The sequence below is a fragment of the Dasypus novemcinctus genome, chromosome 3, assembly GCF_030445035.2.
Source record: "Dasypus novemcinctus isolate mDasNov1 chromosome 3, mDasNov1.1.hap2, whole genome shotgun sequence".
NCBI classification, from domain to species: Eukaryota; Metazoa; Chordata; class Mammalia; order Cingulata; family Dasypodidae; genus Dasypus; species Dasypus novemcinctus.
In genome coordinates, this window is record NC_080675.1 from 162,649,510 (window position 1) to 162,793,688 (window position 144,179).

The window sequence follows — 144,179 nt, forward strand, 5'->3', positions numbered from 1 at the left end:
TGCAAAATAGAAGGGGGTAGGAAAAACTCTAAGATCTGGATGGTATAAATGTCCATGTAAAAGAAAACATATAAGCAGGATTGGAGTATAAGATGGACATGAGGTCAAGAGAGTTGTGAAATAGCAACGGCAACTTGAATTGTTCACCTACTCCTTAGGGTGTGAGCTCATCACAAGTTCTCTGGTAAAGTCTGAAGTGTCTGAAGGTGGACTCTCAAAACTAATCAGTCAAGTCTTCCAACTAGAATAGGGTGCTATCGTGAGGAGAAATCACTGAGAAAGGAATAAAAGATGATCAGAAGAGTGTTAATAGAAATAAGGGAATAAAGGTCCAGGTGAAGGTGAGGAGATGGACAGAAACAGAAATCTCAGTAAGCAAGCTGTCATATTTTTAAAATCTGGCAATATTTCAGATTGTGAAATCTGAAATGTTTTTGAAAAATAGCAGGAGAGAAAGATCTGTAGAGCTGGAAAAAAAAAACTACCTTGATCCATGCCCCTTTTATTTTTTATAATTTTTAAATTTTTATTTATTTGACTTTTTCTTTTCAAAGATTCATAGATCACAAAAAAAATGTTACATTAAAAAATATAAGAGGTTCCCTCATACCCCACCCCCACCCTCCCACTCTTCCCGTATCAACAACCTCTTTTATCATTGCATCTAGTGAATACATTTTGGAGCACTGCTACAGCACATGGATTATAGTTTACAATGTAGTTTACACTATCCCCCAGGCCATTCAGTGGGTTATGGCACAATATATAATGTCCTGCATCTGTCCTTGAAATATCATTCAGGACAATTCCAAGTCCCAAAAATGCCCCCACATCACACCTTTTCTTCCCTCTCCCTGCCCTCAGCAACTCCCATGGCCACTGTCTCCACATCAATGATACAATTTCTTCCATTGTTAGAGTCACAATAGTTCTATAGTAGAATACCAATAGGTCCACTTTAATCCATATTTTATTCCTCCATTCTTTGGACCCTGGGATGGTGATGTCCACTCTACCTCTAAATCGAGAGGGGGCTTAGATCCCACTTGGCTGATGGATGTGAGTCTCCTGTTTGCAGTTGAAGAAACTCTTGGTTCTCTGGTGTGGTGGTTAATCATCTTCACCACCCTGTTAGCTGACCTGGGTAAATCCAATGAACCGAGAGTAGGTGTTGCAACTCTGCTGAGGATCAGGGCCCAGCTGGCACATGGACAGTTCAGAGATTCAAGTCTCCTGAGTATACACCAACCACAATGCCAACCACAGGTTCAGTAAAAGTGACAGAAGAGGCATATGTACAAAGGTCACATCTGAGTCCAACTCCATCACACTCAGGAGCACAAATTCCAAAGTAGGGCCCACTAGCAAGACACTAAACTCCAGAGCTATCTGCCAAGATCATAGAACTTGTGTGTCTCTGTGAAGGCGGCCGGTCGGCTGCACTTCGTGGACCGGTTCCGCCAGGGGAGAGGGCCTTCCTCATGCTGCTGGCGTGAGATACGGGTTGTCGGGGCGACTTCTCTTGCCTCACTCCGGGAACCACTGCTGGGGCTGCAAACCAGCTGCAGCAAAGAGGACCGTGTTACAAACTCACACAAACACTGGCCATAAGAAACAGGAGACTTTATTGGGGGAGCCAGCGCATGTGGGCTCATGCGCAATCTGCAGATGAGTTCAGGGAAGAAGAGGGAAAGGGGGAATATATAGGGATATGGTAATTTAGGGGAGATGCATGCGCCTTGGCCTTGCCCCATGACTCAGCTCTCCTGACTCATCATGACTCAGCACCTCTGACTCATCATGACTCAGCACCTATGACTTAGCACTGTGATGGCACCCAGGCCCACAACACGGCCTATGCTCCCTACATCTCTGTAGCCCTCAGGAGCACCAGCACCTGGGGTTGTATCTACTTTGGCTGTCTCTGGGATCCTGCTGAGATATGCATAAGAGTGACCCCTGTGATGACATCCCAACTCATTTTGAAGTGTCTTAGCTATTTAAAATCATTTGTCTTTACCGTTTCCCCCTTTTATTCAAGGTCTTTTTCTAGTTGCATCACCAGCTGCTGATTGGTAGTAATCCCTTGGCTCCAGGGAGGTTCATCCCTAGGAGTCATGTCCCATGCTGGGAAGAAGATAATCCATTTATATGCTGAGCTTGAGCCATGTCTCATTTTGACTGCTCCAAAATCTTAATTTCACAAAAAAGTGAGTAATAGAAAAGCACAAAGTTCAAATCCCATGAACGGTTATTGGAAAAAAATAACAAGGGGCAGAAAACCTTTGCTACAGACAGTGAAAGCATGCTTAAAAGGCATGTTTACATACAGATTCAAATTGTTACCTATTATTTCAAAGATTACATATTTTCAATGATGAGATATAGAATAAAGATAGAAATAAAAAAATTAAAAATCAAAAACTGTCATGACAAAACTCAGAAGGGAATTAGAAACAAGTACAAAAATCATTTCTGATCTGAAGACAAAACTAGAATAAACACAAGGGGAAATAAACTCAACATAATATCTTCATAAAAATGTTACATGAATTGGAATTTTTAAAAAAATAAATGAAAAAAGAGATGAGAGGATCTAAGAAAAAGTGATAAATGTTGAATATAGGCAAAGAAGATCAAGCATATGTATAATAGAAGTCCCTGTAAAAAGAATATTGGAGTAAAATAACAAATAAAATGACTCCAGAATATAAGGGAAAATTTATGAAACCATATATTGAAAGGAGATGCCACGTGTCTGAGAATACTGATTCAGAATGACCAATAAGAAGGTTTTGTTGTTTGTTTTTTTTACTGAAGTTATTGGACTTAAGAAAATATTGAGAATTTTTAAAAGTGGGGCTTCTAGTTAAAAAAACAAAGCGACCTGTATGGTGTGGCAGTTTGAAATTATTTTATGAATCCCAAAGAGAAACTAACCCATTCCTGTGTGTGAGAGACCCTTTTGACCTGACTAAGTCAGTGAATCATGACTCATGTTGAGACTCTGTTCTCTTGCTAGATCTGATAAAAATAGAGACACAAGACAAAGGAGCCACCATATTTGATCTTGACATGTGAAAGAAAGTTTTGCCCACAGCTGAGCTGCAAGGAGAGAAGTCCCCAAGAGGCTCAAAAGGCTTGAGGCCCAGAGAGAAATAGCCATTTGCCTGGCAACTTGCAGCTGATCTCAGGAAGAATGTGGAGCCACTGAAATTGATAGAGGAGGCCCAGTAAGAGACAAATTCTATGTCTAATTGCCTACAGGTGAGTTCTGGGAGATGAAGGTAGATTCTGGAGAGGAAGGCAGACACCTTGGCAGAGATCAGTGGCCATCTTACTTCATCACATGGCATCTGACTTCTATGAGAAAGCACCTGTTACAGTGCCTTGAGTTGGACTTTTCATAGCCTTGGAACTGTGAGCTTTTACCCCAAATAAATCTCCTTTATAAAAGTCAGCCCATTTCTGATACTTTGCATCAGTAACATTTTGGCAAACTAAAACACAAGAGAAAGGAAATTAGACTATTTTCTGCATTTTCTAAAGCAATGCTTTATTCCAGAAGAAATTGGAGTAAAATATTCAGAAGAAAGAAATTGTGAGTCATGAAATTTTTATCTAGCAATATTAACTTTTACATATAAAGGGTATAGACAACCTGAAATGAACATGAAAGAACTCAAAGAATATTGTTGTCATGAAACCTTCCTAAGGAATTTACTAGCTTCAAACGATCAAGTGACTAGAGAAACACAGTCAAAATGTCTGCTAGTAAGGATTACGTATGCAGTTATTGGGAGAACCAACACTAAATGAGAGTGAAAATGTAAAAAGCATAGTATTTAATGATGTTATGCTCTAATAATGTGGATAGGAAATAAATATTTTTAAAAGCAGAAGAAAAAAACATGCAAAAAAATATATGCTTTCAGTAATCATATTGGTTTTGGTATGTATAATGTGGGATAGAACAAATTAATAATCATTAGGAAGAAAAAAAAATTCTATCATCCCCTGTGTCCTTATTCTTGGTGTAGAAGAAAATACAGATATGATAGGAAAGATAGCCTAAGTAAAAACTCTATAACCCTGTATTTTAATTGGAACTATTGATACGAATTAATGAGATAGTTTATCTATATCTATCTATCTATCTATCTATCTATCTATCTATCATGTACATCATCAATTTGCTTAGCCATGTCCACTGTAAAGGCCTAGAAAAATGACTATACCAGTAGTGATAATCATTCCTAATACATAGATCATACATTGAAATATGTTTTCCAATTAAAGGAGAAATGGTTAATTCCAAATCTGGAGTAGAAAATATACAAGATGAGCCTTAAACATTTTGTCATACTAAATAGCAAGGAGCCTATCAAATCTTACTAAATAAATATTACTAGGATTGAATCAAAGGGACTCAGGAGCCAACCACAAAAATTTCCCACTGCCAGAGATGGGACAATTTGTGCATCAGTAAGGATAATAATTGCAATGGCTAGAAACCCATTAAATATACTTAAATCCATAAGTTCATATTGACATAAATATTTAATTATTGCTAACATGTAGAGAGTAATAGGAACTTATTCATTATGATAAAAACTGATGATTAAGGAAGAATCAAGCATTTATGTTGACTTTCTATATGAACTGTTGCACTGCATGACCAAAAAGTAGATGAGGGGAAGCATCTCATTTTTGAAATATTCCAGCTAATACATGAAAAAGAAATTAAAGTATTATAATTGATCGATATTGCAAAGTCCAATGAATAAATGGGTCTAAGCATTGAGTATCAATACTTAGACAACCAGAAAAAGACAACCAGACATTATATGCCCAATGTGAAATAAAAGAACCCCACTTTTAATCTTGTCAAAAGGACTAAACCTGAGTCTGAACAAGCCTCTGGATCCAGCTGCCAATTTGCTGCAAACTCAGAGGATGTGGTATAGTGAATATCTAAACAATGTGTATGCAATCAGGACAGGTAGAAACTCTGCAAGCCTTCAACAGTTAAATTTAAGAATAATAAAGAATAGAGAAGCAAACTACAGAAAAAAAAAGATTTAAAAGATATATAAAATTTAAAAAGGGATTTTACAACAGTATCTAGGAATGCCCATTTGAATGATAAAATTATAAAGAAATGCAAAACAGTGGATTATAATACATTAGAAGGGATGATTCTGTGGTGTGTGGAAAGGGACTGTGATTGGAGTTGGATGCATAGAAGGGGTTTTGGGTGTGGCTGGCAAAGTTCTACTTCTTGATCACAGTGATGACTACAAGGTTATTGATCTTGTAATAATTCATTGTTATAAGTTTGTTTTGCATGGTTTTCTGTATCAGTTATTATCATACCATTATTATTAAATAATACAAAAGAAGATTACATCATAATCCCAAAGGTTCTTTAGTAGAGTGGAATACTCCAAGTGTGTACATGGTCACATGGCCATGGGTACAAATCCAGGCTCTATTTTGGAACCCTGAGCATGTCTGTTAACTCCTCTGCAAAATGAAAATAGCTTGCAATCATTTCATCAATGATGATGAAAGTAGATAAACAATGTTAAATACCTGTCAGGGTGTTTGGCACTGTGGAAGCACTTGTTGAACTGTAATTATTGCAACCAAGGGCAGGGTAGAGCCTTTGGAGTTAGAAGAAAATAGTATAACATAAGAGAAAAATGAGAATTGAAGGTAGTAGGAAAATTAAGCCAGGGAGTGAGGGATCAATCCTAAGAGAATAGAAGAGAAAGAGAGAATGGAAATGCCTGGAGTATTGGAATCCAGTGTCATCCATGATGATGCATTATAGTATTTCTCAATACTCATGAGAATGTTATAGAACAATGATTGAGTGTGCCCAAGAGATACTTTGTCTACATAATCAGCTATCTGCTGCTGACCCTCACCCATGTTCTTCAGGGTCCCAAGGCTGCAAATGTGGCAGTGATAAGGTAAAGTCATGATATCTGAGATTTCCCAAATGGCGAAATGTTGTAGTCCATACACTCTTGGCCAAATTAATCTCTGTCCTTCCCTAGACTTATTCAGTGGCTCTTTCCAGTATTATTCTTTCTTGTTCAGAATAACTTCCCTTCAATTAGTTGAATTAAATATGCACTTAAATATTAAAAAATTATGATTTCAGGGAAAGTGGAGAGATTCCTCACCACCTTCCTTCTTGTGAATATCTTGTCATAGTCTAGCAATGCATTATCAAGGGCCTTTATTTAGTCCTGTTATTATGAAGAAATGATGTTTAATAACTTCTGTGATTAGCATAGAATCAAAAATAAACTCTTTCTGGGGGTTAAGACTAGTAAAGTTTAGCCTTTCTTTAAATTCTTTTTAACCTTTGGATTCCTCCAGAAAAATAGCAGAATTGTTTGCTTCAAATACCATCTTCTCAGAAGCAGGGTGTTCAAGGTCAAAGAAGCCATTTGCTCTAGTTTAACATGGGTGACTGTGGAGATGAACAGATCTGACATATTTAAATAAAACATTCTAATAGTGTGTTCTGGCCTTGGAGGCCTCAGGCGGCATACGTTGTATTTGTTAGACACCATGGCTTAATTACTCTCATAAATGAATTATACCAATTTCAATTTAAAACCATAAGTGTTGCAGTTGAACTAGGGTCAAATTAAACTTTCTGTCAATTATGCAGATTACTTAAGCAATTATGTAAATTGTTAATAAATTCTTAAGTGATGTGGAATTTTTCTTGAAAAAATATCTGCTTTACGCTATGGAGAGCAAATACTTGAAGAGCATGGGTGCCCAGGCAAAAATGAAGCCTAGTTCTAAATATCAGTCTTGGTTGTTCTCTTCATCACTTGCTGTACAAAGTTAGACCTTCTGATAGCTTGAGACTGGAAAGTACATTCTATTCAAGAGCATCTTGGTTTTTGTATTGTGAAAATACCTATCCTTTACTGTGGAGTACTGTATTAGTCAGCCAAAGAGGTGCTGATGCAAAGTACCAGAAATCTGATGTCTTTTATAAAATGTATTTATTTGGGTTGGAAGCCCTAAAGAGTACAACTCAAGGTACTATGAGGTACTTTCTCACCCAAAGTCATTGGCCATGTCATGGAAGCAAGATGGCAGGCAATGTCTGCAAGGGTTCAGCCTTTCTTCTTCCTCTTTTTTTTTTTTTTTCTTTAAGATTTATTTATTTTATTTATTTCTCTCTTCTTCCTCCCTCCCCCTGGTTGTTTGTTCACTGTGTTTATTTGCTGCGTCTTCTTTGTCCTCTTCTGTGGTCCCAGTTTCTTCTGATCTCAGCTGCAGGTTTGCGTAAGACTTGTCTCACTCCCCAGGGCTCATTTCTTTCAGGCTCAGCTTCTGTGGTCTCTTCACAAGGTCAGCTGAAGCCCATCAGGGTCATGGCCTCTGCCATATCTAATGAGCTGTTTCTTTTCCTATGTGTTCTTCTCTGTGTGTCTGTTTCTCTGTGTATCTACTTCCATGTAAGAGTCTGTTTTATCAGCCCAAGGGGGTTGGGACTCAACACTGAGTTGCACTCTAATGCTGTGGTTGAATCAAAGCTCTAATCATAACATAATTTAATCAGACATCTCAGCTGAATCTAATACAATCAAAGGGTTATCACATCCAGAGGAACAGATCAGATTACAAACATAATCAAATATATATTTTTTGAATTCAAAAATAATGTTAAACTGCCACAAGAATCAAGGGCTGTAGGTGAGGAGGGCATGATGGTGATTATAGAAACAGATCTACTGTTAGTTTTATTATACTTTAAAAGCTCTTTCCATACAATACATCCTTCTCCCTCTTCCTCCTTTTTTAGGGGGTACCAGGGTTTGAACACAGGACCTCATACATGGGAAGCAGGCACTCAACCACTGAGATACAATCACTCCCTATGCACACCGTTTTTGCCTGCTGCTTGGGTAGAGGTTATTCTCTGCCTGCCCACTCTTGGTAAGTCATGAAATGATGGGAATATGACATGCCAGCAAGATTAGGGCCTAAAAGCATTGCTGGTTTTCTGTTTCCATTCAGTGTTCATTACAGTTTTCTTTCAGATCCTGTGCCTGTGACACACCTTAACTTACATGACTACCCTAAAACAAACTTACTAATCCAAACAAGGAAAAGGGGTTCAATAATAATTTTTAGTAAGATAAAGTCTCTCTTTAGTTACTGGATGCTGTTGTGTTAGTTTGGCTTATGTAGGCTGCAGAGGGAAAAAGAGAACAGCTCAGGACTTTTCAGGTGTTGGGGCTTTATAATTAATTCTCAGGAAAATCAGGGGTTGCTGTCAGTTAGTCAGGTTTTGGGGAGTTCTAGAATGTTCTCTGATGCCATAACTTCTCTGGTGCACAGCAATTGTCCCAGTAGTCTCTGCCCTCCTTCTGACTTGGTATCTCCCTTGTCTCCTCTTCTCTTGTCCTGCCTCTGTTGGCTACCAACTCTTCCTATGTATCTGTCATTTAAATTCCTTCAGTAGCTGAGTGCTTCAGTTGATCTACAAAATATAGCCTCCACCCATGGAATTTCATGGGTTTTCAGTTGATGTACCAGGGTAGGATAATCACAACCTTCTTCAAAATGTGATGGGGAGTGAGGCTTGTTTGTACAGACATCTTCATAAGGAAAAGGACAGAAATGCCATACTTGTATGTTATGCGTGAAGCAACCAGTTCGCTCCCTTCATCTTCAGAACTATCTATGGGCCTGGCATTTGATGAAACTGCAATGTTAATCTCATAGCTTTTCACATAAAATTTTCCTATTCCAGGTGTATTGATGGGGTGCCAGAAAAAAACAGACAAAGCCTACCCAGATTTGGAAGGGGAAACTCCACTGTTTTACAACTCAACCATGGCAAAGCCAGTGATTGAATCCAGGTGAGACAGTCCCAAGTTCACCTGTGATTAATTGAAGCCCTAATAAAGGCAAAAACCTCTGACCTTGGTCCTCCAGGTTCTGTACCTTATGGAAATTAACCTTTGAACATGAGTTATGAAATGTGTGACATACCCAAAAAGAAAGCACCTGATACTGTAGAATATGCATATTGATGAAAGAAATGAGAGAATTAAATGAATGCTAAATTATGGGTCTACAGAGAGCTGCCTTTGTTAAAATCTACATGTCAGTATGTGTAAACTCTGGAGTATTCAACAAAAGCATAGGTGCAAGGTGTACCTGGCAAGCCTTCTTTAAAAAACAATTTTTATGATACAGTAGAAAGACTATAAAATATTAGATTAAAAGCCCCATTTCAAAATATGTTTGCTTTGTAGTGACTTCCTTTCTGGCTCTTCTGTATAATTAAAAAGTCATCACCACCTTTAGTAGATGGCTTGCTTTTAAAGACATTGTACCTTTTCCCGTTCTGACACAGAGCCACTGGACCCACATTCTGAAATGTCTTATTGTCATCACAATAAGCATTTCTGTGAAGGGAAGCAAAGCCAAACAAAGCCAAAAACATTTTTTTCCCTAATCCACTGAGCAACAATGCTTTGTGGGCACCTTCCACTGCCCCAGTTTCAGGCTACATACGATTGTAGACAGAAAGCTATTTCAAGCATTGAAAACAGCCTTATTACCCTGCCATTTTTGCACAGTTTTTTTTTCCCCTTCCCTGTGACATTAGAGAGTCCGAAGTGACATACATTTTTTATAGCTTCATAAAGTCGTCTCCTGACCGGGTCACCCTTCTCATAACTAGGGAGCAGAACGCTTGAAAAAACCCATTCATCAACGTGAAAGGAGCCTCTGTCTGTGAGTTCCAATATGCACAGTCTGGCAAGATCCAGCTCAGTGCAAATGCTAACTTACTCCTTTGCTAATGCCAAAGGACCCACTCACTTCTGTCAGCACACAGAGAAGGACATGGAGGGTACGCTGGCTGTCCCCATCTGCAGAAAATGCCTCTCAAGATAGAGCCGAAGACCAACCCTTCCTGCTAAATGTACTGAGCACGTTAAAAATTAGCTTTATATTTATACTAATTAAATATTCAATTAAACAAGGATAAAATTATGGGGGGGGGGATTTGTTCTTGCCTAATGGACTATAGCCCATTTATTACTTTCTTACAGATATAGCATTAAGGTTCTGGTGGAAAACTGCATGAATTGTTGCCCTTATTTTTATTTCTTCATCTAGTCTTTCTCTGTGTTTTCAGTCAGACTTAGAATGGCTTATTATGCCAGGATGACTGGTGGATGAAAGAAGGTAAGGAAGCTGGGAAGCAAGGACAAAATGGTTACCCCTTAAACTTCTTACGATAGGCAGAAATTTTCTCCATTAAAACAGAATTCCATCCTTGGGGAGCTTTTCCATGGAATTTAATGGTGGGATTCAGGATCATGCAGTCTTTGAGGCTTGAAAGTCGCATACTTGTGATGGATTCCAGCTCTGCTAAATTGAGGATGTCTGATAAATGGAAACAGCCTCCAGGTCAAAATGATGAGAACATCCCCCACCCTGCACCTGACTCACTGAGCCTTTAGATTTAGGAATCTGGATTCAAATTTGAATTTAGTTCACAAATGAATGAAAACTGGTCAGTCACACATTGGGAATGTGTTTTTATTTGGGATAATTGCTCTCATAATATTGACTAGACTGTATGTATGCATGCATGTGCAAATGTTCATATACACATATGCACATGTAGGCATATCAGGAATACAATATAACATACATACATAACTTTTATGTAGAGAAAACCACATGAATACTTATAATACACATGTATGTGTAATTTGACATGCAGTTTGGAGGCAATTAAGATGCTCTTCAAGGACAATAAAATGATGACCCTAAAATCATTTGCTTTATGTTAAAGAAAATCACACCGAAGCTAAAAGCATCCTTGCTCTAATTTGTGTTTTACAGAAATGTCAGATGGGCAGATCTGGAAAATGAGACTGTATCATTTTGCTGGAAATCCTGCCAACAACACAGTGCGCACCTAATTTGAACTTCTCAGCATGTGCCTGCCAGGCGCGTTACTGCTAAAACCTAGAGGGTCATATCTGTGAAGAGAACACCCATCCTCTCTGTGTCATGATGCTTCCTTCCAGGCTGGGTGTGACTCTGCAAGACTGTATCCCTCCCCAGCTTCTACAAAGGAAATCCACAAAGCGTCAAGATGGGGGTGGGGAGGGACTTGAGGAAGAGCGTTAGGAAATAGGAAGTATTACTTATTTATTCTGAGCAACAGATGCATGGGTACTGGGAACTTTTCTAGCTAAATTTCTAATTTCTCTTTCTTTTAAGGTGGAAAGTAATTTGAAGGTGCGTCCAAAACAGGTTTTGAACTCTAAAAGGACTGTGCTTTTTAAAGTGGCCATCTACAAAATCCAAGTGCACCTCCTGTTTTTGAAACAACGGTTGGTGATACAATGATATCTCCTTTGATTTTAGGATCCAGTTATAAATTTAGGTATAAAATAAAATATTGAGATTAATAAAGATCATATCTGCAGGGTTCCTCAGAATGTTCAGCAATAAATATGAACCATGCAATCCCTAAGGCCCAGCTCCCTCTTCCTTTCCCCACACTGAACTGATTATTTCTCCTTTGTAATTTGCTCATACAGACAAACCCTGCTTCACAAATCCAATTGCCAAATTGTTTACTATTAACAAACATAACCATTTTAATTTGTTTTCAAGGAAGTTTAGTGTCTTCTTCACCTCCCCCTCCTCTGTCTTCTTCTTGTTCTTCTTCCTCCTCTTCCATTTTCCCTCTCTTTCCCCTCTCTCCCCCTCTCTCCCCTTCTCTCCCCCCCCCCCCATCAGATTAAGACATTGGATGATGGAGTCCTTAGGGGATTTAGAATCATTCTCATTCAGCTGAACAAAATAGCATGCAATTCAATAATCATTTGATGATATAATTTTTAAGAATTAAAAAAAGCCTTTCATCATCTCTATTATGAAAAGTCACAGTATTTGGCAGGAGTAATAGGGAAAAAACAAAATCTTTCAGAATGTACTTCAGTGCAGTCATGTTCAGAAGAGTAAGTAAATAGTATACAGAATGAATATGCTTTTGGCATTTTATTAATATATATCTGATTTCAGATTTTCCTCAGAGCTGATCTTGAATATCGTTAATTGTTACAACTGATGAAAGCACTTTTTTTATAATTGCACTTTTTTTTAACAAAAAGCAGTTATCTTTGTTTCAATTGATGAAAGATTATTAAAATAATACTGTTAGCTATGGCCCATAGTTTACAGTAGGTATATTTTACCCCATATAGCATCCTGTTAACACCTTGTATTAGTGTTCTACATTTGTTATAATTCTTGAAAGAATGTTCTTAAACTTGTACTATTAACTATAGTCCATACCCTACAATAAGGTTTTATTGTTAATTTTTTTTTCTAGTAACATCTAGGACCTGAAGTTTCCCCTTTTAACCACATTCAACTATATAATTCAGTGTTGTGAAATGCATTTACAGTAATGTGCTACCATCATGAACATCTACTTCCAAACCTTTATAATAAACCTAAATAGAAACTCTATACAAATTAATCAACTCCTCATTCTCTAACCTCAATCTATCCTCTGGTAACCTATATTCTAGATTCTAACTCTATGAGTTTGCTTATTATAATCGGTACATATAAGTGAAAGATCATACAATATTTGTCCTTTTGTGTCAGGCTTATTTCACTCAGCACAATGTCCTCAAAATTCATCCATGTTGTCATATGCAGCAGGACTTCATTCTTTTAATGGCTGAATAATATTCCAATATTCCATGCATATCCATTATCAGGAAATATGTCTTTTTCTTGTTCAGTTGTATACTGACTCTTATAAGAATTAAGGCACATAATTGTATATTGAGGATACAGTACTACTGGGTTTTGCATTTGCCCTTTAAGTTACCATTACGATAATCTCCATTTCTTCATACTACTCCAAGCCACTGTCTCCTATCTCTTCTTTCAATTGCAGAACTCCCTTTAGTAATTCTTGTAGGACAGGTCTTTTGTTGACAAGCTCTCTCTGTTTTTGTTTATCTTTGAATATTTTATCTCCTTCATTTTAAAGGAGAATTTTGTTGGATAAAGGATTTTTAGCTTGCAGTTTTTCTTTTCAGTACCTTAAATATATCATACCCATGCCTTTTCAGCTTCATGCCTTCTGATGAGAAATTGACACTTAGTCTTATTGAGGATCACTCAGATGTGACAAACTGCTTTTCTCTTTGCTGCTTTCAGAATTCTCTCTAAAATGGAAACAATTCTACACCTAAAGTAACATATGATAAACTCTTATTTAACATAAAGACTTAATTTTGCTTTTCATTCTTTTATTGGTACTTTAATAAAAATCACAGTAGTGAAAAAATACCTCAAAGTATGTTATAAGCTTAAATTAACACTGTCTGCTCAATCATGTCCCAAATATCATCTGCGATTATGTTTTGATTTTACTAAAATTCTACTGTGACTTTCCAGACAGATGGCACCTTCAATTTCCCTCTCTTCTGTGACTTTTGATCATTTAGCCATGTCTATTATAAAATGAAATGTACATTTGGGCTTTTTAGGAAGGACAGACTGTAAATTTCATTGAAGAAGGAACAGGGAGACTATGTCATTTTTCAATCTTCATTAAATCTTCTGTAATCATACAGTGTCTTGCAACTTAGGGGGTGCTCAATAAGTATCTATTGAATAAATTAATTAATGAGAATGCATAAGCAAATATAATAAATTATAATTATTACTGCACATTTATAATTATTACTATAAAATAATAAATAGGTGGTTTCCTGCTAGCATAAGCATGATAAAACTCTGGAAGAGTTAAAAGATTTCAGATGGGATCCAGATGACACTTTTCCCTATTACTTTGCAAGTTGATGGGATCAAAAAAGGGAAAAATCAGAAAGAGGAAATATTGGGGAAAAGAGGATATTGAGAGATTTTAAACTGGAGACTATGCTTAACACCTGCTGTAAATGCTTTAATAGGTGAATTGGTAACTCTTTCCTAACCTCTAAAATGAAGAGAACACTGGAAATGTACATGCTCCAAAATACAATTGAGGAGTGAACTTGGTTTAGATTTAGTGTTTTGAACCATTGATCTTCAAGTTTTATAGAATGATACACTGTGAAGATATCTTTGTGACACTCAAGTAAAATTAAGGCAAGTTCAGATTGAGTACACTAATTCCATCGCCCTGAAGTCTCCAGAAAATTGGATTTGATAGTGAGATTTATCAAGTCGTTTGGACTTTATAAGTAATAATGTTGCTTTTCCCTTTAACTTTAAATTCATAATTCTAAAGCTGCAAACATTCTGCTAACGCTAAATCCAAGCTCAATTGGGAGATTGGCCACTTAACCAAATTCTTAATTTAGGTTTTGTTCTGAGTATGAAAGATGAGTTTTAAAAAGGACATTGAAGGTCTTAATCCATTTCCCCAGTGAGAAATCTGAATCTGTTTCATTCTCAAGGTCATTGAACTGAAAAGCAAAGGTTTATTTGCATTCAATTTTGCTACTTCGAAGTCTTTTCTTGTACCATTACAATAGACTCTTAAAACATTAAGAACTGCCAAAAGAATAATTAACTATAACACTCTACTTTTATAACACTAAGGAAGCAATTATGCATAGTCAAATATGAGAAACCAAAATTATCAAAATTGCCAACATATATCCATCATCTATTACCTTTGTACCTAGGAAAGACCACCCTTTTCTACCCCCAGAATCTCATATTCAACTCTTTTGTGGACACTGCTGCTTTGATAGTTCAGAAATTATCCCAAACAATCTAGGCGCAAGTCAGTTAATTTTTTCTTCCGCCAATTAAAATTTACTGTCGAACCCCTCTAGTAAATTTTTATTGATTAGATTATAATTTCTATCTCTTTATTGATAGTCTCTATTTGATGTGACATTGTCATCACATCTTCCCTTTGTTTATCATACTTTCCTTTAGCTCTGTGAACATATCATAATGGCTACTTTAAAATATTTTCTTGTCAAATTCAACATCTGGTTGCTCACAGGTAGTTTGTGTTGCCTGCTGTATTTCTTGTTTCTTTGGATGTCTTACATAATGCTTTTGCTGGTAACTGGACACTTGAGCTAATATATTCTATCAAAGATGGTATTGCCTTCCCTCCCATCATGGGACTGGTTATAGTAATTTATTTATTTTTTGTTTTAGTGACTAGATGGATTATTTTCATGAAATCCTTTCCCCCCTCACAGTGTTAAGTCTGATATTTTACTTCAGGAAGGCCTAACTTCACATAATGTTAGTTTTCCTGAGATCACAATGGTACTGGTGAGCTGGCTTCCACTCTTTGCATGCACATACCCAGCTGATAAACTCCAGTAATTGCTGACTGATTGCTTTCATGCTGCCCACAATGCCCTGGGCATAAATTCCCCTACAAACTAATCCAATCGAATTGTGGCACATTTGGAGCACAGTTTCCAAAGTCCAGGTTTGCTATTATTTTGACCTCAGCAGGGCTGCTCCCAGCTGGCTTATGCCGTCTATGCTCTAATTTCATTAAATCCATGAGAAAACCAGCCATTAAAATGCAGGGTTAGATATGGAGCTCTTCATGCTGTCAAGTTGATCTCCATATCTAACCCTGCATTTTAATGGCTAGTTTTCTCATTGTCTTCCCACCTACACTGAAAATTCCTTCAATATAAGGACTTTCACAACACAGGCCAGTTGTCCCAGCAGAGAATATACAAACCCATCATAATGCTTAATATGTAGTTGGTACTCAGTAAATGTTCATTAGATTACTAAACAAATTGTCTTAGGAGTGTGTGGCAAATGATAGTCACTCAATTGATGTTAAGCAATAACTTTTATTGGTATTTTAATATTACAAATATTTTTTAAAATACTGAAAATTGGTGGTTTCCAAACTGAACATCTTTTAGGAATAATTTAATTAAAACATTAAAAAGGTTGTTTGCCTTTTTATCCTGTGTGTGAGCAAAATAAATACTCCAAAACTAGAACCCATTTAAAATACCCTTTTTATGGGAAATCTGTATTGGTTGAAAATCTCCAAAATATCTAGGTAAGCGTAATGTCTAAGAACATTGTCATTCCATTTGTAAGTCATTCTTCTCCTAATGTAAAACTCAAGATTCTGTTTGTCAGGTTGATTCATTTGAATTTCCTAATGATAATAAACTGTTTTTTTTGTTCAAGTGTAGCAGCTGAGTCAAGCTTTGGTTATGTGTACAAGTTTTTTAAGAGGATTGACCGGTACAGAAAGAGGTCAAGTGATTCACTCAAGGTCACACAGGGTGTCAACAACTCCACCAAGATTAGCCTTTCTGCCTGAGGACAGGATGTTCTGCAACAATCAATCCCCACAGCCACCACACAGCTCTTCATTTACAAGCTGTCCCTGGTGGAAGTAGCAGGCAATTAAGCTGAAGCTATTTGATGAAAGGAACTTGATTTGATCATTTTTTTTTAAAGTATCTGAGACTCTGATAATCATTGAACAGAGAAAAGAAAAAAGAAAAAATTCCTAACTAAGTCCCATGACCAAGGATTATTCCTACTGCTGCTTTTACCAAAATGGTTTTGTAGTAGCTTTTAAGGTAAAAGAATACCCTGAGTCAGCTATACATATTTACTCTAAAGATATATAAGAGTAAACGTATCAAGAATGATCAATATAGGCAATTATAGAACTGCTGTATAAAATTACTGTGATGGGATTAGTTGACATATTTGCTCATGATTTAGTTTCTTAGGATAAAAGCATATTCACTATTTTAAAAAATCATGAAATAATGACAAGAATAAAAAGTAAGAAAACACAGTTTCACCTATTCAGTGACAGCTACTCTAAACAGTTCCAAAGTCACACACACACACATGAACACATGCACACACACATGCAGACACAGGATTATATTGTACGTCTTTTCCTCAAATCTGCTTTCCAACAGAATAATGTACCATAATTATCTTTCCATATCAATTAATATGTTTATCAGCTAAAATAAGCTAGATTAAGCTGGAGCAACAACCAAAATCAAAATATTAGGAACATATAATGATGAAACTTTACTTCTGGTTTATGCTTCATGACTATAATGGGTAGGTAGGGAAGTAAAGCTCACTATAGTTATTCAAAGAATCAAACTTGTCCCAGATGGAAAAGAGAACTCTAGAGAGTCTTTGCATTTGCAATTGAAGGCTCCATTCCAGAAGTGAAGTACATCACAGCTCTTCACAATTCACTGGACAGAACTATACAAACACATCCATCCAATGATGAGGGAGTCAGAAAACACAATTCTTCCTGAATCTATAGTATCACTTTTCAAGATTGCATAGTATTCCACTTTACAATAAATTTTATCCCCCTTATTTTTTATAAATGTCCATTGATAAAATTAGCATGCCTTTAGGTATGTATATTTTTAAGAATTTAGATATGCAGTATCTAAATATATTCCAGAATGCTTGTATGAGAATTTTTTTATCCTCTAATTTCAATCACAGTGAATTTTTTAACTTATATAAATTTGATAGGCAAAACATGTCAAGTGATGGGTACATTTTTAAAATCACAATTTGTATTAATATCTGTGGATTTCCAAGTATGTTCACTTTTGTTAATTGAGTCCTCCTAAATGGCCTGTAGGATGCAGCAACACTACTAGATCAACTCCATTTCTGCTGAATCCTAGAACTTGGAGCTTCTAACCCAGATATTCGACTGCCACTCTCAACCTCCTCTTGGATGCCTAATAAGCATCTCATATTTAACAGGCAAAAAACAAATTTCTTCCTCTCTCCCACCCCTAAAACTTCCTCTGTGTTCAGGAAATGACACGTTCATAAACAAAGTTGGTCAGGCCAAAACCTGAGTTCATTTTTGGAATCAGCTCTTTCCATCACACCTATATTCAATTAATAAAACCTCTAGTTTCAAGATATATCCTAATTTGTAGCACTACTCACCACCTTCACCACTCTATGATGGTCCATACTATCACTATCTCTTGCTTCAATTATTGCAAAAGTGGACTAACCTCTTCCCTATAAATCTCAATTAAGAGCTGGAATTATTTATATGAGACAAAATTTATATATCATTCATTTGTGCAAAGCTCCAAACATAATCAAAACAAAAGCCAAGCTGTTTAACATGGTAAACAAGACCTTCATCTGCTATCATTTTCATTCTTGCTGTCTTGCTCCAGCCACACTTGTTTTTTATCTGCCTCTAGAACATGCCAACTTGTCCCCTCCACAGGATCTCTAAAGCCTTTGACTTGCAGTTTCATATTTTTGTAAAAATAAAAAAAAGAAAAAAGTCTTTTCCATAGATTTTCATGTGGCTCTCTTAGTCACTTTACTGAAGTTTCTGATTAAATGTCATCTTATCAGAGAGGCTTTTTTTTTTTAAAGCAATTTTATTGAGATATAGTCACATACCATACAATCCATCCAATTGTGAAGGCAATGGTTTTTAATATAATTTGTGCATTCATCACGACCAGCAATTTTAGACCATTTTCACTACTCCAAAAAGAAAATAGCCTACCCCTTAGCAGTCACTTCTCAATCCCTGTATCTTTCCCAAGCCATAGTCCACAGTTTGCTTTAGGTGTATTTTTGTCCATATACTACCCCATTATTAATACCTTGTAATAGCAATATACATTTGTTCTAATTCATGGCTTACATTTATGCTATTGACTGCACTCAGAGAGGTTTTTCTTGATCATAATTCTTAAAATATTACCATTCCTACCAAGCATGCACGCACACACACACATGCATGCAGTCTTTGTTTATCTTGGTCCCACTAGAATTTGCACTTCATTAAAGCAGGGCATAGAATTCCTTTTCATCACTCCGTTTTCAGTCCTAAAACAGGGACAGGCATAATGCAGTTGTGAGTTCACAGCAAATATTCTTGAATGAATAATATGATTTATGTTACCTACACATGGTAAAATTGGCATTATGATTGGTTCTCCACTGTCTGAAAAACATCAAGTTGCTAAATGAATTGTGACAAACATAATTTTAAATGCATTTCTGAATTGCAAAGAAAATTTGAAGAACTAAAGAGTAATCCAAAAACATGATCTGGCAGAAGTAAGAGAAGAAGGAGGAGGAGAAAGTGAAGTTCTGTTAAAAAAAAAAAACAAAACCAAAATTTAGTAATTAATGGCTACTCAAACAATGGAATCTTATATCTTGTACCCTCCCAAAGGGAAGGAATTGAACGAGAGATTTACACATAAGGAAAAGATACTTAATGATGTGAAACCATTAGTGAAAATTAGGTGAGGAAAAAAATTCTGCCTGAACTTTTACTCCAGGTGGAAAATAAAATTTCCACTTCTGAGAATATGTGACCACAGCATAGTTTTACATAAAAGTACTAGCAATAAGTTTCACTGTCCCGGAGCCTCATGGAATCCCATGGTTAAGAAATTAAAGTAGTTCTCTTTTAATGTCAACATGGCACTTAAAAGAGGAAAAAAATGCCAATTCTCTCTGGATAGAGAGAGAATTATTTTCAAACTAAGACCTTCAAAATACTTTAGATTTAACTTAGTAAAATGTGAGGAAATAATAATAACATTGCCAACACATAAGGAGACAAGTCACCATATGTAACAATTAGCAGAAATAAAAATGTTACAGATTTAGTCACGGAACAGACTTCGGGTCTTCAAAAGACTTTAGATTTTGTACTTAGAAGAAGACTGAGAAAATATGAAATGATTTTAAAATAACACAATAGTATTGAAAAACTGAATAAATAGCTAAAAATTATCACAATGACCAGGCAGATTTTTTTAAAAAGTAAATAGAACTTCTGAATATAAAAACATAGCAATTGAAAAAGGAAAACAAACAGAAGATTATGCACAGGTGAAGAGAAAATTGATGAATTGGAGAGGGAATTGAAGAATTCACTCAAAATGTAGCACAGAGAATAAGGATATAGAAATTATAAAAACATAGAGAATAGTCTAAAAGATGTCCAACTGGAGTTTCTAAAGGATAGGACAAGGTTGAGTAAATTTGGAGAATATAATGGCTGAGAAATTTCTAAAATAGATGAAAAGCATAGATTTTTAAAATAATAGATTAAATATATATGGTGTAAATAATGAAATTAAAAGGAAGAGATAGACTGGATTAATGTAAGACTCAACTCTATGCTACCTACAAAATACATTAAATATAAAGATGGAAAGAGGTTAAAGTTACAAGGATGGAAAAATATTAATAAATCCAAAATTACAATCAAGGATTTTATCACCTCTCTTGAAATAATTGATAAAGCAAGTATAAAATCATTGACCATAGAGAAAACATGAAAAACAATATAAACCAACTTGATCTAATTGACATATATAGAACACTTTACCAAAGGAATGAGAATATATGTGCTTTTCAAGTACACATGAAATATTTACCAATATATAATGATATTCTGCATGACAAAATAAGTTCCAATAAATTTGAAGGATTCTAATGATGCAAGGTATGTTTTCTGAGCATACTGTAACTAAATTACAAAGTGATAACAGAAAGATATGTGGAAACATTCCAAATATTTGGAAACTAATTAACACATTTCTGAACAACCCATAGGTTATAGAAGAAATAAAAAAGGAAATAAGAAAATATTTTGAACTGAAAAACAAATAAAACACAAACTATCAAAGGTGTGGAATATAGCTAATGCAGTATTTGAAAGTACTTTTAGGAATAAATTCATAAATTATGAAACAAGAAAGATGTCAAAACAATGACCTCTAGAAAATCAAGAGCAAAATAAAGTGAATACAAGCAGAAGAAAGGAAAGAGTCTTTAGAGTGGAAATCACAGGAAAATGAAACAGAAAGTAAATCAGTACAATGAATAGATCTCTTACTAGTCCAATCAGGATAAAAAGAGAGAAAAACACAAGTCACTGACATTAGGATTGAAAGAGGTGAATCACTGAATGGACTGGGAGATAGTGTAAACTACACCCATAAACTAAATGATGGATATAGGACATGTTAAATTACACCAAAAATGTATAAAAGTCTATAAGCTAAAATGTAAACCATAATGTAAAACCTAAAGTAACTAAAAACTTCAAAAATTATACAGTCTAAAATATAAACCATAATGTAAACCAAAATGTTTCAATATCTGCCCATCAGCTGCAGCAAATGTAACATGAACATGTAAAAAGTTCATTGCTGGGGAAGGGTTTGATGTTGGATATATGGGAGCCCCCTATATTGTATATGTGACTTTACTGTGATATAAAGCATTTTTTAAGATAAAATTAAAAATTAGTAAAAAAAAAAAAAAAGAAAGGATGCAGACTCTGAGAAAGAAATGAAAGAAATTGCCTTGCCACTGTGTATATAGGGCAAAACCTATTACAGTGATGAAAGGCAAAATGTCAAAAACAAAGTTGTATGATATTTTTCATTTTTTAATACCCCAATTTATTTTTACTTTATTTTAGTTTTTCTAAATTAGTATGTATCCTATTTCTAATCTTTAAACCAATCATTACTACTTCACTTTCCTATTAATTGAATTTGGCGATGTATTAGGCTTCATTTTTTAAGAAGTTTTGGACCACAGAGGGGTTCAGCTATGGCAGGGGAGGAACACTGGTGTGGGGTGTTATTGATGGGGGACATGTGGTTAGGAGGGAGTTCTCCAGGGCATGTACATAGGGTACATAAAAACGTTTGGATATATGTTGGGTGTTTTTATAGTAGTTACAAACAACAACTGAGGAAGTGCTGAGTTCCTAGCCAGGGGAGCTCTGTCACATTCCCCAATGGAACAGCAACAATCCACCAAGTGCAAGGGCAAAGACCAGTGAAGAAGGATGCTTCAATGATGAGACCTGGATACTGATGACTATGCTTATGAGCCTGTGTGCTGGAAATCTGAATTAGGCCTAGAGCTGCAGGGTGCCTAAGAGCTACCTCCTGAGAGCCTCTATGTTGCTCAAATATGGCCACTCTCTAAGACAAACTCAGCATGTAAACACATTACTTTCCCCTACCATGGGACATGACTCCCAGGGATAAGCCTCTCTGGAGCCAAGGGATTACTACCAGTCACTAACCAGTGATGCAACTAGAAAAAGGCCTTGAATAAAAGGGGAAATGGTAAAGACAAATGAGTTTAAATGGCTAAGAGTCTTCAAAAAAGAGTTAGGAGGTCAGAAGAGGAGTGGCACTTATGCAAGCCTCAGCAGGATCCCAGAGGCAGCCAAAATAGATACAACCCCAGGTACTGGTGCTCTTGAGGGCTACAGAGACACACAGGTTCTATGGTCATGGCGCTTGGCTCTGGAGTTCAGTGCCTTGTCAGTGGGCCCTACTTTGGAATTTGTGTTCCTGAGTGTGATGGAGTCGGTCTCAGATGTGACCTTTCTACACATGCCTCTTCTGTCACTTTTACTGAACCTATGGCTGGTGCTTGGGTGGGTGTATACCCAGAAGACTTCAATCTCTGGACTGGCCATGTGACAGCTAAGCCCCAAGCCTCAGCAGAGTTGTAATTCCTACTCTCCAGTTTGTTGGACTTATCCAGGTCAGCTAACAAGGAGGTGAAGATAGTCAACCACCACACCAGGGAACCAAGAATGCCTAAACTCCAAGCAGGAGAATCTCAACCATGTGAGATCTAAGCCCCCTCTTGATATAGAGGTGGAGTGGACCTCACCAACCCAGGATCCACAAGATGGAGGCATAAAATATGAATTAGAGTGAACTTACTGGTATTCTACTATAGAACTACTGTGACTAGTAATGGAAGAATCTGTAGCATTGATCTGCAGAAAATGGCCACAATAGTTGCTGAGGGCAAGGAGAGAGACGAGGGGATGAGATGTGGGGGCATTTTCAGAACTTGGAGTTGTCCTAAATTATATTGTAGGGACAGATGCTGGACATTATACGTCCTACCATAACCCACTGAATGGATGGAGAGTTTAAACTACAATGTAAACTATAATCCATGCAGTGCAGCAGTGCTCCAATATGTATTCACTAAATGCAAAGAGTGTGCCACAGTGATGAAAGAGGTTGTTGATGTAGAAGGAGTGGCGGGGTGGGGGGGGTGGAGTTTGGGGTATGAGAGAACCTCTTATATTTTTTGATGTAACAGTTTTTGTGATCCATGGATCTTTAAAAAAAAAAAAAAAAGACAATTGAATTTTTTAAAAAGTCAACTCAAAAAAAAGAAAAGAAAACCCATGCTGTGTAGCAGTGTTCCAAAATGTATTCATCAAATACAATGAATGTAACACAGTAATGAAAGAAGTTGTTGATGTGGGAGGAGTAGGGGGTGTGGTAAGTGGGGTATATGGGAATATCTTATATTCTTTAATGTAACATTTTGTGTGATCTATGCATCTTTTTAAAAAAGAATAAAAGGGGGGAAAAAGAGGTCAATCACTACAGATCCTACAGATAATAAAAGAACAAAAAGTGAATATTTTAATCATTTTATGCCAATAAATTGGACAATTTAAAAAATGGGAAAATTCCTTGAACTGCCAAAGTTCACTCAAGAGTACATAGGGTATTTATTTATAGTTCAAAAGCTACCCAAAAAGAAAATCCCAATGCCCAGATGGTTTCACTGGACAAATCAACCAAACATTTAAGGAAGACATAACATTAATTGTACATAAACTCTCAAAAAAATGAAGGGGGGGGGAATATATCCTGACTCATTCTATAAGTCCAACATTATTCTGATACCCACAATAGACAAGGATATATTAAGAAATAAGAAAATTGTAGACTAATTTTCCTCATAAACATAGATGCAAATTTTTAAATGAAATTTTCGTAAATGAAATCAATCAATAAAAAAGATGGCAAATCATGACTCAGTGATATTTATCTCAAAAATACAAGTTTAGTTTAACATTTAGAAAACAATCAATGTAATTCACAATAATAACATCCTGAAGAAAACAAAAATGATCATGACAAGAGATCTAAGGGGAATAACAAAAACATTTAACAAATTCCAACATCCACACCTGATTAAAAGAAAAAGACTGTCATCCAACTAGGAATGGAATAATAATTTTTTAAAATCTAAGAATGGAAGGGATCTTCTTCAAGCTGATAAAAGTCATTTATCTATGAAAAATATATCACATTTAATGTTAATCAATGGAATGATTTCTCCATAATATTAAGGATGTTTGCACTCATCCTTTCTACTCTAGCAGAGAATTTAGCCAAAGAAGTCAGGAAGACAAAGATACAAAAAGTGTCTAGATTGTAAATGAAGGAGGAAAAGTTTCTTTATTTCTAGATGACATGGTTGTCTATTTAGAAAACCCTACATTTTTAGTTTGGAATCTACAAATATGGAAGTAGAACTATATGTAATTTTAGCAAGTTTTCAGAATACAAAAAGAATATACAAAAATATATTGCATTTCTATATGGTAGTACCAAAAAGCTAAAATTAGAAATATTTGGAAAATTAAGAAATTATGAAAGAAAGAGAGGATTACAGAAGGGCAAAATAGGTATAAAGGCCATCATAGGCATTGACAATGGTCTATTTCTTGAACTGGTTGAGAAATAAACGGGTGTTTGTTGTATTATTTCTTATACATTTATATTCATATATATATACACATATGTACTTTTCTATCAATGAAATATTTTACAAGAAACATAAATGACTGAATAAAAAGCATGAATGATTAAATAGCCAAACCTGCTTCCTTGTCTTTAAAGATTTGAAGTTGTGGGTGAAACTATAAAATAGATTTCTAAACCCTATAATGAAATATTATGAAATTTCCATTTTCTTTTCCCTTTCAACTTTCCTTGGCACTGTGAACCCTGAATGCAGGATAACATCTCTCCCTATTTGTTACAGAGCATTATTTAAAGGTCATGGATCTCAGAATTGCAGTTCTTCAGTAGACTGAAGAACTGAAATATACCTTATTGATTTCTGGCCAGAATCATAGAAACACTAATAGTATCCAATCCAGAGATTTGGAGCAAAGTTAAATTCCACACTAAGATTTTTTTTCAGGAAAGGTCATGTCAGATACTCCTTGATGCAGAAAATCTCCTTTGATATGTCACCTGGGAATCTGCTATCTCTGATTGGTAGGTTTATTTGAATTCCCAGGAATACAAAAGGTTTTTAATGAAAAACTTTTTAGTCAAAGTATTTGGTAAAAATAATGTCAACAGATCCAATTTAACAAGTATCTACTCCTGCTGTAGTGTGGTAGATGTTTCACATTACTTTCTTTAAACAGTAACAAAAACCCCCCAATACAGTTATTAGCATCCCTCTTTTAGAGATGATGGAACAGAAAATTAAAATACTGAACAAACAATACCTGGAAAATATCTATAACTCAAAGTCAAAAGAAATGAATCCCAATTGGGATAGATACTCTGGAGCAATCCCAATATTTTACCTACTAGATTCTTAAAAAGGCACATATTGGATTTTCTCTTTTTTTGAGAAAGGCTAGTTTTTAAAATATTTATTCAGATTCACAGTAGTTCATATGAACTAATGAAAAAAAATGGCAGAGATAGTCTCCCCTTGTCAGGATAAAGAAACATACTCTTCTTTTTGCCAAACATAGACATGACTAACTCCAAAAAGAGACATTAAGCTCCTCCCTTACTGAACATAGTTGAAGTTGAAAGTATTCTTGCCTATGTCCTAATCACTAATGGATTCCATCCATGTATAGTTTTGCCATTAACTATATTACACATTTCTACTGGTAATGTGGATTGTGGTATGACTTAGTGAAAACTGGGAATCCACAGAGCTTACCTACTGAACAGCTAAGTAACACTTGAAAAGCCACAATGTGCTGGTTTGAGTCTTTTGCAGACCCCAGAAAACCCTCTTCTTAAGTAAACCCACTCTTACGCCTGTAAACCCATTGTAGATGGGACCTTTTGATTAGATTATTTCATTTAAGGGTCTTTGATTAGCTTGTGGGACCCACAGTGAGTCTTAATCCTCTTACTGGAATCCTTTGTAAATGGAGTACTAAAAAGCTACAGACCCACAGCTTTTGAAAGAAAGGAATGACCCAGGGTTAGAAGAGAAACCCAAGAGAGAGGAAATCACTGATGGAGTAACCAGAAGCTGAAGCAAGGAAACCTGGAAGAGAAACAGATGCCTCCAGGTGTCTTGAGCTGTGAGAGAGGACTCCAGAATCACCAGCAGCCAGTCTCATGATGATGCCTTGATTAGACACGCTCATGGCCTCAGAACTGTAAGCTTCTAAACTAATACAAGCCCATTGTAAAAGCCATTTCTGGAATATTGCTCTGGCAGCACTTAGCAAACTAAGACAAGCAGTAACAATAATAAACAAAATAATTTCTACTGATTTAAGTATAATCATTCAGATTATTCCTATGAGCTTCAAAGCTGTGTTGTTTCTTAATCCTCAGTTTCCTTATCCAAATAATAAAATAGTTTGATTATATTATACTATTACTATTTAATTTGATTATATTATAAAATTACTGTTCAATGCTAAAATTTATGAATCTAGGGAGGGTTTCATGATTTTTATGAAATTATTATTCTCATCTGACCTGACTTCTTGGCAAATTCCTGCTCAGAAAAAGCCACAAAACTCAAGAACTTTACATCTCAGTGCCTTTCAATTTTCAATTTTGTTTGAACTTTTTATCAGTAGCAAACTCTCCTCCTTTTACCCAAAGATGTTTGCAAAAAAATGAAAAAGTTGTGTCCCATTGAACTTAATATATCTTACATATTCTTTTAAAAGACATCAAGTGTAAACTTCATTATGATAATGTACATCTGTTTTTATGCTATCATTTAGTCTACCTCAAAGACATCACAATTGTTTCAGTATCTTTCAGGGAGAAAGGGAAAATATAAAAGGATTTCTCTTTTTGGCAAGCATTATTTTTCATGAATTTCTCTTTGTCTTTTTCGTTAGTTTATATATGATATACCTCGGTTTAATTTTTTTTTTTTCTGTTTTTATCTTGATTGGCGTCCTCTGATTTGAAAGAATCTGTTGGTTTGGTATTTGTCATAAATTTTGGGAAGTTCTCAGCCATTATTTCTCCAAACATTTCTTCTGTTCCATTATTTTTCTTCTCCTCCTAGTATTCCAATTAAACATATGTTGCAGCTTGTAATATTGACCTACAGTTTCTGATGTTCTGTTCTGTTTTTTTCATCCTTTTTGCATTTCAGTTTGGGAGAGCTAGTGACCTATATTCAATAGGTCAATAACACCTATTTTTCTGTGGCCTTGTCAGGTCTACTGTTGTGTTATGAAAGGCATTCTTCATTTCTGTCACAGTGTGATTTTTAACCTCTCTTTTAGACTTTTTCCAAGGATTTCCACCTCCCTGTTCACATTACCCATCTGGTCTTAACGTGTTGTCTACTTTTCCCATTAGAGCCCTGAACCTCTTAATGACAAATATTTTCAATTCCCTATTCGATCATTCCAATATTTTTCTCATATCTGAGTCTAGTTCTGATGATTGCTTTGCCTCTTCAGACTGTGTTTTTTCCTGTCTATAATAAGCCTTGTGATTTTTTGTTGAAACTGGACATGCCTTATCAGGAAATAGGAACTGAGGTTAACAGGTCTTTAGTGGAGGATTTATGTTCATCTGGCTAGGAGGTAGACTGTGTTTAATGTTTGTTGTGGCTATAGGTGCTATAGACTTCAAATTCTTCCAGTATCCTTGTTTTGGTTTTCCCTCTTGACTTAAGGCTTCCTAATGTACTCCAACTCATAAGAACTCTGTATCTAAGCAACTTTTTCTGTAGTTCACTGTTACTATACTGAACCCCTATTGGTTTGGTGACAGGGGTAGGAGAAAGGAACATTCTATAACCTCCCGATTACAACCCAGTCTTTTAGTGAACCTCTGTGAACTTCACAATGTTTTTATCAAGTAGCACAGCTTTTTGCCCTACAGCCCCATACTCCTTTCCCTGACTACAGCCTTCCCCACTTTATTTCCTTGAATCCCTGACCTCTAAGGATTTTCTTCTTTTAGGTGAAACAGGAAGGCTGGAAGGGACTAGAGGGAGAAGAAGCTGGAATAAGGCTCTGGCAAAATATTTTTCCCTGAAAATTCTTTCTGTATTTTATAGTAATTACTCTTGATTTCTCCCTTCTGCGGGTGTAAGAGGATCTTTTTTTTATCTTCCTGGAGGTAAAGTACATGAAAATGCTCCCCCACCCCACCAAGACTGCATGCCTAGGAGTTTTACACCCTCGGTCTAATCCACATTAGTTCACACTCAGGCTTCAGCAATTCACCAATATTAGCATTTGAGTGTTCCTAACTATTTATAGTTCCAGCGATTTCTGCTGCAGCGAAGCAGATCTTGGCTCTGCCTCTCTGGTTACATTTATCTCCCCAGATTTCTATGTGTCAGTTTGCCCTATGAACTAATTCTTTAAAGGTTCAAAAAAAGTGATTTATCTTGAGAATTTTCCAGCTTTTTTTTGTTGGAATAGTGATAACTTCCAAGCTCTTTATATGTTAGAGATGAAACTTGTAAATGTAAGAAAATGTTAATACTTGCAACCTAGAGGACTACTGGGTGAGATATTAAGTACTGAAAGAATAATACACATCACTCTAAAATTCTATACTAACAATATCTTCCAATATAGAAGTGAAATAAATAGTTTTCAGGAAAATAAAGAACTTACAGGATGTATTGCCAATGTACTTCATTGCAAGAAATGTTAAAGGGAGTTCCTAAGGAGGAAAAAATAAGATATCAGAGAAGAACTTGGATTTACCATAGGGAAAAAAAAAAAATGAAGACCTCTGAAAAGGTAGAAAGGAAGGTAAATAGAAAAGGCATTTTTCTTGTTTTAAATCACTCTAAAAGATAATTCACTCTTTAAAGAAACATAGTAACATGTATTGATAGTTTTAGTGAAAGCCACAGGACAAATACTAAAAGAATTATTAAAAGAGTGTCATTAATGAGTCAATTATGGAGACAAAATGGAATAATAAAAAAATACTCAATCCCAATGCAAATTGAGAAAGGAAGAAAAAAGAAACAAATAACAGATTGGGCAACTAGAAAGCAACTAGCAAGATGGCAAGATCAAAACAAACCATTATAATTCTATTAAATATCAATGTTCTAAACACTTCAAATAAAGCAAAGATTGTTAGATTATATGTAAATACAGGACCAAACTGTACACAGCTTACAAGGAACCCACTTTAATTATAAAGACATAGATAGGTGTAAAGTAAAAATATGGAAAAAATACCTTGCTGACACTAATAAAAAGACAGCTGAAGGACTATACTAATATGAAACAATATAGACTTGAGATAAAGGGGTTAATTCATAAAGAAACATTGCAATTTTAAATGCTTATGCAGCTAACAAAAAGCTTCAAAATACCTAAACACAAACTGATAGAAATGAAAAGAGAAATAGAAAAATCCCCAAATTAGAGATATCAACACTTTTCTCTGAATAATCATTAGAACACAGAAACAGAAAATCATTAAATGTATAGAAAACCTTTAAAGCACTATCCTCAATTTAATTGATATTTATAGAACACATCACCCAACAATAGCAGAATAAAAATTATTTTCAAGTGCACATGTGACATTCAGCAAGATAGACCATATTCTGGTCAATAAAATAAACCTAAGAAAGTAAAAGGAATTGAAATAAAGCAAAACATGTCATGATCACAATTGAATTAAACTAGAAATTAATAGCAGAAAGACATACTTAGAAACAACAAGTGTTTGGAAATTAAAACACAAATATATCATGGATCAAAGAGGAAGTCCAAAACATTTTAAGAATACAATTCATCAAATAAAAATAAAAAGATAACATATTAAAACCTGTGAGATACAACTAAAGCAGAGCTTAGAGGAATATTTATAATATTAAATGTTTAAGCTAGAACATGTAAATGATTTCCAACAATAATGTCTGTTCTATCATAACAAACTAGAAAAAAATAAAAGCAAATTAAAACTTAAGAAATGAGGTCAAAATAATAAATATTTTCTTGAATTTTACTTTTTTTTTTTTTTTTTTGGCCAGTAAGTGAGCATTTATTAGGGGACTTACCCAGGGCCGTTGTGCCTGGCAATGTGAGAAGAGATGACACTTCTGAGCTCAGTCATCCTTGCTCTCTGCAAATGAGAGGGGATTTTTTTTAGTACATGTCTACATACAGATGAGGAAAACACCTTAAGGGAAATGTGACTTCTAAAAAATCTAGAGTTTTGAACATATAATGAAGGAAATAAATATTAAAAACTAGTATCTTTTAAAGATACAGATGCAAAAATCCTCAAAAAATATATAAGCAAACCAAATACAACAACACATTAAAAGAATTATGCACCATGACCAAGCAGGATTTATCCTTGATATGTAAGGGTGGCTCAACATAAGAAAATAATACGCCATGTAAAGGGGAAAATCATGTAATTTTATGTGAATTTATGCAGAAATCATATTTGCAAAAATCCAGTACCACTTCTTGATGAAAACACTCAGAAAACCAGAATAGAAGGAAAATTCCTCAACATGCCAAAGAGCACATATGAAAAACTCACACTAACATCATTCTCAGTGTTGAAAGATTTGAAGACTTTCTCTTTCAACTTAGGGATAAGACAAATCTGTCACTACTACTATTGAACATAGTATTGGAAGTTCTAGTCATAGCAACTAGCCAAGAAAATAAAAATGAGAGCATCCAAATTGGAAAGGAAGACATAAAATTTCTCTATTTGCAAATGGCATGATCCTATATATAGAAAATCCTGAAAAGTCCACAAAAAGGTACTAGAGCTAATAAATGAATTCAGCAAAGTAGTATCATATAAGATCAATATGCAAAATCAGTAGTGTTTCTATACACTAGTAATGAACAATCTTGAAGAGAAAATCAAGGAAAAAATTGTTTATAAAAGCTACTAAAAGAATCAAATACCTAGGAATAAATTTATCCATGTAAATGCCTTACAAGCAGAAAACTACAAAGTAAAATTGCTAAAAGAAATCAAAGAAGATCCAAACAAATGAAAGAACATTACTGCATGTTCATGGATTAGAAGACTAAACATTGTTAAGATGTCAATTCTACCCAAAGTAATTTACAGATACAATGCAATCCCAATCAAAATTCCAACATCTTTCTTGACAGAAATGAAAAAGACAATTATCACCTTTTTATGGAAAAGAGCTCTGAATAGCTACAACCTTCTTGAAAAAGAAGAATGACGTTTGAGGATTCACACTTCCTGATCTTAAAAGTTATTACAAAGCTACAATAATCAAAACAGCATTGTACTGGCACAAAGACAGGCATATAAAAAAATGGAATCAATTTAAGAGTTCAGAAATAAACCCTCACCTCTATGACCAGTTGATTTTTGACAAGGGGGCCAAGTCCATTCAATTAGGAAATAACAGTCTCTTCAACAAATGGTGCTGGGAAAACTGGATGTTCCTATTGAAACAGTGAAGGAAGACCCTGGCCTCATACCATATACAAAAATTAAGTCAATATCTATTAAAGGCCTAAATATAAGAACCAAACTATAAAACTCCTAGAAGAAAACCTAGAAAAACATCTTCAGGACCTTGTGTTAAACAATACTTTCTTAGACTTTACACTAAAAGCACAACTGCCAGAAGAAAACATAGACACATAGGACTTCATCTAAATTAAAAACGTTTGTGCATCAAAGGACTTCGTGAAATTAAAAAGACAACCTACAGAATTTGTGAATATACTTTGAAACCATGTATCTAATACTAAGAGTTTAATATCCAGTGTATATTCAGAAATCCTACCACTCAACAATAAATGACAAAACCCAATTAAAAATTGAGCAAAAGACTTGAATAGAAATTTCTCCAAAGATATACAAATGGCCAAAAAGCACATGAAAAGATGCTCAGTATCATTAGCCACTAGGGTAATGTAAATCAAAACGACAGTGAGATACCATTTCATACAGAGTAGAATAACTACTGTTGAAAAATAAAAAACAAGTATTGGATAGAATGTGGAGAAACAGCAACACTTGTTCATTTGTGGGTGAGACTGTAAAATGGTACAGCTATTGTGGAAACAGTTAATTATGAAATTATCATACAACTTGGCAATCCCACTTCTAGGTAGAGATCCAAAAGAATTGAATGCAAGGACTCCAACAGATATTTGTATGCCAGTGCTCACAGTAGCATTACTCACAATAGCCCAAAGATGGAAGCACCTCAAATGTCCATCAACAGTTGAATGCATAAACAAAATGAGGTATATTTTTACAGTGGGATATTGTTCAGTATAAAGGAATAAAATTCTGATACATGTGGCAACATGGATCAACCCTGAACACATCATGCTAAGTAAAATAAGCCAGATACAAAAGGACCAAATATTGGGTGATTTCAAACATGAAATAAGTAGAATAAGCATTTATAGAGTCAGAAACTAGAGCATAGTTTAACAGGAGCCAATGTGAGAGTTAGGAATGGGGAGTAAATGCTTAATTGGTACATAATTTCTATTTTGGGTTATGGAAAATTTTTGGTAATGGATCTTGTTGATGGTAGCACAACATTAGGAATATAATTAACATCACTGAATTACACAATTGGATATAGTTAAAAGGCAAATATTAGGTTGTATATATATTCTTAGAACAAAGTTTTTTTAGAAAGCATAGGAATGTATAATACAGTGAACCCTAAACTATGGATTATAGTTAATAGTACAATTACAATAGTACCTTTTCATCAACTTTAACAAAGGTACCACACTAATGCAAATTGTTGATAATAGGGGATTTATATGGGAACTCTGTATTTTCTGCATGATTTCTCTGTAAACCAACAAATTCTCTAATATATATATTTATATGTATATTTATATAAATATATCATAGATCCCTACAATTCCACTTTTAGGTCAGATTCTCAAGAGCAATGAAAATATATGCTCACACAAAGATTTATACATGTTTATTCATAGTGGTTTTATTCATAACAGCCCCATACTAGAAAAATCCCAAATACCTATAAACTAGGGATTGAACAATAAAAAGGAATATACCAACATAGATTTCTTTCAAATGCATTATGCTAAGTCAAATAAACCACACTCAAAAGTCTACTTGACTGTGATCGGCCATCGATATGACATTCTATTAAATGTTGTTCCAGTATTTCTTCTCAGAATAATGCAATCAGAAAACCTTACAAAATTCCCAATAACAGATGCCTAAATAAAGCAGTTCAGGTAAAACTTGAATTTGGAGGTATTATCTAACCTAAACCTGTAAATTACTGAAGTTCATCTACTACTAAACTGTTTCTATTTCTTGCTATTCAGAAAGATTTTTCTCTTCAGTAATTCCATTTATTCAACCATTGCTGATTCAGGGTTATACTTCTTTCTACAGAGAAGTATATCAGATGCATTTTCCCTATGCATTTTGCTATTCAGTCAAACCAATGCATCTTACTCAGTGTGCTTACTTTTGCCCCAAGAAATCTGATGAGACAATTAGCACAGCAAAATTTCCACATCACAGAATATATGACTTCTCACAATCTAAAGGCTTTGTTTCATTTATTCTTGCTTCTCATAGACTTTTTTTTTAGGAGATGAAGAGTAAGTTGTCATATAATTGGAAGAAAAATAACCTCCTAAATCCAACAAGAAAAATTACCCACCTGGAGAAGAAATTTAACTTGTCCTATATTCATCTGAGGTGCTCCTTCAGAAAATACTGTTCTGTCAACAGCTTCCCTTAATTTTGTTTGTCTGTTTGTTTTGGTAAAGTTGAAATGTCAGAACACTAAAAGGAATGAATTCTCAGATTATTTTATTCTTTTTTAAAAAGATTTATTTATTTATTTATCTCTCTCCCCTCCCCCTCCCTACCCTGATTGTCTGTTCTCTGTGTCTGTTTGCTGCGTCTTCTTTGTCCACTTCTGTTGTTGTCAGCGGCACGGGAATCCCTTTGTGTTGGGTCATCTTGTTGTGTCAGCTCTCCGTGTGTGTGGCACCATTCCTGGGCAGGCGGCAATTTCTTTCATGCTGGGCGGCTCTCCCTATGGGGCACACTACCTGCATGTGGGTCTCCCCTACGTGGGGGACACCCCTGTGTGGCATGGCAATCCCTGCACGCATCAGCATTGCACATGGGCCAGCTCCACACGGGTCAAGGAGGCCCGGGGTTTGAACCGCAGACCTCCCATGTGGTAGACAGACACCCTAACCACTGGGCCAAGTCCGCTGCCTATTTGATTCATTGGAACACACAAGCATAGATAATTTAAACCTTACAACTCCCTATATCCAATAGTAATAATAATAATAACAAAACTATTAAAGTCAAAGGTTATCCATTTTACACTAACTTGAATCAAGGATTAGTGAACATTGTTCTTAGATCCTACAAAAAAACTGCATCAGAGAATTCATTCCATTTCTTGATTCAAAGAAACAGTGATTGGGTTGCAATCAGTTTCATTATTTTGATGTAGTTACCGAGTTCTCAGTTTTGTAGTCATGAATATAATTCAGTTTTCTTACCATGCTCAGAGATGCCTGGACTCCAGTGTACTAAGTTACGCTAACCAAATGCATACAAGACTGATGGATAAAATCAAAATGCCAATTCGTTAATTCCCATGCAGACTCATAACTATAAAGTGAAATTAAAATATTATCTCTCAGTGGATAGATGCACGCAAAAAGCTTTTAATCAGAGGGTTATTGCTTGGAGATCATGGGATTAGAACAAGAGGAAGTAGCTGTTTGATCATAATGTTTGGTGCCTTGCAATTTGAAATTCTAGTGCCTCTTTATTGACACTTGTTTTCAAAAGCCAGGGCACCCTTTCTTCTGCATTACCTAGAGACCATAGTCAAAGATTGCTTCTCTAACTTGCTCTTCTCTTTGATTTCAGGGCTCCTCAATGACAGACTTTCTTTAGCTATGTCAATACCAACACTCAGTTTCCTATCAAGTCTTGAGCACAGAAGCAGCCTGAGTCAAGCTGTCTAAGTTAGAGCTTACCATTCCTCATGACCAACTCTTACAAGGCACCTCATTGAAACCCCCTGAATTTCTAATAGCTGAATAATGAGACAGTGTCCAGTTATTTCCATATAGGTTGTCACTAAGTGCCAGAGGGCTGTGGAAATCCATAGCCACTGCTTCAATTCTCTCTTCTTTCTCTTCCATTTTAAATCAACTAGAGAAATGAAAATATTTTCATGAAGCCATGAATAAAGGAAGACCTGGATTGATTATCATGAAATTGAAGTAAATATGTTAAGAACTTCAGGCTTTCTGATAGGTCAGTAATACTTAGGTGTTGTCAGTCCCCTAATATGTTCTAAACTGATACATATGGGTAACAAATCACAGTAGAGAAAAAGCTAAAGTCAGTGAGGAATGCATATTAGAGGTCTTTTTAAAGGAAGAGCCACAAATTACTGTCAGGCACATGCCATTAAGCACAAAGTAGACATGCTGTCAAGCCTCACACAGTGAGATGTACAAACATAGTAGATGTTCAGTAAGTACTCACTACATTGATTTCTAATTAGTACAATTTTTGGCCTCATATAATTAGATACTTGTTTTTCTATTTTCTTTGAAAATATGATGTAAATAAGCTTTGTTAGCTGCCATTTTAAAGCAGCAAATACATGGGTTCTGTACCATGAGGATAATATTAATATTCTTAGAATTTCTCAAAGATTCTTAAAACCATATCATTTTTGGTAAATTACTGCCAAACTGAATTTTGAGGGAGTTTTCTCAAAAGTAGGTGAAAAGTTACTGTTGCCTATTAATTGGAAGATTGGCAATTTTCAAGCCTTAGTTGTCTGAGCAATCACCTCAACCTAAATTCCTCCGATCTAAAGACAGAGTGAGAGGTGCTGATCAGGGTATCCTTTATCTCTGACTTGAATACAAAACACCGTGTTTGGCAACAGACCATAACAAAAATATTGACCACAATACCTTGTAAATTCTGCTACTTTCCAGCAGTGCATCTGATATCATCGTGAATGAACATCTTGTGTCTGTAGACTTCCTCAGTGACCTCTTCCCTCTCTCCTTGAAATCATTGTATTGGGATTGCAAACATTTACTTGAGGTCTTTACCCAAACTTTAAATAGCATTGTCCGGAGATGTGGAGTATTACTTGTGACATTTTGTCTTCAGAAAATTTTGTCTTCAGAAAATTACTCTGACTAGTAACTTAACATTTATCGAGGGCTAGCTACATATTCAAAACTATACTATCATTTTATAGATACCTCATTTAATTCTCGCAATAAATCAATGAGGCAAATGCTATCACTACCCATTTTACAGGACCTGAGGCTTAGAGAGTTACAGATTTTCTCAGGTCACACAGCTAGAAAGAAACAAGCTGGAAATTGAATTCAGACTATCTAAGCGTAGAAATTACATTCTTAAACATAAAAGTGCATCATCTTTTGATGAAAAAATATGCATTGGTAAAACTCTATTTTCCAGCAGAATTAGAAAACCAACTCAAGATTCCAGCCCTGGGGATGCTGATAGTTCTGATTCTGGACACTTACAATTCTGCTCTTACTCCAATACAGAATAGAAAGTTGATTCCCAAAGGTAGTCCTGCTGTTTAACACAACAGGTTCACTGAAGTAATTTATTCATCCTTATGGGTTAGACGGAGAGAGCTATAGGTGTCAAGCTGAGTTAATAGAAGACCAGATGTTAGTTGGCACAAATCCTGCCAGCCAGCATGAGAAATGCAGAAATTATGGCTTTAGCCTAACCCAAAGATAAGAGAAAAGAACCTGTTATACTTGGGGAAACCTTGCCATAAATGGAGTTTAGGTAAATCCACATTTCTCCATTTTCAGGAAATGTCCAATATAAGAAGTTATCTCAGAATATAAATATATAATAGAATATAAACAACAAAGGAAAATATATATTTTATTTAGCAATATGCTCATCAAAAAAACATTGCTAATTAAATCCAGTGGAGGAGAATTATCACTCTCATAGGGCAATCATTTCTTCTAAATATGCTTTGTACAGAAAAAAGAGAGCATTTAATTTTGTTTTGTTTCTCGCACAAATCCCTAAAGACAAAAGTTACCTAAAACTCAAATATTATGAAAACTAGAAAATATGTTTAGATAAACACATCTTCAGGAAAGCAATAGTAGCTTCTTCTACACCGTAATGTTCTCCATATCACTGAATGAATGATCTTTGATGATCTCCCTGCTCCAGTCACCCTGCTATGCTATTGGAATTTTGAGTACATCTCAATAGGGCAATTTCAGCCCTAAGATGGTAACTGAGGATTCTTACTCTCTCATCCAGCCGAGCACTGGGACAGCTTTTGTGGAATCAAGGAAACAGGAGGAAAAAGGAAAGATACTCATCCTACAACCATTTACTGAATTTCTGGTGATGCCACCTCTGTCTCCCTCTACTGCTTCTTCCACCACCTCTCAGTATAGTGGAACTTTAAAAGGCCCAGGAGAAAGAAGAAATAAGACTTTAAATAATTTATTTGGAGAAACAGCCAGTGAAGAGGAACAAATCATGTTTCGCTAAAAGAACCGGGACCTCTGACACTTCCCTTTTCGCTCCAGTACCTGGAGCTCTAGCCGGATTACATTAGTGAAATTTTCATTTGATGGCATTTTAATATTCTGCCTTGATGACTTTTTAGCAACATTTACTTTCAGAGGTCTCGAGTGTTCCCTCGGAGGAAATGAAACATGTCAGAGCCCATTACAAAAATCAAAATTTAAATACCTCGACCACGTTAGGGCTTACACACAATCCCATCAGCGCTTAAGCTGAAACTCACGACTATTCGTTCTCTTGCTCAATCAGTAATGAGTACATTTTATGAAGCATTCCAGGGTCAGGGAACGCACGTTAGTGATCTAACTTAACCCATAGATAACCTGGCCCCAAAGGACCAGGGCAGGACTTGATTATATTGTAACGTGCAAATGATTTCCAACAGCACCAGTGAAAAATTTTTCCTTATTTATTTCATTTTCCTTGCCTTTTTTTTTTTTTTTTAAGAATTACAATGCCCATAAGTAATGGAAAGGGGATGGTAATAAGACAGTTGCAGATAAGTTCCATATTCTTTGGGAATTACTATATGTCTATACGTCCTCTTTAAAAACACTTGTTGAATGTTCATTCAACTACGGACCTAGGTGCTCTGCTATTAAGAGCTGTTGTAGTCTAGAATTGGAGGATGTTATTACTGTTTGAGCAATACCTTCCCCTTCAACATATTCCTGAAAAAGAAGCATGCCCAGGTGTGATCTGACTGTCTGCAGCACATTACATTCTACTCAGCTTGATAAGGCTTCCCAGAGTCACTTAAACACTAACCTTGCATGCAAAAGCAATGCAAGTCACACGTGTTGTTGTTCGACATAAGAGAAGTTTCAAAAGTCCAACCAGTCCACAGATGATTGCTTTTTTTTAATTTGAGAAAGATCCTCTCCCACTCTCCTCCCTAATCTTTTTCCCTCTCCTTCTTCCTGCTCTTTTTTCCTCCCACCCAAAGTAAGGGATTTATATAGTCAAGTTGGGAAATGCACATTATTCCCATGATGCTATGATCCTTGGGAAAGCATTCTGCTACTTCTAGTTCAGCCGCTAGTTAATAGGTTTATGATGTTGTTTCAGCACTTCTTCAGGATTTTTGGCAGTGTCCTTTATCAGTGACACCAACCAACAACTGGATGATCCCTATCCTAGCTTTCTGCCTTGAAGGGACTTAAGCATCCCCCTCTCAAAATATATTTATTAATAAAAGTAGGGGACCTGCTTGAACAGATTCTGTTCTGAGCCTCAGATCAGGTTTTCTTTAAGCTTGCCATGAAGCACCTAGGTTTAATACTGTGATGGGTCTGGCACAAGTACGTCAAAATTAGAGATATTGAGTTGCAGCAGGTTCAAGAAAATATAGCAAGCAAAGGGTTCACAGAAAGGAGATTTGCAGTGACTTTGCTTCTGGGCAATGGATGAGAAATAAATCTTTGCTACTTCCTTCCTGGTCGTTCTTGAATTTCACTTTCTAGTAATTTGAATGTATCTCTTATTTTAAATGAGACCCCTCAAAGTCTATAAAAATACTATGTGAGCATTAGAAATCATTGAGAACACAACACGGATATTCAAATTATTAGCTAAAATCAACAGTCTTTGTTTTTCTTGGCCTGCTCCTTACAAATTGTCAGAGGTATACAATATGACAGCTGCTTAGAGAGAAGAAAATCACCGGGGGGGGGGGGGGGGGCAGAAAAAGGCATGAAAAGATCCAAGATTCCCAGCTGAATGTTAGAAAAGTGAAAGAAAAAGTGAATTTCAAGAACCAGGAAGAAAAGGTGGGACCTCATGTAGCTCCATGAAGTCAATGATTCTTAGCCATGCAGTTTCCAGTCCTGGTATCTTTGAGCTACAAAAAGATACACTTGACAACTTGACATTAAAAATGCTTAATGAGGTCCCAACAGTACATACTTGTCCACATTTGAAGCAATTTTTAATTCTCTCAGACTTAGACATGGAAGGAATAGCCATTCTCTCTTTTAAACACGTTCACCCTTCTCAGACTCCAAAAAAACTATTGCAGCTGAAAACATCCAAGTTTCTGGGCAAATGTTGAGACTCTAAGTCAAATCCATTTGCCTTTCAGTAAAAGTAGGCATCAGCAGTCATGTTAGTCATTCGAGCTCACCTTCTTGCCTTTAATGAACACACCTATGATGCATGCACACCTGCACACACACACAAAGTTTCTAACTGATAAATCATATTATACTCAGATTATGTCTCTGCAGCTTATTTTTCATCTAGGTTCAAATCAGAGAATGACAAATTTCCTGCTCTTTAGATCTTTAGGAAAGACTGCTGTGATGATCACTTATTTTGCCAAAATTCAATGAAAAACTCATGTTGAGGATTTAAACTTCTTAAAAGGCTGGCAACTCTCCACAGATGGATAACTGCACCCTTTACCTTGAAGCCAATTCTATGTTCTCTCTCTACAGCTGCTCCTGGATTAGAAGCTACTCTTCATCAACATCTTAACTTCCTTCTTGTTCAGATATACTTCAAGGCTTGCATCCAAAGAGGCGAAGATTTAAATATTGTCTAACAATTGTCCTTACCAATAAATAGAAATAAGTGGGAATGAGAAAAGGGAGTAAAGTGAGGAATGTTTCTTAAATTCATTTTCTTGTTTTCATCATCAGTAAATTTGGGATAATGAATACTGTCATGGTGACTAAGTTATATCACACCTGTGCAGCCCAGAGAAAAGTGCCTGGATTATAACTAATCTCTTGTTAAGCACTAGCAATTGTCTTCATCAGTATTAGCAACATCACGACTGTTTTTTCCCATTGAAATATTTTTCTTAAGTAATCATGGTGTTCAATGGTGGTGGCACTTTCCTCTCCTTATCCCATGGAATTCCACTGACTTTCTTCTTTCTCTCATATTCTTGACCTTGGCCTCACAGTCTCTCCATTCCTATCAGCACTTCCTCTCAAACATGTATTTTAACATAAGTAATTAAATATTGATAATAGCTTTCAGTGATGGTCTTTCCAGGGCAATAAGTATTTAATAAAGATATTGACCATAAGTCAAAGATATAAAGTTCAGCTAGTGGAATATGAGGGAGCAGCTGGTCAAGAGAAAGGAAAGAGTTGGGATGGAGTGCAGACTTTAGAGCATCTCTTTAAAGTAAGGACAGTGGTCCTCCCCAGTACACTGTGATATTGTCTCTAAAAGCTAAGAATTTTGGTTTCCCTTAAAGAAATATACACTGATAACTGGCACTTTTAACAATTGTGCTTTCTTCTGAATAAAGGGACAAGTTAATGGCTTTAAAAAACTTTACAAGTATTTTATCTTTACTATCAGAATCTAAGAAAGTTTCAGCTAAAAAAGAATCTCAGAAGATTCCTACTTCGAAGAAATTAGGGGAAACAGAAAAGTAATGCTATCAATTAAAATACAGTGTAACTCATTCCAATTAAATTTTTCTACCATGATAATTGGTAATATCTACTTTCCTCTGTTCCTAAAGGTATTTTGTTTTTTCTAGATTTATAAAAACCTCCCCAAAGGACAAAATTATTCCTTATGCCATGCAAACCAGAAAAAAACACATGCAAAATAGAACTTCTAGAAAGTTCAGAAAATCTTATAAGGAGGTTTTGAGTGGTACTGAGAGAGAAGAATTTGATTGCTTCTTTTACTGAAAAGGCAAAATCTCAAAAGAATTCGAACACAATTGATCCTCATTATCCACAGATTTCATATTTGCAAATTTGCCACTCACTAAAATTTATTTGTAACCCAAAATCAATGCTTGGATGAGTCCTTGATACTAATGACTATGCTTGTGAGCCTGTGCACCTGAAATAAGAACAAGGCCTAGAGCTGCAGGGTGCCTAAGAGTTACCTCCTGAGAGCCTCCGTGTTGCTCAAATGTGGCCAGTCTCGAAGCCAAACTCAGCATGTAAATGCATTGCCTTCCCCCCAGTGTGGGACATGACTCCCAGGGATAAGCCTCCCTGGCACCAGGTTATTACTAGCAAGTACCAGCTGATGATGTAACTAGAAAATGACCTTGAATAAAAGAGTCAACTCAGACCAGCAGAATATCTTAGTCTACATATAATATAAGGAGTTAAAAATGCTTTTTGATCTGAATAAAAGGGGTGAAATGGAAAGGACAAATGAGTTTATATGGCTATGAGTCTCCAAAATGAGCTGGGAGGTTATCAGAGGGGTTGCCCTTATGCATACTTGAGCAGAGTCCCAGAGACTGATAGAGTAGATACAACCCCAGGTATTGGTTCTACTGAGGGCTACAGAGACCCACAGGTTCTATGGTCATGGCAGATGGAGTTCAGTGCCACGTCAGTTGGCCTTACTTTGAAGTTTGTGTTCCTGAGTGTGATGGAGTTGGACTCAGATGTGATTTTTGTCCACAAGCCTTTCCTGTTACTTTTACCAGAACTGTAGTTGCTGCTGGCGTTTAATGTATACTTGGACTGACCATGTGATAGACAGGCCCTGAGCCTCAACAGACTTGCAACTCCTACACTCTGGTTTATTAGACTTACCCCATTCAGCTAACATGGAGGTGAAGAAGGTCAACCACTGCACCAGGGAGCCAAGAGTGCCTACAACCGAAAGCAGGAGAATTGCATCCAGCATCCATGTGGAATCTAAGCCCCCTCTTGATATAGATGTGGAGTGGACACAACCATTCTAAGGTCCACAGGATGGAGGAATAGAGTATGGATTAGAGTGGACTTACTGATATTCTATTCATGAACTATTGTGATTAGTAGCAATTGAAGAAAATGTGGGATTGGTGTGGAGAAAGTGGCCATGGTGGCTGTTGGCGGTAGGGAGTGGGAGGAAGAGATGTGATGTGGGGGCATTTTCGGGGGTTGGAGTTCCACTGGGTGGTGCTGCAGGGACAGTTACCAGACATTGTATGTCCTCCCATGGCCCCCTGGGTGGACTGTGGGAGAGTGTGGGCTATGGTGTGGACCACTGACCATGAGGTACAGCGGTGCTCAGAGATGTATTCACCAAATGCAGTGAATGTCTCATGATGATGGAGGAAGTTGTTGTTATGGGGGGAGGAGTGGGGGGAGGGAGGTAGGGGGTATATGGGACCTCATATTTTTTTAATGTAACATTAAAAAAACAAATAAAGACAAAAAAAAAAGAGAACTAAAAAGAATCAATGCTTGGGATGCTTTCACAATCATTCATGGACATATGAGGTATGGTAAAATAAAAACTGAGCCATCTGACCCACGTTCCCAGCTGAGGTTAGAAGTTTCAGCTCTCATTCTGTAAACAATTATCCAATTCATGGTATATTTAATGCCATGGTTTTATGCATTTTTATGATTTTGGGAAATTGTGATGTGTAAAATAGCCTCCAAGCATAGTTCTGAGGTTCTGTCTAGTGTTCCTAGGTACAACGAGGCTGTGAATTGCCTTATAAAAAATATAGTGTATTAGATAATCCTTACTTAGGCATGACTGATAGTGCTGTCGGCAGTGAGTTCAACATTAATGAATCAACAATATACGGTGTATTAAATAAGATATCTTTAAACAAAACCACACATAAACAAGGGTTATATATATTTATAGGTTAATGAAAATGTTGTGACTGGAAGCCCTCAGGAATCTAATCCTTTTTTTTCTTAGGAACAATGGTTCAGTATTCACGAATTCCATGTTTTGGGTGACTTTACAAAACAAAAGTACTACAAATAAAAAGAATCAACTGTGCTATGTATTTGGAATAATTTGCTGGATGGTCACAGGCAATGTTTATATCATGATCACTCAATAAAAAAGAAACCATGTTGGGATCTACTTGTCTCTAGAATTAATGTCATGTGCAAAATTTTCTCCTGGAAGGTTAGCTAAATATTACATTTTTCTGTCTATGAAATTGATTCATCACTAGCATTAAACTTGTCAGCGTTAAAGGAAACTAGTTCTAGCTATCAGAGTTGGGCATCCTCTAGTCGAGGGATATTTCTGACTGAATCCACTGAAAACTATAGGAAATTTCTCTTCTCTAAGTCCCTTCACTTGATATGTCAATGTAATAAAATTTCACACAATAACACCATTCAAAAATAATGTGGTTATAATTGGCAGAGGTTTTATCAACCTCATCTAGGACCTGTATATGGATTCTCTGACCCAATTCTTTCTCCTATCGATCTCCATCCTGCCCTTCTCATACATTATAAATCTACCAAGCGGCATGCTGGGCTGCTCTTCTGTAACATGAATTTATGCTAATGGCTGTCTGCATATGCTTATATCACATATCTATATTAAGCTTAATAGTCTGTTACATTGCTTCTTAACCCTGTGTCCACACATGATTAAATCTCCTGATTTCTTTCAAAATCGTTATTAACACAGTGTAGCCTTTCACTCAACATGTCACAAAGTTTCTCTGCCTTGTGCTAGAGTTCAGGTGATAAAAACTTCATAGCTTATGTAAGTAAAGAAGGCATTGAAAGAATTAAGAACACCGGAAGGTGATTTCCCTTTGTATATGTGTTTGTACAATTTGAAGCTGGCAAGAGCTTAAAGCTTAGCTCATAGGAGTGTGCAAACTTTGACAGGTTTTCTAGAAATTAATAGAAAGGGAATAAGCAGAATGTAGTTGAAAGTTTTATTGAGAAATAGAGCACTGGGATTGTGCAGACAGACGCTTGCAATGAGTCAGATGATAATTTCCTTGAGGAACTTCATGGTTGCTCTGTATTTGGCAATAATATATTCAAAATGTTTCACTAAACCTAATAGTTGATGATGAACAAACAGTTTTAAACTTTCTGAACCTTCATCATTATTACTGAGGACTAATGAGGAGAGTGATACTGTAGAGTTTAGGACAAATGACTAAGGATATCCAAGAAATCAAAACTTCACTGAGAAAAATAATCTAAGTGTATGCCAAAGGGGTGCTGATGTAAAATACCAGAAATCTGTTGGCTTTTATAAAGGGTATTTACTTATTTGGGGTAAAAGCTTACAGATAGAAGGCCATAAGAGTCCAACTCAGGGTTGCTTTCTCACCAAAGTCAGTTGCCACGTGTTGAAGCGAGATGGCCACTGATCTCTGCCTGGTCTCTCCTATTCCACCTGGGCTTGCGGTGCTTTTTCTCTCTCAGGGCTTCCTATTTCTCAGCTGCAGGCTGGCATAGGGCTTGTCTCTTAGGGTTTCCCTCTCTCTTGGCCTAGGGCTTATTTCTTTCCAGGCCTTCTATATCAGTCTTGGCTCTCTTCCCAACAGCCTCTGTAAGCTGTCAGGCAAATGGTTCATCTCTCCTGGGGCCGTAGGACCAAAAATTACATGTGTCTTCTTGAGTAAGTGTCCATTTACGTAGGCCTACCAAGGCAGGTGGGGACTCAACCTGAGTCATGCCTTACTGATGTGGTTGAATCAAAACCCTAATCTTAAAAGGTAATTTAATCAAAGGCAACTCAGCTGGATCTAATGTAACCAGAGGGTATCACACCCAGAGGAATAGATTAGTTTACAAACATAATATTTCTCTTTGGGGATTAATAAATAATCTCAAACTGCCACAGTATATATCAAGGAATACACTAGATGTGTGCCCTTCATTCAATAAGTTTATAGAATATCTTGCAGAGAACATGAAAATCATGAAGGGCTCAAATCAAAATCTGAGGCCAATCATATAGTCCTTAAGTCCCTGCTAACATTCGGGAACTGGATTCATTTTTTAAATAAAGAAGTAGTGGGTTTACAAACCAAAAACCTAAAATACAGGATTTCCTTATACCACCTTATTATTAATGCCTTGCATTGGTGTAGTACATAGTTCAATGATTGAGGCACACTTTTGTAAATCTACTATTAACTATAGTTCATGATTTAAGTTAAGGGTCACCGTGTAGTGCAGTTTCATGGATTTAAAAAAAATTTACCTATTACCTTATATAAAACCAAACATTTCCCCTTTTAACCACATTTAGATATATGTATCAATGCAGGTAATTACATTCACAATGTAATTCACCACCATTTATTACCAAAACATTTCCATCATTCCAAATAGGAACTCTGTATATTTTAAGCTTTAACTTCCTATTCACTATCAACATCCCATTCTCTGGTAAACTAAATTCTAAACTCTGAATCCATGAGTTTTCTTATTCTAATTATTTCATATCAGTGTGATCATGCAATACTGGTCCTTTTGAGTCTGGCTTATTTACCTCAACATGAAGTCTTCAAGGTTCAGACATATTGCCATATGTATCAGAACTTTATTCCTTGTTATGGCTGAATAGAATTCTAAACCTCGTTTTATGTATCCATTCATCTGTCGATGTATACTTGGGGTTCTTCCATCTTTTGGCTATGGTGAATAATGCTGCTATGAGTGTATACATATATCTGTTGGAGTCTCTGCTTTCAATTCTTTTGAGTATATAGCTAAAATTCAGACTGTCAGATCATATGGTAATTCTATAATTACTTTATAGAATTACATAATTTACTTTCTGAGGAACTGCCAAATTGTTTTCCATAGCAGTTGCATGAATTTACATTCCCACCAGCAATGAACAAATCCTGTTTCTTCACCTTCTTTCCAATGTTTGTTTTCCATTTTTAATAGTACCCATTTTAGTGGGTGTGAAATGGTATCTCATTTTATTTGAGGTACATTACCCTAGTGGCTAATATAGTGAGCATCTTTTCTTGTGCTTTTTGGTCATTTGTTTATCTTCTTCAGAGAAATGTCTATTCAAAACTTTTGCCCATTTTTAATTGGATTGTTTAAATTTTTGTTGTTAAGTTGAAGCATTTCTTCTTATATTCTAGATATTAAACCTTTATTGGATAAGTGATTTCCAAATATTTTCCCCTATTATATAGGTTGTTGTTTTACTTTCATGATAAAGTCATTGATGCTCAAAAGTTTTAATTTTGATGAGATCCCATTTTTTTTCTTCTGTCGCTTGGGTTTTGGGTATAAAGTCTAAGAAACCATTGTCCACCACAAGGTGTTGAAGATACTTCTCTAAGTTTTCTTCTAAGAGTTTGATATTCCTGCCTCCTATATTTAGGTCTTTGATCCATTCAGAGTTGATTTTTTAATAATGTGTGAGGCAGGAGTACTCCTCTATTCTTTTGCAAATGGAGATCCAGTTTTCTCAGCACCATTTGTTGGAATACATTATTCTTTCCCAATTGAGTGGTCTTGACTACTGGCCCCATTGAAATAAAAAAACACTATAAATTTAAAAATCTAGATGAAATGGACTAATTCCAAGAAACATATAGACTACCTATACTGACTCAAGATGAAATAGAAGAGCTCAACAAATCAATTACTAGTAAAAAAAAAAATTGAATCAGTAACCAAAAACCTCCCAACAAAGAAAAAGTCCAGGACCAGATGGCTTCACAGGGAAATTCAACCAAACATTTTAATACTTAACTCCAATTCTGCTCAAATACATCCAAAAAATTGAAGAGGAGGGAACACTACCTAATTCATTCTATAAGGCCAATATTACTGCCATACCAAAGCCAGATAAAGATACTATAAGATAACTACAGAGCTAGATCTCTTATGAATATAGATGCAAAACTCCTCAATAAAATACTACCAAACTAAATCCAAAACCATATTAAAAGAATTATATACCATGACCAAGTGGGATTTATCCCTGATATGCAAGGGTGGTTCAATACAAGAAAATTACTTAATGTAATACACCACATTAACAGAATAAGAGGAGAAAACATATGATAATCTCAATTGACACAGAAAAATATCTGACAAAATACTGCACCCCTTCTTGATAAAAACAATTAGAAAACTAGAAATAGAAGGAAACTTCCTCAACGCAATAAATAGCATATATTAAAAGCTCACCACGATATCCTGCTTTATGTTGAAAGCTGAAAGCTTTCCCTGTAAGATCAGGAACAAGAAAAGGATGTCTGCTGTCTCCACTGTTAATCAATATTGTACTGGAAGTTTTTGCCAGAGCAATTAGGAAAGAAAAAGAGATAAAAGGCATCTAAGTTGGGAAAGAAGAAGTAAATCTTTCCTCGTATTCAGATTACATAGGATCTTACATCCAGAAAATCCTGAAAAATCCACAACAGAGATCCTAGAGCTAATATTGTAAATTAATTCAGCAAAGTGACAAGGAACAAGATTGACACATAAAAATCAATAGTGTTTCTATACACAAACACTGAATAATTAGAAGAATAAATCAGAAAAAAACTATTTATAATATAAACTAAAAGAATGAAATACATAGGAATAAATCTAACCACTGATAAAAAGGATTTGCACATGGAAAGCACAAAACATTGCTAAAAGAAATCAAAGAAGACCTAAATAAATGGAAAGAAATACCATGTTCATGGATTGGAAGACTAAATATTGTTAAAATGTCAATTCTACCCAAAGTGATTTACGTACTCAATGCAACCCCAATCAAAATTCTAACAACCTTCTTTGCAAAAATATAAAAGCCAACCATCAAATTTTATTGAAGTGTTTGGGCCCCAAGTAGAGCAAGCCTTTTTGAAAAAGAAGAATGAAGTTGGAGGACTCATATTTCCCAATCTTACAGCTTATTACAAAGCTACAATAATCAAAACAGTGTGTTTGGCAAAAGGATAGACATATAAGTCAATGGAATTGAATTGTAAGCTCAGAAACTGGAATTTTTAAAGATACAAGCATAGCAGGAATTTGCCCGTGCATACACACATAATTCATGGCTTATCATTCTCAAGTTGAGATTTTATTTAGAATGAAATATTTGACAACAGCAGTTAAACTTTTGGCTGAAAAAATTATGTAATACCTGTATGAATAATATAAGGGAAAAATCACTATTTTCCTTAAATTATGTATTTGTATGTGTGCCATATAAACTAAAAAAAAATCCAACTTAGAGCATAATTTGGTTTTGGGGTTTTTTGTTTGTTTTTTTTTTTATATTTTCTGCCCTCACATACACATATAGTTTCCTATTACTTGACAAATAAGATAAATGGTTACAATAATTTCTCAACATCACCCTAATGTTAATTTCGAACATTGCCCTAATGTTAATTTTGAAATGTTCAACCAAATGACAAAATTGAGCAGCAAGTCTCCATATGCGAGTCTCTCTCTGATGTGCAGTTCAAAGTCCTTTATGCTGCACATCAATGACATAATAATCATAAAGCATGCCTTATAAGTAAAACTTGGAGGGCATCAAATTCATGATGAATTAGAGCTAGGTAATCCTACTTCAACTATTTGCTAGCTGGGTGACCATAGGCAAATCAATTAACATTTTGATTCTCATTTCCTTTATCTATAAAATGGGGATATCCAGTCTCCCAGTCTTGAATTTACAGTATCCCCACCATTTTGAAATCATGTACTCAAACAATACATAGAAGGTCCATGTTCATATTTCCCTCTTGGAACTCCCATTTGCAGCACTATAGAGGTCTAGCCGAACTGAGGGCCACACCACAACTGCTTCAGGGCTCCCATTCTTGGCTCAGATTCCCTCCCGACCCCACTTCTCTTTAAAAGGGTAAGTTTCTTTCTGTTCACTCCCACAGAACATCACTATCACAAAGTTCTTACAGATAAGAAGTTTTACCAAAGCATAAAGGATGACAGAGGAATATTCCAGCATAATACAGAGCCAGCAGCAACTCCAATTTGCATATTAGTTCTCTCCAAGTTTTCCTGTCTCACAGAATTCATCACTGAATTATTGCCTCCATAAATTTCTGTCTTCCAACCTGGAACACCTTGCCCTGCAAAAACCTTTCTTACTCTACTTTCAAGCGGATACTTTAAAACTTCAAATTACTCTTACTTTAATAGAGCAGCAACTTAATGCTCAACCCTAACCCATGCTAGACATATTTTCAAAAGCCCTAGTTCCATAATTTCTTTTACTAATATTGAGATTTGTCCCTTTCCATAAAAGGAGCTATCATTAATGACAGTTCTCAAATGGAAACATGGAGATATGTTATGGGATAAATCAGGCATCTATCCTTAATAAAGGAATATTGATTACGATCCATATTCAATTCCCCAGGAAGAGAAAACAGATTGTTTTTGTTCCATAAATACACATTCAACAGATATTTAAATATTTTTATTTTTTCTAGCTTTTCTTCCCCCTAAAGTGTACCTGCATGAAATTAGTCCAGGCACACACATATTTGTAGAATCAGTCAGATAACAGACCTGAGTATGGCGAAATGAAGAGGAATGTCCTCCCAAAACTGCTCATGCTAGTTATGTCCAGTACATTTTTTGCCATTCTCATTGCTGCCAAAATGTCTGATTCCTTGAAGAAAAGTCTAAAATCATTTTTTAGGTAAAATATTCTGATATTTTTAAATGATTTCATACAGGCAAAACGAAACAAAACCATTTAGAGACTGGCTTTATCCCAAGAGCTGCCAGTTTGTGAGCCTTGGCCCTCCACACGTTATTGTCTTAGCAAATCCCAAGATCCTTACGAGTTGCCATTTGCAGTAGACCTCATGGGTCTGTTTGGTCTGCAGTGGACTTAATTTGAGGTTAAATCCTATGGCAAGTTTGAAATTTAACAAGAAAGAAGTTCTGATCTTTTGGTTCTTCAAATATTTGAGAGACTAGATGAGCTGCCAAAGGTCACAGAGTGTCTCAATATGCCTGAGAACAAATGAGGAACTTTCACATCTTGTCCAGTTGGTGAAGCACACCTCTGTTAGCTTTTCTTCATATGATTTCTTGTTCATTAGTATAGTTAAACTTCTCTGTGCATATTGTTTTAAACTAAGAAATATTTTGTAATGTAGGATTTTTTATCTTGTTGGTCATATTCATATTTTTAACTATGAAATTGCTAAATATCAAGGTTTATCCATTAAACATCTACAGCCTGTTTTGAGGGGTAATAACACAATCTACTATCTATTAAACATCTATTGCCTGTTCTGAGGGGATAATAACACAACCTACTGTCCAAAGTAAAAGGGTAAAAGTCCAAAGCTTCTGGGATCCTCAGTTTAAAGAAAAAAAAAAGATGTAAAGATGTTTACACACTTGCTTTTACTGATACTAATTTGTGAATACCTAAAACATAAGACAGAACTTAAAAGGTATTTCAAACTAAATATACTCTAATAAGCTCATGTGTTTAAAATGTAACCGTCTCTCATACAACACAGTTCATATTAAATAAGCTTGGTTAGATAATATTTATTTTGTTATGCATTGATATTTATGTCAATAGCATATGTGATACATATGCTAAATAAATAAGAGAAACTTGTTTGCTATAGGATCAAAAAATAGCCCTGAAAAGGAAACATGCCTTCATTTTAATAAAGACTCTTCTTTAGATTTCAAAAGTGAATAAATGATTCATCATCTTTGAACCCTGGGGCATCTTTCTGTGATCAAGCTGCCTTGATTTCACTTTTCCTTTTGTCACTGCAAAATCCACGCATGCATTGTACAATTTCAAATGAGACAATGCTTGAGAGAGTCTTTTCATACCATGTTTCATCCAATGGGATCATCAGATTTTTTTTAAAATAAGGCTTCAAATGACTTCTTATTAATTTCAAATTGCCTTTTCTTAACAAATCAATTTTATTGATACATGTTAATAAAGCATACGATTCATCCAAAGTGTACAATCAATGGTATTTAGTAAATCACATAGCTATGCTTCAATCATTACTAGAGCATTATTTCAATAATAATAATAATAAACAAAAAACAGACAAGAAAACAGACAAGAAAATTCCTCACATCTCAGTCTCTCTGTTTTTCCCCTGCTATACATAGCTGCTGTTTCTGGCTATTCTTTCACATTTATTTATTTGTTTATTAAGCAGTTTTATTGAGACATATTCACATGCCCTATGATTTACCCAAAGTATAAGCACAATATTGTACATTCATGACCTCAAAAATTGCCATTTACATTTGCCCATTTTTCTCATTTGTTTACTGCAAATTTCATAGAATAAGAATAATAGTAACAACTATATTGTTACTATTTGAATTGCAATGGCCCGAAGTAGGCTCATTTTACTCTAACAAGCTTTTGGGCAATTCCAAATATAATCAGTGAGAAAATATGTAGGGCTTTTTTTTTCAGAAATTAGTAGATTATATTTTATTTATGAGTCATTTAACACAAACTCTTGATCTTTCAAGGATATTTTGCCGTATTTTCAATAAGAAATACTTTTTATTAACAACTAATATTCTTTTTCATGACCTAAATGATATAATGAAATACTATGAAGATAGAGATTTGTGAAATATTTGAAAACAAGCTACCAATTAAAACTTGTAAAATGTAAGATCCTAAGAGGTAAGCATGAGTTTTCATATCCAATATGTAACTATGGATCCATTATCAGTAGTTCATGTAACTTCAGGTTGTGTTTCCATTTGCCCTTTTAACTAATATTTTCTCATATTGGGCAAGGCAAGGACACTTCCCTTGAGTTGAGAAAAGCAATTTAGAGCAGAATTTTCTAAAATAGGATCTCTAGGGAGCAAAAAGATTTGAAATCTAATAAGTAACGATAAATATATATACTTACATACTTGAATATCACAATGGAGATTAGCAAGTTAAAAGTAATGGAAAAGCTCTTTATTATTATTTAATTCAGTGTGACCCTAACATTTTTCCAAGGAGCCCTAATCTGGATTAACACCTATTAGACAGGAAAGGATAAACGCAGCAGTCCTGGGTTGCTCAATCCCTGTGCAATCCCAAAAAAGGCCTAACTTCTCGACTGACCCTTGTCCAGATCTTGGGAGATGACCTATAAAGCCCTGGGAATATTCTTCTGATAAGAGTGTTTTTGTATGCTGAAGGCCATGGGCCATGCAGTGCCAGTTTGACCAGATAAGTTTACCCTAACATGATTTATGGTGAGCACCTGTTTTTGCTTTGGTGCGGCTGGAGTCTAAGAAGCTGAGGTCAGTAACTTAAGCATGCAATGCCCACGTGAATGATCCTCAACAAAAATCCAGGACACCAAGGATTGTCAAGGTTTAACATGTGATGTCACCCATTGTTGCCAGAAGGATTAAGTGTTTCCCTGTGTGACTCCACTGGGTAGGGATAATTGGAAGCTTCTGTCTGTTTATTCCTGCTCCTTGCCTCATGTACCTTTTCCCTTAGCTGATTTTAATCTGAATCTTTTCTCTGTAATAAACTGTAACCTTGATTTTGACAGTTTTTCTGAGTTCTTCAAGTTCTTTTAGTGAGTTCTCAAGACTGAGGGTGATCTTAGGGATACCCAACACACCTATTCATTAACACTCCACAGGAAATAATATTTTGGGATATGTTGAACCAACTTCACTTACACAACACTTTTAAGAGTGATAATGTCAATATTGAATTTTTTCTGATATGAACTTTGAAGAAGAAATACAAAAAAAAAAATTACCAGGCAGTATTCATGAACAAGCAGTCTCTGGTAGCAAATTAAAAGGCAGAAATACGTAACTCTGAATAGGCCTGTTTTAAATTCTAAGCCATCACATCAAGATTCATTGGTGCCTTTTGAAGCAGGACATTGTATCTACAGAAGGAATGTAAGTAAAAAAAAATATTCAAGTTTATATAAAGCATGACTATATTTTCATCATCATAATCATCCTTTGAGACTCCATACGAAGCTAGTTCTATGATGTTAAGATTAGAATTAAATGTAACCACTAGGTAGTTTCAACTTATTAACTACATCCCAATACTTTAAAAAAACACAAGTTTGGATCTTTTGAAAAAGTCCCATATAGAACACCAAGATCTGCAGTCTCCAATCACATGTATACATATGCATACACATATACACACATATACACATACAAGCATACTCTTATGCGTTGTCTTTCAACATGGGTTATTGTGGTTATTGACCAATTGGTAAAACAAACTACTTATCTCAAAATGAGACCTTTAATGAGTGATATCTGAACTACAGTCTACCACTTTGGTTTGTGCTGACTAGTAAAATGGTAAATAATTTTTGCTAAATCATATTAATTCCCATCTCAGAAACTGACCTAAAGACAAATCAAGTAGTAAAACACAATGCAGGGAAACATGTTCCTTATATTTGATGTATACTGTTAAGATGGTAACTGAGATATGTCAGATTTATTATAAATCAAATTTTTTTACTGCTCAAATAATGGTTGAAAAATCAGGAGAAAACTTTTAGCACTTAAACATGAAACAGGTAGTTATGCCAAAAGGATTAATGTTTTTATTGGCCATTCTCCGGGACAAAAAGAGTGTTGGTGAAGAATTCAGATAGGAGCCAAGAAAGCCAAATACAGTGCAGTGTTAGACCTTTACGAGGAATGAGTGAATTGCATAGAAGAATAAAAAATGAAAAAAGAAATTAGACTTTTCACTAGTGGAAAAAAATGACTAGGCAACTCAGGGATATGTTACAACAAGCTCTTGAATAAAATAAATAGGAAGTATTTTTCAGGCTGTGGGGACTGAATGAATGCAATCAATCTTCCTTGTGTGGGAATTGCATCATTCTGACCCACAAGCTCCCTCTAGTGAATTAAAATCTCACAGCAACTCAACCCATAAACAGTAGTCATTGTTTGAGCAACGGCCACTTAAATATGACAATATCCTCCATATAACCAGTCAGACTCACACTACCACTGTATTTGTCAAGAGCCTCTCCTGCAGCAAACCAGTGTTTTTTCAGCCACGTCTTCTCATCTCTACATTAATTATGTTGAACATATTTATACTCATAATCACCCTCACTTTGACAACAAGAATGTTGCATTATTTTCAGTGTCAAAAAGCTGATATCTCTTTCTTTAATGAGTTTTCAAGATCTTAAATCTGTATAGTACAGTTTTCTCTGTCTCTGGGAAATAGGTATCTGAGTTTAATATGGTATAAATATGATGGGGGTTAATTAGTAGATCCCAGCAGAATGAGACTGGCTCTCGGGGCATCTCTGAATCCTTTAGTACTTTAGTAGGCTACAAAGAGGAGATACTAATTGCTTTTGTTGCCCCCCGCATGTGTAATCCTGTTATGAAGGAGTAATGCAAATAAATACATCATTATAATAAAAGGCAGAATATATAAGAAAACAATTTATTGACAAAATTTAGTTTTTGAAATAAACGACAAGCATTTACAATTATCCCCATTCCTGCTTCTGAAAAGGAAGACTTTCTTTAATGAATTCATGGGCTATAGGCATTGGATCTGAGATTTCAATGGGAAGATTTACCAAACTGGAGAAGCCCAGCCAGGTCAAGTTGCTGAAGAGCAAAGTATAAAAGAGAGAGGAAGATAACTAGATGGAGAAATCAGGGTGTGGAGACAGGGATTGCTTGAAAGGGTCAGGGTAGGTATCAGGGGTCAAAATGATGGAGAAAGAAAAAAGTGAGGGAATGAGAATGAATGGGGCATTTGGTAGAAAAATAAGGAGTTGGGGAAAAATGTCTAAAACTGATTTTATAGATGTTTTGCTCTAAGATGTAGTATAAACTCCATCTACATTCTTAATAAATGTTTACTAAATGTCCACCACATTACTCTTGAATAGAATTATTGGATATTTAAAATATTTTTATATGTTTATTTATCATGTCATACATAGTAGGTACTGAGTATTTGTTTAATTTAATTCTCTTCTCTCCTCAATTCTGTAGAGAATAGTGCAATTTTGAGTCTTTTGAGATTAGCCTAGAAAAGATGGTAGGGAAATTTAATTGAGTAATGTCCTTTGTTCAGTGAAGGCACTGGATTTTTCATCTTGATAGGGGCAGCAGTTAGAAAGGAAAACTTATGGGGTATTGTGTGGTGGCATCTAGCCATGCTTAGAGTCCCTTGTGCTCCTCACAATACATGGAGCCAATGCTCTGCCAACCCAGGATCTATCAGATTAAAGAAATTCACTCAAGGCTTGAGCAGAGAGTTTATGAGAGCATATGAAAGAATTCCTAGGAAACTTGCTACATCAGGGATTAACTATTTTTTTATTCCTAGAATTTCAATTTTCTTCCAGGCAGCCCTGACCCAAGTATTTTAAGCAGTGGTGAGCTAGTCTACCAGATTCCCAGAAATAAGAAAATTAATATTAATAATAATAAATAAATAAATGAAAACCCCAATTAGTAACATCTGCCCATCTTCATGGTGTAAATATTTCCATCATGACTGATTTCAAGCTAGTAATGCTTTAATACCATGCTCACAGAATCCTGAATGTTTCACAATCATTGTTCAAAAACTGGCTCTAACCAACCATTTACTTTTCCCGGTTAAAAGGCCCAAGGCTAGAAGATAAGCTCTGGTGCTCCCTTAGTGAAATGAGACTCAGATGTCATTGGCCAAGGCCTAACCCAGCCTTGGAGTTCAGATCTGGGACATAGGGACATAGGGACATAGGGAAAAGCCTGGATTTCCTCTACAAGGTGGTCATTATCATCGGTGAATCAGTTCTTTCCTGGAACAAAGGGGTCCTGGCAATGAGGACCTCAACTTGAGGCAATACTTCTTACAGTGACCAAGACCAAAACTGAGACAAAATAATAAGTAGAAGGAGTCACCCATGGTCTTTACACCGCTGCTTGTGGATATTCAACAAATTCCTTAACTTTTCCAGACTTCCATCTACAAAACCGAAATCACGCTATGTGTGAAACACAAGGATAGTGCATTATGCTACACTTTTTAAAATATCATCTTGGATCACAAGGCACATTATTGTCTGATATCTGTAAAACTGAACTGTGAGATAGTTAGAATGCCTCAAACAGGGGAATGGACTGGATGTTTGCTCTGTCTTATCAGATCAAATAAAGGAGTTGAAGGGAAGTTTCTGACAATGACAGAGGGTAGAATTAGGCCTGGAGAGAGGATGGGAGAGTTCACCTACAGAGTGTACATCTAAAGTTTCGGGCAACGTTTGGAGGCCTCCATCGCTGTGATCAGATACTGCTGTCAAAGGATGCCTTAACTTGCCCCTTCCCTTCCCTTCTCATCTTCTTTCCCTTTCAGCTGTGAATAGTGAGAAAATGACTGAAGACCAAGTGCTAGTTTACAGCATGTTTGCACTGAAGCACTTTTTCCTTTGCCTCTGAGTTGTGAATGACTGAGAATTGTTTGATTCTAAGAAGTTCCCCAGAGAAAAGGGCTTTTCTTTTACCTAATAATGCAAGAAAGGGAGGGTAAACAACTAGTCAGTGCCTTGTGTCCAGCTGCCCCTGGGGGGCCTCAGGCATTGGGATTGTTAAGGGGAGTCTCCAGGTTCTGCCTGCTCAGCTTTCTGCCACTGACCGTGGCAGAACCCTTCGCTGACCAGTCACTCTGTTCTGTTCAAGTCCATCTTTAATTTGTCAGGCAAATATCAGGGGCTTAGGGCATCAAAATGAGAACTTCTCTTGCAAGCCTAATTCCTAGTAGGGTTGAAACAGAGAAGAAAAGAAGTCCTGCAGCTTGTCCCCTTCCATAGTCAAGTGCAAAAGGGAGAGCTTCCAGGGGTGCTCCTGTTTATAAAGGCAGACACTGAAACTCATTTGCATGACTATCTTAGTTGTAGATTTATATCTGATAGCTAAACCTCAGATATTTACAGCTTAATCGGGCCTTTTTAACCCTTCATTGACAAAAGAGACATTAGGATAAGAAGCTGCAGGATAGAAAGGGGTTTAAAATGAGCTACCGGGTAACCTACATATGAAAACATCAATGAGGAGCCTTAAAAGGACAAAATTGTAAAAATGTTATGTCAAAGGCTATAGTAAAGTTTGATGTCTTCATCAAAGGTTAAAACTTTCCCTAGAGGGTTTTTCAGCTTAGGTAACAAGAAACATTAAGTCTCCTTTAGGTTCATCTTTGCAAACTTCATTTGTACAGTATATAAAAAGAAGTGTGGATATTCTTTGCTTATTTTTAGTTCACAGTATCTCTTAATGGGTCTTGTATGTGTACAAAACATGCAGAAGATCAAGAAATACAATATATAAAAATATAACATGATGAGATTTCTGAAATTCCATTTAAAGTACTAAAACGGCAATGTTTTTATTTATAAAAACAGATAAACTAGATGCATAATGAACGTTCTTGTTATTTATTGTGTAGATATGTGTGGGTGTGTTTTCTTTTAATTTACGACCAGACCCTTGAATTCAGTTCCACAGGAAACTGTGATTAAGCTTTCAAGGGAAAAAAATATAAATAAATTAGCCATTTTATTGGAGGAAGGAAACAGAAATATTATCCAGCTGTTTAGAACAGCATCCTAAAATTAAGACAGGATTTTGTTTTTATTATTAAAGCTCATTTTCTAAGTGGAAAAACATATTCAAGAAAGCAAATGTAACCAGACCTCTTCTTCCTTGTGTCTTAGTTTCCAAGAGCCAGCGTAACAAAGTACCACAAACTGAATGGCTCAAAACAACAAAAAACTACTGTGTTACAGTGTTGGAGGTTAGAAGTCCAAAATCAAGGTGTTGGCACTGCGGTGGTCCCTCAGAAACTGTAGGGGAGAATCCCTCCTTGCCTCCTCCTAGCTTCTAGCAGTTTGCCGGCAACCCTTGGGCTTCAGTCTGCCTCAGCAATCTCCCCTAGGTCTCTCTGTCTCTGTCCAATTCTCCTCTTCTATAAGGACCCAGTCATGTTGGATTAGGATTCACCCCAATCCAATTTGGCCTTATCTTATCGAATAACATCTTCAAGACTGTATTTCCAAATAAGGTCACATTCACAGGATCAGGATTAGGACTTGAACATAACATGCAATTCAACCCATAACAGCACAGAAGATACTCATTCTATAAAATCCAGAGAATATATGTGCAGGGAGCACTCCCTTAGATATGAGCCCTGATAAACATTTTACAGACTATTAAATCTAAGTTTTGAAGTGCTCATGTCTTTCTCATTGTAATGAATTTGCCAAAGTGCGCATTCAGAGGGAACAGTCACCACAAGACTGCCTTCATTTCAAACACCAACCACATTCAGGAACCACCAGGACCCTCCTCACTTCTGACTAGCTGGCTACAAATTTGTGGATCCCCACAGATTCCTTCAGGTTCATTAATTTGCTAGAATGACTCTCAGAACTCAAGAAACCACTACACTTAACAATTACAGTTTTTTTTTATAGCATAAGGATGCAAATCAGAACAGCAAAATGAAGAGCTGCATAGAGCAAGGTCTGGGACCATCCCAAACCTGAAGTTTCCAACATCATCAGGGACCATTGGCACTAACTATTGTCATTAAATTTTCTCACATTAAGATGCAACAATACTCAAAGACTATTGCCAACCAGGAAAGCTTTGGTATCCAAAGATATAATTGAAGCTTCATTACATAGTCATGACTGATTGAATCATTGGCCACTTAGTTGAACTCACTCTCCAGCCCCTTTCCCTTTCCCAGAGGTCAGGCTGATATCATGTGGTTCAAAGTCCCATCACCCCACACATATGATGGATCTTTCTATTTTGGCCAACTTCTACCCTAAGACTCCTGGTATAACTTGACTCAATGTGCTGCTCCTATCATTCAGCTATTTCAAAGGTTTTAAGACTATTTTCCTAGAGGCAGGACAAAGACAAGACCTGTTTTTGGTAAATTTAATTCTTCACTACACATTCACAATAAAGCTGGTCTCAATAGACTAGGGCTGCAAGAGGCAGAGGCAGTGAGAGAGGGGTGGGATCAAATGACGAGGGGGACAGCAAAGTAAAAGGGAGCTAATGTGAAACAATGTGAAATGTCACCAATGTCACAATTTTGCTCATAGGCAATACTGGGCACTACAGTATCCAACCATCTTTTTTTTATACCCTTTTACTTGCAGAAGCAAATATCCCATTGCTATATTTATTGTGTAAAGGGATCTTTTAAAAATATATACAATACAGACAAAGTTAAGACAATCTGTATTTGTCACCTTAACATCCACACAGTTGACATGGAAATTCATTTTTTTTTCATCCATTAAAAAAAGCTTTATTAGATACCTGCTTTATGCTAGGACTATGTCAGGTTTTGAGGATCAAGAAGTGAAAAAGAAACAACTACTCCTTATAGTCTCAGAGAGGAGACAGGTGTATAAAAATAGAGCATGCCCTAGGGAAGACATAATTACTATAGATACTGAGGGCATCTTGGAAGCAAAAGAGCCAGAGAGGAGATTCCAAATCTGTCTACCGACATCTCTGACTGACCCTCAACAACACATGCATTTAAGGCCAACTGACATGATTCCCTGCTAAACCTAAGGAAACAAGGCTCTTTTGAGAAATATGAAGAACCCAGAAATTAAGTTTCTAATGTCCGGAACACAACTCAAAATTATGTGACACAATAAGAACCAGGAAATAGAACCTTTTTTTAAGAGAAAAGAAATTGACTGAGACTAACCTCAATATGACCCAGATGCTAGAACTCACAGTCAAGGATTTTTAAAGCAGCATATAGAACTATATTCATTTAAACAAAGCTATATATATGCTCACAAAGACTGAAAAAAATAGTATAATAACATGAAAATATGAAGAGAAATAGGAATAATAAAAAAGAACCAAGGCCACAATAAGAATAGTCTACAAAAGATACACTCCAAGTATAAAGACATAGATAGGCTGAAAGTAAATGACTTGATAAAGTGAAATTGTGCAAATAGGAAGCATAAGAAGACCAGAGTGGCTATATCAATATCATATAAAATATATTTTAAGAAAAAAATATAACTAGAGGTAGGAGGGACATTTCATACTGATAAAAGAATCATTTCATGAGGAATAAAGAATGATCATAAATTTGTATGCAGTTAATAACATACCTCAAAATAATAAAGGAAAATGTCACAGAATTAAGAAAAAAAAATAGACAAGTCCACAATCAAAAGTGAAGATTTTAACAGCCTTCCCTTAGCAATCAATGAAACAGAATCAAATATTTTGACTTGGATAGTATTTATGGAACACTGAAAAACTAGAGAAATGCACCTTCTTTTCAAGTGTACATAGTATGATTTTTAATGTGGATTATATACTAGGCCATAAAATAAGTCTCAATAAATTAAAAAATTGAAGTCGTACAGAGTAAATTCTTTAACCTAATGGACTTTTTAATTGGAAATTAATAATTATTAGACAGCAGGAGAGAAGCCCAAATGTATGAAAATCAGATAGCACAACTGCAATAATCTGTGAAAAAGAAGAAATTGCAAGAAAAGCTATAATATAGAGAAGAAATAACAAGAGAAATTAGAAACTATTTCCAATAACTCTACAGTTATTTAAATTTGAGGGCTGCAACTAATTCAGTACATAGAAAAAATTATAACTTCTACATGTTTGTATGAGAAAAGAAGATATATCTAAATCCAATCATCTGAATTTACACATTAAGAAATCACTAGAAGAGGAACAAACAAAAAACAAAGTATTTTTAAGTAATATATATATAAATGTATGAGCAGAAATCATTGAAATAAAAAGTGAAGAAATAATAAGAAAGCATTGAAATAAAAATCTGGTTCTAAGAAAACACTAAAAAAAAATGGATAGGCTATTAGCTAGATTGATCCAGGGAAGCAGAAAAATAAGTAAATTATCAGTTTTAGAAATGACAATAGGGTACATTGCTATAGATCATGCAGATTTTAAAAGGATAAGGGACTATAATAAGCAATTTCATGCCAATCAATTTGACAATCTAGATGCAGTAGACAAATATCTTTAAAGACAAGTATTTTCATTGACCCAAGAATAAATGTAATAGAATATAATATCCGTGTTTTTATATCCGTGTTTTTAAAATTGAATTATAAATTAAGAAACGTTCCCACTAAGAAAACTCCAAATCCAGATAGCCTCATTGGTGAATTCTATCAAACTTGTAAGAAAGAAACAATAATAATAATTTTCACCTCATTTTATGAGGGCATAGAAGTATGATATCAAAATCAGTCAAAGACATTGCTCTTGAATAAAGATGCAAAATCCTTAAAAAATTTTACCAAAATAAATCCAAGATATAAAAATGACAATACATCAATGCTATGTGGAGTTTTCCCAGAAAGGCAATGTTTTATCAACATTTAAAAATCAGTCAGTGCAATTCCACAAATTAACAGAATAAGGGAAAGAACCATATGATCATTGCAAAAAATGCAGGAAAAAAGTATTGGACATAATTTCATACCCATTCAAGCATACACACACATACTACACATATGCACACACACCTTAGCAAACTAAAAATAAAAGAAAACTTCCTCAACTTGGTTAAGCAGATATATGAGAAACACAGAGTTAAATTATATTCAGTAGTGAATGACTATATGTTTTCTACATAAGATTAAGAACAAGGCAAGGATGTCTACTCTCACCTTTTATTTTCAACACTGTTATTAGCAGTGTTATCCAGGACAGTAAGACGAGGAAAAGAAAAAGGCATACAGCTTGGAAAGAAAGAAATAAAAGTCTTTATGTGCAGACGGCATAATAGGATTCTCAGAAAATCTTAGAGGGAATCTAGAAAAAAAAGTTACTAGAAATAAAAGTCAATTTAGTAAGGTTGCAGGGTATAAGATCTATATACAACGATAAAAATCAATTGTATTTTATATAGTAGCAGTGAATATTTAGAAAATTAAATAAACACTCCACTTACAATATATTTAAAAAGTAAAATACTTAGAATAACTAATAACTAATCTGGGTCCTTTGTCTTTCCACATACATTTTAATATGCTTGCCAGTTTCTTTTTAAAATTCTGCTAAGATTGGGATTGCATTGAATCTAAGATGAACTGGAGAGAATTTTCACCTTAATTATATTGTGTCCTCCTATCAATGAATTGGTTATACCCTCTCCATTCTTTTAGGTCTTTTTAAATTTATTTGTCTAGTGTTTTCTTGTTGTTAGTATACAAGTCATGCATGACTTGGAAAGACAAAGGACCCAGATTAGACAAAAAAAAATTTGAAAAAGTAGAAATACCTATGCTACCAACTTTCTATAACCAAGACATAGAAAAATGGAAGAGAAAAAGACTCCCTATTGATTTTTGATAAAGGTACCAAGGAAATTCAATGGGAAAAAAAAATAGGCTTTTTAAGAAACGGTGCTGGAACAAATGAATATCTGTGTAGGAAAATGAATTTCAAATCTTTCCTCACATCAGAAACAAAAATTAACTCAAAATGAATCAAATGGATCACAGACTTAAATATTCATACTATTAATTAACAGTAGTTCATAAAACTATAAATACATAAGGGAATATAGAGAAAAATATTTGTGATATTGAGTCAGGTCAAGACTGCTCAAACTGGACACAAAAAGTACAGCACCCCCCAAAAAGCAACAATAATAACAACAATAATAATAAAGTGTACTTAACCAAAATTTAAAACTATTTCTTTTGCAAAGATGTACTTAAGAAACAAAAAGGGGAAATCATAGATTGGGTGAAAATATTGGCAAAACATATATCTGAAATTTTTTGTTTTGGGAATTTATGAAGAACTCTTACAATTAAATCATTTAAAAAACAATTTAAAAAGCAGTCTAGTGATTTGTGCAAAGATGTCACAAAGAGAATGTCAATAAACATGAAAAAAGTCAACATCATTGGGCATCAGAGTAATACAAATTAAAACCACAAAGAAATACCATTACATACTCACTGAAATAGCTAAAGTTTAAAGGATTCAATATCAAATGCTGACAAGAATGTGGAGAAGCTGGAACACTTGTGTTTTGCAGGTAGAACTGCAAAGTGACATAACCACTTTGGAGAGTATTGTGGCAGTGTCTTGCGAAGTTAAACTTATCAGCATGCCACTTCCTAAATATTTACTCAAGGTAAATTATAACATAATATCTCCACAGAAAGACTTCTACATTTATGCTCATAACAGGATTATTCAAGGATAAAATTCAAAAACATGCTAAGTGAAAGAAATCAAACCAACACATCAGAAATACTGTCTCATACCATTTATACGAAATTCTAGGAAGAACTCTCAATTAAGAAAGTAGATTAGTGGATGCCTATGAGTGGAGGAATCAAGACTTAAGGGCAAGTGGAAAACTCTAGAATAATGGAAGGGATCTGTTTTGGTGGTGGTCCCAAATTTGATGATTTTACCAAAATTCATCAAATTTATACTGGGAAACGTCAAGTGTTACTGCATGTAAATTGTACCTTAATAAAGCAGAACAAAATAATAAATCCTGGAAAAATATTTTAAAAATAATTTGAGCTCATAGTGTTTGCCAGAGTATACCTGCTCTCCTTTGTAAACTGTAGAAGGGTGAAGAGTGAAGTTCCTGACCAGCCACGAGACACCACTGTAGCAGAAAGAAGAGTGGGACTTACTTTTCTGAGCCAAGCCTTGCCCCAGCAGTAGAGCTTCTTGTCCCTGGGGCTCTGAACTTCTCTCCTAAAATTTGAACCTAAAGGACTGACTGCCATCTACGTAGCCCACAAATCCTTCGTAACTACTTGGACAGGCTTTGCTTTGCAGTTCTGTTTTGACTTCTCATTTCCAGGGATTCTACAGTTCCAGATTATCTCTATGCCTTTCTATCCTAAAACAACAATCCAGTTGAGGATTTAAAAAAAAAAAAAAAAACCACTCTAAAATGAATTTGACCTTTTCTGACAGGTAAATGTAATTCACCAAATACACTTTTATTCTCATGCATTTTCATCTGTGGATCTACCCTTATCCTTTCCACAGAGAGCTCTTAGTTAACTATTGCTGAAATTGGAATCTCAAAAGCAATTCTGACTGAAAGAGCAACATTTCAATTAAATGAATAATCAAATTCAAAATGTTATTTGAATAATTTGAGTTCTTAAATTAAGCACACGGGTTGTTGTTTTTTTTTTTTGCAAGTAGGCTATAAATTACATTTTCCGCTACATTGGCAGTAAACGGGTAATTAATATCTCAACTTTTCCTTCTCAATGTTGATTTAAAAATAAAATTAAATAAGCACAGAACATAAATCAGCACAGCTCTCCCATATTAGATGTGATTACCCATCTCCTGTTTATCCTACTTTCTCTGGAGTGGGTGTTTCCGTGTTGGAATGTGGCCTGAACCCAAGAAAGCATGTTACATACAAGGCAAAAGTTTATTATTGTCCAAGCAACATCTGAAACTTTAGTAACATAATAAAATCTATTAAATAGTTATTAATAAATTAATAATTTTCATGTATTATTCCCACTATAACTGTCTTAGCCATTAGAAAAAGGCAATTTACTGAGAAACTGAAATGTTATTCTCTAGGTTATACTTTTTAAATGTTCTGCTATTATTCTAAAATGAGTCATGAAATGTTATTTTCAAGTCATCAGAAGAGGATTTTGTGTGTGACAGGCACTGTTCTAAATGCATTAAATATGCTATTTCACTTAAGTGTCTATTTTACTTTCCCAGCTGCTACATAAATAGCACACAGTGTGTTGGGCTAACAACAATTTATTATCTCACGTTTTCAGGGTCTAGAAGGATTGCTTCCTCCTAGGGTCACCAGTGTCTGATTGGCTAGCAATCCTTGGGTTCCTTGACTTTTCCATGGCATGGCAATGTCCTCTCCTTTCTCTTCCAGGCTGCTGACATCCTGCTTCCAGCTCCTCCCCAAGGCTTTCTCTCACTATGCCTGAATTTCTTCTGCTTATAAAGGCCTCCACTAAACTGGATTAACATCCAATTTCATTCAGTTGGGCCACACCTTAACTAAAGTAACATCTTCAAGAGATCTTCTTTACAAGAGATTCACATCCATAGTAATGCTGACTAAGAACATATGTTTTGGGGGGCTACATAAGCCAACCTACCATAGGTTCATAATAACCCTAGAAGGAAGTTACTTTTACTATTTCCATTTTGTGGATCCTGAAACTATGAAGAGAAGTGCAGCTTTTTGCCCAAGGTCCTGGAGCTGGGAATTGTCAAAGCTGAAATGGACTATTAGCAACAACTCCCCAAAGCCTCAGACCTTGACCACCATACCTCACTGACCCATGAAGTACCTCTGCTCATGCAGCAATGCATCAAAATGAGCTTTTATTTCATGGATCAATGCAATGAGCACTGGTATCTCTCTCTAGCATTCCTTGCAAGCCATCCAATTATTCCATGGGCACATATCATTTCTTACCAAGACAGCAACACCAGTCCAACCAAAAGAGAGGTCCAAATAGTATTAGATAAAATCTGTGACTCTTAAGGTGACCCAAATCAAGAGGCCCAGGACATGAATCAAAATTAGCCACTGCTCTGTCTCTTTCACCCTGAATTTCCAATTTTTTATAGTCCTCTCAGGTTTCTGAACCTATCTCAGCCCTTGAAATCACAGTCTCCACTTGTCATCAGATTCCTAAGTTAGTTACTCTCTTTTCAGAGGTACTGGCCCATTATCCTACAACCCACATGCTCAGTGGCTATTTCTTCCTAAGCCATGGGTTCATCAACTTTTTTGTCTACTCCAGTCTCCATTTGTTTCCACATTCACATGACTCTGAGTTACTTTCATCATTTAAATTTCTTTCATAATTAAGATACAATTCTGGTATTGCTTATGTATGCTTATGTACGCATGATTTACTTCAATAATGTTTTTAATGAAAAAAGATATAACACTAAATTTAAAGGAAATTTGTTACTTCTGAAATATTCACCAACAAAATCTAATTTTATTGTCTCAATGAGTACGTATACCGTGTCATTCTGATCTTTCTTAACGATATATCAAAATACTGATTCTTTTCTTGGGGGAAGAAGAAAGCAAAAGCAAAAACTAGACAAAATCTGTATTTCTTTTAAAAGCTCTCTTCATTTTGATATCACAAGCATATCACATTATAACTGTACCCTCAAATTGCACTTACAAGGGCAAAATATCACTATGGTTTTTTAAAAAGTAAACAATAAAAAATTTAAATGCAACGATATGCACCTAATTTTTCTACTTCATTGCTTTCCAGGTCCTTTAATAAGAAGATTCTTCTTGGTGAAAAGATACATTAACATTTTTCTTAAACTAGATGGTTTTATTGTTGACTTTTATATACATTCACTTGATCATTAATGTATATCTATTGTGTTTGGTATATGCAGGGGTAAGGAGATAAGAAGCAAGCGTAAAAGAAAAACCAAAAACACCATTTTTGTCTCTATGAAACAGACATTCCTGTGCTAAAAAGTAGAATCATGGATTAGTACACTTTGATAGAAATTTAAATATACCTTCTTGAATTTTTGCAGAAATACAGCCTAAAACACCCTTTTCATGTAGCTTCAACACTTCCCATTTATATTTTTTGTTAAAAATTGTTTTTAAAATATTCTGCCCTTCTGTTTTAGTTTCCTTGGCTGCTCAAGCAATACCATGCAATGGGTTGGCTTGAATAATGGGAATTTATTGGATCATGGTTTTGAGGCTAGGAAAAGTCCAAATCAAGGCAATGCTTTATTCCCAAAGACTGGCATTCTGGGGCTGGCTGTGAGAGATTCTTAGTCCCGGGCTCCTCTGTCACATGGCAAGGTACATGGCCACCTCTTCCAGCCTCTCCCTTCTCTTTCAGATTCCACCAACTTTGAGCTTCTTATTTCCTGAGGCTCTATCTCTATCTGTCTGAATTCATTGTGCTTATAAAGGACTCAAGTAACAAGACTAACACCCATTATGGCAGTTTGAAACTATTGTATGAATCCCAAAAAGAGAAATATTATGATTTAAACTAATCATTCCTGTTGGTGTGAGACCCATTTGACTGGATTACATTAGTGTGATGTGATTCATGTTGAGTCTCTACCCTCTTGCTAGGTTTGATGTAAAGAGAGATACAGAGATTCAGACAGACAGAGGAAGAAGGGAGCTGACATATCTGATTCTGCAATCAGAGAGGGAGGATTGCCTAAGCACGAAGACACCAAGTGGCTGGGCCCACAGATCAGTTCAAAAGGAGAAAGTAAGCTTGGAAGGAAAGGAGGGACCCAGGCAGAGATTGATGACCATCTTGCTTTACTACATGGCAATATGCCAAGATCAGCAGTAGCTGACTTTGGTGAGAAAGCATCTCAGGGTGCCTCAGTTTGGACTTTTCACAGCCTTGGAAATATAAGTTTTTACTCCAAATAATTCCCCTTTAAAAAATCATACTATTTCTGATATTTTGCATTGGCAGTCCTTTAGCAAACTAAAACACCATCCTGATTGAGTTGGGCTGCACTTTAACAAAATGACTTCATCAAAAGTTCCTACTTATAACAGGTTCACACCCACAGAAATGGAACAAGTTTTAGAACATATTTGTCTGTGGTTCATAGCTCCGAACTCCACACCTTCCCTTCCCCCATCTCCATCCTATAAAAAAATGATAGAATATTCTTATGTCCACTAAGTCAATTGTCTCTCCAGCTTCCAATAATTGGTCCAATATCCATGCTCACTCATGACACGGAATAAATCTAGACCTTCCTTGACATGATAGAGCTCAAACTATAGCAATTGCTTCATCCTCTCTAACACTACGGCTCACCAGGCAAAACATGCTCATTTTTTCTATGATTCCTCTTATGGCCTGGTTTCTAGATGCTTTATCATTCTGGTAACCATCCTCTGGAACCCATTCTAGACTTTAAACGTTCCCCATGAGATTCAGCAATTACTGTTAAACCGAGGCATACATAGTGGAAAGGATATGGGTTTGGAGGCCAGGAAGACTAGGAAACAAATGTCAGCTCAGCCACTGCTGTAGCAAAGTGCCCCTGAGCCAGCCACTAACCTTCTTTCATCTATAAAATGAGGATGATTATCTTTCAGGGTAAGAAATAAAAATAACATATGAGTGATGTTGTGCTTAATACAAGGCACATATAGATAAACATTTTGGATTTTTATTTCACAAGAGACTTACATGGTGAGAATGAAATGAGACCCATTGGTTATATTAATACATTTATATATCTTTATCTTTCTGGAAACCACACTATATTGTTGGAATATTATTGATCCTTTAATTCACTATAGCCACAGGTCATTTTGTTGTTGTTGTTTGCTCACTTGTTGTTTGTTTGCTTATATAAATAGCAAGTCTTTGCCAGGCTGTTACTTTATTGAACTTTAGGGAAGGACTTGATGTTTGCCAAATTTATTTTACAAATTTAAGACATTAAATAATAATGAACATCCCCTTATTTTCTACCTCCTATAGAAAACAACAAACAACAAAAACAGTTTCTAGCTTCCTGTGACTCTTTGAATGCCACAGTATTCTCAAATACATTAATAAAATCTGATAAAACCTGGAGTGTGTGTCATCATACATAGCTTAGCAATGAAAATCAACAAGTTAACTAACTAGGCTTCTTCTGATGCTGGACAGGCACATTTGACTGCTAACTGTGAGTCAAAAGATTTGACTTCAGTAGCACCTTTGCTGGCTATTTGTGTGCCCTTGAGAAATTTGCAATTTCATCTATAAAATAATGATTTCTGAGGGCCCTTCCAGAGGAGACATTACTTTATGACCATGACTTACTGAGTTATGGTTCATACTGAGAGCATTTTCCCTCAGAAGAATATACAATTTCCCAATTCCACATTCTGATCAATTATTATAATTAAATTAGGCTTCCGTTCCATACTTACTGTTTTAGTCATTAAACCAATGGCAAAAAAAAAAAGTGAAGAAGCCTCCCATTGTGACTTTGGAGTTCAATATAGGAGTCTGATTCATTTCCATCTCAAAAAAAATCTCACAGTTATGATTTTAGCCTTTAAATGAATAACACCTTTCTTCTTGAAAACCCACAGGAATTTGCAAATACCTCTTTCTCTCAATTAACCAAAAGGTATAAGGATGCTGGATACAAAGACAAATGGAAGAAAATAAGGGGTAAATAAAAATTTCTTCATCTTCTCATTAATTCTCAGATATTTTTCAGAGGTAGGTGGGTGGAAAGAAATATATCCATTTTACAGATAAGAAAACAGTGTCAAAATATTAAATCGCTTCCTGATATTAAAGCTTAAATCTGTGTATTGGTGCTGCTTCCTAAAAGGACACTTTAATCTTTTTTGATACATAACCATAAACTTAAACTATTAAATAGTCATATCTACCAGATATTAAGTAAAGTCTACAAAAAAGTATTTTGTAATGTGAAGGCTACCTAATCACCAAAGCACTATGTTAAATAATATTAGTAAACCAGACACTGTGTGACAGCCTATCACATGAGCATTTTTTATTAATATGGCCCGTGCATGAATTCAAACTTTTTCTATATCCAAGTATGCCTAGTTCCCAGAAAGCCAATTGAGAGGTATAAGCTCTATAGGTTTTGGATATTCAGGGAGGATGCAAACGATATGTGTTAATTCAAGCTTACCTGGAATATGGGGGTATGTATTAACTCAAGCTTACCTGGAATGTGGGGGATATGTGTTAATGCAAGACCTATCTGGTACTCAGATAAAACACTTGAAACTCTAAGAAACTCACACACAAAAAAAGTCCTTTTGCATGTAAGTACCATTTGACTCCCCACTCCTACATCCTCTGTATAAAAGGGACCCAAAAATCCTATTTGGGGCTTGGTTTCTTATTAGGACAGGAGTCCGCTGAGCCTGGTTGAATGTTAATAAATTTTCCTTCTCAGCTTCTTGCATCCTGGCCTTCAGTACCATGTACACCCAATTTCTCTCTGCTACAACATCTCTGGGGGCTTGTCCAGGATACACTGAGAAGACCAGAGCTGACAACAGTTGATTGCCCCTCCTGGACATCTCTGAGAAGGCCAGGAGGACCCAGGACGACCCCAACCCTGGGCACCCCTGGACTCCCCTTAGTCCAGAACGAGGTTGTAGACTCTGCCAGAGCCCTCCTAGAGAAACTGGAGGCACCAGAGGGTTCAAAAGAGACTGTGAGAATGAAGCAAGGAGCTCTGCACACCAGACAGGTAAGACCCCCCAGGGGCATAGTGCAGGAAAAGCCTAATTCTGAAAAACAAGGAGGTGAGCCTGATCAACTCCTGAAGAAGACCCCAGTGCTTGTGAGGAGAAGAGAGGAGCTGTCCTCTCTAGGTCCGAGAAAAGAAAGGAAAGAGGGTGGTTGTGTGTGTGTAATTGTGGAGACTGAGATGCAGAGACACACTTCTGTGAGGCGAGTGTGGAGTTCCAATCCATGGTTCCATGGTGACCTCATCTGGTCAAGGGTGGTCTGGAGGGCCTCCCTACAAAGGGACCCTCTTCTGAGTTGGGGGTTTATACTGACCCGCTAAGGCTAAGAGGCACCATAAGCTCCCGCAAGGGACGTGGCCAGAAATGCATGAAGCAAAAGGCTGAGTGAGTGTTGTGTAGCATCAATGCAGGGTGGAAACATGGGAAACACACAAAGTAGGACCCTGTTAGGTTGTATGCTGAAAAACTTTCCCCAAGCATTCCATGGAGATGTATATGGCATAAAGTTCCAGCCAGGAAAGCTTAGAATGCTTTGTGAATTAGAATGACTGACTTTCAGCATGGGCTGGCCCCAGGAGGGCACCTTTGACCCCCAGATCATCCTTAAAGTCCATGAAGTAGTAACTGGAAAATCAGCACACCCTAACCAGTTTCCCTACATCGATGCCTGGCAGGATGCTATGAGTCAAAGTGCGCCCTAGTTAGGGAAGTGTATGACTTAAGAAGCCAGGATTTGCCTGATACAAAAGCCCAGAAGTGCTGTCCCAGGAAACAGGCCAAACAAGTACCATGCAAAGGGTCCAGAAGAAGTGAGCCCCAAATCTAGTGCCAACCCACCCATTCTAGAAGGGCCAGACAAAAATGACACTCCGCCGCCTTATGCAATTGCTCCTACAGTGCCAGTGCTGAGGATTGAGAATGAGCCAATTTCCCTGAGCAGTGCTCCCCCATTGCCCTCCCCCCTGGGAAGTGCATCCATACCATTCCAGCAGCTGTCTTTACCACCATCCGTACTAGGAAATGCATCCTGGCACCAGAAGCTGTCTTGCCACTATCTGCACTGGGAAGTGCATCCCCGCGGCAGCAGGTGTCTTTGCCGCCATCTGCACTGGGAAGTATCACAAACCCACCTGGGCAGATTGTAAACAACTCCCTCATGACCTTACTCAACTTCGAGGAGAAAACGTGAGTCACACAAGGGGCTCTAACCAGGCTCAAAGAGCACCCACCTGAGGGAACCCTGGACAGTGACCAATATGCCCTCACACAGTTCCCAGTTGAGGACCCCCAATGGGATCCCAATGACACAACTGGGCTTAACTGACTAGAAACTTTCCTTAGGGTCTTAGTTGAAGGGGTCAGAGCTGGGAGCCGAAAAGCAGTAAACATGGCAAAGACCACCCAAGAATACAGACTCTCGATGAAAGTCTGGCTCAATTCTGTGACAGACTGTGCAAGGTGTTTAGTGTATACACGCCCTTTAACCCACACACTCCCGAAAGCCAAACAATGGTCAATGCAACATTCATTGCCCAAACGCAGGCTGACATCTGAAGAAAGCTACGGAAGTTAGATGTGTTCTCTAGTATGAATATTTCCCAGCTCATGGAGGTAGCTACCAAGGTTTACCTCAACCACGATGTAGAAACCAGTAAAGAGGAAAAACAGAAAATGGAGAAGAAAGCAGACCTTCTCGCAGCAGCAATAGTCAAAAAAAGCAATCCTGTGTCAAGGAAAGTAAACTGGGAAGCCCCTGCCCCAAGGAGAGGAGGCCCACCACTAGGGCAAAATCAGTGCACATGCTTCAAAAAGGAAGGACACTAGAAGCAGGAGTACCCCTACAAGCCACTCAACCCTGTCACTCCCAAGAAAGTGGCCAAAGCATTAGCCAGGAGAGCAAGCGGAGCATCACAAAGTAAACCCTGGGTTCGCAAAAATTTGGAAGGAAAACTTGCAAACCAGATCATCAGGGAATAGAGGACTCTGATGGAGATTATTAGGACAGACCAAGCTCCTTGTCTCTTGGCTCCTCAGAGCCTATCATTGGAGTCGAAATTGGGGGCTGCACTATACATGACACTGGGGCTCAACACTCTGTAATGACCAAGCCAGTCAGGCCATTATCAAAAAGACAAGTCATTATCGTAGGGGCAACTGGTAAAAGCACCCAGTGACCTTTCCTCCAAGCCAGCACCTATAATATTGGGGGTAAAGAAATCACTCACAGGTTCCTGTATCTCCCAGAATGCCCAGTCCTCATCCTGGGTTGGGACCTGCTGTCTAAACTACAGGCTCAAATTACCTTTGATGCCATGGGGCAATCCACATTAACACTGGGACCACCAAACCCTCTGAAAATAATGCTAAGTCTCCCTTTGCAGAAGGAATGGAGACTGTTCTGCCCCAGTGAAGCCAGCCAATCTATGGCCACACAGCTCCCTTTCAAAGATATACCCAAAGTATGGGCAGAGGGCAACCCAATGGGGATGGCACATGACATTCCTCTAATTATTGTTGAAATAAAGCCCACAGCCAGCCCAGGGAGCATAAAGCAATATCCAGTTCCACCTGAAGCACAAGAAAAAATCCAGCTACATATTCAGAGATGGCTGAATGAAAGCGTACTAAAGACATGGAGTCTCCATGGAATAACCCACTCATCCCAGCTAAAAAGGGTGATGGGAATTACCGCCCAGTCTAGGACTTGTGAGCAGTCAACTCAGCAGCAATAACCCTACATCCGGCGGTCCCCAGCTCATACACTCTCTTCAGCTTAATACCCTCATCAGCGGTCTACTTTTCATGTCTGGATCTTTAAGATGCCTACTTCTGCATTCAGATAGCACCCCAAAGTCAACCGATTTTCGCCTTTATGTGGGACAATCTAAGCTCCAGTAAAAAGCAACAGCTAACCTGGACATGGCTCCCTCAGAGATTTAAAAATGCACCAACTATTTTTGGACAAGCCCTGGCCAGTGATCTCAAATCCTTTAAACCAGAAAGCCATAATTCTTTTTTCCTCCAATATGTAGATGACCTCATCCTTGGAAGTTCCACCTACCAAGATTGTGCTAGCAATCTTAAAACATCTGCAACGAAAGGGGTATCAGGTGTCCAAGAGAAAAGCCCAAATCTGCCTACCTTAGGTCAAATATCTAGGTTATGAAATATCACAGGGGCTCCGTGAATTGGGACCTGAAAGAAAGAAGGCAATCTGTAGCCTCCCTAAACCCAGCACTCACCAAAAGTTGTAAGAATTCCTGGGAGCAGCTGGATTTTGCCACATTTTGAATCCCCAATTTTGGAGTCCTCATGCACCCTTCGTATGAAGCCACAGAGGGGGAAGAACATGATCCCCTGCTCTGGGAAAGCCCACAGAAAGATGCTTTCACCACTCTCAAGCAGGCTCTGATGGAAGCACTGAGCCTCAGGCTTCCACATCTCAGTAAACCGTTCTACCTATACATCCGTAATTGTCAAGGCATCACAGTAGGGTACTCATGCAGTACCTGGGTTCCTGGCAAACAACTGTAGCCTATTTATCCAAAAAACTGGACACTGTAGCCCAGGGATGGCCCTCATGCATGCAAACTGTGGCAGCTGCAGTAATGCTAACATTAGAAGCCATAAAATTAACTCTTGGGCAATCTATAATTGTTTAGGTTCCACATACAGTAATTGCAATCTTAGAAGCCAAAGGAACACACTGGCTTACTAACAGCCACCTGGTTAAATATCAAACCCTATTACGTGAAAATCCATCCATCCAAACGGAACTTGAAAAAACCCTGACTTCTGTTACCTGCTACCTGTTGAGATGGGGGTTCCAACCCATAACTGCCTGGAAACATTGCAAGAAGTATATTCCAGCTGGCTGGACCTCCAAGACCAGCCACTACCAAATCCCGACATGAGGTTCTTCATAGATGGGAGTAGCTTTGTTCAGGGCAGTGACTGGCAAGAGGGATACACTGTGGTAACCTCCAAAACCACAGTGGAGGCCCATTACCTCCATGATAACACATCAGCACAAAAAGCCTGTCATTACCTTCACCAGAGCCCTATAACTTGTGGCTGGGGCCAAGGTTAACATCTATGCAGACTCCACATATGCTTTCCTTACCCTGCATGCGCATGGAGGCTTATACAAACAAAAAGGACTCATTAACTCAGGAGGAAAGAGCATTAAATATGGCACACAAATTCTGGAACTACTAGAAGCAGTTTGGGAACCCATCAAAGTGGCCATGATACACTGTAAGGGACACCAGACAAGTCATAGCCCCATTACTCAAGGAAATCGGAAGGCAGACACTGAAGCAAAAACAGCAGCATGGGAAGGACCTGTATCTAAACATCTGGCTGCTGCCCTCATTCCTCAACCTCTTAAATTATCAGAAACTCCAGGATACACTACCTGCTCTCACCCCACAGCCTCTGAATCTCCAGAAACCGCAATATACTCAAGCTGAGAGAGAGTGGATACTCTCTGAGAGCAGGACATGAGGAGTAAATGGGTGGTGGACATTGTCCAATCACAGAATAGTTGTGCCTTGAACATTAGCCACAACCATAGTTCAAGACTACCATGAAAACACACACTTGGGAAAAACCCATCTTAAAGAAGTGTTAGAAAGATTCTTCTACATCCCAAGTCTAGCCGCTAATACACATGCCATATGCCAGCGTTGTGTGACATGTGCAAAGAATAACCCTTGCCAGGGACCCACAGGAGCCCCATGAGTCCAAAGAATCAGCAGTATGCCTCTTGAAGATGTAGTAGCTGATTTCACTGAAATGCCACAATCTGGAAGCTCAAATACTTCCTAGTCCTCATTTGCACCTATTCCCGTTGGGTGGAAACCTTCCCCATTCGGACCAAAAAGGCTGAAGAAGTAGCCAAAGTTCTCCTCAGGGAAAACATCCCTCGATATGGGCTACCTCTCTCAATTGACTCTGACAACGGACCTGCCATTGTCACTGAAATCACTCAAAAGATTCCCAAAGTACTGTGCATCTGGTGGAAACTGTGCACCACTTTCTGTCCTCAAAGCTCAGGAAAAGTAGAGTGAATGAATTGTACAATAAAAATTTTTATTGCCAAGATTTGCCAAGAAACTGGGCTAACATGGGTGCAGGTACTCGCGAGTGCTCTCCTCCAAGTTCAGGCCAGCCCCAGCCAAAAGCTAAGCCTTACCCCTTATGAAATCCTCTTTGGAAGGGCCCCCCCTTAATCCAAAATATAGAAGGGGATCTCAGACAAAGAGGAAACTTATCAATAGCTCAGCAAATGATCAGCTTAGGAAAAACCCTACAAAACCTGCATCACTGGGTCCAAGAAAGGGCTCCCATAGCTTAAGCAGGTCCACACACTCATACAAGCTGGGAGATGCAGTCTGAGTCAAAGACTGGAAATCAGCTCCACTAACTCCTTGATGGCAAGGACCTTATCTTGTCCTTTATTCACTCCCAGTGCGTTAAAGTAGCTAAAATCACCCCATGGATACACCATAGCTGGGTCAAGCGAGCTGCCCCAGAGTCCTGGACCTGTATTCCTGATACCCACAACTCAACCAAACTCATCTTGCGAAAGAACAAAACACAGAGCCCTGCTCCAGTCACACCCCAGAAGCTGACTGGTCCATACATGGCCAAAGGTTGAGGACAGAATGCCAAGCTCTGCTCCAATCACACCCCAGAAGCTGATTGGTTTATGCATAGCAAAAGAGTAGGAATTCAGTTTAATCCCAGTTATAATGCCCCCTCTGTTATTTTCCCTACTCCTAGCCCTAACCCTCCCCTGGTCGCAGGTCGACACCACAGAGTATAAGCCATGTATCCAAGAAGTGCGAATGGGGACCTATGTTAATACCACATTAATTTATCTTAGCCATTACACCTACAAAGGCCATATAACCACCTGCCAGTTTCAGGGAATCTCCTATAGTGTCTGTAACGTATCTAGCCAAATAACTTCCTATGACCCCAAGCTCCCAACAGTCTCCTGTAAATGGGAACTAAGAGCACTTAATCAAAACAGAAGACACTTAACTCTACCCCAGGCACTAGCCAAAACCAGTGCGTGTCTCTCCTATTTGACACATGTCAAGTTGTAGACTCCAGGATACCATGCAACACCAAATGTGGAGGGCTCAGCTGGCAGGGGAAATATACTCATAACAATAAGTATCTGTGCAGTCCAGAAATGAAAAATGAAGCTAGAGGTGGGAGCTTCTGGTGCAAGTACATAGTTGCATACTACTCCCCTACTGGTCCTGTGTCACCTGGGCTACCTGGAACACAGACACAACTAAACAAACAGGCATCCCCACCAAAGGAATGGCCTCAACTAACTGTCCATGTGGTCAATGTAACACTTTAAACCTCACCATCCTTAACCCGGAATCCTGGCAGACTCGGAATCCAAATGGGCCTCTGCACTGATGGTAAAGGAATAGACCCAGGAGCCTACATCTGGGTTTGGTATCTGGAACACCCACTCACAAGTAAAGCCCACTCTGTGTTCCACTCCTACTATGAAGAAATGGAAAAGCTGTTTCCATTCAGCAAGCAGCAAAAAACCTCTTTATAAACCTAGTTGAAGTAGTAGGGGCAGCCTTAAATGTCTCCTCATGCTATCTATGTGGAGGTACTACTATGGGAGACCAATGGCCCTGGGAAACTAAAAAATACAATTACAGCCAACCGTATAACAAAATTGGCCTCCCGGCCATCCCCCGAGATAATATGTGGCCCTTGCAAACCTCTGTTGTAGGAAAATATTGTGCTTCAAGGGCCTGTCTAAACTCCTCTATATCTGTTGCAAATTTAACATGTACGGGGGGAAACTTCCAAAATTATACCACCAATACAACAGAGCCTTAGGGAACATGGAATGACTCTGAACTCATTCTCATAAATCGTACTTTCCCCAAATTAATCACAGTGTGGAGCTCCACCACAAAGGGCCCCTTTACTGCCCCAAATGGTCTGTACTGGATTTGAGGAAAAGTCACATTTCTAGAACTTCCCTGAAACTGGTGTGGTACTTCTTTGTTCAGTACAATAAAACCTTCCTTTTTCCTCATTCCCTTAGCAGAAGGGAAAGAGCTAAGCCAACCGGTATATCAAAACGTAAGAGAAAAAAAGGCTGTCATTACCTAGGGATGTGAAGAATGGCCCCCTGAACATATAACCCTATACTATGGGCCAGTAACTTGGGCAGAGGATGGCATATGGGATTATCAAACCCTTATCTATATTCTAAACCAAATCATCTGCTTACAAGCCATGGTAGAAATAATAATTAATGAAACTGCCCATGATCTAAACTTACTAGGCCAACAGCAAACTAAATCCAGAAATGCACCCTAGACTATCTCCTGGCAGCTGAAGGAAGAGTTTGCAGAAAATTCAATTTCTCTAATTGCTGCCTTGAACTAAACAGCACTGTAAAGGTTATTGATGAAATTATAAGCAAAATGGTAAAAATTGCCCACTTTCCAGTGCAGACTTGTAATGGTTGGAATTTAAGTAATCTCTTTGGAAACTGGCAGTCAATAGCAGACAATTTCAAGCTTCTAGTGGGAATAATTGCCTTTCTCATACAAGGATGCACCATACTTCTTTGCCTCCTCCCTTTCATCATAAAAAGGATATGTGCCCTTATAAACGGTATTGTAAAAATGCAGACAACTGACCATCTCATGGCTCTATATACATACCAGTCAGTCCAGAGAGACTCTGACAATAATGATGCCAAAGCTTAATAACCTTAAGCAGGCATCAAAGGGGGGAAGTAATATGGCCTGTGCATAAATTCAAACTTATTCTATATCCAATTATGCCTAGTTTCCAGAAAGCCAATTGAGAGGTATGAGTTCTATAGGCTTTGGATATTCAGGGAGGGTGCAAACTATATGTGTTAATTCAAGCTTACCAAGAATGTGGGGGATATGTGTTAATGCAAAACCTATCTGGTACTCAAATAAAACACCTGAAACTCTAAGAAACTAACAAAAAAAATATCCTTTTGCAAATAAGCACTGTTGACTCCCCTCCTACATCCTCTGTATAAAAGGGACCCAAAAATCCTATTCGGTGCTCAGTTTTTTATTAGGACAGGAGTCTTCTGAGCCCAGCCAGCTGTTAATAAATCTTCCTTCTCAGTTTCTTGTGTCCTGGCCTTCAATACTGCGTACACCTGACTTCTCTCCGCTACAACATTATCAGCATTTTTATCAGTCAGAAAAGTTGGGCTTTTGTCTATATAGGAGTCACTGAAATAAAGACTAGACACTGCTTAGTTAATTTAGTAGTCTTTATACATTAGGGTTTTCTACTGGGGGAAATAGGAGAATCAATATCATGCTGTCCTACAGAGATGGGCTCTTACCAGTATTAAAGCCCTTATATCAAAAGATTTTGATAAAAATTTTGATATGATCAGCCCATCCTGGGAAACAGAGCTACAATACTTCATTGAGCCACTTTTGCCAATGGAAATGTGCTATCTCCCTCAAGTAAATGGAGTATGGAGCTAGCCCGTTAAAACACATATGAAAGCTGCTAGTGTTTGGTCTCCAGGAAATAATCAGAGACAAAAAAGAGAGAGTGGATTCATATTCCTTAGTATGGCTTATAATATTGATTAAATAACTGACTACTTCTCAAAGTTCTGGATGAGGGCTTTGCATTTTAAACCATTGTATTTTGCACTGAATAATTATTTGCTGTGGGAGGCTCTCCTTGTGCATTGGAGGATGTTGAGAAGCATCTCTGGCCTCTATCCACTAGACGCCAGCAGTAATCCCCACCAGCAGCCTTCAAGTTAAAACAAAAATGTCTCCAAGCACTGCCAAATGTCTCTTGGGGGATAAAACTGCCCCTGGTTTAGAATCCCTGTCCTATACGATATGGTTTCATATCAGATATAATGGAAAGTTTATATATATTTATAAAGAGATTTTCACATGTTCACAAGGAATAAGAGGAGAATAAAGAAAATAAAGAGCAAAACAAGCCTAAAATAAAAAGTAGAAATAAAAATAAAAGAACTAGAAAGAATATTAACTATATATTTTTAACTGTATATATTTAATTCTTTGAAGAGAAAATACTTACTGAAAAATAATTTCCAAAAAAGGATGCTTGGCTACACAGTATTCTGAGTGGGTAGCTTGAAATTTTTAAGATAAAGTTAAAAAAAAAAAGATAAAGATAAATGATGTACTATACAAACTATTGAAGACAGAGAATAATATGAAATTTTGATTTATTTTTTAGTGTTCCTATTTGCAAATTAGAAAAGCTTCCCCCCTCAACCAACCACTATTCATAACCTCAATTAAAAATAAAATATTAGAGGAATTCCCAATTTCATCACAATTACTAATAGTTACTTTTTGCCAATGCAATATGATAAGCAATATAAAGCAGGGTTAAAACTACAGGAAAAGATGAGAATATATGTACACTTTTCTAACTAGAACAGAAGGGCACTTTCTCATATGAAAAATGATGAACCTCATCCTAAGAAGAGATATATTGAGAAGATCCTTTCTAAAATAAGGGAAATGAAAAGAAATGCCCACTATTACCACTTTTAATCAACTCTGTTTTAAGATTTTTGCCTTGAACAGTCAGAAAAAAAAAATCGAAGGCATTAAGATTGGGCAGTTCAAAAGAAAACTGATTATTTTGCAGTTAATATCATGGTCTGTAGAAAATTTCAACAGATCTACAAATTATTAGAAATAATACATGAATTTAGCAAAATGGCTAGCATTGTGTACCACCAAAACACTTTTTAAGAAAAAGAAAAGGTAAAGGGATTTTTGCCCTACTAAATTAAAAGACACACACATATATATATAAAATAGAGCTCCAGTATTTAAGACAATGTTATTGGTGCAAACATAGAAAAACTGATTAATGGAATAGATTAGGAAGTCAGAAATAGCTCATGCACATGTAAAATTCTGATGTGTGACAGAAATGGATGGCACATTATTGGAAAAAAAGAATTTATTAAATTTGAAGAAAGTGAAGAGACAAATTACAAGCTGAAAGAAGATATTTGTTATACGTGTATCTTGAAAAGAATTAGTAGCAAGTAAATATAAAGAACTTAAAAAATGATTATGAAAAGGAAAGTCAAGTAAAAAAATTGTCAAAACATATGAAAGACATTTCACAGATGAGGAAACATAAATGTCCTTTTAATATATGAAAAAATGCTCAACATCATTAGTAATCAGGTAAATACAAATCAAGACCATGATGAAGTATCTCTTTTTGCTATTCATATTGCAAAAATTAAGAAATTTTGCTAATACCAAGATTTGGAGAGTTTGTAGTTCAATATAGTATCATATTCCTTGCTAGTGATAGCGTAAATTGCTACAATATGTGAAATAATTCGGCATTCCTTTGTAAAGCTGAATATTTGCATCCAGTCCTATACAATAGAAACTCTTGGACATGTACCAGAAGACATATAAAAGAATATTTACTGCAGCACATTAGTAATCCAGAAACAATGCAAGTATTCATCAACAAAAGAAAGGATAAATATATTGAGGAATAGTCACACAAGGGAATCACAGTGCAAATAAATGAAATCAAATGCCATATTTAATACTATACATTGAAAAATTTAATATTATGGATGACTCTCAGTGAAATTTGAAAGAAAAATGAAAACTGCAGAAGACTACCTACAGAATGATATGCTCTTTTTCTCAAGTCAAAAAAAAAAAAGCAAACCTCTATAGCATGTAATTTATTTAAGCATATGTATATGTCTGCATGGTAGTTGGCCTTATGCTCTGTGAAGGGACAGAGTGTCTGAGACAGATTTCGCTCATTTCTTGTGATCAGCAGAGATTGCTCTCAGCTCTCACAGCTCTTCTACCATGCCACCAGCCTTCCTTCAGTGAACTACCCCCGAGAAGTCAGGGAAGCCCTGTGGGAAAGAGCTGGAAGATGAGAGCAAACTCGCCATGTGGTTGAGGCTCTGTGGAATTCTAATCTGTCATGCCAGTCACCACCAAGCCATTAAAAGGCCCTTAAAAGTCAGGCTGGCACCAAGTGCAATGAATGTCTCATGATGATGGAGGAGGTTGTTGTTATGGGGGGAGAAGTGGGGGTATATGGGGACCTCATATTTTTTGAACGTAACATTAAAAAATAAATAAAGACAAAAAAAATAAAAGTCAAGCTGGTTTCTCCTTACTGTATATGGCTGACCCTCTTCAGCTCCATCAGGAGATGTAGGTCTATTTTAATCTATGAAGTGATCTTCACTTTCTGGAATTAATATCATTGAAGTTTTTTGGGGTTCTTGGTCATCTGCTGGGTTTAAAATAAACTATGATTTTTCAGTTCATCTACCTTAGATTGGTTTTTGAGGTGAGAGCAATAATCTCTTTCAACTTTCTATATCCCAAGCCTAAATGAGCACCTGCTACTAAATATTTAAAGCCTTCAATTCTTGTCGAATGTGTCAAAACAGTTTACTCAGTCTGTCATGTCATTCATCTTTTTAATTTTTTCAATGTATACTGATTTATAAATGTATAAATCTTTTTAATCATTCCTTCTAGGTTTTGTATTATGCTTAGAAATGCCTTTCTTATTTCTGGATTCCTTAAAACAACATCCTCTCATGTTTTCTAATAGTACTTTAATGTATTTATTTTTAGTGTAAAATAGTTGGTCCATCTGGAGTTTATTTTGGTGTTGGAAATCAAGTAGGAATACAATTTTATTTTATTTTTCCAGATGGCTACTAAGTTGTCCTAACTCCTTTTATGGACAAAAGATATGAAAAGAATTTTCACATATAAGTAATTTTTAAACATATGAAAAAAGGTTCAATTATATTCATAATTAAAAACAAAACTACCAATAAAACTATAGTAACATATTATTTGGCACTATTTATCTAAATTAAATGTGCACATACACTTTGACCCAGCAATTTTATTTCCAGGAGATTAGCTTTTAGATGCACTCACATATATTCACAAATAAATACATGCACAGTTATTCACTGCTACCTTGTCAGTAAATAGAAAACAAAGGAAAAACAAACAAATGGCCCTTAGTGGGGTTGAGTTAAAAACTTTTGATATATCCACAATAAAGGACTGAAAAGAGATGACATGTTTACATTAAGATATATATCCAAGACATTTTATTAAGTTAAAAAAGCAGAGCATTCTTTAGAATATACACAAGCCCACACACACATACACACACACAAGCATAAGAGGGCGTGCACTACTCTATGCAGACATTACTCTGTAAGGATACACAGGCTCCCGGAATCAGTGGTGGTCTCTGAAAAATGAAACTGGGGCAGTGCGTAACTCAGGTGGGAAGAGAATTTTGTGTGTGTGTGTGTTTGTGTGTGTATTTTTCCTGAGCCTGATTCCAAGAATATTGTTGGGGCACTATCAAAATAGGAAAGGCACAGAAAGTCCCCCTTCTGAATAAAATGACCCATTTACAGATGCCTGTGACCATACCAAATTCTGCTGGTTAATTTCAAACAAAAGCAAATCCAGATCTTCAAACACCAAGAGTAAAACAGCAGGATTAAAGTTTAACTTGCAATGGAAATGCCCTATGTTTGTTAATATACTTTAGCTAAATGCAAAAAGAATGAAATTCTTCTTCCAATTCCTCTCTCCACCAGCCTCATTGCTAACACAGACACCCACATGCATACATTTTCTAAGCCAGTGGTTTTCAAACTGGTGGAGCCCCGGGGTTTTTAGATGCTGCTGAGAGGCATGTGAGGCCAAAAAAGCCAAGGGGGCTCCTGCCTTCCCCCTGCTTACCCAGAATAGCTCCATGGTTGCCTCTTTGTTATTATTGGTGGGAGGAGGAAATATTTTGGAATTTTTTTAAAGAAAATTTCTGTCAATTGAAAAAAAAATCCACACATCTTTGTCATGATATTTCAAGCAAATTGATAAATTAACAATCAAACAACCCCATAACCTCTTACAAAACCTGGAATTTTAAGCCTAGGAGAGACCATATAGATAATTCTGCCTTGACTTTTGACACAAGAGGGTGGTGTTGAAATAACAGAGATGATGTGATAAGTCCAAGGTTTTCTAGTGGCACAACCAGAACTAAGGAGCCAGCCTTCAATTTCCCAATCTGTTCTCATTGATACAGACTGAGTCAGTACCTCAATATTGACATTGACAAGGAGTTTGGATCAGTGTTTTGCTATGATGGCTATCAGCTACTCATGTGACCAAACTCCCCAAGTTTTCTTTTTTTTTTTTTTTTTTACTTTTCCATTCAATTTTTTGAAGTTCTTCCACCTATCAAATTCTGCCCAAGAAAGACAGCTGCTTCCACTGGATGCCACCTTTGACAGTTATGGATAAACCCATACCAACCACAGGCAAAGTGACTCATTCAAGAGGGAAAATACAACTTTAAAATAGGTCTGAAGGTAAAAACCTTATAGTCATTGTCTCTAAGTGTTTGTATTATCATTTCATAAAGCAAAACAGAAGGTGGCAAAAGCCCACTGCCATCCCTTAGTTTTTGATGGAACATATTCATCAAAAAAGCATCCAGTCCCCTGAGCTTGCCGCCATATGCTACAGGAAAATGTCACCAGTTAAAGATGTATTCATTTGCTGTTTTGAAAACTCTGTTTGATATTCATGCATTCCAAGTGTTTTGACCTAGATTTCTGTAGAGGCATTAGATCCAGTCCTGTGCAGGCAGCTAGACAGCTGTTGCTCGTATAGTCAAAGAAAGAATCTAAAGTTAAAAAAAGAGAGAGAATGAAAAAATGAAAACATTTATTAATGGGTGCCAACATTTTGCACAGCCAATATGTTTAATACTAGATTAACTAATATAAGCATATGGGGATGCATTTGTTGCAAAGCTTTAAAGAAAAGAACAAAGAAAAAGTTGGAAATAGCTAAAGTTCAAGGGGAATGGAATTTGCACTTTCTCCTGTAAATGAAAGCATGGTGAAATGGCAACATACTTTAATTATAAGCAAGTGGCTAATGTCATAGCATTTAAGATTTTTTTTGGAAGAGATATATGATGTTACATGTTCTGCACACATCTTAGATAAACCCTAAGTTTATATATAACTGTAGATCCTTGAAATCTTTTTTGGACATCAGTCTTGTCCTTAGCCAGGGTTGGCTATTCTTTTGATGTTTATAAGGTCTAGTTAATTCAGCTAAAAATTAATATTGTACAGCTTTGATAATGATGATAATAATAAGGGTGAATACTAATCCTTTCTCAGGTCTATCTCCTCCCAGAAAGGGAGGACAAAGAAACCATATTATCCATGTAACTATTCCTATGTTGCATACCTACCAATTATACCAAATTATGCTTTAGCATCCTCTCCCTACCTCGGGTCACATTATAGTATTCAGTTGAGTCATAATTGTAAAATTTTTAAACTACACATTTCCAGACTCTTTTCCTCTACCTTTTGGATCTGAAGGTTGTAAACTTGTGCTTGTAGAGCAGCTAAGAGCATGAATCTCTTTATCCAAACAACAACAAAAACTTATTGAGCATCCACTAAGAGTAGACACCAAGTTAGATTCTGGGAACACAGAGATGAATAGCAAAGTCTTTTGTTTTCTTGTAGGCTAGAGAATATTGATGACTATTCCTCAGAGAAATTATTTGGTAAATTCAGATCACTGGTATAATGAGGTTCAGTTGAAGTGTGGATGTGCTGGAAGCAGTGGGAGAAATGATGGCAGATTGGTATGCCAGGTACAGTTGCTTCATCTCAACACCTGGGTCTGGCAGAAGATGATTGACTATAAACCATGTTTTTCTACTTGCCTTTTTATCACTGACATCTTCCCAATTCCCAAGATAAGGAGTTGACTGGAATTTTCTCTTTCACATATAGATATTAATTCACTTTATAAACATTTATCTGTGTATGTACACTTTGGTAAAATCAGAGTAGAAACTGAAAGTCCTTTCCCTGTGAAGTCCCAAAAGCCAAAAGGGCAGATAGATATATAAACACCTAATTATAAGTGCAAAGTAATAAATACTGAGATACATGCAATACCAATTAGTTGCAGAATTGAGAATGATTATTTATGTCTAAGGAGACAATAACTGAACCAGGTCTTAAAGGATGAATATGACCATTAGGAAACTTGGAAAATGGCATATGGGGCAGAAATAAGGGCATAAGCATAGATAGAAAGTCCTGAATGTGCAAGGAATATTCAGGGAAGAGTTTGGAAGAATAGCCAGACTGAAAGGAAAGGCAGATATTACAGTTACTCTATAATTAATAAGAAAAACAGGAAAGAGAGAAAGAAAGTGATAAAGAAAGAGGGAAGGAGGGAGTGAAGGGGCAAAGGAGGGAAGGAAGGAAAGAAGGAAGGAAGGAAAAAATGTCTGGCTACTGGATGCTGGAATGAAGAAATTCTAAACCAACAATGTCATGTGCCTAAGAGGACCAGCCTGCCCCTATAAGTTGGAGGCACTGTAATAACCCAGTTTTATTTCCCAGAATAGTTTTTTGAGTAATTTGAATAGATAATCCTATATATTCTTGGATATCAAGTGAAACCATAAGGGCATGTTCAAGTAAGAAAAATATATTGTTTGAACAAATAACCTAAAACAAGGAGAAAAATCCATGAAATTCCAGAGGATGAAGAGACTGTTTAAAAAAAGGAGAAGAAAAAAAGAAAGGAGATATGTGATAATGAGATAATGGAATGTCACTTGAGCACTTATGATGGGCCAGGTATGTTCTGGGCTTCATATGCAATATTCATTTATTTTTCACAACAACCCTATGAGATGCACACTATTCATATTCTTGTTTTACAGAAGAGATAACTGAGTCACTGGGAGATTATTTAACTTGCTCTAGGTCACAGAGACAGTAGCAGTACAAGGATCCAATTTCCTGATTCTGTGTGCTAATCACTATATTCAGAGCACTGGGAGGTTCATGACATGACTCCTCCCAAGAACACCTCAAAACTTCAACGAAGGTGGGTTTTTAGAAGATAGACATAAAGGGGCTGAAGTTTGTAGCTGGACTTGGTGTGAGGTAAGTTGAGTACAGTAAATGAGGAGATAGTGCAAGATGTCAGGTGGTCTTAACTTAGGATATCCAGTATGCCAGGAGCTGAAAGAGATGACTTGGGCTTCACATTCTAAACATTTCCTACTTTCACTTTCCAAAATGTAGTTAAATAGGCACTTGCCAAAAAGAAGTGTATCTACCTCTTCTCCATGTTTTTAAATAAATGGAAAACCAGGTCAATTCTATTGTGTGTCAATTAATTTTTTTTCATTAAATGAGAAAAAATTGGTGAACACATTTCAAATAATAGGCCGTTTATGCATTTGAGATGCATTAAATCAAGACTTAAAAGATTCATTCTGCATTGACCAGCTCTACTATTTCCTGACTCAGGCTTTGTGCTTTGCTTATCAAGAAATCGGAAAGGACTCCGGCAACATCAGGTCCTATACATATAGGGAGTTTTCATCAAAAGGAAGAAAAACTATAAAGATAAGCCCTTGCCTGGTATAGGGTAAGGAAACATCAAGTGCTAACCCAAAGAAAATGTGCTCAATCAGTCTAGCATCCTTTGAATCTGAACAAGAGTTGGAGGGAGACATACTCACCACCCCTTGTCATAACTTGGAGCTTAGCTAGATAGCAGAATAGAAACTGAGTTCCAAATGGGTTTGGATAGCAAAGAAAATTTTGGATTGGCCTCTAAGATCAGTGATTACCACAAAGTTGATTTATGATGAGTCATCAGCAGAAAAGCTAGAATAAACAAAGCTCAAGGTTTTCAAATTGGGATATGTCAATTCCTCTGCCACATAAAGGCCAGCAAAGAACACAAACTATCAACTTTTTTTCAGTTGGAAGGTGAGGGGTTATTTAATATAATATATGCATATGCATGTGATAAAACTGAATGGGAACATCACATAATTTTATTAAAGTAATACATAAGCCTTCAAAGAAAATTTGCTCTCATGGTGGGCAGCACATTCCTCTACCCACCCACTTATCCACCTTCCTGTCTTCAGGAGAACAAGCTCATTTACTTCCACTATTAGAAGAAATTTAGTATAAAAGATTGAGTGTCCTAGTTAAGGACCCTTGGTTTCAGCAAGATTTGAGTATAAAGACTAGGGGAGGAGCTGGGGAGGAAAATGACAAGAACCATGTGGGAGGAGCTGACCTCTTTAATTCTAAATTCTTCCATGAGTTGGTGCTTATCATGTTATAAAGGAGACCTACTAACTTTATTATCAATAAAGAATCAGTCTTTGATTAGAAAATTAAAGGCCTCTGCCCTCTAATTCAGAATTTTTCGAAGATATAATTACCATAAAGTCCCAATCTTTCTGCAATAAATTTCAACTGATCCAACCCCCACCAGTATTCTAAATTACAGAATTTTCTTGCTCCAGTTTAAATGACCATGTCAATTCTAACAAAATCCCTTCACCATCTTCAATTAGAATAAAATGAAAAAAATATTTGTTACAGTGGGTCAGTGATAGGTGGTACCATTTTCAATTCAACCAGCATTTATTGTCTACTTGCCATGTGCCAGCACTGATTAACTAACAGTACTCTGTGGTGTGTGTCTATTTATGTGCATACATATATGCATACACATTCATGCAAACACCATATAAATTTTTCAAAATAAAAATAACAACTCATACTCAATAAACATTTGAATAGTTGTCAATGAGAACATTCCTTACTGGTTTCTCTCTCTCTTATAAAATTGTGATGGTTTTATGATGCAACATTTATGGGGGTGGTCCTTCACTTTTGAGTTTGACCATTTCAGTGAACGAGACCATGAAGAGGCAAAGTTCAACCTACTTAAGGCTATGATATGTTCCACAAAACCTTTTAAGGCCATGGTTTCATGCTTGTTTCAATACTCATTAGGAATATTCTCAGATTAAACTAGCTTCCTGCCTGGCAACAACTATGTAGGCACCAATATGTGGCCTACCCAAGAATGGCAGAGATAAAACCCCACACATGCTAAGTATGTGCCACCATGGAACAGAGAAGGAAAGTTGTCAATGCACATTCACTTCTGACCACTACGCGTGTACACACGGGAGGCAACTCATAGCAATTAGGGTTGCAGATCTGACAGCTTCCCTATGAGCTGCCACATTAGGTTAAGAACTGAGGATTACAGAAGACCAAATGTTTCTGTTTCAGTTCCAGAGGATCAATTTATATTTTTTCTCCTTTTTGAATTTGGCAGAGGAAGATGTAAATCCAAAAACAGAGAGAAACTGAAGAGCTGAAACCAAAGCACATGAGTAAGTCATCCTAAAGGTAGCAGCCTATATATACTGTTTGAGACTTCTGAAAAATGGAGATGGTTGGGTGTTATTTGGTTTCTAAACTAAGTTCAATTTCCCACTAATCTCTTAGAATATGTCTCCCCAAAGCACACCAATAAAGATTACTGTATCAAAGGGGCTCTGGGTAAACAGGAATTTTTTTTATATTAAAAACAGTCTATATCCAACCATATAATTGCATGTTCTAATGTGCACCAATTTAAAACTACACGTGATTAGCTCTATTACAGCCAGTTTGAACAGATGGTTTTAGTAGAATCAGAGTCAAGTGTACTTTTCTTTTCAGAACTTGGCTGCTTAAGTCACTCATGTTACACAGAAAGCTGAACTACTAAAGCTGTCAGATGTTTACTCCTTTGCAAAATTCTATAGTAGGATTCCCTTACTCTTCTTCTCAGTAGAATTACTGAAGAGATGAAACTACTGAGAGACTTAATATGTTCTCCAGGACCTAGTCTTTTCTCTGGAGTGACTAGTATGGAGGTGAGTGTGTGTGTATGCCAGTTAGGTGGTCGGTGTGACCTCAGCAAGTTACCATCAGAACTAAGATGGGAATCAAGAGTAGACAGTATGCAGAGTTCCAGAAAGAGTGACACTCACAGGGAGTTACATCCAGCTGGGCAGACGCAGGGCTGTAGGGACAGAAGCCATGGAGAGCAAGGTCCTGGACCAGCAGGTAGCTGGCAAAATCAAGACAAGGCTCTGGGAATCACAACCTGCAAAGCTTATTAAGACAAGGAATTATCTGCATGGAGAAAGGAAAAGCAAGCATTGCATTTTATGAGAAAGGCTCAACAAGACTTAAGAATGAGTTAATCTCAGAACCAGTCAATTTGGGAAATGGAAAGTCAAAATGGACCTAAACACAAGGAAGATTGGATGCTTACTAAAAACTTGACCTTAGAACTCTTTTTTTAAAAATGTTAAATACCTGTTTATGTGGCATTTGAACTATTTTATTTGGAATTATTTGTTGTAAAGTTATGTCTTACAGAAGCATTAAATTCTGAACTCTACATGGAGGGTGAAACCACCTATTATAACATGCACACTTGCAAGTGCCCCATATACAATCTACATGCAAAGTTTGAGAGCTATTGGGTATACTATAGGAAGGAATAAAAGGAAAGTCTATATTCATTTGTCAGGAAGTTCAAATCATTCTTCCCATAAAATAAGGAGCAAATCTCTTTTGGAAATTGGGTCATGGAGCGGGAATTCTAATGCCATCTCTAACCTGTCTGCAGGAGTGAGTCATTTGTGCTTAACTACTAAGATTCAATGACTTGCACACATGGAAATAGATTTGTGTATTGTGGTAAGAATTAAATAAGAAAATTAATTTGCAACTTACAAGCAATCAAGATGCTACAGGCTACAGAGAACCTAGCATTATAGATCTACTATAATGGAATGGAAGTGCTATCAGCTGCTTTCATTCCTTTGAATGTATTTGAATAATTGTCAATGAGAACATTCCTTAAGGTGCAAAATATTCCAGGTACCTTGGGTTAGACATATTATACACATTAGTAAATTTAATCTGACTTGGAAGTTTGATATTATTATGCCTTTTTACAGATGAGAAAACAGAGACTCAGAAATGTTAGGTGATTTTCAAGTTCATAAACAGAATATGCATTAACGTAATGCAGCCATGATTTAATAAAAATTAAAAAAAAGCCTGCCCCTACAGATATTTTCATCTCTAGTGCAGATGTAATTCAAAGTTAATAAATTACATTTTTTGAAGAATTGTCACAGTGACCTCAAAAATAGGTCTTAGCAGTGAATAGGTTAAAAAAATTCTTCTATCAGATTTGTACTAATTAGGTCAAATTGGCCAAGGACCAAGCATATCCTCCTTGCAATTTTTTTCCAATTTTCTGAGCCCAAATCAGCACAGAAGTCAAGAATTTCTGGATACCTAAACAACAAAAGAAGCCAACCATCTTTATGTCCCTCTCAGATAATAATAATGATAATGATAATAATAATGAAATGAGACAAGATTATTTCACAGATACAACTTATAAATCTTCCTAATTACATTCAGTTAATTAATGAAGAAGGAACTCTATTCCTAAAACTTTTGGCTGCTAGTTTAGTATACTTTTCCACTATGCAAATCTGCTTCCAGATAAAATCCATATTTAAAATAAATGAAATGACAAAAAAGTCATCAGTAATGTGGTAGGTAAGATGATTTCCTTCCTTGCAAAAAAAAAAAGAGCAAGAGAGAGGGTCTAGAAATATTTAGTGATTTGATTTAAATATTGGTTAATGAGTTCTAACTTTTATTTCTGCTGAGCTCTTCTCTATGTCTTTTATTTGTTTGCTTGCCTATTAGTATTTTTGTTTACTTTTCACTTAAGCTCGACCCAATATTCAAAAATATGTTTATCCCACTTAGTCCACTGTCCCCTAATTTCAGTACTTCCTTAGGTAAGCTACATACTGGAGAGTTTAACCAATTTGCTGAAGAGCTCAGCGCTATGGAGTGAAAAAGGTGAAAGTCAACTCCAGGTCTGTGCGACTCCAAATTCAACGACCTTGTCATGACATAAAAACTGCAAGTGTGATATGATTCCCAGAGAAACAGACATGTTAGAAAAATGCTCACATATAGGTGTGACTTGAGACCCTTGCGAAGATAATAGGTTACCATTTTATTTTATTTTTTAAATGCACAGAGCCTGCATTTAGTCCAGAAAAATTTGCCTCATGCCAGCCACGTACAAGAGGGACTATTCAAAGAGACCAAAGTCATCAACAGCCAAAAGAAAACTGGAAAACCTGCTTTTGGCTCTGGTTCTTCTAATATACACAAAAACAGAATGACAAAAAAGGAAGAATTTAGACAAATATTTATACATATGGTGGGTGAGGATGCCTGGCAGAGCAGGTGAATCAGCTACAGAATAAGATTTTGCTGCAGATTCAATGATGAGAAAAAAGTGGCACATTTTGCAGTTAAATTTGACACAAATCTGTTCTCCAACCGATTCCCAAAACTTAATAGAAACGAAGGATTCCTTTGTTTTCTTTTTACATGAATTTGCAGATTTTAAAATCAGTTGCTCACATGAGTGGAGCCTCTACTCTGCAGAAACTAATTGATGAGGACAGAATTTCAAATTTCTGCATCTTACCCAGACTTGGAGTGGCACCTATATCATCCCAGAAAAAAAAAATCCAGCCTTTGCAAATATAGTTATTGCTATTAGTGTAATGCACAAATGCAGGCAACTGTAATGATTATTTAATTGAATATAGATGTTGGCTGAATACCAGGGCAAAACACCATGCATGTTAAATCAATCATGATCCATATTAATTCAGCACTCATAGGCTATTTCTTATAACAAATGTAAAAGAACAGAATCTCAGCCTAGTGGGTATTTATAATCTACATAAACATTTATTCTGCATTTAAATCTTTCATATTTCATTTGGAGATAAGAGGAGAATTCCACAAAAGTTTTAATTTTGCTTCAATGAGCAGTTTATTTTGTATAATGAGTATAACCATTCCCAAGAAAGTAATTTAATACTTTGCTGTATTATCAGTTGTATTGATGGTCGTTTTGGCACAAATATTTATTGAAACACTTCCTACATACTAGCCACCATTCTGGGTGTTAGGTGAAGAGCACTGAAAAAACAATAAAGGCCTTGCATTAAGAAACCTATATTCTAAAGGGGAAAGATGTGCAGTAAGAAAATAAATAAATGAACCTATAACAGGGGATGGCTAATGCTATGATGAAAAACAGTGTAGGAAAATGAAATAGAAAGTAATGGTGGGTAGGAGAACTGTTCTCATACAAGGTGCTCAGAGATGGCCTCTAAGTTAAGGTAAGAATTGATGGTAGACTTGAAAGAACTGTGAAACTGATCATGTTTGTGTCTTCAGAAAGAGCACTCCAGAAAGAACTTCAAAGGATGCATGGTAGTGTACATAGTGTCCTGGAGGCATAACTGGAAAGATGGTGTATGCAAAGGATGTACTGGGACAATCATGAAATGTTGAAGTAGGGTAGGAAGGCCAGTATCACCAGAGTGAAGTGAACCAAGGGACATGGCAGAAGATGAGGTCATAGAGGTGGTGTGAACCAAAGCATGGAGGCCTCCAAGGCCACAGTAATGACTCTGGTTTATACTCAGAATGAGATGGGATGGCCTTTGAGGACCCTAAACCAAAGAATAACAATTTTAGATGGATACAGAACAGCAGTCATAGAAAGCAAATATTCATCATGCAGAATGTGTGGGACTTCAAAGTGACCTTTCTTCACTCTCAGACATGTTTTCAGTTTTTAGAAGCAATACACCCGAATAATGAATAACGCCCACACTGATGCAACAATGCTGCTTCTTCTATGTTTTTCTCACCTACATTTTGAGTGTGGTTGTAATTGAATGATTGGTTTTTTTCTCCTTTATTTGAGAAGTTGTGAGTTTACAGAACAATCATGCATAAAATACAGGATTCCCATATATCACCTATCAATAACAACTCACACTGGTGTGGGACATTTGTTACAATCAATAATAGCACATTTTTATAATTGTACTATTAAACTATAGTTCATGGTTTGACTTAGGCTGTACCCTTTGAGTCGCGTCATTTCCATGGATTACTTTTTCAATTTTAATTCTGTTATCTGCTATACAATCTAACATTTCCCATTTAATCACATTCAGATATATAATTCAGAGCTGTTAATCATATTCACAATGTTATGCTGTCATCACCTTCTGCAAATTGGAACTCTGTACATTTTAAGTCTTAACTCTTTATTTCCCACCTCCACCCCATCTTCTGGTAACCTATATTCTAGATTCCGGTAATATGAGTTTGCTTATCCTAATTATTTCAAATCAGTGAGACCATACAATATCTCTCCTCCTGTGTCTAGCTTATTTCACTCAATATGATATCTTCAAAGTTCATCCATGTTGTTGGATGTACCAGAACTTCATTCATTTTTATGACTGAATAATATTCCATTATATGTATATGCCACATTTTGCTTATCCATTTTTCTGTTGATGAACACTTGATTTGCTTCCATCTTTCAGCAGTAATGAACACTGGTATGAAAATATCTGTTAGAGTCCCTGCATTCAATTCTTTGGGTATATATGGAGTAATGGAATTGCCAGGTCATGCGGTAGTTCTATACTGTGTTTTAATGGACAAGGACTACTAATGTAGAATGAGGTAGGCAGGGAGGTGTTCAGGAGACTAGAAAAGTCTTTCCCACACCTTATATAAATCTTAGACTATGCTCAGTGCATGTATTAATAAAACTGAATATCTACAATGCCCAAGCAATTTAAAACACTTTATAGCATTTAATTTAACACCACCATATGAAGTAAACATTACTAGTTTCCTATTTTATAGGGTGAAGAAACTGAGGCTCAGAACCTAAGCAAATTGCCCAAGTTCAGAGTTAGTAAGAAACAGGCTTGTCTTACAATAAAGATTCGGGGCAGCCCAAAGCTGTTCAAAAATGGCAGAGCACAACTGAAGCTCTCCATGCCCTCTTTTAATTCCATTATCTCATGCAATAGTTCATATCATTATGTAGAAGCATTATAAAACCATTTCTATTCTTACCTATATTTTATGTTGTTATTTTATAATTCAAAAGAAATATAGTTTCACTGTTTAAGAATTGAAACAGTGGAGAGGAAAATGGTCAAAGGAAGTCCTTCCCCACTTTCCACTGCTCAGTAGTAACTGCTATTACTAATTAGCCAAGAATTTTCATTTCATTTTATGGTGAGTGACTCTCTAGAGGATTTGTCCTACTTAGAACAGCATTGTCTGAGTTTGGGAATCATAACACTTTAAAAAATCTTATTAAGTTGATTGAATCTGACTGGAGGTTTATAAAGAACAGATTTTCTAAGAGGTTTTTTTCTTACTAGTTGGCTAGTTGCTATATCAGTGAAAAATCCAAAAGACAACTCTGATATAACCACTCATTGACCTAGTTAAATGAACTGAGCAGTGTGGGTTAAATTGGATAGACTGCCATTCCATCGCACTGAAGATGACAAACCATCTGAAACAGATGGAGAGGCAATGAAAGTAAATGAGCCCAAAGATCTTGCAAATAAACTCTGCTTCACTTCTTCAGAAAATACATAAACTTCCAATATAGTGTTCCCTTTTCATATATAGCTATTTTGGGCCTGCTGAATCACAAATAAAAGCTCATAATATGAATAATGGCTGTTTTCCATAATCCTAAACCTAGGAAGCTTTCTTTCCAAGAAGAAAAGCCGAGCAATTTATCATAAAGTCAAATAAAATGCCCCCATTACTATTATTATTACTTGTAAGCAATCCAGAAATACAGACAGAAATAAGTTTCTACCTGCTACTTTTAGTAGACTTTACAAGTTATTAAATTTAGTAGGAATAGTATTCTTTGCTAGATATGCTTGTCTAGTTGTCTATCTTTAAGGATATGAAGGTCAAACTTTGTTAGATCTATCTCAACACAGACAAATATCATATGGACCTATCAGTATAACTGTATTGACCAACACAGCTAATAATTTTATCGGTTTTTAATTGTTAGTTGGTTATTTTTGAGTAGATATTTGCTCTACAATATTTTTCTAGGAATGTTTTGCCCAACGGACCTGCACTCATGATATGTGCCATTGAAGTTGTTTTAACACAGGTAATGGTCTCATATGGAACATTTTTTATGCCAGATATAAACTGACTGAGGATTATTTTCATACTATTGGCAAAATGGCACAAATTCCCAAGATTTGTTGTTGTTGCTGTAAAGTTTATACTTGGCTGCGTTGAGCACTTTGCTCAATATCCGTGTCAGCATACCTTCTGGTTATCCTTGCTATACTACAATCTGTGAAGAGAATTTGGTGGTCTTTTTTATTTTGTAAGAATTTCAAGAAACTAAATGTTTACTCTCACTCATATAATGTATGCAGTGTGGTACTTTTGTGGAAATTACAGAATTTAGAGGTCAAGTGGGTTCCCAGATATTATTTTTGATAATGTGCTAAGAAAATGAATTAGAAACATTAACACTTTCTTGCTAACATAAGCCTATACAGTTTTTAAAAAATATTTCAAAAGTTTCCATGCAAAAGTATAGTTGGTTTGTTATAGAAATCAGAAGTCTGTATACTGTAGAACACTACTTCCTGGCAGGAAAATATAGCTTATCTCAGAGAAACCAGTAAGGATGACAATATTTGGCTTTTGATTTGCTAACTTTCACAAGAATACTGGAAAATGAAATTTGAGGGATCAAGAGAATAGTGGTATACTAAAATAGAAGGATCTAATGTCAAAGGCAACAGATGAGACATGAAAAGAACCATTACAGTGGTTCTCAACCTGGACCAAACATAAAATTCCATGGTGATTTTTTAAAGAAATCCCAATATCTAGGAATAATCTTTGAGGTTGGGCCTCTAAAAAGCATTTTTAAAAGGTTCTGTGATGATTCTAAAGTGGAGACCAGCTTAAAAATCACAGAACTATAGTTATGGCTGGAAACAACCTAGATGTTCATGTATTCATGTTCAGGGTATAAGCAATAAACAAAGAAAAGAGATATCAGTGAGACTTAATGGAATCAGAGTCTCAAAGGAAATCTCAATGACTTTTTCCACTGTTGTGGTAGTTTTAATTATGTATCAGAACAAATACATGTTCTTAATCTTAATCCTCATCCCTCTGGGTGTGAGCCCATTATAAATAGGACCTTTTAAAGATGTTATTTTAGTTAAGGTGTGGTGATTATCCAGATTACTGGAGGAACTTAATCAAGATTACTACAGGCCTTTTAAAGAGCACGGAGAAGTTACAGAAGCCAGAAAGGAGAGGATACTGGTATTTGATGGGAGGCAGGGAGGCAGGCCAAAGAACCAAAGTATTGCTGGAAGCTAGCACAAGAACCTACACACTCTGGAAGAAAACAAACCTAACTGAGGTGTTGATTTTAGACTTCTTCCAGCCTCAAAATGATAGGCCAATAAATTCTCATTGTTTAAGTCAACCTACTGCATGGCATTAGTAATACCAGATCTGAAAATTTAAACAGTTGTGTTTTCATAGAATTTGGCAGAAACTTAACCATAGCAGCTATCTCACTATGTTGTACTATGTATTTCCCTGTGTCTCTCCTCTAACAGATGGTGAACTTTTTAGGATTATTGTGTGGAACACATCTTCATCATCTGGGCATCTCCACATCATAAAGAATATTCAGCAAGTTCCCAATAAATTTCTGTGAAAATGACAAGTGTTATTTAACCAAATCAATTCCTAAATTTGTTGATTCCCTTAAGTAATACCAGTTCCAGAGAAGAATTATTAAGCTTAAATATTAAGATAGAAACTATGAAAATCCCATGGAGAAAAAGAAATCTTTTGGACTGGTGTGTATAGAAGGCGGGCATAGGGCACATGGAAGACTATGGAGGGATAAAATAGAAAATAAGTTTTTGAGGAGTGGCTTTTGTTTCATCTCCACAATTGTCTGGGACAACTAGTACCTAGTCCTAGAACAGGGGTGTCAGATCTCTGGGGAAGGTGTTTACAGGAGTAAAATCTTGCAGCTTAGAAACTCTGTTAAGGAGAGGAAAACAGTAAAAAGATCTAGAGTAAATTTCTACCCTAGGGTTTATCTCCTCAGTTCTTAGACTCAGCAATGCTGACACAGATAGTGTCTAATAACTCCAAGGCATATGAGCTCTCAGGATGAAATGAGTTATCTGAAAATTAAAACTACTGCAAGAAAGACAAAAAACTGGATTAGAGTTTCCAGAAATAGAGAAAAAATATGATAATATCAGAAATGACAAGATAGGAGAAATGGAAGTATACTGCTTTAAGTATCATTTATGAAATATTACTTGAAGATAAACTGTGATAACTGAAATATATATATTGTTAAATGTAGAAAATCAGCTAAAAAGCAATACAAAAAGTTATAGCTGAAAAATATTATAGGAATATTATTAGTGGAGATAAGCTGGAACACTAAATTAATCAAAAAATGAGAGAGCAGAGGGAAAGGGGAACAAAGAAAAGACAGGGAAAACAGAAAGCAAATAGAAAAAGAGTAGATTTAAAACCATCCATATCAGTAAGTATGTTAAATATAAGTGTTCTGAGCATGGCAATTAAAAGACAGAGATTAGAGTCTTTGTCAGTCTGGGTAAAAAAAGAACAGCCAAATAATTACTGGCTGTAAGAAGGAAATCCACTTAAAATATAAAGCACAGAGAGGTTACACTAAGCATAAGAAATCTGAAATGGTTATATATGACTATCAGAAAGAAAACATGAAATATTACTAAGGATAAGTAACAATAAAGGGGTCAATTCATCAAAAGACAAAAATTCCTAAATGTATAACCAATGTAGTTTCAAAGTATATGAAGTGAAAGCTAACAAATTGAAAGGACAAATGGACAAGTCCACAGTGATAAGTGGAAATTTCAACCACTTACAGAAAAAGTACATGGAACTTCAGTCAAATACAAAAGACTTGAATAATATTATAAACAAACTGGACCTCATTGACATTTATAGAAAATAGCATGCAACAAATATATAAGGCATACTGATAAGTTCTATCAAATATTCTGGGAAGAAATAATACCAATACTTAAAAAATATCCTTTCAGAAATTCCAGCTTATTTTCAGTCAAGCATTAAGCTGATAGACCCAATGCAGAAAAAAAAAAAATGACAAGGAAAGAAAACTATAAGTCAGTACTCTTAATGAATTTGGACCAAAAGTATTTTTAAAATTTTAGAAAATCAAATCTAAGAATATATAAAAAAAGGATGACACATCATGACAAATAGTGTTTATCCTAGAAATGCAAGGTTGGTATAACATTTTTAAAAACAATGAAAGGACTTCCAGTTTCAGAAGTAAACAAGTAAGGAACCTAATATCATGACTCCCACCCTTATATAAAGAAATTGCTAGAAAAACTGAAAATCAGTTCTTTTTCTTGGTTTCATCAGACAGCTGTGATTGCAGGATATATTGGCACCATGAAATCTGGAGTGTCAAGTGCATTTAGAAAGAAATGCACCTTATCTATAAAAATGTTAATAAAAAAGTTGTTTCCAGGAACAAAGAAATTATATTGATCAGATTCTTGTATCTACATTTTTTTAAAAAGAGTGTTAGGAAATGAATACAGAAAGGTAAAATAAATTCTTTTCTTTTTCTTTTTCTTACGTGATCTAAAAGACAACTGTTTAAAATAATAGTAAAAATGTATTTGAGCATTTATACTATATGGATAAGTGAAATCAGCCAGCAGTATCACAAGGGATGAGAGAGGGCTATTGGGAATACTCTGTCATAAGGTACATGTACTACACATGAAGCAGTATAGTGTTATTAGAAGGTAGATTTAGATTAGTAAAAAATATAGTACAAATTTCCAAGGCAAGAACTTAGAAAGTTCAAAAAAATAAATATAAATGATATGCTATTGAGATAAAATGGAATAATATAAAATGATTAATTAATTGGAGTTGATGGAAGAAAGTATCAGTGAATTTAAGATAATTAAAATTATCCAACATGAGAAGCAAAAAGAAGAGGTGATGAAGAACAGGAAAAAGGGCCTGAGCAACCTGTGGGACACCATCAAGCATATTATTATATGCATTGTGGGAATCCCAGGAAGAGATGAGAGAATGAGCAAAGTGAATGCTCAAATAAATGATAGCTGAAAACGTCCCAAATTAAACAAAAGACAGGAAGATATACATCCAATATGGTCAACTAATTCCAAACAATATAAAGTGCAAGAGAGAAGAAATATAACATGTGCATATCAAGGGACCCTCAATAAGATTACATGATGATTTCTCATTGGAAACCATGGAGGCAAGAAGGCAGGATGACATATTTAAAGTGCAGAAAGGAAAATTCTGCTAATGAAGAATCTATATCAGGCTAAATTATCTTTCAAAAATGAGGGCAACAGGGAATGGGTGTAGCTCAGTGGTTTGAGTGTCTGCTTCCCAGGATGAGGTCTCAGGTTCAATCCCTGGTACCTACTAAAAAAAAAAAAGAGGGCAAGATTAAAACATTCCCAAATAAACAAAAGCTAATGGAATTTGTCCCCACTACACAGGCGCTACTAGAGATGCTAAAGACAGTTCAGCAAGATTGAAAGGAAAGGACAATAGACAATAGATTGACACCTCATGAAGAAATAAAGATCTTCAGTGAGGGTGATGACATGGGTAAAAATAAATGTCAGTACTATTGTATGTTTGGTTTGTAACTCCACTTTTTACATCTTAAAGGATCTAAAAAGTAAATGCATACAATGTAATGATACAGCAGTGGGATTGACTCACAATGGATAACCATGAACTTTGTGATGAGAACTACATAAAGGTCAGTGAAAAAAGGAGGATAGGAAAATAGTTTTTGAATACCATTGAAGTTAATTTGGTATCAAAGGAAACAAGATGCTATACATTTAGGATGTTAAATTTAAGTCCCATGGTAACTACAAAGAAAGTGTCAGAAAATATACAAGCTGATAGAGACAGAAATTAAAGTTCCAGTTTTCCAGGGGTGAAGAGCAGAGGGAATGGAAAATTAATGCATAATAGGTATAAGGTTTCTCTTTGGGAAGATGGGGAAGTTTTAGTAAGGGAAGGTGATGAGGGTACTGCAACATTGCGAAAGTGATTAATCCCATTGAACGCTTTTTTGGAAGTGGTTGAGATGGGAAAGTTTATGTTGTATGTATGTTTTCACAGTTTGAGAAAAGGAGCAAATAAAGAAACAATGACAATTAAATGCAGTACATGATCCTGAACTAGATCTGATGGAGGAAAAAGTCCCAAAAGGACATAATTGGCATATATGAAAAACTGGAATATCATCTGTAAGCTGAAGAAATAATTAAATTTCTTGAAGCTGATAACTGCACTAGAGATAGTTACATAAGTGAATATCCTTATTCTCAGGAAATATACAAGATAGTATTAAGTGTTCAAGGAGCATGATATATATATAAACTACAATCAGGTATTCAGAAAATGGATTGACAAATAGAAAGATTGATAGACTAATGGCTAGATAGTTTCATATGGGAAATATGGTAAAATGTTAAGATTGGTGGACCTGGAAATCTGGGGGGTGGGTAGAGGTGTGTTGGTGTTCTCTGCATGGAGTTTGCATTATTTCTTTAACTGTTCTGTAAATTTCAACGTTTTTCAAATTAAAAAGTTTTAAAACATACTTTACTGAAACCAGAAAATGCAGGAAAATTGGGTGGAGGGAAGGAGACAAAGCATAAAGGCAACAAATAGAAAAAAAGTATTTTAAATATGGTTAATTCTAGATCAATAATTGTTTTAAATGTGAATTGCCTAACATGCCAGTTAAAAGAGAGAAATTGTCAGATTGGATTTAATATAGTCTGTCTACAAGAAATCAACTTTAAACATAATGACTCAGATAAGGTAAAAGTAAAGGAACACTAAAATAATTACTATGCTGGCACTAATCAAAAGGAAGTTGGAATAGCTATATTAATTTTAAGCAAAGCAGACTTTAGAACAAGTAAGATTATCATGGATGAAGAGCACATACATAGTGATAAAGTGATCAATTCTCCAAGAATATAAACAATCCTTAACAGTATGTACCTAACAAAAGAGGCTCAAAATACATGTGGCAAAAACTGATATAAAGGGAAACGGACTTGGCCCAGTGGTTAGGGCATCCATCTACCACATGGGAGGTCCGTGGTTCAAACCCCGGGCCTTCTTGACCCGTGTAGAGCTGGCCCATGCGCAGTGCTGATGCGCGCAAGGAGTGCCGCGCCACACAGGGGTGTCCCCCACATAGGGGAGCCCCGCGCACAAGGAGTGTGCCACGTAAGGAGAGCCACCCAGTGTGAAAGGAAGTGCAGCCTGCCCAGGAATGGCGCCGCCCACACTTCCCTTGCCACTGACGACAACAGAAGCAGACAAAGAAACAAGACGCAGCCAATAGACACAGAGCACAGTCAACCGGTGGGGGGGGGGGGGAATTAAATAAATAAAAGATAAAAATCTTTAAAAAATAAAAATCTTTAAAAAAAAACTGATATAAATAAAATGAGAAATGGAGAAATGAAATTTTATATTTAGAGACATTAATTCACTTCTTTCAGTAATTGATAGATCAAGCAGGCAGAAAATTCCTAAGGATATAGAAGACCGAAGCAGCAATATCAATCAACTTGATCTAATTGACATTTATCAAACACTCCATTCAACAACTATGAATAGTTGTCCTCTCATGTGCACATGGAACACTTGTCAAAATAGACCATGTTCTTGGCCACAAAACACACATTAACAAGTTTCAAAAGTTAGAAATCAAACAAAATACCTTCTCAGACTACAACAGATTCAAATAAAAAATCAATAACAGAGAGAGTCTGGAAAATCCCTATGCTTTGGAAGTTAATCACACAAACAATCCAGTAGTCAAAGAAGAAGCTTCTAAAGAAATGTAAAATATTTTGAACTAAATGACAATGAAAATAAAATTTATAAAAATTGAGTGCTGCCACTAATGCAATGCTCAGAGAGAAATGTATAACATTAAATATATATATTAGAAGAAAATTTAAACTCAATAACGTATGCTTCTGCCTTAAGAAATTAGAGAAAGAAGATCAAACTAAATTTAAAGTAAGAAGAAAATAGAAAATATAGGGGAATTCCAGGAAATGATGCTGATGTAGGTAGACAGAGTCTGACTCTCTCTAATAAAAAAAGCAGAGGGAAGGCAGGGACTATCCAAAGGAGCTGCTTTGGATATAGATAAAATGGGAGGGTGCTCTGAGTCATCTGTGAGGGTACTGGACAAATAAAAAATGCCAAAGGCAAACCATGAGTTGCTCAACCATGTTGCTGGAAATGGCATATATATCCCACTCTCAGGGCAAGTAGCCTTGGGGACGCTGTCAATGGAAGGGGAGGGGCTATTCTCTGGGAGGAAGAGGGTCTGAGAGAGGGTAGAGAATTATTTCTTTGTGGTTAGTTTGGCCAGTTGACCCCCCTTTAAATCTCAGAAGGGACCCAAACATGACAGGGAGAGAGAGAAGGGGAAAACTGCTCAGGCATGATGTCATGCCAAGCTGCCAAAGAAGAGAGAGAAACTAGATTACAGAAGGGGTGAGGAAGCTATCCAATAGCTATCAATAAAATTGAAATACTCTTAGCCAGATTAATGAAGGAAAAAAGAGAGAAGGTGAAAATACATAAAATAAGGAACAAGCAAGGGGTTATCACCACTGACTCCAAAGAAGTAAAGAGTATCATAAGAGGATACTTTGAAAAATTGTATGCCAACAAGATGGATAATTTAGAGGAAATGGGTAAATTCCTAGAAACACACAAGCAGCCTACATTGATGAAAGAAGAAATTGATGATTCCAACAGACCCAAATATCCCCCAAAAAAGAGCAAAGGACCAGTTGGCTTCACAGGTGAATTCTACCAAAAATTCCAGAAAGAACTAATACCAATCCTGCTTAAACTATTCCAAAACATGGAAGTGGGGGAAACTTGGCCTAACTCATTCTATGATGCCAACATCACCCGCCTAACAAAGTCAAAGAAAGACACCACGAGAAAGGAAAAGTATAGACCAATCTCTCTAATGAACCTAGATGTTAAAATCCTCAACAAAATACTTGCTAATCACATTCAACAACCCATAAAATAAATGATACACCATGACAAAGTGGATTTCATTCCTGGTATGCAAAGATGGTTCAACATAAGAAAATCAATTAATATATCACATAAACAGATCAAAGGAAAAACTCACATGATCATATCTATAGATGCAGAAAAAGCATTCGACAAAATACAGCACCCTTTCTTGATAAAAACACTGCAAAAGGTAGGAATAGAAAGAAACTTTCTGAACATGATAAAGGTATATGAAAAACCCACAGCTAACATCATTTACAATGGTGAAATCCTAAAATCTTTCCCTCTAAGATCAGGAACAAGACAAGGATGCCCACTATCACCCCTCCTATTTAACAGTGTGTAAGAAGTACTTGCTCAAGCACTGAGGCAAGAACCAGATATAAAAGGCATCCATATTGGAAAGGAAGAAGTCAAAATTTCACTATTTGCAGATGACATGACCCCATACATAGAAAGCACTGAGAAGTCTACCACAAAGCTTCTAGAACTTATAAATGAGTTCAGTAAACTCACAGGTTATTAAGATAATGTGCAAAAATCAGTAGCATTTCTGTATACCAATAATGAGCAATCTGAGAAGGAAATCAAGAAGAAAATACTATTTACAATAGTAGTTAAAAAATCAAATACCTAGGAATAAATTTAACTAAAGATGTAAAAGACTTATATACAGAAAACTACACAACACTGTTCAAGGAAATCAAAGAAGACTTATTAAATAGAGGAATATTCCCTGTTCATGGATAGAAAGACTAAACATCATTAAGATGCCTATCCTCCCCAAACTGATCTACAGATTCAATGCACTCCCAATAGAAATCTACACAGCATTTTTTAATGAAGTAGAAAAACTAAATATGAAATTTATTTGGAAAGGAAAGAGGCCCTGAATAACCAAAAACGTATTGAAAAAGAAAAATGAAATAGGAGGAATCACACTACCTGACTTCAAAACATACTACAAAGCTACAGTTGTGAAAACAGCATGGTACTGGCACAAGGATAGATACACTGACCAATGGAAACAAATTGAGAGTTCTAATATAGATCCTCATATATACAGTCATCTGATATTTGACAAGGCCACCAAGCCCACTCAACTGGGAGAGAATGGCCTCTTCAATAAATGGTGCTTGGAGAACTGAATCTCCATAGGAAAAAGAATGAAAGAGGATTACCATCTCATGCCTTACACAAAAATCAACTCAAAATGGATCAAAAACCTAAATATAAGAACCAACTATAAAGGCCTTGGAAAACAATGTAGGGACACATCTACAGGACCTTGTAATAGGAAATTCATACCAAAAGCATGAGCAACAAAAGAACAAATAGAAAAATGGGACCTCCTCAAAAGTAAAGCCTTTTGCACCTCAAAGGAGTTTGTCAAGAAAATGAAAAGAAAGCTTACCCAATGGGAGAAAATATTTGGTAACCATATATCTGATAGGAGACTAATTATCATGCATACATAAAGAGCCTATATCTCAAAAATAAAAAGACAAACAACCCATTTTAAAAATGGGCAAGAGATTTAACAGATGCTTCACCAAAGAAGAAATGCAAATGGCTAAAAAGCACATGAAAATGTGCTCAAAATCACTAGCTATTAGGGAAATGCAAATCAAGATTACAATAAGATACCATCTTACTCCCATAAGACTGGTGGCTATCAAAAAAAAGGGAGGACTGCAAGTGTTGGAGAGGATGTGGAAGAATGGGAACACTCATCCACTGCTGGTGGGAATGCAGAAGGATCCAGCCATACTGGAGGACAGTTTGGTGGTTTCTCAAAAAACTAGCTATAGATTTGCCATATGACCCAGCAATTCCACTGCTGGGTATATAGCCAGAAGAACTGAAAACAAGGACACAAACCTATATATGCACACCAATGTTCACAGTGGCATTATTCACTATTGCCAAAAATTGGAATCAACTCAAATGCCCATTAACAGATGAATGGATAAACAAAATGTGGTGCATACATACAATGGAATACTACTTAGCTACAAGAAGGAATACAGTACAAACACATGGGATAACATGGATGAATCTTGAGGACCTTATGTTGAGTAAAGCAAGCCAGGCATTGACGGACAAATACTACATGACCTCCTTGATATGAAATAAGCAAACCAAGCTGTCTCAGAGAACTAGAGACTGAATGATAGCCTTATAGGAAATTGAGGGGGGGGTAGGGAGGAAGGTTATGAGCTGATGCCTACATGGGTGAAATCTATGATAAAGTAAGTATTTGTAAAGGGAAGGAATAAGATGGGGGCATAGGGATAATATTGTGTGGGACTTTTCAGGCTTGAGGGGGGCTAGGGTTGGAAGGATGGGTCAGATGGCCCAAGGAATTAGGGAGAAGGTTGGAGGGAACAGTGGAACATGGGAGATTGTCAGGTATGTGGTTGAAACTATAATGTTGAGAAAACTCTTCAGAAAATATAATAAGGAGGGATTACCTATTTAAGGTGCTTAAGAGGGGGCATCTGGCACAGGGGCAGGCTTTTAGGGAGTGTGTGAGTGCTCATCTTGTCATAATGTGTTATATCATTGGGAGGAGACCTGTACAATGAGTGGGAAATTTTACCCCATCCTGGAGAGGCCTGATGTTCTTAAACAGAGGGAGTAGAATTGGTGGCTCCCAATAGGGGAGGACAGTCTAGTAGGTCAAGCCCTCAGCATTGTTGCAAGTATCTGTGAATCTGGTCCTTCAAGCAGTGAAGCTTGGTTGTCACTATGGGCTCTGAGGGGAGGGAGAGGGAGGAATATAATAGATGGAAGAAGGGTAACTGGGGGGCCTGTGGAAGTGTTCCATGAGATCGTGCAATGATGGATATAGGACATGTTAAATTCCACCAAAAATGTATAAAAGCCTATAGGCTAAAATGTAAACCATAATGTAAGCCATAATGTAACTAAAGATTTAGAATATTGTACAGTCTGAAATATAAACCATAATGTAAATCAAAATGGAACCATGTTTGATAGCTACGTTTCAATAACTGTACATTGGCTGCAGCAAATATAACATGAATATGTATAAAGATCATTACTGGGGAAGGGGGAAAAGGATTTGATATTGGATATATGGGAGTTCCCTATATTGTATATGTATCTTTACTGTGATCTAAAACTATTTTGAAGACAAAATTAAAAATTAGAAAAATTAGATGTAGACACTGAGGAAGAAATAAAAGAAATTGCCTTGCCACTGTACATACAGGGCAACACTTATTACAGTGATGAAAGACAAAATGTCAAAAACAAAGTTGTATGATATTTTTCATTTTTTAATACCCCAATTATTTTTATTTTATTTTAGCTTTTCTGAATTAGTATGTATTCTATTTCTAATCTTTAAACCTATCATTACAACTTCATTTTCATATTAATTGAATTTGGCAATATATTAGGCTTCGCTTTTGAAGAAGTTTTGGACCGCAATGGGGTATGGCAGGGAGGAATGCTGGTGTGGGTGTTATTGATGGGGGAACAGATGGTTGGGAAGGAGTTCTCCAAAGCATGTATATAAGATATATAAAAACGTTCAGATATTTGTTGGGTATTTTCATTATAGTTGCAGTTACAAATGACAACTGAGGGAGTGCTGAATTCCTAGCCAGGGGAGCTCTGTCACATTCCCCAATAGAACAGCAACAATCCCCAATGCCCCAAGTGCAAGGGTAAAGACCAGTGAGGAAGGATGGTCCAATCATGAGCCTTTGATACTGATGACTATGCTTATTAGCCTGTGTGCCTAAAATTTGAACTAGGCCTAGAGCTGCAGGGTGCTTAAGAGTTACCTCCTGAGAGCCTCCATGTTGCTCGAATGCGGCCAGTAAGCCACACTCAGCCTGTAAATGCATTACCTTCCCCCCAGCATGGGACATGAATCCCAGGGATGTGCCTCCCTGGCGCCAAGGGATTACTACCAATCACTAACTGATGATGCAACTATAAAAAGACCTTGAGAAAAAGGGGGAAATGGTAATGGCAAATGAGATTATATGGCTAAGAGTCTTCAAAAAAGAGTCGGGAGGTTATCAGAGAGGTTGCACTTATGCATGCCTCAGCAGGATCCCAGAGTCAGCCAAAGTAGATACCATCCTTCTTCACTGGTCTTATATACATGCTTCGGAGAACTCCTTCCCAACCATCTGTTCTTCCATTACTAGTCAAAATAGTTCTATAGTAGAATACCATAAGTACACTCTAATCCACATTTTATTCCCCCATCCTATGGACCCTGGGATGGTGATATCTACTGCACCTCTATATCGAGAGGGGTCTTAGGTTTCACATGGTTGATGGGTGCAATTCCCCTGCTTGCAGTTGTAAGCATTTTTGGCTCCCTGGTGTGTTGATTGACCTTCTTCACCTCCCTGTTAGCTGGCCGGGGTAAGTTCAATAAACCAGAGGGTAGGAGTTGCAAGTCTGCTGAGGCTCAGGGCCCAGCTGGCACATGTCCTGTCCAGAGATTCAAGTCTCTTGGGTATACACCAACCCCAGCACCAACCATGGGTTCAGTAAAAGTGACAGAAGAGGCATGTGTTGTAAGGTCACATCTAAGTCCAACTTCATCACACTCAGGAACACAAATTCCAAAGTAGGGCCCAATGACAAGACCCTGAACTCCAGAGCCATCTGCCATGACCATAGAACCTGTGTGTCTCCATAGCCCTCAGGAGCCTTAGATGTGAGACCTAAGACCCCTCCAGATATAGAGGTGGAGTAGATATCACCATCCCAAGGTCCACAGGATGGGGGAATAAAATATGGATTAGAGTGTACTTATGGTATTCTACTATAGAACTATTTTGACTAGTAATGGAAGAAATTGTAGTATTGATCTGGAGAAAGTGGCCACCATAGTTGCTGAAAATAGGGAATGGGAGGAAGAGATGTGATGTGGGGGCATTTTTGGTACTTGGAATTGTCCTAAATGATATTGCAAGGACAGATGCTGGACATTATATATCTTGCCATAACCCATTGAATGGACTGGGGGAAGAGTGTAAACTACAATGTAAACTATAATCCATGCGGTGCAGCAGTGCTCCAAAATGTATTCATCAAATGCAATGAATGTGCCACAATGACAAAAGAGGTTGTTGATATGGGAGGAGTGGAGGGGTGGGGAGTGGGGGGGCATGTAGGAACCTTTTGTATTTTTTAACATAACATTTTTTGTGATCTATGTATATTCAAAAAATAAAATAAAAAAATAAATGCTCAAAAATAAAACTGCATGGTATTAGCACAAGTATAGGCATACTGACCAATGGAACCGAGTTGAAAGTTATGATATAGATCTTTGCATATACAGTAAACTAATAGTTGACAAGGCCACCATGCCCCCTCAACTGGGAGAGAACAGCTTCTTCAACAAATGATGCTTGGAGAACTGGATATCCATAGCCAAAAGATTGAGAGAGGAATATCATCTCATACCTTACCCAAAAATTAACTCAAGATGGGTCAAAGATCTAAATATAAAAGCCCAGTCCATAAGGATCTTGGAAGATAATGCAGGGAAGCATCTATAAGATATTTTATTAGGAAATGATTTCATGAACTTTATACCCAAAGCATGAGCAATGAAAGAAAAAAGAGATAATGGGACCTCCTCAGACTTAAAACTTTTTGCACCTCAAAGGAGTTCATCAAGAAAGTGAAAAAGCAGCCTACTCAATGGGAGAAAATATTTGGTAACCATATATCTGATAGGGGCCTAATATCCAGCATATATAAAGAAATCCTACACCTGGAAAATAAAAAGACAAACAACCCATTAAAAAATGGGCAAGTGATTTGAATAGACACTTCTCCACATAAGAAATGCAAATAGCTAAAAAGTACATAAGATGCTCAACATCACTAGCTATTAGGGAAATGCAAATCAAAACGACAATGAGATATTATTTTACACCCATTAGACTTGCAGCTATTAAAAAAACAGAGGGCTACAAGTACTGGAGAGGATGTGGAGGAATGGGAACACTTATCCACTACTAGGGGGAATGCGGAATGTTGCAACCATTGTGGACAACAGTCTGGTGATCTGGCAGTTCCTCAGGAAACTAACTACAGAACTTCCATATGAATCCCACTACTGGGTATGTAACCAGAAGGACTGAAAGCAGGGACATAAACATATATGCACACCAATGTTCATAGTGGTATTATTCACTGTTGCCAAAAGTTGGAAACGACCCAAATGTCCATCAACAGATGAGTGGATAAACAAACTTTGGTGTATAAAAAATGGAATATTACTCAGCTATAAGAAGCAATGCAGTATTAACACATGGGATAACATGGATGAACCTTGAAGACCTTATGTTGAGTGAAATAAGCCAGGTGCTGAAGGACAAATATTACATGACTTCACTGATATGAATTAAGCAAATTGAGAAGGCTCACAGAGCTAGAGTCTGGAAGATAGGTTTACAGGAGACTGAAAGGGAGTAGAGCGTTGTAAGTCAATGCCCAAATGGCAAAATCTATGATAAGGTGGAAGGGTGTAGTTGTGCCCTGGATGGTCATGACAGTGGTACAATCAATCTATTGCATTGGGTGGTGCTGGTCTGTGAAGGGCCTGGGGGGGGGGGGGGGGAACACGCAGTTTGCACTGTCCATGGAACTGAGGGGAGTGTCAGGGAGGGAGCAGATGAATTCTGGAGATTTTTGAGTATATTGTTGAAATTACAATGTTGGGAATATTCTTTCATACAATACAGCAGAGGTGGGTTACTGGTTTAGGGTGTTGGATGTGGAGGGCATGCAGAACAGGGTGCACCTGGGGCAGGCTTCTAGGGAGTGTGTCTGTTTATCCTGTCATAGTGCATTGTTTCAGGAGGTGGAGACCCACACAATGAACAGGAAGGTGTTGAACTCCCATCCTGGGAAGTCCTGCTATTTTCTCAAATAGAGAGGCAGAAGTCTCATGAGAGCATAGGCATTGCCCAACAGAGGACAGTCCAGTATGTCAAGCCCTCAGTGTTGTTGCAACTGTGAATCTTGTTCAAGGAGTGAAGATTGATGGTTGCCATGGGTCCTGAGGGAAGGGGAAGGGAGGAATAGAATAGATGGATCACGGGGCATTTTAGGGTCATTGGAATTGTTCTGTATAATCTTGCAATGATGGATACAGTCCATGTAAATTTCATCACAATTTATAAAAGTGTATTGTCCAAAATATATGCCATAATGTAAATCATTGACCATGGTTAGCAGCAGCAATGCTTCAATATTTGTGCATCAATTGTAACAAAAGTATCATCCATACATAAAATGTTATTAACAGGAGAAAGGGGAAAAGATGGAGGATGTTGGGTATATGGGAATCTCCTATATTCTGTACATGATTTTTCTGTAACCTAGAACTTCTTTGAAGATAAAATGCAAAAAATAAGACACTGGGGGAATAAATGGAAGAAAATGCCACTGTACACACAAGACAACAGATCTTACAGTGATGAAAGGCATAATGCCAAATTTTTAACTTTTTAAAATTTTTATTTCAATTTTTAATTTTTTTTGTATTTTATTGGTTATTTTTGAAACTATCATTATTATTTCATTTTCTTATTAATTGTATTTGGTTATCTTGTTGGCTTCAGTTTTGAAGAAGTTTTGGATTACAGAAGGGTTACAACTGTGGTAGGAGAGGATCACTGGTGCGGGGTGTCAGTGATAGGGGAATGCATGGGAGAAAGTTCACCTGAGGCAGTCAATAAGGAATATGAATGAGTTCAAGTTTTCACAGGGCATTGTTACAGTGGGTGAAGGTCCACACCATAACTGAAAGAAAATATAATTCCCATCCTGGGAAGTTCTGCCACCTTGTCAAACGGGACAGTAAGAATCCCCTGAGTTCAGGGGCAGTAACTAAAGAAGGAAGATGGACCACTGATGAGTCCTTAATATTGATAACTATACTTATGAACCTTTTCTTTTGAAATTGAAACTTAGCTTAGTATTATAGTTTGCTTAAGATTTACTTCCTGAGAGCCTCCTTTTTGCTCAAATGTAGCCTTTCTCTAAGCCAAACTCAGTATATAAATGCATTATCTCCCCCCAGTGTGGGACATGACTCCTGGGGATGAGACTCACTTGCACTGAGGAACTGCTACCAAGCACCAATTAGCAAAGCAACTGGAAAAGACCTTCACCAAAAAGGAAAAGAGGAAAGACAAGTGAGTTTATATAGCTAAAAGACTTCAAAGTGAGTCAGAAGGTCAGTCCGGATATTATGCACACCTCAGCAGGGTCTCATTGACCACCACAGTAAATATTGCATCAAATAGCAGGACTCCTGAGGGCTCTGGAGACATGCAGACATTATAGGCAAGGCTGACAGCTCAGAAGTTGGGCACCCTGCCAGCAGGCCCTACTTTGGAATTTATGCTCCCCAGTGTGACAGAGTTGGACTCGGTTGTGGTTTCCCTACACATGGCTCTTCTGCCCTTACATTTGAACCTATAGTTAGTACTAAAGTTGATAGGTTTATGTCCAAAAGACTTAAATAGCTGGACTTTCCATATGCCAGCTGGATCCTGAATCTCAACCGAGTTGCAACACCTACTCTCTAGTTCCTTGGACTCATCCAGGACAACTAACAAGGAGAAGATGATGGACAATGTTATTCTAGTAATGGAAGAACTTTTATCACCGATGTGGAGGCAGTGGCCACTGGAGCTTCTGAGGTGAGGAAGAGGGAAAAATAAGTGTAATATGGGGGCATTTTCAGGACATGGAAATGTCCTAAATGATGTTGCAATCTCATACAGGCAATTGTATATCTTGTCATAATTTACAAAATTGTGTGAGAGAATGCAAACTATAATCCACACTTAGTGGCAATGCTCCAATATGTGTTCATTAATTTTGACAAATATACCACACTAAAGAGGGATGCTGTTAATGTGGGCAAGTGTGGGAAGGGAAGTGAGCAGGGCATATGGGAATCCCCTATATTTTTTAGGTAACATTTCTGTAATCTAAAGTGTCTTATTAATTAATTAAAAATAGATAAATTAAACAAAAAATCAATGAAATTGAAAATAGGAAAACAATAGATAAAATCAGTTAGTTCTTTGAAAAAATAAATACAATATATAAAACCCTAGCTATGTGAACGAAGAAAAAAATGAGAGACAATTCAAATTGCAAACTTCAAGAATAGAAGAAGGGTCATCACTATTGATCCCATGAACATTAAATGGAGAATAAAGGAATGCATGGTCTCTATACACTGTTGGTGGGATTTCATTGTCACCTAAAATAGTAATAGATATAATTTGAGTAATAGATATACTCAAAATAGTAGATACTTTGGTAAATTCATACACTGAATCATACTTAATAACCAAAAGGAACAAACTACAGATAATGTAACAACCTTATGCTGAATTTCAAATGTATTACACTAAATTAAAGTAGATAGACTTAAAGGGCTAGCTATGGCATAAGTCCATTTGTATTACATGCTGGGAAAAAGCCAAATATAGGAAAATGATGCAATAATAGTTGCCAGGAGCTGGGGGAAAGGATTTACTATAAAATGTTATGGGGGAATATTGGTGTTGATACACTATTTTATATCTTGTTTTTGTTAGTAATTACCCTGTGGTATACATTTGTGAAAGCTATATGAAAAAAGAAAAAGTAAATTTTAAAAATACATGATAGCTTTGGCTATATTCTGTCTACAAGAAACCAACTGTAAACAAAAAGACTCAGATATGGTGAAAGGAATAGCAACTTGTCACTCCTAAGCAACAGCACTCATATCAATGAGGTCTGTGGACAATCATTTCACATTCATCCTGAGGAAAAGATGGAATGATCTAAGTACAAATGCAACTTATTATAAACAATTTCTTGCCAAAAAAGTCACTTATTAAACCAAAATATTTTACATAATTTACTATAAAACACCATAAAAACCAGAAATAACATGTGAGCCTACAATTATAATGGATATAAAATGAAAACAAACACATAAAGCATCAATAACAAAAATGAATTAATACGGCATTTTGGTTGCACCCTTAAAACTTGAGCATCCAAATGAACAGATTTAATAGAGAAATTCAAGAAATTTTTAGCTGAAAAGTACCCTGACAACATTTTCTTCCAATCCCAAATGAAGGATATGTACTTGAGAGTGACAAAGTAAAGGTTTTCAAGTCATAGTAATAGTTAAGTCCTGACACTCTGTCCAGTGACCTTCCTGGGTCCTTGTCAACCACATTTGAAGTATTGTACCTGATTATTTTTTCTATATCTTACATAAATCATCCACAGAAGAGAGAGTTAAACAGTTAGCAATCTTGAAAGTATAATGCTTGAGGGATATTTGATGGAATTTGGTGACACATGGTTTGCCTAGAAGAGATGTTTACGTATGGGATGAGGTCAGAAGAACAGTTTTCAGAAATTTGAGAGACTGTCATAAAAGAACCAGGCCATCCCACACACTACTGAGTGTCGTATAATGGAAATTATTTAGATAGAGAATGCATTATGACTTTCTGAGATCTCATGAAAAGGAGGGGTAAAACTTGATAATTATTAAAATCCCTACAAATTCTTCACATTCTTCTCTTTGAATAGGTGCTTTCTATTGATGAGGTGGACACCCTTACAAAACAGTGAATTCTTCTTCACATGAAGCTCAAACATGAGGAATCTAGCCTCAGATGAGAGTTTGGCCCAGATGACTTTTAGGTTTCCTATAGACCAAAAACTTTGTGAGACCCTTTGGGAATGTTATATTAAAAAATATTCATGGGGTGACAGATTGAAGTTGGTGACTGTGTTTGGAATCTAATTCTTTACTGGTCTTGAGAAACTAAGACATGCTTCAGTGGAATATGAATGTGTTCATCTTGTCATAGGGTGTCACCTCAGTGGGGAGAAACCCACGTAATAAACAAGAAAATATTAAACTCACATCCTGGGGAGTCCTGCTGCATTCTCAAATAAAGGGGCAAGACTCTCTTGAGTACATAGGCAGTGCCTAATAGAAAACAGACCAGTGTGTCAAACGCTTAACATTAATGTAAGTAATTATGAACACTTTTCTTGAAAATTTGAAAATTAGTCGTTACCAGAAGTTCTAAGGGGAGTAGAAGGGAAGAATAGGTGGAACATATTACATTTTTAGGGCATTGGAATTGTTCTGCATGATTTTGAAATGACGGGTACAGGCCATTATACATTTTGTCAAAAACAATAAAATTGTACAGTGCAAAGTGTAAACCATAATGTAAACCACTGACCATAGTTAGTAACAATGTTTCAATATTTGTCCATTGATTGTAACAAATGTACCATACTCATGTAAGATATTTTTAATAAGGACAAATTTGAGAGAGGAGGGGATAAGGTATATGGTAACCCCCTATATTTTTGATGTGACTTTTCTGTAACCTAAAGCTTTGAAAATAAAGTGAAAAAAAAAAAAAAAGCACTGGGGGAACATACAGAAGAAATATTCCATACACATAAAAGACAACTGATCTTACAGGGATGAAAGGCACAATGCAAAAAAATGTTTGGCTTTGATTTGGAGGAGGTTTTGGATTACAGAAAAACTACAACTACAGTAGGGGAGGATTCTGGTGCAGAGTGTCAGTGGTGGGGGGATATGTGGGAAAGGATGTACCTGGGGCATGTCTCTATGGAATATGAGTGTGTTCATACAGTCATGGGGTGTTATCTCAGTGGTGAAGACCCATGTAATAACCAACAAAATATTAAATTCCCATTCTGGGAGTCCTACTACATCCTCTAATAAAGTGGCAAGACTCTCTGGAGAACATAAGCAATGCCTAGGGAAAGAGGACAGACCAATATGCCAGTCCATCGATACTAATGCTTGTATTTATGAGCCCTTTTCTTGAAAAATTGAAACTCAGCCTAGTAATAAACATATTGCCTACAAGTTACGTCCTGAAAATCTCCTTGTTACTTAAACGTGGCTTCTCTCTAAGCCAAACTCAGCATATAAATTCACTGCCTTCCCCCTGGTGTCGGACATGACTCCTGGGGATGGGCCTCCTTGGTACCTAGGGATTATTATTACCAAGTGCCAGCTAGTGATGCATTGGAAAAAAGACCTTGACCAAAAGGGGGAATATTAAATACAAGGGTGTGTATGGCTAAGCAATTTCAAAGTGAGTAAGGAGGCCATTCCAGGAGGTGCATTCATTTATGGACATCTCAGGAGGATCTCACTGACTGCCATAGTAAACAATGTCTCAATTAGGGATACTCCTAAGGGCTCTAGAGACATCTGGACACTACAGGCAGGGCAGAAAACCCCAGGAAATTGGCACCCCATCATGGGCCTTGCCTTGAAATGTATCATAATCTATCTCCCCCATGTATCAGTTAGACTCATTTATAATTTTCCTACACATGGTTCTTCTGTCACTTTTATTTTAACCTATATATAGCACCATACCCATTAAATATATGTCCCAGAGACTTAAATCTTCCATCTATTCATACGCTGGTTGAACCATGTATCTCAGGAGAGTTGCAGCCAACACCTACTCTCCAGATCATCGGACTCACCCAGGACAACTAACAAAAGAATTATAATGGACAATGCCTATCCCCCAAAAAACAGAGTTTTTACAACTGCAAGCAAAACAGTTCCACCTTTATGCCCCATGGGATCTAAGCCCCCTCCAAACTGGAAGCAGAGTGGGTTTCACCAACCCCAAATCCTTAAATCTGAGGAATGAACAAACATAAGGGTGGAATGCAACTATGGATTAAAGTATAATTATTGTTATTCTAGTAACAGAGTATGTGTAACATTGATATAAAGACAATGGTCACCAGAGGCTCTGAGCAGAGAGAGAGGGAAGAATAGGTGTAACATCAGGCACTTTGGGAACATTGGAATTGTTCTGCATGACAATGCAATGATGGATACGGGCCATTATACATTTTGACAAAATCTATAAAATTGTGCATTGCAAAGTACAAACCATAATGTAAACTATAGACTACGGTTAGCAGCCATGCTTCAATATTTGTTTGTATCATACTAATGAAAGATATTGTTAATGGGAGAAAATGTGAGAGGGAGAGGGATGGAATATATGGGAATCCTTTATATTTTTTATGTAACATCTATGTCACCTAAAAATTATTTGAAAATAAAGAAAAAAAAGATTTACAAAAGAAAAAGTTAAAAGAAAAAACATAAGACTGTACAACACAGTGAACTCTATTGTAGACAATGGACTATCTATAGTTAATAGTACAAGCATAAAAATACTATTTCATGAATTATAGTAAATATACTATACTAATACAAGGTGGTAATAACAGGGTGGTATATGGGGAAAAACACCTAATGTAAATAATGGAAGATAGATCGAACTATTTTAATATCTTTCATCAATTGTAACAAAGGTGACTACTGTTTTAAAGAAAGTACAATTATTTTTTAAAGTGCTATCATCAATACTAACAATACATCAATGCAAGCTGTTTGTGGTGGGGCGGTATACGTGAATCTTGTATTTTTTGCATGATTATTTTGTAAACTTGTAACTTCTCTAATAAAAAAAATTGAACAAAACAAATTCTGGCATACATACCCACACACAAAAAAAAACTTATTATGTTCACATTTGATTTATGAAAGTAGGAAACTATGAACCCTGATTTTGTTTTCCCACCTTACCTTCCCCTTAATATACTCTCTCTATATATATATATACATATAAGCAGATATGGAGTTCAAAGGAGAATATTGGCCAACAACATCCCTGACCTCAGTAACTACCAATAGATGTGTACTTAAGGGAGAAGGGCAGCGCATGCAGGATAGAGAGGAAGATATTTCTATCTACCCAACATACCTTTACCTAAAAGAGAGGAGAGCTTTCTCAAGCAGAGGGATAGAGGTATACCACCACCCTCCATTACCACACGTGGAGAAACACACACACATATTGTACAGAAGCAACTTGAGGTGGGTGGACTGTTCGACCTCTATCAGCATTCTGTGTCTATATTTCTCAGCTCTGAAAGAAAGATAAGGTTAGAAGCAGAGAGGGGTCATTTTACATCCAGATTTCTCCTCAAGGAAGCAGATGTGCTTAGTATGGCAATAACAATTCTTTCAACAATTCAGAATGAAAGGAATAAATGGGCATTCATTGAGCACTTCCTTACTCTAAACCAGAAAGTTGTATTAAGCCCTTTAAGGTAGGCCATTTAATCCTCATTTCAATCCAGATGTCTCTTACCCCAGAATCTATGAGTTTTCCAATATATACTATTACTATGTTCTAGGTGTCTATCTCTTTCTCTGCCTTAGTTCTAAGTATATGACTCTTTTTACTATGTTTTCTATGGCTATATCCTCCATTTCTCCATTTCTTCTTTGCCTGCCTACCTGACAGCAGCACCACATTGCATCTAGAGCCAAATTTCATTACTTAGTATTGTACTTCTGATATTTAATAACTGCATGACCCAGGCAAGTTACCTAACCTCTCGGGACCTCAGTTTCTCTATCTGAATGAACCTAATAATAGCATCATTTTTAAGAGATTGTTCTGACTACTGAGATCAAATACATAAAGCACTAGAATAATGCCTTCCAAGTAGTAAGCTCAATAATTGAATTATAATTACCTGCAATCCTTCTTTATCTGTATTTTCTCATCTCTTGTGTTTTTTCTTATTAATTCCTTACCTTTATTTTGAAATACAGATTTCAATCTGTTATTCACTTACCAAGGTATCTAAAATATCTACCAGGAAGATGAAAAATATTCCATGAATACCAACATTTGGCATAAAGTTTGTGTTATTTATTTCAGAGTGTGAATCTTACAGAACAAATAAGCATAAAAGATGAACACAAATTCGTAACACTAATTTTCATGTATTCAAGTGATTATTTAGCTCATTTTTATCTCCCCACCGGATTATGCACTCCATGATACTAGAGTCTGCTTTTTTTTTAACACAATGACACAATAAGGGGATTCAATAAATATTTGTTGAATGAAAGATTGCTTAGGTGGCTTATAGGAGATAAGAGTATTTTGAAGCATTTAAACCTTTCTGTGGCATTCTGACCCCAAGGTGAAATTATTGATCTCCCATCTGTGTTCTTTTATCACATCATATAGCACTTATCACATCTACTTTTAGTTATTGTTATAATCTTTCCTGACCATCCAGTGAGTTACTGCTTTAGGTATGAATAGTGTCTTATTCATTTACAGCTTCTGTCTCCAAACAGCATTTGGACCTTAAAACTCGACACAAGTTAATTCAGGTGACCTCAGATGTAACTACAAGAGGCCAGCGTGGGCAACCTTGCAAGAGATGGGGCTTGCATCTCTCCAGAACAAGTACTTCAGCCCAGGTTTACAGCAGACATTCTCAATCCACTGAAGGGGATATTTAGGCCACGATCAGCCACCTTGATCAGAGAAATCAGAAAAAGTTGAAGCTTTGGTTTCAACTGGTTGATTAAGCCATTGATTTAAATTTATTGGTGCTCATTCAACTTTATTTTCCATGTGAACATGTACCATAGAGATGACAAGTACTTTTCATAGAAATGACAAATTCAACTTCGATTCTACATCCCTTTATCAAAAAAATCCAGAGAAAACGAAATTCCTAAATGGATAGAAAAGCATATGCTTCATGAAGTTAAATGTTCCTCTGATAGTCTATGAAATTCTACTATACATGGTTTCCTAGATAACTAGTTCAGTAAGAGCACAGGCTGCAGAAAAATCCTCTATTTCAGTGTTCAAAATAAAGTTAAAAGCAAAATCAATGCAATTCATAGTTGTAAAAATAAGTTGTAAGACATCATTGCAGAAGTTAAGCTTATGGACTCTGGAGCTACCTGATGAGGTTCCAATCCCCTGGAGGCCCCACCATGCACTAGCTCGGTACCGCTAGAAGATAAAAATGAAGACAAAAGTACTACCAAATGCACAGTGTTGTTATGGAGAGTAAAGGATTAACACATGTGAAGTGCTTAGAATAGTGTCTACCTGGCACTTCATAAGACTTGATGAATGTTTAGTGCTATCACCAAAAAAAAAAAAAAGGAGCGCTTTACGCAGGGACTCTACATAATATCATTTCTAAAGAAAATAAAGCCCTACCTACCGTCCAGTCCAAATACCGTTTTTAAATACCGCAGCCACTTAGAAGCACGAGAATCCTGAGTGATAAGTGGTACGAAGGGCTGTGCCAACAAAGAGGAGGTCTTGTATGATGGGATTTCGAGATAGATTTCTTGGGCCTGGTCATCACATTAAAAGACCGGGCAGCGGGCGGGGGGGGGGAGGGAGACCCCGTGCAAAATAAATGTGGTGTTTGTTTGGCTGTGGATGGGTTGATAAGCGGCAGCAGGATGTGTTAATTTCTTGTTAAGCGCGTGTGGAAGTGCGCTCTGCAAACAATGGACTCAGAGGGCGAGCTGCGCCCGGCTCCCGGCCGCCCCCGGCGCCCCGTTTCCGGACTTTCGGCTGCACACATCCCCCTTTTGTTTTCTCGGGGCCCGGCCGCGCGTGTCGCTACCGCGGCCACCCCACAAAGCTTTTCCGCCGGCCGCGCCTCTCCGGGAGGTCGCGGGGTCGAGGGGAGGAAGAGGCGGGCGGCGGCGGCGGGCGCGCCGGGGCGGGGGGCCGGGGGCCCGCGGAAGCGCTGCCGCCGCCCGCCGCGCTCGGGGAAGGCCTGCGCGCCGCGATAAGGCCTTTCTCCTGCCCATTGTCCGCGCCCGGCGGCCGCCCAGTGAAAGTTCCCCGGGCCCGGCGGGATGCGCAACCCCTCCGGCACCTGGAAGCCTCCGCGGGGAGCCGGGCCATTGTGACCCCCCACGCCCGAGCCGCCTGCCCCGCAAAACCGGAAAGGTGGAGGGGCCGCCCCTCGGATGCCACCTTGAGTGCGCTGCGTCTAAAGCGGCTTTGTTTAAACACATCTGCAGTTCCCGCGCTGATCTTCTGCAGGGGGTTGAATATACCCTTGGCCTCGGCTCAGCTAGGACTTTTCGATTCGGGGAGGGTCAAGGCCTCTTGCACTAGTGAGCCCCAGGTTCATAAAATTATTAAACAATGAAAGGCCAGAACAAAAAGTATTACGTTCTACAAATCAGTACGTTTAATACAGACACACAGAAGGGCTGCCGATCGATATGGTTCTGCTATTTACAAGAGAATTTCGGGACTTCTAAAAATATTAAATGTTTTTTGTTGTTGTTGTTTTCTAATTCCAAGCAGTTGTGGTTGGGAATGAGACGCATGCTGGAAGTTGTATGGTGATTCTTTTTTCCTCTTTTTTTCAATCCATTCGGTATCTAACTGACTATTCAAATTTATTCTGGGATAACTGAGTTTTTAAAAGTCTAAATTAGAGGACTGAAAGGGAAGCCAGGGCCAGTGGGCTTTAATCCTCCCACCCACACCCTGTCCAAGGCCATGGGCAAGGAAGTTTGAACCGATGGACCTACGGAGAGGCAGAATTTCAAACCCACTCCTATTGCTTTGATGGGTTCTATGTCTTCTACCAAACCTGTCGGGACGTGATTTAGTGTGACCACCACCCAGAACAGAGAAATACATAGAAAAGCATATCCACTTCATTCACAAATCTACCATACACAGGACTATTGTATTACCATTATTTCAAACTACCTATCTTTGACTATATTTAACACTTGAAATGAGCTATTCAAGGCTATGCTAAAGGCTTGTTGAAAAAAAATGTGTTTCAATGGAAATATAGGTATTGTCTTAAGGCACCCTTCTCAGCTGCCTGGGTCTAGCCTTGATCATTGTCTTTGAGCCATTTCCCAACTCTAAATTGTAGGTAACTGAGAGCTATATAAATCCTATCCTAATAGAGATTTAATTGAACACCAACATCATCTCCCCTCTGATGGGAAACCTAGTTTGGTTTCCCTTTGCAATTCATCCAACATTCCTTCGCTCCATATAAATTTGTGCTCCTTTGACTTTTTCTTTGATTTGATTATAACATCTGCCTGATTCCTTTGCATTATAAAAGTAAAATAAATTATTGAACATATGTTCATTTTTATATCTGTATGAGAGTGATGATTTTCCCTTTTTCTGAAAATTGTCTTCTAACAGGCCACACAATTAAAGGTATCACAAATCAAAGAAAAGCAGGAAGGAAAAGCAGGAAAAAAAATTGAGCGATAGCTTTTGCTCACCGGTAGATACTAGAGGTAAATGTGTGCATTCTTATATACAGGGAACACTAACTGAGGAAATTATGGTAGGAGGCTTATGTGAGGCAATTATCTGCTCACTGAATGTTTTTATTAACTAGTGAAGCCATTGAGGGAAGGGAGGAAGCGCCCCAGACTTGGGGTATGAATTCAAAGGCTCAGGATGCTACTTAGAGATTGTGACTTGAGCAAGTTGCTTAACCCTCTAAGCTTCAGTTTCCTTGTCTCTGAAATGGGACTCAGAGTTTTGGATTGAATAAATGCAATATTTTTGTGAAAACGCCTGCTACTGCAGTTATGCTCGGGAATTGTTTGTTAACTCCAGGAAACAGCAAGATAGTACAAGATACTCAAAGGGACGGGCTATCATCATATAGGGAAAACAGGATCTAAATTTAACTTTCAGGTCCTATACTTTCTAGCTGTGTGGCTTTGCACAAGTAAAACAATCTCTCTGAAGTATGACTTCATTTAAACAAGAGGATTAAAAGAAGCACCTAGGAAAGTTATGAGGGCTGAAAACAATAAATGTAAAGTCTGGCTTGGAGCAGGGCCCATCAGAAAGAACATTCAATAAATGGTAACTATCAACAATACTTATCAAAATAATTAAACTCAACTTTTCTCTAATTATGACCATCATTCCAGATTTGAAATAACCTTTTACCCACAAACCAATTACTATGATGCCTTCTTTTTTAGAAAAACCACCATGAACTAAACTTCCTTCTCCCAACTTGGACATGGTCTCTATTCTCTGAAGTGGTCTGTATTTACCTAGGGAAAGGAGGGTTTGTCATCTGTAACAAGGACCACCATTGAGGCTTAAGGAAGTGGAAGCTTCAGAAATGGAATAGAGAAATGCATGTGGTTAAGGGTTTTTGTTGTTGTTGTTTGGGGGAGGAGGATTTTTTAGTCTATGGCAAAGATAAAGTATCCTATTATACTGCATCTGATACTTGATAAGTGGACAAAACACAAGCTATAAATCAATATGTAATGCACAAGTAAAACCAAGGTGGTCAAAACCCCTTCTAAGAAAAATTTCTCCAACCACAGGCCCTCTATGGTCAAATACAGCCTTTTTCTTTCCCCCAAATAAATAAAGGCACAGCTGATTAGGTTAAGGGTAGACACTGAACTTATGGAGACCAATTCCACAGACTGGCCAGTGACAACTGAAGGGGCTGTCATAGATGAAAGGATAAGGTGTAATGGACTAATTGGATTCTTTCTGACATTTAAATTGGGAAACAGAGAAGAACCATGAAGTAGAGAGTGGAAGCTAAAGCCTTGAATAAATGTAGGGAGGCACTAAGAAGTAGAGCCAGGGATTTGGGGACAAATCCAAGTTATAAGGTAGCATGAAAAATGAGTAAGTGGAAATGATTAGTAGAGAAAAGATAAACAGAGCAGAGATAAAGAGTAGGCCAGAGGGTCCTGTGACAGAGGTTACTGATGTCCACCAGAAATGTGTACCCCCTTTTCTATAATGGGTAGCTGACCCTGGAAGGCAGCCACTCAACAGGGACTACATTTGCCAGCCCTCATGGCATCTACAGAAATTATGTGTGTTACTTCTGGACTGGCATTTTTAGGAGGAGGCAGGGACTCTTCTCTTTCTCCTTTTACCCAGACTGGAAGCAAAAGACTTCAAAGGGACCAAAGAGCCACAAGATAGAGGAAGCTTCCGTCCCTGAATCACCATGGGAGGGAAGCTGCTCAATAATTTGGATACTTGCCTTGGTCTGTTTCCTGAGTGAACAGCAGAATCCTATTGTGTTAAGTAACTCAGGCTCATATAAGAAATACGAGCAGATTGGAACAAACCCAAGAAAAAAAGTAGAGAAAACTTGTCAATAAGAAAGACCATGGTGGGAAACGGACTTTGGCCCAGTGGTTAGGGCGTCCGTCTACCACATGGGAGGTCCGCGGTTCAAACCCCGGGCCTCCTTGACCCGTGTGGAGCTGGCCATGCGCAGTGCTGATGCGCGCAAGGAGTGCCGTGCCACGCAAGGGTGTCCCCTGCGTGGGGGAGCCCCACGTGCAAGGAGTGCACCCGTGAGGAAAGCCGCCCAGCGTGAAAAAGAAAGAGCAGCCTGCCCAGGAATGGCGCCGCCCACACTTCCCGTGCCGCTGATGACAACAGAAGCGGACAAAGAAACAAGACACAGCAAATAGACACCAAGAACAGACAACCAGGGGAGGGGGGGAAATTAAATAAATAAATAAATCTTTAAAAAAAAAAAAAAAAAAAAAGAAAGACCATGGTAAGAAGACAGAGGAATTACCTAAAGAGTCATATCTGCCCTTGAGGACTTTCTGCTCAGCTGCAAATTCAGTCCACATGTATCTCTAAAATACTTTTCCACTTATTTGAGATGACAACCATCTCTGATCCTTTAGATAGATAGATAGATAGATAGATAGATAGATAGATAGATAGATAGATAGATGGATGATACAGAGATGTAGACTAAGAGGAGCAGATGGATGGAAAGAAGATAGATAGGCATATATATACTTACATGACTTTGAAGTCAAGATTTCTAATCTTTTTCTACATTTTAAATTTTATTACATGAACCCCTATGGTTTTTTTGTAATAAATATGTGTGCATACACACACATACACAATCATCACATAACTGGTGTAACAAATATTTTCCCAAATTTCTGAAAAGTAACATGCAAAATCTTGATCCTTCTTAATAAAATATTTACTATGTGGAAGGTGAGAAAAATAAACAATGAAAGAGTGACATAAATCTTCTGATACAAAGTATTTTCTTATAGGATTAATGCCTAAGATTAGGACTCTTATTTTCCGGGAGAGGCAGTTTCATGTATTACTTCCTACCGTTAAAAATATGACTAGAAACAGATCTTTGGTTGAACTCTCTCTCTTCCTTAATGATTTGGACAGGTCACTTTTGCACTGAAATATTTCTAGAATAAACCTGTGATTTAAAAAAAAAAAATGCCAATTTAACCTTCCAAACCAGTAGAAGTGAAAACGTTCTGTTCAAGTTAATTAGGAATATCCAGGAACTAAATTTGAGTTGTTTGAGATCTCTCCCATGACTCAAAAATATGGCAAGAACCTAAAAAAAAGGGGAGGGGGGGCTGGAGGGGAGAGAGAAATCAAAGGAGTCCAAAAATGCAAAGCAATATTTTTCCCTTGACACCCAAGGCCACAGTGAGTGTCAATTTCTGTTGCTGACGTGAGGTATAATAAAAGCGTGACAACCCTAACACAAATAAATGAACATCACAGCAAATTTTGCATGTGCTTTGGAAGTTAGTAAAAAAATGTGACATTATGTTTAATTTTTACATGTGTGAAAAGAAGCAATAGGCAGCATATATTTAAATAAACATGATTTGTTTTAGTTGCTATTTATTGGTTCTCTATATTCTAAACGTTCATTCAAACTTCTAACACAAAGGGATGAAATATATGAAATGTAGAGTCTGTGCCAATTATTTTATTTTTATCCTCTAGCCTTTGGAATGTGAATTGAATGCCTATCCAAATTAAAAATTTCAGTCCTAATCACATGCAGTTTTCCTTTTACCTATGATTTTTTCTGAGGAATTGAATCATCTCTTTTGGAATAGGATGTTCCTGGAATTCTTTGGGACTTCCCAAGAGGGGCTGGAGAGGGGAAGAGCTGTGTATTGTAGAAAGCACTAAGTACTTAATTTTAATGGGAACTTTTTTTTTTTTAACACAGGCAGATCCTGCTGTGTTTGACAAATATGTTCTAGGAGGAAGCTCAATCTAGACGCTATGTGTAACTTTATCTTTTTCTCCTTTGAGCACTACTCTTCTCACAAAGTGATCTCTCTACTGCCCAAAGTCATTATACTCTTTCCCTTTCACAGTGTCCCTCTGTAAATGTCAGGCATAACTACATTTTTATTTGCAGAGATACCACCGCTATGAATGAGTAAAAAATTTCTGCTCCCCCGCCTCTCTCTTTACCCTGTGCGCATTCTACTAATATGATTTGTTGAACAAATTGTTCCATTAATCTGGGGCTGTTTGACAGAGTGAGAAAATAAGTGCCAAAGTGAGAAGATTCACAAGAATCGGAAATCTCAGTGCCTCTTTCTCAAGGTAAATAGTTATTATATCAGGGTGTCAGACTGGTGAAATGGATGTGCTTTCATTCTCAGTTTGTAAATGTCACTTTTCCTCAGCCCATCAGGGTGACAAATGAGGTGTGGGTTACAGTAAGAGTTCATTCTTTGACGAAGTTCTTAACAGTCTATTTCAACAGAAAGCATCCAGCCTTCCTCACTTTTTAAATCTAAGCCTCTCACCACTGCCAGAAACTTCCCAGTTCTCCTCTCACTACTTCATCACCATCCTCAAAGAGAAACAGCTCTGAAACAAAATTTTAAATCTCAGCTAAATTAAAAATAAGTAGATGAGAATTTAATTTATATACCATAACACAGATTTCTCAGAGAAATTTCACTTTGTGGCTGTTCCCAGGTCAGTTTGTTGGATTAAGAACTTGGTTTAAACATTCTTTCACTTTTCCATGTACATTTTGAAAAACTGATAATTTAATCTTGAGAGTTTTGTTAATGATAATTAATTCGTAGTATATTTTCTGTAAGTTGCTATAATGGTAAATGAATGAGTGAGCAAGAGACTGAGTGAAAGAAAGATGATTCTGCATCTGACTACAATCCTTCTCCTCAAAATATGCTGCTTTGATTAATCTAAGAAATATAATATTTGATCAGAAATGAGATAGTTTGGTTCTATAAGTATAGGAAGCTTCAGATAAAATTTTCAAATGTATAGAGACATCACAGCCAGCTATATTCTGATGAAGAGACTGAGGCAAAAGTAGGGTGGATAAGTTAATGCTATTGCCTCAGAAATCACATCCGTTTGTCTTAAGTGAAACTAAAATCACTTTGTTGATGGGGCCTTTCATCACTGCACTACTTTATCAGCAATTTGTGATTATAGCTACAACTATATGATCTGGCTATGGAGTCACCAAGGTCTACCTAAAGCTCTACCATTTTCTAACTTGGTGTTTTCCTGTGTGTTATTTAGACTTTCTATTCCTTGATTCTATCTATACAAAGGGCATGATAGCCATGCTTAGCCTGTCTTCCTCACAAGAGTGTTGGGAAGACCAAATGACATAATGGATGTGAACCCTCTGAACTTTTATGGAAACGGGCATTTCCTTAGGCCTATGCATTTTTCTGGGGAAGAGAATCAATACATTTCCAAGAGTTCAGGAACCCAGAAGTTTCAAGAACCACTGATTTTAAAGTTGGGCATATAAAAAGGAAACAAAATTAATATAAACATAGGAGAAAAAACCATCATAATGGGAGACCAGAGAGAGTAAAGATGTATTTATCAACCATGACAACCTCAGAGAGGAAAACAGGCCCATAGGATACTCAATCATGTGAGGGTAAGAACTATCAACCAGGCCAAAGACTCCAAGTAAAGATCTTTCAGGTACTCTGTGAGGATTAGCATGAACGGTCAACAGGTTACCATGAGAGAGCTCTAAGGAAAGGTGACATGGTCAAGAGAACAGAGAAGAAAGCTTTGGCAGGAATAATAATTAAGGATAGACAGGCAGAGACAAAGTGCTTGGGGTGGCATTGAATAAGAATGTGTAATGATTCTTGTATGGAACATCAGACTTTGGACTCCATAGGTAGGAATGTGGTGAGTAAGAGCTGAGCCCATGGCTATGAAGACACAAGGGATGAGCGCAGAGAGAAAGTGCTTTACATGCTCTTTTTACATAGATCATGTAACCAAGCTTCTTAGCTGCAGGTGCTTTCATACTTATGAATCCCTAATATCTTAAATAAGACTCAGAAAGCGGTAATCACAAAGGAAATTTTTAATAAATCCAACCAAATTACAGTTGAGAACTTCTTTTAATCAAAAAACGACATAAAGAATAAAAAGGCAGGCCACAAATCGGCTGTTACTGGTGATGCCTGAAACAAGAAAGACGATTATCTAGAATCTATTAAAAAGTTCTAAAATTAAAAAATACAGATACCCAAGAAAAATATGGGAAAAGATTTCTATAGACACGTTCCAAAAGAGAAAATCCAAATGACCAGTGAACATAGTGAAAATGTGCTCATTAGCATTCGGGGAAATGGAAATGAAGACCACAATTGGCAATCAGGGAAATGCAAATTAGAAACAGATTGAGGAAAATTTTAAATGTCAATACCAAGTGCTGTAAGGGTGTGTATCAATGGGAAATCTAATACACCACTTGTGAGACTGAAAATGTTTACAACTTCTTAAGAAAACAGTCTTGGCAATATTTATTAAAGTGATCAGTAGTGGTAGCAAATCCACTTCAAAGTATATACCCCAAATAAACTTGTACATGTGTCCCAGGGTATGTATAAAAATGTTCATGGTAGCGTTTTTTTCTTTATTAAATGAAAAAAAACAACTGTTCATAAGGATTTCTTTTTTGGTCAGAAACTTTGAAACAGCCCAAGTACACCTTACAAAATGGATAAAAAAGCTGTTGGCAAATTCTGACAATGGATTACTCTGCAGCAATGACAATGAATGAATCATAGCTATATATGGCAATTTGGATAGATCACGTAAACCTAACATTGAAAAGAAGATTGAATTATTAGCCATTTACATTCAATTAAAAACTCAGGCAAACAAAGGTTTTTGTTTAGGGGTCCTAATTAGGATCACAGTCCACATGCAAAACCTGACCTGTTTAAGTGAGGCCTGTGGGCTATGGTTGACTTTTAAATTTTTTAGAGTTTGCTTAAAAACAATAAAATAAGAAGAAAATAAAGAAAAAGAGTATGAGATAGATACCATATGCAGCCCACAAAGCCTAAAATACTTACTTTCTGATCTGTTACAGAAAATGCTTGCCAACACTGATCCAAACTATAGAGAAAAGCAAGGAAACTGTCCTAACAATCAAGTGAGGGATTACCTCTTGGGAAGGAATGGAACTGTGGTAGGTAAAGGTTGGCTAGAGGGCTACTGAGATGTTGGCAACGTTTTATTTCATCACCCAGATAATAGTTACTTGGGTTTTTAAAATACATATTTTTAAGTTGTACATGTAATTTATGCATCTTCTATTTACATAACTACCCTGCAATTTTTTAAAAATGCACCCTTTTCTTACCAATAAGCTTATACTGTTGTGGAATTTAAGAGAAGTTCAATTATTTGAGTATAGAGAGGCCAGGACTCAGGAATGATTTTGAGAAGGAAAAATGGTTTATTGACGGCCGGCCGGACTCGGGAGCTTTCTGTTTGAATCCCGAGCCCCGAACAAGATTTTCAAACGTCTTTTATACAGAGAGGAAAGGCCAAATGGTCCCTTTGTTTCAGTTCTCAATAGGCTTCAATTAGCATATATCTCTTCCACATCTTAGGTAAGCTTTTAGCAAGGACTCCAGACATTTTAGATAAGCCTTGGTTTTTGCATTTCCCCTAAATACTTAAAGTTTATAGCCCTTGCTTTGTTAAACATTTCCTGGGACTGGAGCCTGCTGGTCCCTAAGAGCAGGACTGCAGCCTCTTACCGTTTCACACCCACAAGTCAAACAACTTAGTTATTTCTGAAGAGACAAAGAGCCTTCCACCCATAGCCCACATCATTCCCCCCTTTGTCAAAGTTTACTTGCTAAGCTTTGGCATAATTATTGTTGGAGCTATGAGGTGGATGGCTGTTTGTTGTCTTGACTGATTATTTATCAGTCTTTAGTACAGCATCCAGGACTGTTTTTAGAAGTTTAGAGCTTTTCATTCTGGACAGCAGAATCTTGGGCAGGGGCCTCCCGCAGTTATTCTGCTGCCACTGGCACTCACGTGGATTTCCAGTCAGGTTCCAGATCCATCTATTACTTTTATTTAAAAGAGTTTACACCTTTAATTTAAAAGGGGTGCTGAAGGGAGACGATCTCTTTTCTGTAACTGCTTCCTGCTGGCCATGGGCTGTAGTCATTGCCTAATAAGGTGTAAAACTCTTTAATTTATTCTAACTGGAGGAAGATGGATCTGGCATTCTGTACGAAGTTGGATGAAGTTTTCATATGGTTAATAAGATGTTCACTCTGAAAGAAACAAACTTAATTAAAAATTTGGAATACCCGTTTTTTTAAAAGAGGACACATTGGATTACAGAGGTAGACAAGGTTAGGTGCCTATAAAGATGGCACTCCTTAAAAGCTGGTGGGAACAGCATATATTCTTTTTTAAGTTATCCATCTTTAGAGAGAAATTGCAACAGACACTTAGCTTTGTCTGAAGACACATTCCAAGCTGTTCAATGATTGACACTCATTCGCTCTGTCAGATGCTCCTGGTGAACTGGCACTCCTTGGGCAACTGGCTTCACTCAGGATTAGAACACTAATTTGGAAATACTCTTAGTTTTCACCTGTGGGAGTGATCAGAACTACAGAATAAAGATTTTTACACCTTGGTTTTCATTGTACAATTTCTAGCAATTTTGACTTGTTCAATAGGTGACTCACCATCAGCAAGCAAGCCTCACTTTTGCTAACTTGAGACTGGCTGAGACTGCCACCTTATTCTATAGACATGTTATTAACTGTTTAGAAAATGATTTTACCAGGAATTTAACATGTCTAATATACTTCTGCACTTGATCCAAAATAGAAAAGATAACATTACAATTATTAGGCATATATTTAGTACAGGATAAAAGTACAGCACTTAATATTAACTAATGTATTACTTAATGCATAAGGATTCAGAGTTGCCATTATTAGTTTTGAGTTTCAGGTTTGTAATACTTTACATGTTAACTCTCCATGAGAGCAGGCCATAATGCCAATTGTGTTTAAGTTTTACTTACAGTCTCCTGGTATCATGGCTCCACTTAGCATGTTCTTCAACGCAGTGAGCAAGTTGCAGCATCCTTCCAGTATTCCAGAGATTTTCCAGTATTCTACTAGCCTGGTGCATAGTGCTCTCTGGCACCATGGAACAGTGCCAGTCTGGAGGCGATATCCATTGTACACTTGGCTGTACCGAGTCATTATTGGCTGCAGGAGCTTGAAACTGCAATATAGTTTCCATCGACTTCAGGAGCAGAACCAGAGACTGATATAGCACATATTTTCAATTGAGGGGTCAGTGACCAGCCCAGCCAACAACTCACATGGAGAGGCCACCTGTAATGTATACAAGGCCTGGTTCGAATGCACAAGAGTTTGACAATGTTAAAGTCTATTCCTTGTTTTATATATATTTTAAACAACTTAACGCAATACATATATCAAATGACCATCTACTTACACAATTTTACTATGAAGATAACAGTAGGTACTTCACTTTAGTAATAGAGGAAAAATATTATTTTTCATTGTTAGAATGAAAACAGAATATTTCCAATAGAATCAAGACAACCTTTTATTACCATTTACTTAAATGTGTATTTTGCAGTGGCCTTCAGACAGGTTTATTATCATGAAGTTATTTCTGCTACCAATACCAATCTAAGTTTCTTTAGTTAACAATGACTTCTACAACTAGAACTATTTAAACATTTTCAGTTTGGAAGATGTTTTACAAACTCTTTATAATTGACTATAACCGCATTGACTAGCCACCTCATGTTTAAATAAACTTACTAAATTACAATTACCAATGAAAGAAATTTACTCTCTATTTAAGAGAGCATATCTACAATCTTTTCCCTTTAGCCTAATTTCACCAATGTGAACTTACAATTTTCACTTACAATTTTCATTACTGTAAAGATTTTGTACATATGTTAATTTAGTTTATAAATTAACTATGGGAGATTACACTCAAGTTAAATAAAATTGAAACCATAATAGTTTATGCAAGGAATGTTCTCTTTTTCCCTTACAGGAAGCTAAAAACTTCTTTTCTTTAAGTTATGAAAATTATTAATTTAAAAGCATAACTGACTACCAGGTTTTAAAACACATGCATACTGACTTCCAGGTTTCAAAACACATTACACAATTACTTAATTTTTTAAAATCATAACCCAGGAAAGATCTCTCCATAGTTTTTATGGACTTTCCTTTACTTACTGAAATTTGTTAATAGAGCCACTAATTACCTTATTTTGTTGGAAAGAAATCTTCTGGAAGAAAATAAGGCTCACCAGATTGTGGAGAAGAAAATACTTTATTCTCAATCTTGCAAGAAGGGGCGCAGAGCCAGATATGGCTGGTGCCCCGAACAAAGAAAAATGACACAATTTATACCCCTAAGCCTAGCATGCAAGCTCTTCCTGTTTTTCCATAGATTGGATACTTCAGAAGTTACAGCTTATCTGAGATTTAACTTTCCCACGCAAAAGTTTGATTTAACTGCTTCTTCTATCACATTCCAACCATTTTAGTTTTTACCTGCTCCCCCCTTTGTCAAATAAGGAATAGAATTTAGTGCTGAAATGGCACCGACTTAGTTAGCTCCTTCTTGGGCATCCTTCCACTGCCCATAGGACTGGCCTAAACTGGTCTCCTCCACTGCTGTCCAACCCGGGAGTGGGAGACTGAGGCAGCAGGCCGCCGGGTTACATCAACATTTTTCTTCTGTGAAAATTAACCTAATCTTTGTTTTGTTTTTTTTTCAATTTATGGCTGACAAAGGTTTAAACTGGGAAATTACCAGGCAAACTGATTCTTAATTCCCTAGCCTAGTAGATAGGTTTAATCTGCCACACCTAGTCTTGCCTTAAAAGCTCTTGCAAAGAGGAGGCCCTTTCCCAATTGTTTCCATAATCAGATTTCTATGACTTTTTCATCCTGCTTAGTTCAATTTGGGCTTTAAGAATATTTATAAATATAACTGCATATTTAACCTCAACAATTTGAGCAAATAGGCAGACATGAATAGTTTGGCACAACAACATGACTTTAGTTACTTTAAACTTTTCAAAGACTTTTGAAACTCTTCTTAATTTGCACTATGACCATGCAGTTTACCACAAGAATTTTCTTTCTTACTTAATGGATTGTAATAACCAAAATGTTCTCAATGCCTTAGCACCATTTTGTTTTAGAACTTTATATTTTACTTTGAAATTAGCAGAATTTTGGATAAGTAACAAGATTAATTTTATATATATTTACTGAGGCTATTTGAAGCCTCAGGGAGACAGACTGCTTTCTCTCATGAATTGCCACTCTTAGGAACACTGACCGTCAAGGCAGGAGACTTCTCCCCCTCCACCCCCCTTTTGATTTTGGAGATAATAAAACTCCAGTGGCCATTTAACCTTATTCTATCAGGCAGCCATTTATTTAGTTTACACTTGAATTCATGAGAGAAAGGGTTACTAATACCAGAAGAGGAGACAGTGATGTCCCAGCTCTTCTCAATTATGAAATAACCACAGGCAAAGGCAAAGGGCGAGGTTAGGCCTGAAGCAACCATAAACAAAGGAAAGGTTAGTGTAGAATTTACACTTAAATAATAGTTTCAGGCTAAATTCACCCAGCTATAATCTCAGTTATTGTCTTTCCACTGTTTTACAATATAAATGCATTTATAAATGATTTTAACTCTTAGTTACAGTTTTTATTAATTTTTAAAACCTATTAATTTTATAACACCTTTAAATACCTTTCATTCAACTTATAACATATTAAATGAACTTAACCATTACTTTAATTTTTCCTTTAAAGTGAAAGAATAAATCTCTTGCAGTTAGTTTGAAATAAAAGGCTACTTTTCAGGATTTGATTTCTAGAACATAAAATGTTCTTTTAAAAGAGGTAAGACTCTTCTTCAAACATTGAGGATATGATGAGGTTAAAGCACAAGAAGCTATTGATAAAATATTTTCTTTGTATATTGATCTTACTCAATTTAATCATAAAAATTTCTCTTCCACAAACCTTCTACACTTTCAGTATTCATTCAGGTTCTGTCCCACACTCTACTCTTTCCAATAATCAATCATTTTATCTTAGGACAAAATCATCTTCTGTTGCCTTAACAATAAAAACACACTCCATATATCCCACATACTAAGTTACCAGGCAAACTTCTTGCAACATATAATTGCCATTAATACTAAACAAGTTTGTTAAAATAATGAACTTTTCTTCACTTTAAATACTTAGTAGCATGTAATACCAGAAACAGTTTTTTTGGAAGCAAGTTGGCAGGGGAGATTGGCTGCCGAATAAGTTTGTTATAAAATTGCCTTTTATTATTATTATTATCAATTCAGTTTTGTTAAATAATGACTTTCTGCAATTAGCCACTTAGATACCTTAAACAATGCTTTGTAAAACCTTTATATTTATACCCTTAAGACAGATTTTACCTTCACAGAACACATTCTCTCACTTAAGGTTACTACAATACCTTCTAAGAACCTGAGCAGAATGCAAACGTATTTTGGCTTTGACACCCTAAGGAGGGAACTTTACTGCATTTATTCTGATTCTGCTTTTCACCTCCTTCACTTCCCCCCCTTCCAGGCAGTCGGGTGCACAACAAACAGGAATGCGGCTTATGAATAGAAGGGTGGACTCACTGGAAAGGGGCAAGCCGCTCCCCCCTTTCCAGCTTTCAGCCAAAATGGGCAGACAGAACCTACTCAAATTTGGCAACTCTCCCAGGAACCCAGCCGCCCTGACTGGGACATTCCCAACAGACTTGGGTGCTTGGCGCGGACACAGATGGCCTCCAAGCCCCGGCAAAGGGCCAGACCAGAGACAAGACACCAGAACATGCACAAACATCTAGACTCCTCAGCTTTTGCCCCAGAATCATTTCACCCCCTTGCCAATGGCAAGGGAGGGCTCCAGCTCAGCTGTAATTCTACTTCATGTAAGGACACAACTCCAACACTAACATTGAGCTGACACAGACAGAAGCACAAAGGTCACTAATCTGACTCACAAGTTTATATATTTATTTTCACCACGGCTGCCCCCACAGCCATCACAAACCTCAGAACACTTAACATTTGGTATAAAGCAAATTCATTCACAAATTAGCACCATAACAAAAGATTTCAGCTAGACTTTTCCACTGTTTAAACTTTACACCCAGACCAAGCTCCACCAGAAAAGCCGATCCATTTTCCTGTAACCAAGTTTTGTTTTCCTTAATCTAGACCAATTTCCAGGATATTAGGACTCGAACCTATAAATACCCTTCCTATTAAAATCGAGACTCCACTCCTTTAGTGGATATAAGACCAGTACCAGATTCTAACATGCAGTTAGACAAACCCAAAACACCAGGGCTTTTCCCCGGTTTTCCTCCTTTTCCCAAGCCTAGAGAGAACGGCTTCCCCCCAGCCTTCTGGGGCTACTAGGGTTCTCTCGGGAGGTGATCAGCCTCCCCTTCCTAGCAATTAAAGCTAGGGCCTTCCAGACTCTGCTCACCCGGGGAGTCTTACCTTCTTCCATGTTCGGAGTTCTTTTTCGTTCCCAGAATCTTTCTCTTCAGACCTTCCATTGCCCTCGATTTTTGTCGGGAAGATTCTGGTGGAGCCCACATCTTTTCTGGATTAAATTTAATCCAGGGGCGCCCAGATTTGGGGTTCACCCGAGTCCTCCCGGCTTCCTCGGGGATTTGGAAGGGGCAGCAAAATGCTACCGTTTCTGGCCTTCATTTTTGTCCCTTCGCGGTCGCCATTAATGTTGTGGAATTTAAGAGAAGTTCAATTATTTGAGTATAGAGAGGCCAGGACTCAGGAATGATTTTGAGAAGGAAAAATGGTTTATTGACGGCCGGCCGGACTCGGGAGCTTTCTGTTTGAATCCCGAGCCCCGAACAAGATTTTCAAACGTCTTTTATACAGAGAGGAAAGGCCAAATGGTCCCTTTGTTTCAGTTCTCAATAGGCTTCAATTAGCATATATCTCTTCCACATCTTAGGTAAGCTTTTAGCAAGGACTCCAGACATTTTAGATAAGCCTTGGTTTTTGCATTTCCCCTAAATACTTAAAGTTTATAGCCCTTGCTTTGTTAAACATTTCCTGGGACTGGAGCCTGCTGGTCCCTAAGAGCAGGACTGCAGCCTCTTACCGTTTCACACCCACAAGTCAAACAACTTAGTTATTTCTGAAGAGACACAAGTCAAACAGCTTAGTTATTTCTGAAGAGACAAAGAGCCTTCCACCCATAGCCCACATCAATACCACAGTCCTTCTCATTGGCTGGTGTGAACCCAGTAAGAGTAGTGACTGCAAGGACTTAATCAAAATAGGTGTGTGTTGGGCATAGCATCCTAAGGAAACTAGGAGCAGGTATTTGCTAAGGGCTATCTGTAATGGTGTAGCCAAAGGTAGTTAATTTATTGTAGGAAAGGAGCAAAAGGAAAAGGTCTTCATCCTGGATGGAAGTTGAGTTGAGGCTATAAACAAAGGCAATGTTTAGTGATGCTGGGAGAAAATGAGAATGTAGATTTGGGCAGGCTGCTCAGGACTGGTCCTTGAATGATGAGAGTATATTGGAGACCAGCTTTTATGAAGTTCTATCTCTGTACAAGAGTTAGCCAGGAAGCACAGATAAGGACCAGAATTCAAACATTAACATGAAAAGAAATATGTGAAGATTTGAATACTGCTTAAAGACCAATGACTTTCTTCAAACAACCGAAAGTGACTTTAGTTCTACCCAAATAACCTATATGGTTATTTGTAGATAGGTACTTCTACTGGGGATAAAAAAATGCTAAAATTCCAGGTCAGAGGTTCTCTCTTGCTCCATACTCATAACTACTATCTTGGAGAAACAAAAGAAATATTATAACAAGGTACCGTCACACTTTGCCAGAAGTACCAAGTGGGTAAGGAAATTCCTTCTAAAATTGGAAGTGTATTCTGTGGAATAGACTTAGTCAACAAGAAATCAGTACTTACTATGGTGAAATGATATCCCTTGGAAAATTAGTAATAACTGATTTATTCAACACAGATTTTAAGGCTATCACAATTCAGTAGTGTAGACCTCTGAGAGACTCTAAATATATCTGCTTGGGCCTAACTCTGTATTTTCCAACTCTCAGATTATTAAGAAGGAATACTAAGGATTGTGAAAATAAAAGTTCATCATAGGGAAGCGGACCTGGCCCAGTGGTTAGGGCATCCGTCTACCATGTGGGAGGTCCGCAGTTCAAACCCCGGGCCTCCTTGGCCTGTGTGGAGCTGGCCCATGCACAGTGCTGATGCGTGCAAGGAGTGCCATGCCATGCAGGGGTGTCCCCCGCATAGGGGACCCCCACGTGCAAGGAGTGCACCCTGTTAAGGAGAGCTGCCCAGTGCAAAAGAAAGTGCAGCCTGCCCAAGAATGGTGCCACACACATGGAGAGCTGACACAAGATGACGCAACAAAAAGAAACACAGATTCCCATGCCGCTGACAACAACAGAAGCCGACAAAGAAGAAGACGCAGCAAATAGACACAGAGAACAGACAACTGGGGATGGGGGGGAGAAATAAATAAATAAATAAATCTTAAAAAAATATATATCTAAAAAAAAAAAGTTCATCATTATTGATATTATAATTACATGATATTTTTTTACCACAAACTACGTTCACATTATGTTATCTTATGTTCCCAACAAACTTATAAATTAGACATTACAGGTAATATATTAACAACTCTACAAATAAGGTAACTTAAACCAGAGAGTCAATATATTTCCAAGATCATAAGTGTATGTGAGGGGGTTATTATTCCAAAATGAAGACTTTTTGATGTTAAGTCCAGCACTTTTTCAATAGTACCATGTCACTTCTGGGATAATCTATGACAGAAACTGTGAAGATATGAAGGATTCCTGAAAGAAACCTGCTAAATTACCTTCCAGAAAAAAATCATTATTACCTTCTCATAGGGATATATAATAATGCCTCTTTTTCTCATCTTTTCCCTAAGCCCATATTATGCAAGGCTTAAGATAGAGCATCCACTTACCACATAGGAGGTCCAAGGTTCAAACCCAGGGCCTCCTGACCCATGTGATGAGCTGGCCCATGTGCAGTGCTGATGTGTGCAAGGAGTGCCGTGCCACGCAGGGGTGTCCCCCACATAGGGGAGCCCCATGCACAAGGTGTGCACCCCATAAGGAGAGCCACCCAGTGCAAAAAAAGTGCAGCTTGCCCAGGAGTGGTACCACACACAGGGAGAGCTGATGCAGCAAGATGATGCAACAAAAAGAGACACAGATTCTGGGTGTCGCTGACAAGAATTCAAGCAGGCACAGAAGAAAACACAGTGAATAGACACAGAAAGCAGACAACTGGGAGTTGGGGGAAGGGGAAGGAAATAAATAAAAATAATAAGTCTTTAAAAACAAAACAGAACAAAACAAAAACACAGTGTAATAGAAGACCAGTACATTTGAGTGAAAGCAGTCATGAAAGTGACAGGACAGGAGAGTGAAGAAGCAATGACTGTGGGTGCTATGCCAGGATCGGCGAAACCTAAATTAAGCGTAAAGTTTAGGGGATGGACTGTGATAGTTACTGAAAGGAGAGGCAGATTAAAAAGGACAGGGAGGTTCAAGGATGGACTAGAGATGGAACATTTTATTCCTCACAACATTCTCATTACTGTCTTGTTTCACAGAGAAAAAAAATTAACAATGGCATCCAAGGCTGCAAATAATAAATCAGGAATCTCAGAAAATATTTTAAAGGGTTCTTCCTTGTAGAAATCATTTCTCAGCATATTAAATATTTAAAATTATTTTTACCTGTGTTATTAGAAACTCTATTTGGGAAAATATCAAGCATTGAAAATATTTTCAGCATAGGATTAATATGCTTAATCTATAAAGGGCTCTTTTAAATCAGAAAGAGAAGGAAGAATACCCATGAGAAGACTGAGTAAATAATGTGAACATTTCATTCTCAAAAAAATGCAAATTATCAAAAAGACAGTGTAAAACAATATTCTCTTTCACTAATGATTAAAGAAATTCAAATTGAAATGAGATCCTTTCATATTTCACATTTTCTATTTACTATTTCCCAGTGTTACAGAAGATATAGAGAAAGAGGCATTATCACATATTGCTGTGGGGAAGTAATTAGTATTTTTTTCTTAGAAGACAATTTGACATATGTATCTAAAGTCTTAAAAATATTCATAACTTTGATCCACCAATTCCCACTATCAGGAGGAAAAAGTAGAATCAGACATGTTTAACATCTTGTATAAAGCCAGCACTATCCTGATTCTAAAAATGGGCAAGAACATTACAAGACAAAAAATAGAGAGAGAGATCAATATCCTTCATCAGTACAGATTTTTAAATACTTAACATATTTTCAAATCAAATCCAGAAATATATAAAAAGTACCATGAGGAGTGAAAACATCAATAGTGTGATATAAGACATTCCCTGAAAAAACCCCCCAGAGATTTATTATATAAAAGGACAAATTCCACCTTTTTTTTTTCCATATGGTCAGAAAACTATTATTTAGAATTAGTCAGTTGAACTCAGTTTAGATGATCCCAATTTTGATGGTAACATCCACAACATCTTAGTGAGGAGCCAGTCGAGCATATGCCTTCTTATCTCCATCAGGTCTGATCAGGGAGTTGACCTTGGTTACATCAATGTCATAGGGCTTCTTCACAGCTTGTTTGATCTGGTGCTTGTTGGCCTTGACATCCACAAAGAACACAAGTGTGTTGTTGTCTTCAATCTTCTTCACGGCTGATTCAGTGATCAGCGGGAACTTGATGACAGCATAGTGGTCAAGCTTGTTTCTCCTGAGGGAAATTTTCCAAGGATATTTGGGTTGTCTCCTGAGAAGTAGCATTTTAGGCTGCCGAAAAATGCGTGACATGTGGCTCTTCTTTTTTTGTGTGTCTGTGGTTGCTTTTCAGTACTGCCTTCTTGGCTTTCAAAGGTTGAGCTTTGGAGTCGGTTTTGGAAGGGCAGGCACTTCCTTCTTTGCTTTAGGTCCCATCTCCAAATTCCACTTCTTAAGACTCTGTAAGATGGTAGAGATCAGAGAGCAATGCCATGAAAGCTGACTTGAAGAAACAGAAAAATATCAGGTAGGAGAACTCAGTCCGAGGACAGCCAGTTGTTGCCATTTCCCCTCCCCCTCACTCAGTCTGACATGGCTTGGATTCACACACAGGCAGCGCCTGGCTCCACATAACCATGCATATAGACGGTAGCCTGATCCACAGCAGTGAATAGAACTCCACATATATCGAGGCACAGGGACCTAAGTCCACAGAGACCTGAGATGGAACACAAGCAGTTCATAAAGTGCCAAAGAACCCATCCTGACAGGGGAAAGGGGAGAGACCACCATAGAAAGGCAAGTAAGAACTGTTGTAACTTCACTCAATCTAGTTTTAGTCAGCTGGACCACTTAAGGAAAAACGGACTTTTCTGAAGCATCCCACTTTTTTAAATTAACCCCATCTTGCTCCCTGGGATGGGAAACCCTAACCGGGAAGAAACTAGAAGCAGAAAAGCATCACAAAGAAAAAAAAAGAAAGGGAAAGGAAGGGGTAAATTGAACTGCTCTAATATAGGAAAGGTCCCAGAACTGAAAAGTATAAGGAAAATGGGGCACTGAGTGAGACACAGAATTTAAACATATCAGAGAGGCCTGGGAGAAAAATCTGCACAAAAACAAACAGAAACAGACCAAGTTTCCTGGGGAAGGAACAGAGGAAAGGAAGCTCTCCCTTGGAAGTGAAACAATTGCAAAAAAAAAAAAAAAAAAAAAAAAAAGTGCCATCTCAAAAAGATGCACCTTATTCTGGAAAAGAATCAGAAGAAGAGCCAAAAAAAAGTGACCATGTAAACACAGGTTATTCTAAAGTCTAGAATAAGTTACACCAAGCATCAAAGAAGAGCTCAAACACAAATTCAATCAACAATAAAACCACAGAGAAGAGGGAGAAATAAACCTTCAGAATTAACTCATCATATAATTGGATTCCTAGATACCAGCAAAAATTACAAGCAATACTAAGAATCAGGAAGGTATGGTTCAGTCAAGAGGAAAAATTAAAACTTCAGAGGACACTCAGAAGTTGGAAAAACTAATAAAAGATGTTCAAATAAAATTAAAGTCAATTCAGGGAGATGAAGGAAAATATGAATAAAGAGATAAAGGATATTAAGAAGACAATGTATGCACATAAAGAATAATTTAAAAGGATAAAAATAAGCATAACAGAAATTATGTGGATGAAAGTCACAATAATAGAGATTAAAAATACACTAGATATGTACAACAGTAGATTTGTTCAGCCAGAAGAAATACTCAGCAACCTAACAGACAGGACAATTGAAATTGTACAATCTGAAGAACAGAGAAAAGCATAGAAAAAATTGAACTGTGTTTCAGGGATTTGAGTGACAGCATGAAGCACACAAACATATGTGTCAAGGGTATCCCAGAAGGACAAGAGAAGGGAAAAGGGCAGAAAGAATGCGAGGAAATAATAGCTGAAAACTTCCCAACTCTTATGAAAGATATAAATATACATGTCAAGAACTTCAATGTACCCCAAAAAGAATAAATCCTAATAAGACCTACTTTGAAACACACACTAATCTGAATGTCAAATGTCAAAGACAAACAGGGAATCTGAAGAGAAAAGTGACTCATAACATACAAGGAATTCTCAAAAGAGTAAGTGCTGATTTCTCATTAGAAACCATGTAGGCAAGGAAGCAGTGGTATGATATATTTAAGGTACTGAAAGAGAAAAACTGCCAACCAAAAATTCTTTATCTGGTAAAAATATCCTTCAAAAATAAGGGAGATTTTTAAGTATTCACAGATAAATAGAAACAGTACATCAACAAGGGAACTGCCCTACAAGAATTACTGCAGACTCATTTTTTAAGACGTTTTGGATCATAGAAGGGTTACATCTGTGGCAGGGGAGGATCGTTGCTGCAGGGTATCAGTGATGGGAATACATGGGAGGAGGTTCACCTGGAACATACCTACATATGAAAGAGTGCAAATGTTCCTGGGGCATTATCATGATGGATGGAAATCCACACAATAACTGAAAGAATTCCAATTCCCATCCTGGGGAGTTCTGCCACATTCTCTAATGGGACAGCAAGAATCCCCTGAGTACAGGGGCAGTGAGTAAAGGAGGAGGATGGACCATTGACAGGTCCTTGATATTGATGACTATTCTTATCAACCTTTTCTTTCAGAACTGAAACTTAGCTTAGGATAATATGTTAGTTAAGAGTTACTTCCTGAGAGCCTCCTCGTCACTCAAATGTAGCCTCTCTCTAAGCCAAACTTAATATATAAATGTATTACCTCACCCGCCTCCTCTGGTGAGGGGAATGACTCCCAGGTATGAACCTCCCTGGCACTGAGGGATTATTACCAAGCACCAACTAGCAATGCAACTGGAAAAAGACCTTGACCAAAAGAGGGGGAAAGGTAAAGATAAATGTGTTTATATAGCTAAGAGAATTCAAAGTAAGTCAAGAGGTCATTTCTAGAAGTTACACTTTTGCACATCTCAGGAGGATCCTATTGACTGCCAAAGTAAATATTGCCTCATATAATAGGGCTTCTGAGGGCTCTGGAGACATCCAGACATTATAGGCAGGGCTGTCAACTCAGGAGTTGGGCATCCTGCCAGTGGGGTCTCCTTTGGCATTTATGCTTCTCAGTTTGACAAAATTGGACTCAGTTGTGGTTTCCCTAAACATGGCTCTTCTGTCCCTTATATTTGACCTATAGTTAGTACTAGAGTTGATAGGTTTATATTCAAGAGACTTAAATCTTTGGGCTTTTCATGTGCCAGTTGGGCCCTGAATCTCAACAGGGTTGCAACACCTACTCTCCAGTACGTTGGACTCAACAAGGATGACTAACAAGGAAATGAAGATGAACAACAACCATACCAAGGAACAAAGAGAGTCTACAACTTCAAGCAAGGTAGTCCCATGCATCTACCACATGGGATCTAAGTTCCGTCTCAGTTAGAGGTAGAATGGGCATCATCATCCCTGATTCCTGAGGATTGGGTAATGAAAGATGGACTAGAGTATACTTACTGTTATTCTACTATAGACTTTTTTTCTTTAAAAAAAATATATATATATATATATTTTTTTATTTTTATTATCTTTTTTTTTACAGATACATGGGAGGTCCCAGGTTCAGTTTCCAGTGCCTCCCAAAAAAAAGCAAAAACAAACAACAAGCAAAGCAAATACTAAAACCAACTCAGGGAAGCTGATGTGTCTTCCCCACATAGAGGATCCCAGTTTCAATCCCTGGCCCCTGGTACCTCAAAAAAAAAAGACACAAGGTGGCAGAATGATGCAACTATATGTTGTTTACAAGAGAATTACCTTAGGCTCAAAGAAACAAACAGGTCGAAAGTGAGAGAATGGAAAAGGATGTTCCATGAAAATTGTGTTTACAAAAGAGCTGATACAGCTATACTGCTATTGGCTAAAATAGACTTTAAGTCAAAATCTGACATAAGAGACAAAGAAGAATACAATATATTAATAAAAGAGATAATCCACTAAGAAGAAATAACCAGCATAAGTATTTATGCATCTAACCATGGTGCCCCAAACAAAACACATGAGGCAAATACCGGAAAAACTGAAAGGAGAAGTAGACACCTTTACAACAGTAGTTGCATACTTCAATACACCACTCTCATCAATAGGTAGAACATCTAGATAGAATATCAATAAGGAAAGAGAGAACATGAATTATATGATAAATGATCGAGACCTAACAGAAATATACAAAATACTCCACCCCAAAACTGCAGGATATACATTCTTTGCAAATGCACATAAATCATTTTACAGGATAGACAACATGTAGGATCACAAAACAATTCTCAATAATTTTATAAA

General features: G+C 36.9%; 1 protein-coding gene and 2 long non-coding RNA genes across 4 annotated transcripts; 1 reads left to right on the forward strand and 2 right to left on the reverse strand.

Annotated features, from left to right (window-relative positions):
• Positions 1-18,469: 18,469 nt before the first annotated feature.
• On the reverse strand, positions 18,470-120,303 carry LOC111766454 (uncharacterized). 2 transcript variants are annotated; one of them, XR_011647931.1, is made up of 4 exons: positions 120,199-120,303; positions 30,211-30,275; positions 28,799-28,847; positions 18,470-18,933 (listed from the first exon to the last, which is right to left on the reverse strand). It is a non-coding gene; the product is annotated as an uncharacterized lncRNA (long non-coding RNA). The 2 variants fall into 2 exon arrangements; XR_011647932.1 differs by lacking the exon at positions 120,199-120,303 and adding an exon at positions 53,239-53,371.
• LOC139438051 (uncharacterized) lies at positions 85,758-97,648 on the forward strand. The gene is made up of 3 exons (XR_011647930.1): positions 85,758-86,854; positions 89,129-89,186; positions 97,428-97,648. It is a non-coding gene; the product is annotated as an uncharacterized lncRNA (long non-coding RNA).
• A 19,521-nt stretch (positions 120,304-139,824) lies between the features above and the next one.
• Positions 139,825-140,133, reverse strand: LOC101436516 (large ribosomal subunit protein uL23-like). Its single transcript, XM_071212565.1, has one exon. It carries the CDS (start codon positions 140,131-140,133, stop codon positions 139,825-139,827), a length of 309 nt encoding a protein of 102 aa, XP_071068666.1.
• Positions 140,134-144,179: the final 4,046 nt, after the last annotated feature.

Bases quoted from the DNA above. Each gene is read 5' to 3' on its own strand.
- LOC101436516 (XM_071212565.1), bottom strand. From the start codon at position 140,133: ATGTCACGCATTTTTCGGCAGCCTAAAATGCTACTTCTCAGGAGACAA.